At 40.5% G+C, this 144,179-nt stretch overlaps 2 protein-coding genes and 1 non-coding gene across 7 annotated transcripts in view; 1 reads left to right on the forward strand and 2 right to left on the reverse strand.

Annotated features, from left to right (window-relative positions):
• The first annotated feature begins 11,863 nt into the window (after positions 1–11,863).
• On the forward strand, positions 11,864–92,592 carry sema3fb (sema domain, immunoglobulin domain (Ig), short basic domain, secreted, (semaphorin) 3Fb). 2 transcript variants are annotated; one of them, XM_061832767.1, is made up of 20 exons: positions 11,864–12,322; positions 13,773–13,968; positions 68,588–68,748; positions 69,073–69,135; positions 69,464–69,583; positions 70,371–70,460; positions 72,213–72,306; positions 75,727–75,846; positions 75,986–76,125; positions 78,118–78,232; positions 82,207–82,276; positions 82,385–82,529; positions 82,757–82,979; positions 85,124–85,212; positions 85,369–85,410; positions 86,309–86,465; positions 88,669–88,752; positions 89,041–89,174; positions 90,300–90,537; positions 90,606–92,592. In XM_061832767.1, exons 2-20 carry the CDS (start codon positions 13,851–13,853, stop codon positions 90,644–90,646), a joined length of 2,244 nt encoding a protein of 747 aa, XP_061688751.1. In that variant the 5' UTR covers positions 11,864–12,322; positions 13,773–13,850; the 3' UTR covers positions 90,647–92,592. The 2 variants fall into 2 exon arrangements, with proteins under 2 accessions (XP_061688751.1, XP_061688750.1); XM_061832766.1 differs by having other exon boundaries at positions 90,300–92,590.
• A 6,969-nt stretch (positions 92,593–99,561) lies between these two features.
• The window catches only part of camkvb (CaM kinase-like vesicle-associated b), a 49,437-nt gene continuing 4,819 nt past the window's right edge, over positions 99,562–144,179 (reverse strand). For 2 of the 4 annotated variants that reach the window (XM_061832589.1, XM_061832587.1), the window contains exons 2-11: positions 107,951–108,058; positions 106,953–107,084; positions 106,052–106,126; positions 105,694–105,832; positions 105,094–105,214; positions 104,920–104,995; positions 102,461–102,597; positions 102,197–102,275; positions 102,005–102,092; positions 99,562–101,281 (exon numbers count right to left, since the gene is read on the reverse strand). In XM_061832589.1, the coding sequence (XP_061688573.1) occupies positions 100,958–101,281; positions 102,005–102,092; positions 102,197–102,275; positions 102,461–102,597; positions 104,920–104,995; positions 105,094–105,214; positions 105,694–105,832; positions 106,052–106,126; positions 106,953–107,084; positions 107,951–108,045 (1,266 nt within the window). In that variant the 5' untranslated portion in view covers positions 108,046–108,058 and the 3' untranslated portion in view covers positions 99,562–100,957. Of the gene's footprint in view, positions 101,282–102,004; positions 102,093–102,196; positions 102,276–102,460; positions 102,598–104,919; positions 104,996–105,093; positions 105,215–105,693; positions 105,833–106,051; positions 106,127–106,952; positions 107,085–107,950; positions 108,059–115,478; positions 115,583–144,179 lie in introns of those variants that run through there. The other 2 variants (XM_061832588.1, XM_061832590.1) reach the window with 2 other exon arrangements.
• Positions 116,219–116,291, reverse strand: trnas-gga (transfer RNA serine (anticodon GGA)). The gene has a single exon. It is a non-coding gene; the product is annotated as a tRNA-Ser (tRNA).

The following is a 144,179-nucleotide window of genomic DNA, read 5'->3' on the forward strand; positions in this document are numbered from 1 at the left end:
ATTATATATTTTTTCCATCCCTGTTTGCATTTTATTTCTAACAATTGCTATGTTGAGATTCTCCTAAGCTGCTTCACTCCTCTTGGTTCCACCATAATGAATGCACACTAGCACGATGAAAGCCCCATACATGACATTGTCTGTTGTTTGGAGTCAAATAACCTGTAATACGAGCACAATTTGTTTCCAAACGTAAGCGTAACTAACATAAAGGTCATCATGTTAGAGGCATGAAAGACTGGGGTGTCATGACCGACAGTAGGTGTCTCAATGAATGGTGGGAAGTGAATGAAAAACCAAATTAAAGTATCATCAGGAATCCCACACCCCACATCCTCAGGAAGGATCTGTCGAACAAAGCAGCATAATAGATAAACCAGTGGTGGAGGGTGCAGATCAATTCAGTGGACCGTATTAGCGTTGTGTTCATTTAGTCTGTGATTATTCATTCAGCTTTTTCTTAGACACTGCAATAATGGCTTTGTCCATCTGTCTGTGTGTGTGTGTTCATTTGACCAAAAAATTATTCTCGAACCTTTCTCTGCCAGGTCAAAGCCTCCAATCAACATCAATAGTTATTTTAGTGTGACTGCATTCTGAAAAGTATGTTTTTGCCAAGTACTTGCATGTGTAATTTTAATTATAATAATAACAATTTTCATGAACTCTACCAATCATAGTACAACTTCACATTTTAATTAGCAATACAACAAGAGTATTAATATTGTTAAAAAAAAATGTCAATGTAAACCACTAATGTGCCAAAAATATAAATGTACCAGTACCTTACAAGCACCTAAAGTTTGTTAGCTGAAAATATCTGCGGCCAATTCTGAGGTTCGGTGCTTGTATTTCAGCTGTGCTTCATGCAGATTGCATGTTCTTCCTGTGCTTGTGTGGGTTTTCACCCGGTGCTCAGGCTTCTTCGCACATTCCCAAGACGTGGATATTCCATTGATTGGAGACAGAGAAACATCCATTTTCTTTGCCGCTTATCCTCATGAGGGTCGCAGGGAGTACTGGAGCCTATCCCAGCTGTCAACCGGCAGGATGCGGGGTACACCATGAACTGTTTGCGGGCCAATCGCAGGGGACATGGAGACAGACAACAGTCGTACTCCCGATCACAATTTAGTGTGTCTAATTAATGTTGCATGTTTTTGGGATGTGGGAGGAAACCGGAGTGCCCGGAGAAAACCCACGCAGGCAGGGGGAGAACACGCAAACTCCACACAGGCGAGGCCGGGATCGAACCGGGGTCCTCAGAAATGTGAGGCCAACACTTTACCAGCTGCTCCACCGTGCCACCCTGAGAAACATCAATAGGTGTAAATGTGAGAGTGAAGGGTTGTTTGTGTGTGCCCTGCGATTGGCTGGTGACTCGTCAAGAGTGTACCACTCAAAGACAAGCTCGGATAGGCTCCATTTCATCCTCATCCTTCTAAAATGGATAATCAAAATGACGGATATAATAGATAGAATATGGTCAGCATCTTAGAATAGAGGGCTATTGAGAATCTAAAAGTGGATTAGCTACTTCCTCCAGGGCTCAGGTCGCGGTTTGTGATTTTATAGTGGTTGAGAATATTTACCTTTCATACAATGTCAACACTGATTCAGAGCAGTGGAAGGTCTAAATGAAGTCACCTGCTTTTCAAAATACCCATTATATAGTGCCCAATACGTTCATAATTTAAAATGACATTGCATGCATATACGCACATGCATACGTACCGTGGTAGGAGTTTGTTTGTACAGCTTGTTCAAGACACTATATGGTCCTATTTCCTTTACTCATTTGACGTGTGAAAAGTGGAAGGAAATCAAAGCCATTTCCTCCATTTTTGGCTGCTGTGGCTTGCGGTGGGCTATGGGTGGGTGCAGAGTGGCTGTAAGATCGCAAACCTGAATGAAGCCCGTCGAGCTGCCAAGAACAACAGAAAAAAACTGTTACCCGAAGGCACGAGCACACCGTAGAAGTACACGAAGGTGGTCCAAGGTGGTGACTCACTCTTCTGAGTGATCACGCAGCTCATTAGCTAGAAGTCTTGAGCCACACCTTCAACAAGCTCTTTCGACATTATTTGCTCTTTCATCCTTTAAACGAGGTCAACATTATCAGTGTCATTTCAATGTTTGGATTAGACAGCGATGAAATTATGATTTCAATATATATATATATATATATATATGTATATATATATATATATTTATTTTACTAACTTCACTTTCCTAAAACAATGAGTGACTTCTTGTTTATGGTAATGAACTATTCATTTCCTGTGATCGATATAAGATGAGTCTTTTCTCATTTAAATGCTAATAACTTTGAGGACATTACACTACTCAGTTCGACAAACAAAGCTTTGCTCCCATTGACAAAAACTAACTCCTCTTCTGTTTACTTCGAATTCTGTCAAATGTTTTAGAGGGGAACTTGGTGACTTATTTTTTTGTGACTAGGCAATACACATACACTTAGACAAAGGTATGTTTCATTTTTATGGTGCTGTTTTTTGTTCATGGACAATTTAGCTCATGAGTCTCAAACATGCGGTCCGTGAGCCATTTGCGGCCCGTGAGATGATATTTTGTGGCCTCGCATTAATACGAAAGTACAATGCTAGTGCGGCCCTTGAGTTTTATATGGATGGCACTTTTACAGTGGTGTGTGCGGAGCAGACCAATCACGGTGGGGTAGATGGTTCTCGTGCATGTGCCATTGACCGGGCTTGATGCAAGCACAGAAACAATTTTCAATAAGAAAGTTACAGCAGCGTTGCCAAGGAGAGGTTTTTTTTTTTTTTTTTTTTGGTGGAGGGGAGTTTTACACACAAATTTTAAACACCGGCATTCTTCATCGTATTTTGTGTTTAAAAAAAATGTTTGAGAAGATGGGATTGTTTTTAATTTCAAATTTTAATTCCACATAAATCCATGTGCACTGAGGCTATGGCCCAGCCTCAGCCAGACTTCGCCTCCAGCGCACCCAAGTTAAATTGAGTTTGAGACCCCTGCTTTAGCATGATGTTTCTTCTCATTTATGATTGTATATGGGGGGAGGCTGGTTACGGCTATTAATATAACTTGACATAACTATGCAGAAACTTTCAATTATAATCACACATACAGTGCAGTCAAAAGTTTTTTTTACAAAGTTTCCCTAAAACAGCGTCAAAATCTTCTTGTAAAATCAACACACCCCAGAACAGGGTAATGTTAACAAACTGGACAATAAATTAATGGATTAAAAAAAAAAGCATAGTAAACTATAATGCCAAAAGTATTTGGTCACCTGCCTTGGCTCACCTATGATTTTAAGTGACATCCCACTCTAAATCCATATGATTTAATATGATGTTGGTCCACACTTTGCAGCTCTAACAAATTCAGTTCCTCTGGGAAGTCTTTCAACATGGTTTGAGAATCAGTTTATCAGAATTTTTGCCCATTTTTCCAGGAGCATATTTGAGAGTTCACACACTGAGGTTGGATGAGAAGGACTGGCTCTCAGTCTTTGCTCAATTTCAGTACAGCATTGTTCTCACTATGCATGTTTTCAGCACTTCAAACATAAAGTATTTAGAAACAAAATAAGGATTTACATTTTGAGGCATTTTCATGTTTAAGACCATATAACACAACTGTAAATATCAAACAATGGTAACCCAAGTAAAAATAAAATGTGTTTTAAAATAGTGGTATTTATTAAGGGGGAAAAATATCAAAACTACCTAGCCCTGTGTGGAAAAAAAGTATTTGGAAACCTTTATTAAATTATTAATAAAATGTGGCTAATCCATTTTAAAAATTCCTTTTCATTGATCAGACCCAAACCTTGTGACCTCCAGAGCTGTTCAATCAATAAATTACTTCAAACAAATGTTTGACACAATGTAGTTGGCCAAATGATGTCATAAAGATCCATGAAAATGCCGTGAGCCAAAGATACTGATGAAGAGATCGCAAATAAAGTAATTAACATCAATCAGTCTGGAAAGGCTTACAAATACATTTTCAAAGCTTTAAGATTCTAGTGAATCTTGGTGATAACAATTATCCTCACATGAAGAAAATATATCATCATGGTGAACCTTCCCAGGCGTGGCAAGCCTACTAAAATTAATCAAGACCACAAGGACAGTTAATCCACAATGTCACAAAGGAACCCAGGACAGCATCCAACAGCAGACTTCTCTTGCCTCAGTTAAGCTCAGTGTTTTTGACTCAATAAATAAGAATAAGACAGGGCAAAAATGGCATCCATGGCAGAGTTCTAAGGCAAAAAAAAAATGCTGAACAGCCTAACCCTAACCCAAAGAAACCTTTAGGGAAAACAAACAAACAAAAAAACAAAACAAAAAAAACAACCACATCTGTATGATTCTCAAGATATGGTGTGAATGTCAAACAGCATGGTGGTAGTTGGATGGTCTGGGGCTGTTTTATATATGTGGACCTGGATGAGTTGATGAATCCAGGGTTTCAGCTAATTAGCATAGGATCTTGCAGGAGAATGTTCGACTATGAGTTTGTGACCTACAGATGAAGCATACCGTCCAAAGATGGAGGTCGTAGGTTGCCCAGATTCACTTTGCATCAAGTACTACATGAGAGCAAGGGCTGTGGTCTCTCGCTTCTCCTCTGGGCTAATGACCAGTACCATCACTTTACGTGGCAATGACATTTTCACAGTATAGCTGTCAAGCAGCAGTGATTTGGTCTCTAACTTTTTTTGTTTTTGCCATAATCAGATTTCACTGGATCCCAAGTGCAAAGGTAAATATTTAGTAGTGTCTTGTGTGCACAAATCAATAGAGAGCTGATATTTTAAAAAATAAGTCTTCAATACCAAACTGAAGAAAGAGACAGTCCTAAATATAGTCTAGTTAAGCAAGTTAGCTAAATAGCTAGTACAGCGTTTAGTCGAAATTAACCTGTTTGGCAAACATACAACTATTTTTTGTACTTATATTGTACGTTTTATATATATATATATATATATATAGATATAGATATATACTATATATATATACACACACACACGCACACACAAATCAGTAACATCATTTGAACGAATCAATTTACCTTCAAAATATAATGACATGTACAAAGAATTATTTTGATTTAAGAATTCTGGCTTGACAATCATGATACTGCTAAAAAAAAAACAACACTTTTTGGAGGTACTGTATTAATTTCCTATGTGCTTGCTATTGTATTTGCAGTTTACGTCGATGTTCAACCTCACATTATCAGATGTATACTGACATTTTAGCAATTTTGTCAGATACAGGAAAAGGGAAAAATATTATATCCACTTGCAATTTGATGCTGAGCATTTCTATTCAACTACAATTACAATTTTCATGACGTTGTTGAGGATGCAGAGATAGTTAAAATAAAACCATCGGGAAAATTTAGCTGCTTAGTGTACTATAATAAAACCTGAAACTCAGCATTGTATAAATAGCCTTCACTGAACCTTTCCATCACAAAACTGGGATTTTGTTGCAGGTGATGTCTTGAACTCTTTAATAATCTAAAATGCTGATGTAACACCTGCCACCCTTTCGTATCCTGCAGGCAGAGCCTCTTAGAAATCACAGTTACCATCTCAGCAGGAATGTGTGTTTCTCATTGCAACATTAAACCAATTTCATACATTGCTTAAAAAGATGTCAACAGCAGGGGTAAAAACATGGACGAGCAAGATTTTTATCTTATATTATTGTGCAAGACCACTTAAGAGCATGGAGTGTTTTGTAAAGTATGCAACTCACTTTTGAGTTGCATTAAGCAGAATGTGCATGTGTCTACACGTATGTATATGCTGCTGACAGTTGAGTCTGGGTCCTTTTAAAGGGCTTGAATGGATCCGAAATGTGGAATGACATGCTTTTGGGAAAATAAAGCTATTTCCTCCAACGAATTCTACCATTTATCTCACATAGAAAAGTTGTCCTGATGTGGAAGACGTCTACTTGAAGAAACTGTACTGATTCCCACTTTTTTACCCAAGTCACTTGGAAACATCATTTATTCTGGGTCAGTTTGGACACTGAGGATTTTCGAGGCAACTTACTACTTCTACATAGAAGAAAGGATGAGCAAGACAGTGTCCTTTGACTCTATTGAGTTGAGAACTGAACACCTGACAAACTTTTTTTCCACCTCATACAAGCTTAATGGTGAAGCAGCTGCATATTAAAGAACCACGTTGAATAAGTGCACGTAATCTGACTGTGAAAAGCCACAGAATGGATTGTGATTATAAACGTAACTATTTTATTCTCTATGAGCTTCAGTGTTGTATTCAGTGACCAGGTGTCCAATCAGTGTATGAATAAAAGAGCAAATTAACCATTTAATCATCATTTTCAGTCTATTGTAAGAATGAATTACATTTCTGCCCTTTCCTAACCAAATAGTAACCCAGATAAGACTTCAAATTTGTTATCAATTGGAGCAACATTCATTACATTGTCTGTTCTCTAAGTCAGTAAAATTGGCCAATAATAACATAATGTAATACTGATAACCTTTTTTAAAAATACATCTTATCTAGGTTGTGTTGTGCATATAGCTTGCAGAGCCCTCATAAGAACATACTGTGATACATGTGATTTCTGTCGTGCAGACGTTTGTTCTAGTGGGGTTGCCGTAGTTTGTTCTGAGAGGCAACGCAAATGAGGCAGGCACAGTTTGTCCTAGTGGGGTTGGTGTAGTTTTTGCGTGGTAGTCGATGTCCACAGGCTCAGAAGGGTCTAACGCCGATTGTGTCGGAACAACTAATTATGGAATGCTTTTGACAAAGGTCACTCAAAGAAAAAAAATATGAGGAGCACTGAAGTTTTCAACAAGAATGGACAACTTTTGTGGAGAGGGAGGGTTCTGCTGTGTGTTTCAATCGCACAGATGGGGAGTATGCCAAAGCATTCTTACTCGACGTTGTCAATAAAATTTTGCCAACTTCTCATAAAGACAAGATAATTAAACGAATAAAAAACAAGCCTTTGTTGGCAAGAACTGTTCACCATCGTACCAGCATGATGGCAAATTAAATTGAATTATGTTCACGATGAATGGATGGAAATCTCAAAGGCCTGCTTGAAGCTTAATCTGACGATGTATGAACTCCAAAGCCATCAGCATATTTGTGCAGCAGTAGCTGTCGCATGAATGGTAAGAAGTACTTTTGTTATCATTGGTGATAATAAATAACAATGTTATTTAAAATAATTCAGAAACTTATTGTACTCTAAAAGTGTTGGTTTAAGATAAATGCGCAAATACACCTGTACTTAGTTTTTAAAATACTGTATGGCTCTTTTGAAATTACATTTTAAAATATTTGGCCTTTATGGCTCTCTCAGTCGAAAAGGTTCCCAACCCCTGGATTAGACATTGCAAACTTGTTGAGTCTTTTTTGTGTGTGTGTCTGCTCGGACGTTAGATCAAGTACAATGGAGAATCTGCATCCCCTTTATGTCGGATGAGTTTTAATGTGTGAAAATGGAAGTTTTGAGCTTCCTCAGTGATTTCTTAGAATTTTAATTGAGGTTTTTTGAGGATCAGAGTTAATCAGTCGAACAGAACAGAATTTCTAGAAGTGGGAGTGACAAAGTGCTAACTGTAAACAGAATCAGAAGAGTAAATCATTACATATATACAACAAAGAAACATTAAAAATGGATGTCGGACAAGACTGTAGCACTACTCCCTGTGAAGGAAGAACAGGACAAGATAGAACAGGACAAGGACAACAGAAAAAGTGTGCAAGACAAGGATCGTGAACCTGGCTATAGAACTGAAATGGTGTGGGACTGAATAAATGAATTATAGAAGTCTATGGAATGAGAATGTAAGTGAGGGGGATACATAAGCAATTCATGTATTAAGTGAGTGGTCCCACACCCAGTGAAAGAAACCCAGGGATGTGCACCTACGGACAAGTGCAAGTGAATTCGTACCGTTGCGCATTCAAAAGACTGACCGAAATGTCCTATGATTCTTGTGCCTGCTATGTGGAGGCTAAGGAGCCCACCCAATCAATCGAGGACAGGACTGGGGCCAGGGGTCACCTGGGAGCAACCCTGTGGACATCCACATCCTCCCATGACAAGGGACCCAGATGGTCCCTTTGAAGCGCCCTGACACCTGGCCACCCGTTGGAGGTCCCAGGGACTCCCCTCAACCATCACCCCACACACCCAGCCACCTCCATGAAAACAGGAAGCCTCCAACAACCTGCATGGCCTGAGATGCAGCCGGTGCCAGCCAAGCCCAATAACGGAAGAACATCCTTATTTGTTTGGAAAAGAGGGCGAACAGGGGCACCTGAGAAGGGAAATGATTAGGGTGGGAACCCAGAGAATAGCCATGGGCCATGAGAAGGGAGCCCCCAAGCAAATCAGCCATCCGGGCCAGATCCAGCATTTAGATGCAGGTACACTAAACAAAAAAGACAATATACCTCTGAGCAGTTTCTTTTCTACTGAAGCTATTATAAACGGTCCAGACAGTTAGAGTGAAAAAGTGAAATGTGTTGTGGTTTTCATGTTTCTTTTTTTGATTGAAAAGTCGCACGGAAATTGATGGAAATACAGATGAGCCATTTAATCTCCTCTAATTCAGTGCTTCAGCAAATTGCCGCACAGACGTTATGAAAGATCTGCACATTTTTTCACGATCCAGGTGCTGCAATTCCTCTTTTGGAGCTTGGATGGCGCCTTGTGCCTTGTCTCTCCCTCTCCCCCACCATCTCTTTAAGAATCAACATCACCTGTCCTGCACACCAGTTTTTTGATTACTACCTTTTTCTTTCTTTCCTTTTTTTCATTTGTTTGTCATCTTTATTGTTTTTATGCTGTTTTACATGTTTTATCTCTTTGTTTTGAAATACCTTTAATCATGTAAAGCACATTGAGTTACCTTGTGTATGAAATACGCTATACAAATAAATTTGATTTGCTTTGCTTTGCTTTACCTACATTCAAAGTCTGTGATGTCCTGCGGCCTTCATCTGAACATTGACACTTGTCTGTGACTCATCGACTGACTCTCATACTTTCAGGATTTTTTTGTGGTATGGCGGTAATGATCCTAAGACCAGCTACTGTACTCACCTGATTGTGTTCTTTCCCATCTCTCGCCTCTGCCAAGGCACTCCACCCACTCACGTTCCTGCTTACTACTCGCTTTTGTCCTGCAGGTCCAGCACCCTTGGATATACTGTACTTACCCTGTGGGAACCAGGCAATAAACCATTCTACATCTATTCCCCCCATCACAGTCTGCTCTTGAGCACAATCCAACTCACAATGTGACATATTAAGTCATAATTACTGTAAAGATGAACTTGAAGGGCACTATTTTCATAGACATTGTGCATCTGTGATGGTGTGCAATTGACCCCTCCGTACAGGGCACTTAACCACGCCTCCTGAAGTGACGTCACGCCACGTGCGCTCACGTAAGACAAACAGTAAAAATGGCAAATACAATACAATACATTCTGAACTGAGACAGACTCTATGCTTCTGATTTCATTCAAATCAACGATATATTATAGATTCTAAATACAATACATTCTTAACTGAGAGAGATGCCATGCTTCTGATTTCATTCAATCATTCACATGTAGCAATGTTATGCTAGCGGAGAACGTCTCATTCATTTATACGAGACGTGTATTAAAAATCAAATTTAGGGCATATCTTTGTGCAAACACAGTCTGGTTAAGCTTCGGCCGCGAGCCAGCAAGAAATCAATACGTTTGTGCAGTCCGATCATCGCTAAATATCGCTCAACAAAGAATAAGTGTGTCAATCGTTCACACGTAGCAGTGTTATGCTCGCGGAGAACGTCTCATTCATTTATACGAGACGTGTATTAAAAATCAAATTTAGGGCATATCTTCGTGCAAACACCGTCTGGTTAAGCTTCTGGCCGCGAGCCAGCAAGAAATCAATACGTTTGTGCAGTCCGATCATCGCAAAATATCGCTCAACAAAGAATAAGTGTGTCAATCGTTCACACGTAGCAGTGTTATGCTAGCGGAGAACGTCTCATTCATTTATACGAGACATGTATTGAAAATCAAATATAGGGCGTACCTTCGTGCAAACATATGTGTTCCGGTTGATATTAGATGGATTTGGTTGTTGATGCGGTCTTCCACAAAGTTTGATCCATCAAAGGCATTTTTCGTACTGGGTGTTCGGTTTTGGAAAGGGTACGAATCGAACTCCACCAACTAGCCTTTCAGGATACCTGTCGTCACTATTACAAAGTCCGTGACTACACCTCTTAACCATATTTTTTGTTAAATAACCCAAATACACGATAAAACGCTAACTAACCCTATACTGGACCATGCAATGTTGTCTGAGAAAATGGCGGGAGCAAAAACGCACTTTGGTCTATGCAGATCTCTGGCCTCTGATTTGTCAGTGACGCGGATTGCGCAATATCCACGGTTGTGTCAATTACTGCCTTATCCTGATTTTCACGCAAGTGCAGGGCTCACTGCATGTCTTTGTCAATTTAGCAGACCAGCCTGTGTCAAGATGGGTGTTCTGGTGTAGCGAGGGTTGTGTCATTTGACATTTGCCCAGTGTAGCGACATTTTCGTGCCAGAAACGTGTTCTAAAATTACACTTGCTGAAAACAAGTCTAAATCTTGGTGTACCTCAACAAATTAAGGTAAATTTAAATTAATATTTCTAAGGTCTACAGACGTGGTGGGTGTCAGAATTATCAATCCATTTTCTGAGCTGCTTATTCTCACGAGGGTCGCGGGGAGTGCTGGAGCCAATCCCAGCTATCATCGGGCACGAAGCAGGGTACACCCTGAACTGGTTGCCAGCCAAGTTCAAGGCACATGTTGACAGACAACTGTTGCACTCACATTCACACATAGGGGCAATTTGGAGTCTCCAATTAATGCATGTTTTTAGGATTTGGGATGAAACCGGAGTTCCTGTAGAAAACTCACGCAGGCACGGGGAGAGCATGCAAAGTCCACACAGACAGGGCTGGGATTTGAACTCTGGTCCTCAGAACTGTCAGGCCAACGCTCAACAGCTGTTCCACCGTGCAGCCCAGAAATAAATAAATGAATGAATAAACAAATAAATCAATTAATCATCTCAGTGGCTGGCATACCTATGGCATGAAGGACTGGGAGTGGGTATTGATACATGAAGCACATGGAAATATTTACATCACCAGCAGTTATCGAGAGCTCATTCCGTATTTAAGAAGGGTCTCAGCTCAGGTTGTCTGTTGCCTCACTGGCAGAAAGCAATGAAAATGCTTCACTCATGCGCAGATTGCTGCAATTACACATGGTCCTTTTTGGCTCACAGATGTCTCCTTGTGAGGCTGTCATTGTGCCTCATTTAAAAGGAAGGAGATGAGTCATTTTGATTGGACATGAACGAAATTGACACTGTTCATTCTGGTGTTCTGCGGAATTACCAATACTTATAGATTTGTTTTGCCCCTGGCGCCAGATTCAAGCTAACCACGAAAATACAGTGCAAGACTTTGAATTTGGAGATACCCCAGTAGGTGTGTCTGGTGAATGAATAACAAACAGATGTTTTACCAACTAAGAGTCATCTTAAAGTGAGATAGGCCTACTGTTTTTGGAGAACATAAACAAGATTCAAATTTGACCTTACAATTTTGAATCTTTCTGTTACTAATGATCCCTTCCTCCTTTACAGATGGACAAGTGTAAAAGATACGTTTGGTTTGATGTATAACAGAGGTAAAATACTGGAGTAAAGTAGTGTACAGTACCGCCCCCAGTCGCCTCAGGGACGGCCCGCCCCGTGGGTGTATCCTCATACAAGCCAGGGTCCGCATCCACCTGCTCCCGCCCCGCCTCTCTCCAGTCAGGAGTGGGCAACTTTTCGAGAAGGAACCACGCTGCGTGCCTGGACCTCTTCCACCTCTGGGACTTTATAGTTTCACGCTGCTTTCCACCCCGCCAAGAGATGTGGATTGTGCTGCTCGCCTGTCGTGCTTTGTCAGGACTGAAGTAAAAAAAAAAAAAAAAAAAAAAGAAAATAACGTCTTTCCTATTTAATTTTTCATTTTACTTTCATGCTGATCTAACCACGCGGAGGAAGCACAGGTACACGCTGCCTCCAAACAAGGACCGGTCAGAATCTGCACCAGCCGGAATTGAAGTATTATTAAACTGAACTTGGACTCGGAAGTGATCGTTATTGGATCTTTTTTCCCCCTCCACTGACTGCCAATTGTGGCTCTGAAGTTTGGTCTTAAATCTTGACGCTGTGATAACCAGGTAGGTTTTTTTTTTTTTTTTCCCGGTTCCCATAATTCAATTGTGACTGCAGCCGCAATTTATTTAATAACCATAGCTGACATAAAGTATTTGACTACATCCTATTAATTTTCAATTTGCATTAAGTAGTATTTCAAAACAATTGTGCTTGATCACACCCAAACTCTTAATGAAATACTGTATAGTCGCTTTTCAGTTGAACTTGTGCTCTAATACCGCACCAGACTGTTTACTGTTCTGTCGCCCATGTGAAGCCAAGACTGTCAGTCTGTCGCACAGTTTAGATCCCATTTCAGCAACACTTCCATCCCACCTTTGTTATTTTCACTCTGAGCCTTCCATATTTAATGGGATTTGAGAGGAATGGATAAAATACTGATGGGGATTTATAAGGAGTGAGTCTTTACCAACTTCGGAGGTTATTATCTCCATAACGTGGTTGTATTTATAGTAAATAATGATTTATTGTTTAGATAGCCGAAATGTTTTATTTCGAAAGGTGACAAATTCTACTTATGGTCAATGCATTCAAATATACAGTTTACTAAATGAGAATAGTAGACATGCTTAGCTTTTAGTACACGGTTAATGGATTCCCTTGAAAAGAGTCAAGCATCTACTCTCCTCATCTGCTCCCAGTGCCTTGTTTGATTTCATCAGCTGGTGTGAAAGACTTTGCTTCTGTCTGAGAATAAACAGCTGGCGAATAACAGATTGTCAGTAAAAAAAAAAAAAAAAAAAAAAACCGGTTTAAACAGCTGGTTGTGCTCATAAATCTTCTGTGGCAAGGCAATCTGTGAGCCTATAGTATTTGCAGACTTGAAAAGTGGACACCCAAGTGGACAGTTGTATGGTAGAATGATAATCCCAATTAATATATAGGGTTTAATCAGTTGGGTCACTATGTTGTCTGCTAAAATTCTGTTTTCTCATTTTTATCAGCAAACAAATATTTGCCCCAAAAGTATTACAGTATTTCTCCGGTGGCCATCACTTATTAATCAAATGTATTATTATTCTTGGCAACTACTGTATTGTTAGTATGCAAATGTGAGTAATATTTTATTCCCACTCGTGCTGTCCATACGTTGTTGGTCTCAAGTAACCTTGAGGACATGCTGTTTGGTGAATCCAATTTTAGAATTAATACATTCAAATGTGGTTTTGTTGTGTGGAGATGGAAAACACACAGACACATTTTTTTATTTTTATTTTTTGCAAAATGGAAATGTGCAACAAATCTCAAAGCTTGGCTCAGTTCCCGCTGCATTCATTGACGGTGTCAGGCGTACAGTTTGAGTTCAGGTCTGCCTTTTCAAAACATGCAGGGATACGAGTACCGCGGGAGCCACAGTGTTAAGACTGCACATAAATTAATGAAAAAAAAAAAAATCACTGAGATTTATAATATGTAGGTTTTTGTCTCATGGGCTCATTTTTGTTCCTGCAGATTGTTTTTTCTTTTTTCTTTTCTTTTATTTCTTTTTGGTTAAATCACTGATTGAGTGCTACTGGAAGTTTATCGGCCATGCAGCTACACAGTCTGTGGACAGTCCACACCCTCCTGGCACTGTGCAGCTTTGCTCTGGAGAACCCAATGAGCAATGACCCACTGGCTGCACCTCGTGTCTTTGTCTCCTTCAAAGGTAAGACCTGTTCAATTTTAATTGCATTTTTTAATTTCCCTGAATTGTCTGTTTCCGACCATTATTTTTGCACTAGCTCAATGCTCCATGTACAATAACCCTAAGACTGACAGGTGACAAGTTTAGACCCCACCACCCTCAACATGACTGAACTGAATAAACACTGCGGGAATTTGATGGAATAAGATTGATGTTTCCCACATTAGTCCATCTCCACTTTGCTTATAGTCTTTCAATTTTTGGACTCCTGTGTGCCTCTTTTGTAAAAACTGCAAAATTTGGATAATTTCAGTGTTTTTGGTTTGGATAGTTGTGGAACTGGATAAGAACTTGTGAACTAATGCCTGCCCACAATTGAAATCCAAAAATCAAACCCAATAAATATTTAGTTATTTGCATTTTTCAGGTAATTTGTCTGCATTACAGAGCAATGGGCATAATTAACATACCAATCAATACCAGATTGAGTTTATTCACATATAACTTGGTAGCAGGGCTGGGCAATGTTCTAGAGCAAAAGAACCATTTGAACCAGTGATGAAGTGTCATCATGTCAATTACAAAAGGTTATCAGATCTGACTTAGCTTTTCCAAGGTTAGAGGAAACAAACAAACACACAAAAAAAAAAACTCGACTAGTTGGTTAAGTGGTTGGTAGGCCAGGTGGCAGATGGTGTTAGTGTTTGGCAATGTCTCCATGCGCCACAAAAAAAAAATGCTTTCATTGTCTTGGACGCTTTGCTCATTTTCCACACCCAGGTTTTTGCTTCCCAACTAAAATCACGCAGCCTTATGCAGTGCACACTGCCACTGAGCTGCGAGAAAGAGGAGATTGACACACACCAGCCAGAATGTGCAAAAACTCCCTTGGTGAGACCCATCTCACTAGTTCTCTATCTAAATGAAAACCAGAGTTGCCATTGGCGGTTCTTTCCTTTCTCTCCTTTAGTTATTAGTTGTAATAACCACTGGTGACTTCCACTGTATCTGTTCAGGTGCATTTAGAGAAACAAAACTACATTTGCGAATGCTGTCTGTGAAACACACATTTTGATTAGATAAATACAATACATACATCTACATCTATTTATTTTCTGTACCGCATATCATTACTTTGGTTGTGGGAATGCTGGTGTCTGGCACAACTAACTTTGGCTGAGAGGCGGGGTACATCCTGAGCTGGTCACCAGCCAATTGCAGGTCACATATAGGCAAATGATCAAATGGTGATTACACTCCCATTCACACCTATGGGCAATGTAGGGTCTTTAGTTAACCAACCATGCTTGTTTTGTAATGGAGGAAACCGATGGCATGGGGAGAACATGCAAACGCAACACAGGAGAGGCTGGATTTGAAACCCAGGTCCTCAGAACTGTGAAGCAGATATGCTAACCAGTCGGGCATCATGCCGCAAAGGTATACACTTGTTTCAGATAATTAAATGCAGACTGTGTTTAATCACATTTGTTACATTTCCCTAAACAATTATATGGTGTGTTTAATGACATTGTGGGCATTATGTGGTCATTCCCTGGTGATAAATATTTCATAGTCTGCGTTTGTATGTTTGTGGCTGTACAGAATTGTTGAGATGAATTCTTTAGGGGTCCACCATATTACCAAGAGCAAATTGCCATGATCAGTCAAGCAGACGTCCCTGAGGCTTGTCCGGCTCGGAGATTCAGCCTTTGATTAGCATCAAGAGAAAAGCTGAGGAACTGAGCAGAAGCGCCAGTTTGCTTTGCTTTTCATTTCCCAACACTCTCTCAAACAAGTTGACTTAATTAAATGGACCGCCACGATTCATTGTTGAAGTCGTTTTCCTTCTTTAATCAAGAAGGATTTAACACATCAGTGAGCACATCCTGAACCCTGCTTTTTCACCTTAAATTTTAAGTATATTTTATATTTTACAAACAGCCTGTGTTTTTTTGTTGTTGACAATTTTAGGCTTGTGTGCCTACTTTGCTCTTTTTGATCATGAGAAACCGCTTCATACTGAAGCGACTTATTGGATGCTTTAAAATTGTGATGAATGAACTGAAGTATGATAATTTGCTGTCTGAGGCAGGGACAACTCTAGTTTTGGTTTGAAAAAAAAGAAAAAGAATAAAAGGCTGCCTTGCCTACCGCTTTGTTTTTTGCTCTCCGGTCAATATGAATTTCACAGTCTACTGAAGCTTTTTCTCTCAGCGGATTGCACCCCCTACATTCAATATTGCGACTCTATCTCCTTTAATTGCTTTTTGAGAGGCCCATGTAGTCCTCACCTTGGCACGATGGCTGTACTTCCTCTGTTGCATCTCGATATACAGTTTTGACTTTGGCTATTTGGCAAGGTGCCGCAACTTCAAAAGTATAGAGTTGTAAATTTCATGTTTGTATTTATTATTAAGCCTAAAAGTGATGCTTTAAAGAGTCTGAACAACATGCTTGCTGTCAACTAAGTGAGTTGCTGAAATGACTGGGGAGGTAATTCCTATTAAGTTTTCTTTTTTGGGTGGCTTTTCTTCGAAAGTAGTAAATGTGATCAAACGACTTTACTATGACTTCCAATTGTGCACATGACATTCCAGTTATGCATTATAACAGGGCAATCAATGCATATAGGTAATGATGTAACAAAAATGTGAAAGTGTTCTGTGTATGTATGTTGGAAAATGTATCATCTCCAATGAGGTAAAACAGTCTGAGTGAGAAATGTTAGATATAGAACTCTGTCCAAGCTTATCATGTCTTTGTTCCAGTAAAGAGAGTTTGCAAGATGCCTGGCAGTTATGTGGAAAGATGAGAAACCCATTTTCAATGAAGGAGGCGCAAGAATGAAACAAATCAATTCTCAGTTAATCAGTTTGCCATCAAGTCCAGAGAGCTATATTTTGTCAAAAAAGTCAGTGTGAAAGTTCTAAAAATCAGCTAGTTTTGAATTTGTTAGTAAGAAATAAAGCAATCTAAGGCAATCTTGTTATAAATGATGATCATTATCTTTGGAGCCAATCACCAATTAGCGATCTTAAATAAATCAGTGGAAAATTTATTTTCAGAATTCCTTTCAAAATGTTAAACTTTCATAGAATATAGATTCAGGGCCCACAATTTCAACGATTACAATTGTTTATTTTTTCATAATTTGGGCTTCCAGTTAATAAAACCCACAAAATCAGGAGTTTAAAAAAATTGAATACTGTGAAGCAATTCACCCAAATTTTGCAGGCCATATATGTTTAAAACCGAATGTTACACACTAATTGTCCAATCAACTCAGAGCACCTGCCCAGGTTTCCTCAAGTGTCAATAAATTTCTTCAGTTTGATTCAGTTTTCTTAGTTGGGTTCAATCGAAGGAAGATCATCATTGGTATCCAACATAGAATGGGTAACCTACAAAAGATGATAGCTAAAGAGCCTGTGTGTTCAGAGAGTTCTGTGTCCAGCACATCAATGGAAGGACAAAATGTGGCCTGAGAAGATGCACCAGTAAAAGAGATGGCTGTGGGCTTCAGGAGATTATCAATAGAGAAGAGTCAAGAATCTAGCAGGGATTCAGAATGAGTGGAATGAAGCGGTAGTCACAGCTTCAAAAACCAACATATTCAAGCGCATCGAGGAGATGCGCCACAACTGTCGAATTCCTCGGGTCAAGTGACCCTGAGCCAAGGTAGAAAGCATCAAAACTGGGCCAAGGAGAAGGACTGGACTGTTGGCCAGACGTCCAAGGTCCTCTTTTCTGATGAAATTAAAGTATGCCTTCCATTTGTGAATTATGGTCCAAGGGTTTGGCGGGAGACTGGTGGAGAACATAACTCAAGATGTTTGAGTTCCAGTGTGAAACTTCCATAGTCAGTCATGATTTGGGGTGCAATTTCCAATGCAGGTTTTGGTAAACTGTCCATTTTTAATTTCAAGGTCATCACACAATACCAGAATGTTTTAGAGGGCTTCATGATTCTGTCTGCTGAGGATCTTTATGGAGATGCAGATTTCATCTTCCAGCAGTACCTGGCCCCTGCCCATACCGTTGTCAGAAGCATCAAAACCTGGTTTGATGCCCATGCCATTACAGTGCTTGACTGGCCAGCCAACTTGCCACATCGAATCCCCATTGAGAATGTATTAGGTATTATCCAGAAGAAAATGAGGGGCACAGAACTAAAAACAAAGAAGAAATTACCGCAATCTTCAAAGAAATCTGGGCTTCCATAACTCCCAGGCCATAGCACAGTGCATCAAGTCTGTCCGTTTGCGCAAGTCTGGTTGTTGCTGCCTCTGATGAGAGGAGGGGATGCCAGTCCAATGTGGGGAACTCAAAAGTTATGTGAGGGTCTTCTAAGAACATCTGCCAGAGTCCCCAGGCACAGAAATTTCATTTCCCACCCCTGGCAGAACTTCGCCGACATCCCGTGGAACGAGGGGACTTTGAGTCCAAGTGAACCATGTTCTGGACCTTCATTGTCGAGGTGGTCAACCCAAGCTGTGGACAGAAGGTGGGAGGTGCCTGTCGTGGCAGAAAACTCCAAATCTGTTGATTGACTCCAGGAATAAGGGATACCGTCAAGCTGAAGAAGGATTCCTAAAGGGCCTTTTTGACTTGTAGGACTCTTGAGGCACCTGTTGAGTACTGGCTAGCCAAGAGGAATACTGCTTTTGTGTTCAGTGAGGCAAATACCCAAGTGCGGGAGGAGTTTGATGAGGCCATCGGGAATGACATTCAGACATGTTTGAGGAAATTCTGTTCCACCATCCAGTATCTCAGCATGGGAAGCTGTGCAGTATCAACAATGTGTATCTTGTGGATGGGGCCCGACTGACCTTGACTTGGGATGTTGTGAGTTGGTGGTCAAATACTTCAAAAACCTCCTAAATTCTACCGTTTGGGCTCTCCAATCTCTGGGTTTAAAGTCACAGAGGTGGTTAAAAAGTTTCTCGGTGTTCTGTATGTTGTAGGTCTGTCCTGCCTGACACATCTCTGCAATAATGAGTAAGGAACGGGAACCGTGCTTCTCGTTTGGGAGACCGAGTTGATGGTCTCCCTTTTTGAAAAGGGGGACTGGAGGGTGTGTTTCAACTACAAGGGATACACACTCTCAACCCCCCACTACCCCCCGCAAGGATTATTTATTTGGAGGTTCTGGAGAGGTGGGTCTGTCTGGAAGTCACTTGTCAGATTCAGGAGAAGCAGCGTGGTTTTCCTCCTTTCCGTGGAACAGTGGACTAATTCTACACCCTCAGAAGAGTCCTTGAGGGTGCATGGGAGTTTTCCAACCAGAGTATATACTGTATGTTTTGTGGACTTGAAGAAGGCATTTGACTGTGTCTCTTGGGGGAGTCCTATGTAGGGTGCGTCAGGAATTCGATGTACCAACCCCCATAATAAGAGCTGTTAAGTTCCCGTATGACTGGTGTCAGAGTTCTGTCCGCATTGCTGACAATAAGTCAAATATATTTCCAGTGAGAGTTGGAGTCTGCCAAGGGTGCCCTTTGTCACCAGTTCGGTTCATTACCATATTGACTAGTAAGAACCCAGAGTTGTGTGTTCATAGTGTATGTTACTGGGGTGCTAAAAAAGTGGATGTTCATAATTTAGACACCCTTTTATTGTAACCCTGCAAACTTTTTTGACCCAGCCTCCTAAAAGAATCTGAATTTAGAATTATTTGGCAGGCAAGGGGCTGTAATTTAAATTTCAACACCAGGAAATAAAAACAGGTGAAGTTTTGAGGCGAAAATAAGTTTAGAAGTGTATCTGTTCTGTGTTGTTCTCAGCAGTTCACTGTCAGTTCATCTATAGGAGTGTCCTTTTACTACCACGGCGTCACTTAAACTAGTAAATGTTTAAGGGGTTATTACTGTTGTTCACACAACACATTCCAGTTGCCACTTTCTATTTACTCCACATTTGTGATAGAATGAGTAATTATCTTTAGCGTGATCACAGCTAAATTGGTGTTAACCCCCTTGTTTTCTAGAATAAGTTGGTGATGTTGTTCCATAGCTAAATATTTATCTGTGTAATTGTGGCTTTACTTTGACACAAATACAACTTAATTTGAGGTGATTGTCTCTAACAACAGGTTTCTTTCTTCTCAGGAATCTTAATTTCCCCCAATATTCAAACATGCAGCACTTTTACGTAAGTGCTGATATTACAACTCTATTCGACCACATGTAGAAGCCCACAAAATCACTACTCCTGTAGTCTGTTGCTTTTGTGTGACACTTCTCTCTAATTATGGGTTGTAAAAGTGTCTAAATAATTATAATTTCATAGCAGTGAAAAAAAGCATGAACAATTATTGGTCAGACCTCACACTTTATATGTTTAAACATTAAGTCAGGTTATAGCAAAGTAAAAACGTGTTCTTCTGTTATTCATCCCCCACTACATAGGACAAACAGCATTTGTCACACCATAATTAGCTATTTAATTCAGATGGCAAAGTCAGGATGACAGTTCACTACAATCACATCTTGGTACAGTGGAGCTTTCACTTTGCCGTGATCAAGTTGTAAAGGCCTCCACTTTGTGTGGTGCTAGCTGGCAGGAGGCTGAGTGCAAAACCAAAAGCATTGAGTGTTTCCTGGTAAGACTGTGATGTGAGAGCTGTTACTAATCTTCAATTATAGGTCTCTTTTTACTTATGTGTGTTGGTGTGTGGGTGTTCTCTACTGAGATAACCAACAGAAGCTCTTGTGGTAGAGTTTTGTGTTATGCTGAAATCCAGACTGCTGTTAGAGTGATGCTAAAATGACAGGTGAAGAACTGGAGATTGACTTCTGCATGTCTGTGAGCACCTATAACCTAACCTAACCTCTAACCATGACCCCTATTTGCGAGAGAGTGATAGACCAACTTCAGCAATGGACTTTTAATTGTTATTTTCCATTTCCCATCTATATTTCACATTGTTTAATAATCATCTCTAGTAACTTTCCTTTACACGTTTAATCACAAATGTGCCACAGATTAGTTCATTTTCATTTACTGTTTAACATAAATGTCAGTGTTCTTCAGGACCTTGTTTCTATTCCATGTAAGACAGAAGTATGATAACCACCAAAACCTTTTCATCACAGGTCCGGCTTGAGGACTTAAAAAAAAAAAATAATACAGTATCAATTAAAACATGGTTTCAGGCAGCATTTAACTCTGTTGTCTCTCCCTCACATTATGGAATCCAACAACCTCTGTAATATATTTTCCCCTCTATAATTGCAATAATTATTCTCTCCTTCAATCAAATACCAGATTTTTCGCACTATAAGGCGCGCCTTCAATGAATGGCCTATTTTAAAACTTTTTTCATATATAAGGCGCGCTGCATTATAAGGAGCATTGAATAGATGCTACAGTAGAGGCTGGGGTTACATTATGCATCCATTAGATGGAGCTGCACTAAAGGCTCAATATTGATCCATATATAAGGCGGACCAGATGATAAGGCGGACCGTCGGTTTTTGAGAAAATTAAAGGCTTTTAAGTGCGCCTTATAGTGCGGAAAATACGGTAATTGTATTTGGTTATTTTAGGGTACAGGTGCATGTTATTGGATTCTCTGTGCATATGGCTGTGGCTTCAAAGAGAATCAGTTGCTCCTTGGGTGGTCCCATGTTTAATTAAAAGGAAATACTATAAGTGATTCTATAACATCTGACAACTGAATATATTGAATGTGTGCAGGTGATTCAAAGATAGCAGGTAACATGGTACTATTACATCGCCCAGTTAGTTCAGGTGAAAGGTAAAGCAACAGAATACTGTCAGTGCAAGCTAAACCCTCTTGGAATTCTCACTTTCCTTAAGCAGTTAGGGCTCTTTACCATTTCACATTGGAACAGGAAAATTAAAGTGTTTGTGATTCCTGGCATGGCAGTAGTATTTGATTTGATTTATATGTGGTGAAATTGGTCTTCACTGCACTTTGCGGCCTCTTTCCAGAGGGTTACATCTGTACAGAATGCTGAATCGGGTTACATACTCTGTCTTTGGTCAGCCTTCATGAAACTGAGACCTGCTCTACAAAAGATTGAAGACGCAGTGTTGTCTGTCAGCCTTGTGTTTCATGGACATGTTGTTGCATCTGAAATTCAGTTCACTCTTGGCTTAAAATACAATATGAGATGAATCACATTCTCCCTGTATCTTTTTTTATAAACTTATATTCAAAACATGGATGTTTGTCTGCAGAAATTCATGAAATGAAATGAAATCTACAGGTGTATTCAGTGATCCATATGTTAAACCCAGGTAAAACAGAACTAGGTTTTTCCTGAAATTAAAAAAAGCTGACGGGGCAAGGTCGTAGATGATTGCTTCTACACTTGGGAGTTTTGCCAATTTTGTTTTTTTGTTTATTACCAATAATCAGAAAACCTACTTTGTTCACCCCTTAGAGACCATTTCAAAAGGACGTAAGCATCCAATGGAGCTACAAACGTTTTGTCAGTTGTAAAATTGAATGCAAAATAGGATACAGTCGTGGGGATTACGTACCCACCCTCCCCGTGAATAATGAAAATCTGTGAATAATAGATGGAGTATTTTTGAATACCCATGTATGATGTGTACCACATAGACCACATTAAATAAGTGGTTAAATTGGTCTTGGCGGCACTTTGCAGTCTCTTTGTGGTCCGTTGTAGTGGAGAAGGAGCTAAGCCAAAAGCTGAAGCTCTCAATTTATCAGTTGATCTACGTTACTACCCTCAAATGTAGGTTGTGACCGAAAGAAAAAAATCCCTGATGCAACGATTTTTCTCTGCAGGGTGTCCGGGCTCTCCCCTAGAGAAAGGGTAAGAACCTTGGTCATCCGCGAGAGGCTCTGAGTAGAGCTGCTGCTCCTCTGCATCATTGAGAGGAGCCAGATGAGGTGGCTCGGCATCTAATTAGGATGCCTCCAGGATGCCTTCCAGGTGAGGATTTCTGGGCATGTCTCACCGGGAGGAGACTTCGGGGACGACCCAGGACATGCAGGAGAGACTAAGTCTCGCAGCTGGCCTGGGAATGCCCAAGTATCTCCCTGGAAGACCTGGATGTCAGGTCTGTTAGGGGGAGAGGGAAGTCTGTGCTTTAGTTAGGCTACTGACACTTTGACCTGACTTTGCATAATTGGAAGAAAATGGATGGATGGATGGATGGATGGATGCAAGTCACTCAAAGAGGTCAATTGGAACGTTGCCAGCCTGACTAGGCAGGTCAAGGCCAAGGCCCCCACTCTGATTTACAGCCCTAATATAATTTATCACCCTCTTTCTGTCAGTAGGGAATTTAAGTTACAGTTACAACATGCAGCACTCTCTCTTGTTGGGCTTCTGATGTGACTTTGTGCTTTGAAAAATATTGATGAATGTAGAAAATCTTGTCTCCTTTTATAGCTCAAACAATTAACATACACGCATGCAACAAGTACGATATACACTTCTCTCGTTAAAGGTTGGAATATTGTATCCAATTCCCTTCTTTTTGCTGAGGGTTTGACATCAAAGGATATCTGCAATGTATTTTAACTCAATCTGTCACAATTATTTTTTTTTAAAATGAAAAAAAGTGTTCCACTTCGAGTATTGTCTTATTCTAAGTTGTGTGTCAGATGCAGATTGTAACACTTTTGAAAAAGAGTGAATGTTATGCAAAACTATCAGAATCATATTTATTTGTCAAGTGTTTAACAACACACAAGGAATTTGTCTCCGGTAGTCGGTGCTGCCCTGGTATGACATTCAGAACAAAGAACCAACAAACCAACAGGAACAAAGAACAAGAGACATTCATTTACAGATATGCAAAATGCAGTCTTCTTCGTTCAGAACACCCAAGAGTGTGTCAACGCCCCAGATTATGGTAAATTTATACAGAGTGCCCTTATGCATTTGCAGTTCCCGTTATAGACCAGTGCAATGACAATTGTGCAAAGGAATCAGTTTAAAGTGACGAGTTGTGCAGAATATATTACTAATACTGATTCACCAGCAGGATATGAGGGTGTGTCTCGACAATGGCACAAGGCAGAAAATAGTAGTTCGCTGATCAATAATTTAAAGAATTAATTGCCAGAGGGAAAATTTTTTTTGAATGCCTGCTCGTTTTGACTTACATTGATCAGTAGCGCCTACCCAATGGAAGGAACTGGAAGAATAGGTGGCCAGCATATGGAGGGTCCGAAAGGATGCTGCCTGCTCTGGACCTAGTTTGAGTTGCGTGCAAGTCTTCAATAGTGGGTAGAGTGGTGCCGGCAATCTATTCAGCTCCAACTGAAGATATTCAAGTTTATATGATGTTTATAAGCTGTTTTTGTTTGTTTTTACATGCTTTTAATCATGTAAAGCTCATTGAGTTACCTTGTGTATGACATGGCCTATATATATACACATTTCTTTTCCTTTGATCATGGTTGTGTGGAGTGTCATATTCATGTAAAATAGGTGATGGCATAGAGTGACATGTTACTTATGGCATTTCAGGATATAGTATTTTTCATTGGTACAAAGAACGGTGTTTTGAATTTGACTTTGGAATTAAATATATATGAAACATTTGAAGGGAATTTCATTTATGATATAATGACAATAACTGATTAAAAATACCAAAGAGAACTACAATCTTGGGACATTCAAATGCAAAATGTCCAGTAATTACATTTTTTTATTCATCTTTAATTCATTAGTATGAAAATGATTTAAAGAAAAAAAAAAAGCTTAAAACAAAGCTAAATTCAACACTGCATCATAAATTTCTCTTCCTGCCTAATCATTTCAGTAGGTTTATCTTTCTCATCTGGTAATGACGGCAATGGTGATGAGGTCATATTCTTTCTTATGAGAGGAAATGAAGCTGTTTGAATGACACTAAAGAGTAAGTCAATAAGAGCCCTTGGGTGTAATACAATGCCTGCACTTTGATGTCTTTGTGGTTCTGGTGTTTTGAAATGCTGATTTGGAGATTTCTCTATTCCTTCCTACTGCCAGTTTTTGGAGTAGGTGTTCATTGTAATGTGTGGGGATGGATTTTGGGAAACATCCATTGAGATTTGGCTGGAGCCAGTGGTGACCCCCTGGAAGGATGTTTTTGTCAATGACCCATCCTTTTTGACTCTCTCCTGTGGTGTTGTCTCCTCGTGATTGGTGATGAAGTCAAACAGGGGAGCTGGCATGCCATTCCCCTTGTTGTTGTTGTTTGGTCTCACCCCCCCACACTTCTCCCCTATGAAGGACCTAAAGCTGCAGGGGTGTTTGTGTAGGTTTGGGTCTTATTCAGAGAAGTTCATTCATGCTCTGGGAGACCTGGGGATGGCCATCAAACTGGCATCAGGCTTTTTTTGAGTGAGTGATTGTGGCACACAGCCTCCTGCTGGATTTCCTCTGTGAATCTTATAGATTCCCCAGTCCATGTTCAAAGAGGTGTAAAAAGCGGACAGCAGGTCAGAATAGAAATAAAAAATGAGGTTTTTAAATTGTGGGGGAAATTTCTAAAGTAACATTTTAAATATACCGACACATTCTGGAACTGTGATGAAAAGAAAGTGGTTGATGTATTGCTAAATAAAATGACAAAGGAAGAGGAGTATTAGAGGGCTCACTGTAAAACTATTTGATAATACCCTAAAGTTGCACATTTTGTTCAGGCACTCCTTTTGATTGTGTCATTTCCCTACTTGTTTGAGCAAGATGCATTAGCTTTATGGGTCTGACAACCCTCATTGTTTTGTAAATCTGTGAGTTAGAGGGTGGTACTACTAAGTCTATGTTTTACTTCCCAATTGAACGTTTTTCGTCTAAGCCGTTCAATGGAAAAGCAATGAATACTTTACTGCCACTTGACCACGTGGCTATCAGGAGCTACGTTTAGTATCCCCCTGGGGAAGCCCTGTGGTGTTTCCCAGAGTTTCCAAGTAGCCTGCTTAGCATTTGCACTCGGAAGGACAAACATCCTCGAGTCCAAAATGAACTACTCTGACTGAGTGAGCCAGAGACAGAAAAATGTGCATAGAGAAAGAAGGCAGGCAGGGTACGGGTTAGGTTTTCAATACTTATTTTCATCTATTCTAGGAGACAATCCAGAGTCTCTCCCCTATGCTAACAGTTTGAATCAAGTTTCACTCAGTCACTCATCATACCGTTTTGAAACAAATATATTCTTATCTCCAAGCAAGAGTGCTCACCAAGCAGTCATTGAGTTACAGTACAGTAGATGGGTCTTTGCCTGGGTGCACATTTCTCCTGACAGACACATATTTCTCATCATCTTTAGTTGAGAGTTATGTTACCATATTTCATTGAGTAGGATGCACCAGGCTCATCTACTGTTATTTAGTCATATGCTTGTAGTAATTATTTTTTTCCCACTGCCCTGTTCGATGCCACAATAGACATGCTACAAATCACTGAGAGTGTTGCTACTCTGTTTGATGAGGTGTAAGACAGACCTCAACTTTGACAAGTGTTATTTCCACACCCGCAATTAAGGCAGTTCCCTCCCAATTCCATCACAGTGTGTGACCAGAAAAAGATTTCACCGCCCACCTCAGTCACATTCCCGGACTCTGTGGTGAGCAATGGCTTTTTTTTTTTTTCAATGCAGACACAATCAAGAAGAAAAAAACCCTGATGAAACGTATCCAAGGAAGATAGACATATGAGTAGGAGTGAACAAAGAGCTCTTGCTGTTTTTCTTGACATTGAAAAAGGTAATTGATTGGAATTAATTAGTTCTGAGAGATAAATGATGGTTTAGTGAGATGTGACAGTTCTAATGACGTATTGTCGGGATAAAATGTAGAATGGATAAAACTGAATTTTCATTTCTTTTCTTTTCTTCTTTTTATTTATATGGTTAAATGGTCAAGCATCTGTTCATGAGGCCAATGAGAATGGACAGCAAGGAAAATGAAACCAGCATAGTTATACAGTCCATATGGTGGTCCATTAATATTTGATGGATGTAATCATAAACATTATATCAAGGTAAAGTTAACATCCTTTTATTGTACGTAGTTAAGACAGCAGGAATCGAATCTAGTTCTGACACATTCTTAAAAAAAGTGGGCAGGAGGACTTGTATCGACAAAGCGACAAGCCTCACCTCTGCCTCCTCATTGCTTTTATTTTAACACTTCCTTGATTTCTCTTAGCAACATGAATTGGCAGCTTGGCAATGGACTCTCCAAGTGATGAGAACATTCACTTCACCAGAGGGCAATTCCGAACTATCTCTGAATAGAGCTGTCATTACTGTGGATCTGGGTTCGAGTTAGGTGGGAGTCAATGGGAACCAAGCGCCTGCAAAGTACACCCGAAAAGACCACCATGAAGGGCCCCAACCCACCCGTAAAGAGAGACAATCTGAGCTCCAGTAGTTTTTCATTTATAGCTTGAAGTTCATTTTGAATCCATCGGATTTTGACCTCTTTCAAATAGTTTTCCTCTCTATTTACCACAACCCTGTAGTCACTGTATTAGGGCAGGGGATTGTTGAGAACCACAGATTTCGATTTGATTTTACTTCTTTAGGTCGTGATTCCATACAATATTCGTGTACATTTTTCAATATTGATTTAAATAAAAATACACGATTATAAAAAAATGTGACGATTGTTGCATATTTATTTTTAATGGCATATAAAATATGTTATCACATCACATTTTTTACACAATGAAACACCTGAAAATAAAATTTACGAACCACTTTTTTGTAAATGAAGACTACAAAAGTAAAAAGTATGGCAGTTGTGTATAAAGAATGGGACTGGTAAATTGCATGCGAACTTAAATTTTGTTTAGTTCTTCTTTGAAATTGTAATTAAAAATGCACAATAAGATCTCATTTGGACAAAAGTTAAAACATAATAACAGCTCTGTAGATAAAATGCATAGATATTTAAATGTTTCTTATTCATAGGAGTGTTCCAACCCAGTCTTTGAGATTGTAAATGTGTCCGATGTCAACAAAACGACAAGTACTGTATAATTTTGAACTGGATCTAAAACCTCGGATTTTAATACACTTATACAAGAAGTCCATTGCTAACTCTGCTCCAACAGCACATGGATGGCATACAGGGCACACAATCACAACATGTTTCTAAGGTACTACCATAGCAGGAAGCATTAAGAGTGAATGGTGCTTGCTGAAAGTCGTTTATTGACACCCCATCTGAAGTTCATCATAAAACTAAACACTCAAAAAAAAATACACCTGTTAAATGTTCGAATACGGAATACAAATATCTGTTCAGAAAAATCATTAGCTCACTGCTAACACACAAGGAATGAAAAACAGTATTGAAAAGTTAAAAAAAATAGTCTTGTACTTTCGGCCCTTATATCTCAAAATAAATATGAACACACATCTAAACACATACAAACAGGCAATATAACAATACTCTCAAGCATTCTATATATACTTTAAATTGAAAATATATGATTGTGAGTTCTACTTTCTTTGTCACTGCAAGTGTTATCTCATTGCATTTACCACACTGCCCCTTAGATGTCAAGACGTGGAGAGTAGTTATGTTTTTTAATCTGTTGTCTGTTTGTCAATAATAAATGGGTCAGTTTTTATCAGACCTACTGTTGCTGGTTATTGTTCTCTTTTTGTGTAATATCACTTGCTCAAGTCTTTTCTAACATTTCATACTACAGAACCAGAAAAACTGTAAATTTAAAATTTATATATATATATATGTAACATTTTATTGCTAAAATTATATCAGACCGATATTGTTATCGGCCAAAAATTAATGCTGTGACTTTGGTATTAGATCGGAGGTGAACAAGTTGGATCGGGGTATCCCTACTTATTGGTGTTGCGAATATAACTTGCAGGGTATTTAAAGCTCAAGTGTCATAAAATGGATGATTTTAGGTATATTATTAATGAAAAACCCACAGCCAATATGGTCCCATGTGTTTTTTCACCACAAAACATGATTTTGATGTATACATCTTTTTGTAACTCCCGCCATGAAAATCCTCTCAGAAATTTGTTGTCGAGAAGAAGCAGGAAGTGACGTAAAGTACAGTGGCGCCCCCTCGTGGACTCGTTTGTTTCCATTAGTTTTACCAAGGTAGCTCGTTGTTCCTTTGTGTTAGCCAAAATGCCGGCTCATTGCATTGCTGGACATTGCTTGAACTCACGGGAGAATGGAATTACCCTTCATAAGTTTGAAAGAGACCCTGTTTGTTGTGAAAAATGGATTGCACGGGTGGAAAGGATGAGAGCTTTGTGGGTTCCAAATAACAGGTAGGTGTGTATAGAGCTACTAAAAAAAAAAAAAATAGTTTGGGGCGGACTACGTGATCGGTCTCTCTCATAACGTAGCAAAAGATCCTCGTATGAAATGTGTTGATGTGCGCATACAGCTACTAAAAAAAAAATAGTAGTTTGGAGCGGACCACGTAATCGGTCTCTCTCATAACGTAACAAAAGATCCACGTATGAAATGTGTCGATGTGCGCGTTGCCCAGCCAACAATGTCTCACTCAGCCTGCAACATAGCTCGGCTCCACCCTCTCCTTATATAGCACGGCGGGCCGAAACTCAGCCACACCGGCTGAGGCGCCGCGTTCGGCGGTCACATCTTCCGAGAAGGCTGCGCGTCGGGCTTTGCGATGGGGGCGGCTCTGAAGAACCCAGCCGAGAATGCGTTACTCAGTTGCGTGCGAGCATGAAGCGCGCCGGCTCGACTGTGAACACAAAGCAGCACCACTCGGCTCCGTCATAAGCCACACCGGCCGGCTGCGATGAACCGCGATGGCTCATCTCCGCCGCGGAAGTGGATCGGACGGGATGCGGTTTGGCCGTGATGGCATATCATCTGATTATGGCTCGAAACAATAGTGTAATATTGCCCCGGTAACTTCACGCCGTTGTGTGATGTTGTCCTTTTTGAAAAGAACTTCCGTGTCAGAAGGGGCGTTGGAAAAATCTGAATATCTCTGTTGTTCGGCTTCCATAGTAGCAGGCACTGTGCGTTTTCAACGGTGGAAGTGATGATGACGTCAAGGACAGATGACGTAACTAATATGGCGACCACTTGGATGTTGAGGGACACTCAATTGCGCAACTTTGTGCATGGATGACGTGCTCTCCGCTCACTTTTTTTTTTCCGTATAGACATTGAAGTGAATACTGTTATATGAATTTTTCATTACAATATCTATTTTAGAATGTTTATAGGGATGTCACCCCCACTTTAAGCAATAACTAATTAAGTAGCATGCTTTCACCATTGTGAGACAAGCCTGTACCAGTAGGAGTGTACATTCTTTGTCAAATCCCATTAGAAAATAACTCCGTCAACAAGTCAATCTGTCAACACGTTTGCTGTATTGCTCCCTCCCTGTGGGGCTTCTGTGAAGCACGGCTCTTGTCTGCATAAATTTGACAGGAATTCCTATTTGTTAGAAATGAATGGGCGGCACAGTGGATCAGCTGGTTAAGCGTTAGCCTCACAGTTCTGAGGTCCCGGGTTCAATCCCGGCCCTGCCTGTGTGGAGTTTGCATGTTCTCCCCGTGCCTGCATGGGTTTCCTCCGGGCACAGTCTAAATTGCCCCTAGGTGTGATTGTATGTGCGGCTGTTTGTCTCCATGTGCCCTGCGATTGGCTGGCAACCAGTTCAGGATGTACCCTGGCTCCTGCCCATTGACAGCTCGGATAGGCTCCAGCACTCCCCACGACCGTCGTGAGGATTAGCGGCAAAGAAAATGGATGGATGGATAGAAATGAATGAAAAGTATTTGCTACGGACTAAGGGATCAGTTTCTCTTTCTGTTGATTTTAGTTACTCTAAAACTGCTGTCTTCACCCAGTGTACAGTTGCGGAATGGCAACTTGTGGCGTGTTTTCATATTGGAATTTGATTTTGAGGTTGGAGTGTCTTTTGTCCATTTCTGTGTTCTGGATTTACAGAGGCATCCAAGTAATTCTAGATGTCAGATTTAAAATTAAAAATCATTCGCATCGCGTAACTGCAGCAGCTGTTTCATCACCATTGTGTTTAGCTTGGTCCATACAACATGAACTTCACACAGGGCCTCACGGTGTCCAGGAAATGACTCAGTTAATCAGATTTAAAGAATTGATAATAGGCTTTAAATGACCAGGTTTTTGGGAGCTGATCACTGATCACAGAGTTTAAACTATTAATAACTGATCACCATTCTGATCACAAGATGGAGCAATGTCAATTGAAATGACTTGTTCATTTACTGTATATACTTGTGTATTGTATACTGAGTATATTAAAAAATATTCCCTAATCAGGTTATGTATTCTAATCAATCAGGCCAAAACATTACAGCATGACAGAAATAATGGTTGCTGATTGCAATTAAATTACTACGAACACACGGAAACTTTAGAGCATGATTATACAGAATAGTAGCATGTTTAGGCAAAACCGTTAGTACGAGCACTCACTTACCAGTCTACATAACATTTTCTTGGCTGCTTGTGCGACGTATCGTATTAAAAGTACGTGATCATACTTCAAGCAATCTGTGAATGAGCGTCTTCTTCCGAACACTGGTAACAACCACCACCACCACCACATGTTTTTCCACATTACATTATTTTTTTTTCCAATATTTTACAAAAGACACACCATTGTTGTCATAGTAATGAGTGTGTCTAGTTGTATTTGACACGCAACAAGCCTAAAAATAAAGCTTTTGGATACAAATAGTCGATCTGACAGCGATGCGGAGTAAATATCTTTTGCGGATTTGATCAATTATGCCATTGTCATAACCAGAACGCTAGGGCGGACCCAAATGCATGACTCGGTAGACCGGAAGATCTTTATTTGTTCCAATGTGGAATGCCGGAGAGTCAGTCAGAGCGAGCAGTAGTATCAGGAGCGTCAGGCTTACGGGGTTGGTCGGAGGACACAGGGGTTCAGGATCAGGAATGCGGAAGTGCAGGAATGAGGCATGGATGGCAACGATCTGGCAAAGCCGGACCGGCCGCTGGGTCCTATATATACTAGGGTTCATTATAGCTGATGAGGCCCAGGTGTCCGCCTCCTAATCAACGCAGGTGTGCAGGGGACCTGCACAGCCTGGGCTGGACCGGTAGAACCGTGACAGCCACTGATCGGATTGGTAAATTATGACATTAAAGCTCATCAGCCAATCAGCATAAAATGGTAATTATTGGCCAATACCAATCAAGCCAATCAGATAGGTTTTAAGTCTAATTGGTACTGATTTGCGAAAAGATGAAATGTAATTCATTGCTGAATGGATAATTTTACCCACGCCTAGAATTAATCTGATATTTACCCTTTATTAAATCTTCATCAACTAATCTGAACCTACGTCATACTTTTTTTTCTGTGCTGGGTTTTTCCATTTGTGTTAAACGTGCTATTTATTTTATTTTTGTATTGGTGGTGCACTGTGATGTGTAGTTAGTACTAAGTACATAAAGTACGACTATCCTTTTGAGACCTGAAAAAATACGATACAGACCCTAAAAATAAAGCTTTTGGATTGGCCCCAGTACATTGGTTTGGTAAACCAGGGGTCGTGAGTTCGTATCTCACTGGGGCCTCTACTCATCAAGAGGGGTTGCGTCAGGAAGGTCATCCAGCGTAAAAACTGTGCCAAACAAATATGTCACGCTGTGGCGATCAAGCCGAAAGAAACTTACTTTTTAAGATAAAATGCATGAATATTACAGAGAAGTTCTTGGACGTTTGTGTGCATCTAAAGATCTCAAATATTTTCTTTTGGGCTGATCAATTTGTGGCAGAGATACAACCGATCAATTTCTGGCAGAGACACAAGCAATATATCTATGTTGATTACTCAACATTGTCAGGATAATCTGGCTGGTTTACTACAATTTATGTTTTGATTTGTCTCACTTTCTATCAATTCGATATATTTTTGAGAAACATGCAATTGCTGGAAGGACACTTTTGTTCATTGCTGTATATTGGATCCAGGTTTCAAGATGCTGTGTGAATGGAGTCACCAGCAAACATGCACGTACAAGTTGTATGTTTGTATTCAAATCAGATAAACTATTTTGTTGAAGGATACTGTCAACAGAGTCTCCCTAATTAAGATTTAAGTAGAACATCACACGCAACTAAAGTGTATTTCAGAAATGTATTATCAGTGTCTTGTCTTGCCCGATCTTTGGTGGTAATAGAAACATCATTCAATAAAAATAAATTATAACACCGTTATAAGGAGTATAGGTTTTGTTTGGAGTATGTTTTTTTCCAATATAGGGAAGGTTGCTTATCTCATTATTTTGCCACTCTAACTAAAACCAGATTTTAAATGTATCATCCAACTCGGTAAGTAATAGGAATACCCTTCCCATCAAAATTAATTGCTTGCCATTTTTCTCATTTTTAATTTTTAAGAAGAGCTGTGTGGTCTCTCTTTAGTGTCAAAAATTCATGGAAAAAAAACCAGAACAAAACGAAACAAAAAGCTTTCAGGCCTGCAGCTCATTAGCCCCTGCTAGAATCACTCATGCAGCGGTCACATTGTAGGATATTCAGCCTGTCAGTCAAATGTCTTTCAGTTTTGAATTGAATGTCAAGTGTGAAGGGACTGGCTGGTCATTAAAATTTTTATTTTGTCATATCTCAGTACATTTCCTCAGCTGTCTAACTGTCTATGTCTGTTACCCTGTGTGGTTGTCACCTCAGGCACAACGGAGATTATTGACAAGGGGTTTTCCTCTTGGCTAATGAGGAAGAACAATGTTGATGGGAAGAGCTTGATGTGAACGGGGTACAGATGGCATGACTTTTGCATCCCTCAATTAATATTTGAATTACCTATGGTATGGGTGTTCAATATATACAGTATATGGTATAAATTCAGGCTATGGTAGACATTTGGACTCTATGAGCTGGTTAAAAAAACGGTGTACATGTCAAACAGTCATCCATCCATTTTCCCTGGCTTCCTGCTGTTCAGTAATAACCAGGGGGAACTACAGGCCTAAGGATAACTTGCTACGAGCTGCTGCTGGCAACCTCGTAAGGCTAAACACAGCTATTCCACATTGCTGGTCTGCTCCTTTACCCCACGAATCCTCACCTACATAGTGGTGAAACTAATAAACTAATGGAGGACAATAAGTAGTAACTAAGCATGTGTCATACAAACCAAAGAGAGAGAACAGAAGAAGATTAATAAGCCATGCTAACATCCGTCCATTTTCGGAGCTGCTTATCCTCACAAGGGTTGTGGGAGTGCTGAAGCCTATCCCAGCTAAAATCAGGCATGAGGCAGGGTACACTCTGAACTGGTTGCCAGCCAATTACAGGGACCATGGAGACACACAACAGTCACACTCACAATCACACTTCGGGCCAATTTAGAGTCTCCAATGAATGCTGCTTTGGGATGTGGGAAGAAACCGGAGTGCCCGGAGAAAACCCACGCAGGCACGGGAAGAATATGTAAACGCCACACAGCTGGGGCCAGGATCGAACCACCTGTGAGGCCAAAACTTCACAGCTGCTCCACCGTGCTGCCCTTTATTGACATATTTCTCATTTATGGCATTCCAAATTACTTCAAAACTCATCACCAAAGAATTTCCCCACAGATTCTGGTGGAGCTGAATTGGCTGATGTCAGAGGCATTTGAATTTCCACTTTCTCCTGTACTTTAAATGGAAAAGCTGTATGAGGCTTATCCTTCACTTGCAATTTATTTTATTTTGGAAAATTTATGTGTAATAATGTAGATACTTTTATTATTCGACATACCTAAGTTTATTAAAGCTTGCTTCATTTCAAACCTCTCTCACTTGGTTTTCTCTGTGCCAGCCGCAAGTTATAACTGCTTTTTTTTCAATAGGGGAGTCTAATTGTAAACATCAATTGCATGGGGTCAAAATAAGGCTATCAGAATCAGAAAAGAGTTATGGATTTGGAAAGTTTTTCACTCTGATGATAAAAGGAAGTCCTGTATGTAATACACAAAACGTCTCTTAAGGTCTTGACTTATCAAATTAGGTGGACAAGAATTTATGATGCGGGAAAGCAGCAACTCCAATATCAGATTTGCATTTATCCATCCATTGATTTTCTGAGACGCTTATCCTCACAAGGGTTGCAGAAGTACTGGGGCCTATCCCAGCTATCATCGAGCAGGAGCTGGGGTACACCCTGAACTGGTTGTCAGGCCTTCGCAGGGCACATAGAGACAGACAACAGTCACACTAACAAACTTACTGATAATTTAGAGTCCCCAATAATGAATGCCTGTTTTTCGGATGTGGGAGGAAACCAGAGTGCCCAGTGAACACCCACGCAGGCACGGGGAGAACATGTAAACTCTACAGGAAAAAAAAAAAAAGATTGCATTTAGTCTCTCTTTGCCATTGCAGTTTATGACAGACCATGAGTCTGCCCCATTTCCTGAGATAAGGCTGACTGGGACTGAAGAGCTCACATCAGTCATTATGGGGAGTGCACAGCTTTGGGGCTTTGAATACTAATAGACAACAACATCTACCAGCAATCTCTTCCCACTGATTTAAAGCGAGGCTGTCCAAGTAGAAAACCCCAGAAGGATTATATCTGGATTATTGTTAAATTCCATCTCCAATTTGCTATCTAGGAATGATGACAGTGTTGATCACCTTGCATAAACCTTTAAAGGAGAAATCCAGTGCTTTGCATGAACACTGCATCCAATAGGTCATGTAATATGTACCCTATTTTGACAATGTGATGCTAACTCTACTCTCATTTAATAGTGTTTTGAGAAGATTTTTGTCAACAATTACGAATTTTCAGAGACGCTGCCATTTTCATGAGTCACATGATGTAGGTGGGCATATGTGACGTGTATTGTGCTGTTCCCAACGCTGGATTACATGGGACACTATTATGCCCAGCTGTGATTTCTCGGATTTATACTCATCTGATGAAGAAATAGCAGTATCGGTTAATCGGGAAGACGTAGGAACACTTCCATACAGATTTGAACCTGTGGCTGTAATTAATTTTGAATATTCGAATGGTTCTTCAGGCGGAATGACATGGAGTCAGACTACTCGGAGGCCTATGCGTGACATAAGTGTGTAAACAAAGGCCCCTGGGAGCTCCGGGCCAGCAGCTGCAGATGGTTCTTCGGATGGGAATCACGCGGAGTCTGACAAGCGGCGGGCCACGAGCCGAGCTTTCAGGTAGCGGAGGCCTTTAGCCTTGCCTGAAAGCTCGGCTCGTGGCCCACCGCCGCAACCTGCTTCATTAGCCCCGGAGGCCGAAGCAAGGCTAAAGGCCTCCGCTGCCTGAAAGCTCAGCTCGTGGCCCGCCGCCACCGCCTGCTTCATTAGCCCCAGACGCTGAAGGAAGGCTAAAGGCCTCCGCCACTACCAAAGCTCGCCTAAAGGCCTCCCCGGACATTGAAACTTGGCGCTCCCGGTGGCGGAGGTGTCCGGGGCTAATGGCCTCCGCCGCCTGGAACCTCGGCTCGCGGTCGCCACCAGAGCTTGCTCTTCAGACTCCGCGTCATTCCTGTCCAAAGAACCATCTGCAGCTGCCCACCCGGCACTCCCGGGGGCCTTTGTTTACGCACTTATGTCGCGCGTAGGCGTCCGAGTAGTCAGACTCCGTGTCATTCCCGTCCGAAGAACCATCTGAAAATTCGTAATTATCGATAAAAATCTTCTCAAAACACTATTAAATGAGAGAAGATTTAACATCACATTGTCAAAATAGGGTAAATATTACATGACCTATTGGATGCACTGTTAATGGAAGCACTGGATTTCCCCTTTAAATTACCAGACAAAGTGTCAGGTTTTTGGGGTTATGTATTTTACTTCATTCAGCGCTGAGTTGTACAGTGGATATAAAAAGGCTACCATCACGTTCCAGGGCATGATTTCTAATTTGTAAATTATGTATTGTTTTAATGTAATTATTTTCATTACAAAAGCAAATGCAACTTTTACTCTGCATGGGAAAAACAGGGTGAGACATTGTGCATGCGCACAAACATGAGGTACCGTGTTTATGTAAGTAAAGATGGCCCTCGAGTAAGGTTGGGCATTAAGAATCCAGAACTCGTTGGAACTGGGAGTAATGATACGCGATACCATAAGTGTTCTTAACTTTGTTAAAATCAATGACCAGTGGTCTCAATGCAACACTTATTGTGCAAAGGAGGCTTTCACGATGTGTAGTATATGACGTGCTCCAATCCTCAGTCTAGATTGCACGGAGCTTCAGTTAAGTCAACTCTGTCCATAGGGTGAGGGAAAATTAAATACATCTGTGCCAAGATTGTGACTGCTAACAAGGAAAATGATTGGTTGCACTTTTGCACTGATGGGTTTGAGCATTTAATTTAGTCTTCAAACCTATGTAAGCGCTGATGATTGTCCCATTATTAATTGGGACAAAATCCATAAATGTTGTCTCACTGTATCGCAAACACTAACCTTGCGCTTCAGCGATGGATAAGGAAAAGAATCAATGTTTTGTGTTAGCCTTTGGTTTTATCCATTAAAAAAATAAATTACAGGTTGCTTGTTACTATTTGTGCCAAAGTGTGGAGTTCTGGTGTGTACCCTTCAAAATGAAAGGCTACAAGTTTAAAACACACGAAATCTTGTTAAAACAGTTTTAAGTCATCCCGTCTGTAATGAGCCAATGTGAAAAATCTAATGAATTTTTAAAAAACAAATATATCCTCTCCTCATACATGTTCTTTCTTGGGAAAGAGTGTTAACACTTCCTCTTTTGCGATTAAATCTGAAAGCACATCTGAATAAAATTGCACAACTGGGCTGCGTAACTCCCATCTGTAGTCTCATCCATTTGGAGTGAAAAGTACTTCCAGTTTGCGATGTCCTTCCAAAGTTGCTTGGTCAAATCCTTGGCCATAGTTTCACTGCTTTGTGTCACGGTAGCTCTTGATAGCTCGTTTAGTACGTTCTAGTCTTGTTACTTGGTCCAACTCCCTCGCTCATCTTTAACCCCCCTTTATCACATTTAAGTTTTTGCATGATTCCATCCATAAAGATTCTCCACTTTTTACTGCTCACCCATTTACAGAAACCTTTATCAAAATCAAAAATTCTTCTTCAGGGCCTTCGATTTGAACAATTAACAGTTAATTTACACTTTCTGTTTTGAGACAGTTCCTTAAAGCTCAAGTGTCGTCAAACAGATGATTTTTGGTATATTATTAATGAAAAACCCACAGCCAAAATGGTTCAATGTGTTTTTTCACCACAAAACATGATTTTGACATATACAGCTTTTTGTAACTCCTGCCATGAAAATCCTCTCAGGAATTTGTTGTCGAGAAGAAGCAGGAAGTGACGTAAAGGACAGTGGTGCCCCCTCGTGGACTCGTTTGCTTCCATTAGTTTTACCTCCGCGAAGGTAGCTCGTTCCTTCGTGTTAGCCAAAATGCCGGCTCATCGCATTGCTGGACATTGCTTGAACAGTCGGGAGAATGGAATTACCCTTCATAAGTTTGAAAGAGACCCTGTTCGTTGTAAAAAATGGATTGCACAGGTGCAGAGGACGAGAGCTTCGTGGGTTCCAAATAACAGGTGTGTATACAGGCCCAAGAAAAATAGTTTGGGGCGGACCACGTAATGGGTCTCTCTCATAACGTAGCAAAAGATCTGCGTATGAAATGTGTTGATGTGCGCATACAGCTACAAAAAAAAATAATAGTTTGGGGCGGACCACGTAATCGGTCTCTCTTATAACGTAACAAAAGATCCGCGTATGAAATGTGTCGATGTGCGCGTCGCCCAGCCAACAATGTCTCACTCAGCCGGCAACATAGCTCGGCTCCACCCCCTCCTTATATAGCACGGCGGGGCGAAACTCAGCCACACCGGCTGAGGCGCCGCGTTAGGTGGTCACATCTTCCACGAAGTGCTTTGCAACGGGGGCGGCTCTGAAGAACCCAGCCGAGAATGTGTTGCTCAGTTGCGTGCGAGCATGAAGCATGCCGACTCAACTGTGAACACAAAGCAGCACGGCTCCATCATAAGCCACACCGGCCGGCTGCGATGAGCCGCGAAGTGGATCGGACGGGATGCGGTTTGGCCGTGATGGCATATCATCTGAATATGGCTCGAAACAATAGTGTAATATTGCCCTGAGGGCTCGAAACAATAGTGTAATATTACCCTGGTAACTTCACTCGGTTGTGTGGTGTTGTCCTTTTCGAAAACAGCTCCGGTGTCTGAAGGGGCGTTGGAAAAATCCGAATATCTGTTGTTCGGCTTCCATAGTAGCAGGCACTGTGCGTTTTCAACGGCGGAAGTGTCGATGACGTCAAGGACAGATGACGCGACTAATATGGCGACCACTTGGATGTCGAGGGACACTCAATTGCGCAACTTTGTGCATGGATGACGCGCTCTCCGCTCACTTTTTTTTTCCGTATAGATATTGAAGTGAATACTGTTATATGTATTTTTCATTACAATATCTATTTTAGAATGTTTATAGGGATGTCATCCCCACTTTAAGGACATCTTTACAATGTTATGCCTGCTGAAACCACGTTCTACATCAACTACGTATTTACAGTTGCAGCAAACTTGTGATCAGCTGTCTACTGATGCTTCATGAAGTCATCCAACTTCGGCGCCACCAATGATTTTTAGCGTGTCAGAACATTTTTATTTACACTGTCAATACACTATTGGCAGAAAAAAATTAAGTCCCTCAATTTGAGCCACTTGAATTTAGAAAACCATTCCTGTTGAATCTTTTGCCTCTGCCCTGCACAGGGAGTGGATTTTCCGACAGCAGACAAAGTTCCTTCCTGTGTAATGGGCATCCGTAAAAGTTGGCAGCTGACAAGTTACAGTTATACCGCTGCCATCCTTTTTTTTTCGGAAGATAATCCCAAAATTTTATAAATTTTCCGTAGCATCCACAGGTAGCATGAACCAATGGCGGTATAGCTTTCAACTAAACTTTCGTCACACTAAAGCCAGGAATCAAATACGAATTCTTGTAATATACATACAAGTATATAACAGTACAAAATCGTATCCTAGGATAAACAGCCAATTTACACGTTTGGCAATTTTTTTCGCCATTTTAAAACTTTACTTGCCAGTCTCAGTATGTGTTTGCATATGGCGAGGGCCCTGTAACTTCCGAACATGCTCAGTGTGGTTAATTTGCATTTCCTGTTTCCGGGTGAATACTTATTGTTTAGGAGCAGGCTTGTTTAGTTGACAACGTTGATAAAATAAACCCGTAAATTAATGTCAAGACTACACAAAATAAGCAACGTCTTTCAATATCTATTTATTCTACTTGTAAGAAATTTTATGCACGTGGTTTTTCATGCTCGACTGTGCAGATTTGCGGGGGTCAAATCAGAGTGACTGACGTACATAGTTATGACTTCAATATAGTACAACCGAACTCAGTTTTGCTCCTGCCTTTTTAAATAGTGTGCATGCATTTTCTTCTTTTTTTCCTATTGGCTTTTCCCGTTAGGGGTTGCCACAGCGTGACATCTTTTTCCATCTAAGCCTATCTCCTGCATTTTCCTCACTAACAGCAACTGCCCTCATCTCTTCTCTCACAGCATCCATCAACCTTCTCTTTGGTCTTCCACTCGCTCTTTTGCCTGGCAGCTCCATCCTCAGCACCCTTCCACCAATATAGTCATTCTCTTACCTCTGAACTTGTCCAAACCATCAAAGTAGCTCTCTCAAACCTTGTCTCCAAAACATCAAACTTTGGCCTCATTTCTCATCCTATCCAACCTGCTCACTCCTAGTGAGAACCTCAATATCTTCATTCCTGCCACCTCCAGTTCTGCTTCCTGTTGTCTCTTCAGTGCCACCCTCTCTAATCCGTGGCCTCACCACTCTTTTATAAACTTTGCCCTTAATCGTAGCACAGACTCTTCTGTCACAAAACACACCAAAAACCCTCCGCCAGCTGTTCCAGCCTGCTAGGACCCGTTTCTTCACTTCTTGACCACACTCACCATTGCGCTGGATTGTTGACCCCAAGTATTTGAAGTTGTCAACCCTCGCTATCTCTTCTCCCTGTAGCCTCACTCTTCCCCCTAAACCCCTCTCATTCACGCACATATATTGTATTTTACTAAAACTAATCTTCATTCCTCTCCTTTCCAGTGCATGCCTCCATCTTTCTCATTGTTCCTCCACCTGTTCCCTGCTTTCACTGTATATCACAATACCATCTGCGAACATCATGGTCCAAGGGGATTCCAGTCTAACCTCATCTGTCAGCCTACCCATTACCACAGCAAACAGGAAGTGGCTCAGAGCTGATCCCTGATGCAGTCCCACCTCCAACTTAAATTCTTCTGTCACACCACCAGTGTTCTGTTGCCCTCATACATGTTCTATATTATTCTAACATATATCTCCGCCACACCAGACTTACACATGCAGTACCCCACTTCCTCTCTTGGTGCTCTGTCATAGTCTTTCTCTAGATCCACAAAGACACAATGTAGCTCCTTCTGACCTTCTCTGTACTTTTCCGCTGGCATCCTCAAGGCAAATAATGCATCTGTGGTACTCTTTTTAGGCATGAAACCATAATGTTGCTCGCTGATACTTCTGTCCTGATTCTAGCCTCTACTACTCTTTCCCAAAACTTCATTGTGTGGATCATCAACTTTATTTCTCTATAGTGCCCACAGCTCTGCACATAGCCTTTGTTCTTAAAAATGGAAACTAGCACACTTTTCCTCCATTCCTCAGGCATTTTCTCACCCGCTGGTATTCTATTGAATAAGTTGGTCAAAAACTCCACAGCCATCTCTCCAAATTGCTTCCATACCTCCACCGGTATGTCATCAGGACCATCTGCCTTTCCATTTTTCATCCATTGTAGTGCCTTTTCAACTTCCCCCTTACTAATCATTGCCACTTCTTGGCCCTTTGCACTTGCCTCTTCTACTCTTCCTTCTTTCTCATTTTTTTCATTCATCAACTTCCTAAAGTATTCTTTCCATCTATTTAGCACATTACTGGCACAAATTCAACACATTTCCAGCAGTATCCTTAATCACCCAAACCTGCTACACATCCTTTCCATCTATATCATTCTGTCTGGCCAACCTCTAGAGATCCTTCTCTCCTTCTCACGTGTCCATCGAGAGCCTGTCTCATCTCTTTGCGGAAGGCCACACAACATTCTTCCTTTTTCAACTTCCACCACATGGTTCTCTGCTCTACCTTTGTCGTCTTAATCTTCCTACCCACCACCAGAGTCATCCTACACACCACCATCCTATGCTGTCGAGCCACACTCTCCCCCACTACCACCTTACAGTTGGTAACCGCCTTCAGATTATATTGTTTGCACAAAATATAATCCACCTGTGTGCTTCTCTCTCCGCTCTTGTCGGTCACTCTATGTTCCTGCCTCTTCTGGAAAAAAGTGTTCACTATTGCCATTTCCATCATTTTTGCCAATTCCACCACCATCTGTCCCTCAAAGTTTCTTTCTTGGAGGTCATTCTTTGCCCATAACTTCTTTATCGCTCCTGTTTCCTTCACCAACACGTGCATTACAATCTGCACCAATCACAACTCTCTCTCTGCCTGGGATGCTCAGAACTACTTCACCTTTCTCCTAATCATCATGTCAACCAACTTCTGAATTTTTCCTGTCATAGTCCCAACATTCAAAGTCCCTACACTCAGTTGTAGGCTCTGTGCATTCCTCTTCTTCTTCTGCCGACGAATCTGCTTTTGTCCTCTTCTTTGTTTTCGACACACAGTAGCTGAATTTCCATGACGTTTTGCAGGTTAATGGTGACGGAGGCGGGCGTTGTTAACACGGGCCACGACCGATCCGTTATGGTATTCTTTAGATGAACGCTCATATTTATTTGGCACAGTTTTACGCCGCATGCCCTTCCTGATTCAACCCTCTGCATTTATCCAGGCTTGGGTCCGGCCTATAGATTGCACTGGCTTGTGCTCCCATAGGGCAAATAGCGTGCATGCATGCTACCGTATATTTTAAGCTAGCGTATTGTTCCATCACTTGGACGCTAGAGGCACTCCCAGCATGCTTTGCGATGCTCAATGTATGTAAATACTGTTTGAAGTGCATGTTTTGTGTCAATTATTTATTCGCCCATTATTCTGGTTGTTTTATTGTCTGCTGGTTGTGTTCTTCTGTTTGCTGTGGTTTATTGATTTTGGTTTGGTGTGACACCGTGGGTGAGGATGGTGTATTGACTGGTGACCTGCTTGCACTGGTCATTGTGAAAAAAGGGTAAGGTTGGCCTTCTTTTTACCTGATCTGCTGTTGTTGCTCCTCAGACTTTTGGGAGTGCCACCTTCCCTCCACCCAATACTGTTGTCAGCCTTTTGTACATGTTAAATACAGAAGTTACACCTGCAACTCAGACTGTGCTTTTGAATACAACATACCCTAAAGCTTGAAAAAATGCGCTGTATAGTAGATTTGGAAAAGGCTGTTCAGTAGTTTTTTTTAGTGAACACACCATGTAAATTCTTTATAATATATATAGTTTCCTGTATTTCTTTTCACCACACATGGATAAAAACAAAGTAAACATAATATTGACACAGAAACATTTAAGGAGTCCCGGATCGATTTAAGTTCATAAACAATGGTTCCACTGTATTTGGAAACAATTTATGTTGTAGCAGCATAAAGTAGCTGAGTAGCTACCTACCTTCTGGAGGAATATACCAAGGTTACAAGTGCTCCTTTTTCTATTATCATGAATTTCCACAAAATGGGGCAAATAAGATTTTTTTCTCGATAATTTTCATAGTGAGCCTATGACCATAACAAAATGTACACTTACTCTTTTACAGTACCTTCTTAACACATTATTATGCGGTTTAGTGGATGCAGGTAAAGAGTACAGCATGCTGTAACGCATCACTCCTCATATGTGTTTTCTGAGCTGTGTCCTCCCTGAGGCTGAGTATGTTCCTTGAATACCCACTCATCTGGTACTCTTTTAACTACATTTTGTCTGATATCGATCAAACTTGAAAGTGGAGCCTTTAAGTGAATGTGTAAAGCCTCCTGGTAATCAATGATTGACAGTTGCTATTTCAACGATTGACAGTTGCTATTTCAACTTGCTGTTCAAGGTTTCTTTGATTACTTCTGTGGGAAGCAGAGCAGCAGGGCAAAGCGGTGACAAATGACAAAGAAAGCTTGTTTTGTCACCTGAGGTTCTGCCTTACCACAGGATGGTTGGACTGAGACTTGGTGTGTCCATCTATAAGAACAAAACAAACATCTCTGAAGGGACAAATTGGGAACCTCCTTGCCTGATTCTGGTGTGCAACCAGCAAATGCTGCCAGCAAAGCTAAAAACAAGCTTAGTGCAGCAGTAAAAAGTTTTCAGAATGATTCAGTGATTTGTGTCATAAAGAAGGCATACGATGCTGTAGTTGGACTTTCGCCAAAGCAATTGTTGGAGTTGAGTAGCACCCTAAAACTACTTCGACACCCACCATTAATTGAGTTGTATTTATATTTTCTCAATATATTTTGACAAGAATGTTTCCAATTGATCTGTTAAAATACAGGGTGTCACCCTGTCCCTACAGCCCCCCCCAAAAAAAACAATTCCATGATTTTAAACAAATGAAAAACACAAAGTACGTCGTTTTTGTAAATGAAGCTTTGACAAAATTAAACCCCATCATGTTGCCCAGTTAGCTTTGCGATTATGTGTAATTTGGGATGGCAACAATGTCATGTTCACAGAGTTCTCTCTGTTGTATAGGAAATGCTGTTTGGCAGGGAATTGGAGAAACCTCTCCTGATTTAGAAAGCATATTGCCTGGGTTGGGAAAGACATTATATGCTCGTGGTGGGGTATAAAAAGGTCTTAATGGGGCTTGAAATAAAAGAATAGGATTATTAAGGTATTAAATTTTAGCTTTACATTAATTCATAACTGCCTAAGCAAAGACCCCCAGTATTCTTTGAAGAAGCCCTAATGATCTGTAGTGCATATAGTATATTACCTACTCATGCTGAATGGACCACCTGGAAAGTCACACAATAAATGGACTGTTTTCGTATACATTAGAGCTTTTAATGCTGCTTAAAAAAATAAACTCATATTTGAATCCCAATTTATACACACTGGCTTCTAGATTAAGTGCTACTCTGCCCATCAGGAGCAATCCACAGTGGAATGTATTGGTTTTGATTAGCAGCCAATCTCTAGTGCAAAAAAACATTTGGATGTGTATGTAATCACAGAACTGTATTCCACACATCTGTATCCATTACGTTACTATCACAATGTTAAGGACTATAATGCCACTGACTGCTACGTCCAAGCGATTGTGTGTTACCCTTGTTTGTAACCAACATTTGCATGTTTGTGTGTGTGTAATGCCATGCTCTGCGTATTATTTATACAGTGAAGAAAATGAGTATTTGAACACCCTGCTATATTGCAAGTTCTCCCACTTAGAAATCACGGAGGTGTCTGAAATTTTCATCGTCGGTGCATGTCCACGGTGAGAAAGATGAGCTAAAAAGAAAAATCCAAAAATCACAATGTATGATTTTTTTAATGATTTATTTGTTTGATACAGCTGCAAATAAGTATTTGAACACCTGAGAAAAACATTAATATTTGGTGCACTAGCCTTTGTTTGCAATTACAGAGGTCAAACGTTGGCTGTAGTTTTTCCACCTGGTTTGCACACACTGCAGGAGGGATTTTTGGCCCACTCCTCCACACAGATCTCTAGCTCAGACAGGTTTCTGAGCTGTTGATGAGAAACATGGAGTTTCAGTTCCCTCCAAAGATATTCTATTGGGCTTAGGTCTGGAGACTGGCTAGGCCACCCCAGAACCTTGATATGCTTCTTATAGAGCCACTCCTTGGTTTTCCTGGCTGTGTGCTTCAGGTCATTGTCATTTTGAAAGATCTAGCCACGACCCATCTTCAATGCTCTGACTGAGGGAAATAGGTTGTTCCCCAAAATCTCACAATACATGGCCGCGGTCACCCTCCCCTTAATACAGTGCAGTCGTCCTGTCCCATGCGCAGAAAAACACCCCCAAAGCATGATGCTACCACTCCCATGCTTCACAGTAGGGATGGTGTTCTTGGGATGGAAGTCATCGTTCGTCTTCCTCCCAACACGGTGAGTGGAATTATGACCAAAAAGTTCAATTTTGGTCTCATCTGACCACAAACTGTTCTCCCATGACTCCTCTGTATCATCCAAATGGTCATTGGCAAACTCAAGACGGGCTTTGACATGTGCTGGTTTAAGCAAGGGAACCTTCCGTACCATGCATGATTTCAAACCATGACATCAACGTCTTAGTGTATTACCAACAGTCACCTTGGAAACGGTGGTCCCAGCTGTTTTCAGGTCATTGACCAAGTCCTGTGGTGTAGTCCTGGGATGATTCCTCACCTTTCTAAGGATCACTGAGACCCCACGACATGATATCTTGCATGGTGCTCCACTCCGATTGAGTTTGACCGTCTTGTTTAGCTTCTTCCATTTTCTAATGATTGCTCCAACAGTGGACCTTTTTTCACCAAGCTACTTGGCAATTTCTCTTTAGCCCTTTCCAGCCGTGTGGAGTTGTACAATTTTGTCTCTGGTGTCTTTGGACAGCTCTTTGGTCTTGGCCATGTTACAAGTTTGAGTCTTACTGATTGTATGAGGGGGACAGGTGTATTTATGGAGCTAACGACCTCACACAGGTGCATCTGATTCAGGATAATACATGGAGTGGAGGTGGACTTTCAAAGGTGGACTAACAGGTCTTTGAGGGTCAGAATTCTAGCTTATAGACAGGTGTTCAAATACTTATTTGCAGCTGTATCACACAAATAAACTGTGAAAAAAATCATACATTGTGATTTGTGGACTTTTCTTTTTAGATCTCTCTCACAGTGGAGATGGACCTATGATGAAAATTTCAAACCCTTATATGATTTCTAAGTGGGAGAACTTGCAATATAGCAGGGTGTTCAAACAATTGTTTTCTTCACTGTACATGTGTAGAAAACAAGGATGAGACCTCAGAATGCATGCCGTTGTTTTGATGAGCGCACACGCATACAAACACAATTAACATCTAATGACTTTCTTACTCACTCGGTCTTATTCTTACTCTGTCCATCTCTTGCGGTTATCAGGCTGATTCTATCAGCCTGTTTGTTGGTTGCACAGAGATTAACCGTGACAATCTGGGATGGCTAAATCGGCTTGGCAAACTCACTGACCCGACATGCCCTCCATCCTCTTCCCACCCCCACCTCTTCTTATCTATTATCTCACCTGGACCAGCTTACATAGGTAGAAAAGGTTGTCTACAAAAGCAATTTATACATCTGATAACAAATTAGGTGAAAATACACTCCTCACGGATTTCACTCTATGCATGTTAATGTATTTGAAAGTAGTTATGATTTTAAGACAATGTGGTTCTGGAGTATTAGCATATACCAAGACATAGTTTAATCTTTGCTTTTATATAAAATGAAACATTAACAATCGGGCTGGATTTATCCTGTTCAAGTGACAAAATTCAGAAATTCTTTTTACCAAGTTGCAGAATTCTGATATGCACCGTGACAGCGTAAATTAAAAAAAAAAACAAAAAAACCTTCATGGAATCAGATGTCTTCAGATCAGAATCAGGTATCTTTGAAATGTGTATTGAAATCTGATACAGATATCTTCCAAGGTGAAAGGAATGAAACACAAACACAAGGATGAGATATAACATTGGTGTTCTAACTGCACCTATTAGTCACATAGAGTATAACCATGTCTGGCCAACCCAGATGATCACATTGACGAAAGACCAGCTGTACAGTAAAACACTGACACATCAGAAAAATATAAATTGTGGTCTAAATGAGGTACTTTAGAGGTGTATCAAATTAAGTGTTGACAGCAGCAAGTTGAGCAATGTCAAAGTTACCCTCACTTAAGCTCAGAGGGATAAAGAGTCAGCCCAGCCCAACTAAACAGTGAATAACTTTTGATATTTATATAATGTATGTATTGTTTGATTCCAAGCTGTCATTCTCTGGAGTTAGTGTTTGTGAGATTCACTACTTATATTCAATTTGCTCATCCGTGTATTCAGGTTGCTTAGTATGTTCTTTGAGTGTAAACACAGCCATATTGAATGTGTGTAAGGGGGTGTGTTTCAACGGAAACATACATGTAAACAAATTGATGTACTCATTCACTCAGAATTGGAGATTTGGCTGTGCAAATCCAGCCCAAAAAAGCTGTTAAAAGCCTCTGGTCAGGTGGGGACAGCTCCTCCCACTAGATTGATTAGTCACTTCTTTCAAGAACCAATTATCTTGTTCTGCCTCAGAAAGAGGATAAGAGCTTATAGTCTTAGAATTCCTTTAAAAACAACCATGATTTAAGAACAGCAGGCTTATGCCATCAAAGTGCATCTTGGAATTTGTGGCTTTTGCTCTATGCTGTTTTGTGACCTCAGTACAGGCGGCCCGCAGTGGTTGTTGAACAGTGCTGTATATACAAGGGGTTAATGCTGTGACCCTATGGACTTCCTTTGGTTGAATGCTCCAGAGACAGTAAAAGCCAGAAACACAAAACTGTTTTTAGAAGACTAATCACATTTATTTCAGATGACTGCTCTTTGAATAAAGAAAGAAAGTGATGAGGCAAAAAGTAGAGACTGTGCTGACATATTCTTTGAAATTTAGGATTTGTCATCTAATCCCGCTTCCTGTTCCAAAGGTCTGGGATTCTGAGGTGCATGCAAACTCGACTGTCTATCACTTTTTAAAAACTGAGTCAACAAAAGGTTTACTTTGTTTTGGTGTGGAATGGTGTGCCTGTGTTGCAGGAGAAACCTTTTCATTCTGATTACAACATATTTGTTTAGAAATTACAGCAAGAAGATCCACTATGGGATGATAGGAGGAAAATGTGTTAACACCTGAGCATTATACTGTACATCCAAACAAGGCCTATGAGGACCTAAATATTTTGAATACATAAATAACATTACATTGTTATTTAATTATTTGCTTTCTCAGCAAATAAATGCCATTCATTCATTCATTCATTCTCCATGATTTTATCCTGTTTAGTGTCACATGTGAGCTGGAACCTGTCCCTGCTGCAATTGGCGTATATCCTCGACTCTTTTCCAATCAGGAGACATAAACATTTACACTCACATTCAGTTTTATGCGGAATTGAAAATCTTCAATTGATCTTTTTTTTTTTGTTTTTGAATTTGATTGTTGTAAACCCGAGTAAACCTGAGTGAGCACTGAGAGAACATGCAATCTCTACACATATACATTTAATCTGAGATTCGATCCCACCATATTTTGATCAAGTCATATTTATTTCTTTATTGTTCACTGTTTAAAAGAAAGAGATAATCTCAGAATACCTCCAGTGGCTAATTTTGAAAACCCAAAGCCCTGAAATAAAGGATTGTGTTTTCATTAGCATGTCCCTTGATGGTCATCCAGAACAATAATCAGTGATAATTTACTCTTTCGACCAGATATTACTAATAATGCTACTTATTCACTGTAGTCACGCTAAGAAGAAGAAGATCTATGCTGACGTGGTAACTCATAGGATGAGGGGGCACCAGGAGCAGAGTGGGCGGAGGAAACCTGGACCATGAGCCACAATAGCTGCTGTCACAATCTGTCCCACTTTCCTATCATTCTCAGGGAGGGGTGGAACAACTGGACTCCCACATTGTGACCCCACACTGCTTCAACAAATAAGGAATTCCTAGCTACGTGGCATGGGAGTGGGTGTAACATCCAAAGGCTTCTGATTCTTGTGTCTTTCTACTTGTAAATCTTCCACTAACTTCTCAGGATGTACCCGAAGCAGTGATTGTCTCAAAACACTTCAAGTCCCCTCCACAAGTTTATTACCTAAAATACCTACTTCTTTGAAAGAACATAACGTCATCTTCTGACTAATATTCTGACTGCCGTGTAGAAAACAGATATGAGAAAGATTCAAAACCTGAACTGGAACTCTCCTGATGAGAAGTATTATGGGGACTGGTAAATCAAGGGCAGTATGGTGCTGTCACACCACTCACAGTGGTCAACACATTAAATAAATAACATGAAAATATTTGAAATTATACCCATTGTTAGATTGATCAGACTAAATATAGGGTCAAAGCTGAGTAGTTGTTTTGCTTGTGTACTGCCTGAGTAGTGAAGAGTTGCGGAATTGTTCCAATAGCAACATTTCAGTGCCCCTATCGGCTTGGCAAGTTTCTATGTGCCGATGCAGCACTCCCATGTTTGGTGTTGATGTGCATTGTGCAGAGTCAAGCTTTTCAAAGTTCACTCAAAGTCTTCTGATAGTTACGTGAACTTCTGAAAGTTACGTTGAATTAAGTATGAGTCCATCACTGCATGCACCATGGAACCCCTCGGATTAAACGTAAAAAAGCGTTTCAAAAGTTGGCCTTATTTGACTTCAGTTTACCTTGTTGGTCGGCGTATGATGGCATCAGAGGCACTTGAGAGGGAAGAATGAAGTGTTACGCTGTAGTCACCCTCCATGATTTGACTGCGTAATTGTCTCGTAGCTTCTCCATTTCTTCTTTTTCTGCATGGCCTTTGCTTTGTAATTCCAATCACTACCTGCCTTCAATTTCATGTTTATTCTTTAGGATCGTTGAAATAGTCGACTTATCAATATGATGTTAGGAAGAGCCGTAACAAACGCTCAGCCCATTTTCTTACTTAGTGTACTTAGACCCAATGTGGTTTGCTCAACTTTCCTTTTCCTTCGCGACTGGAAGCACTGCTGTCTTTCTTTGGTCCCATGAAAAGAAAATATGTTCACAATATGAGCATGCACTGGCTTGAGTACGAGTGACTGCTTGACTCGAAGCAGGCAGCGGCTCATCACGGTACCGCCCCGTGTGCGTTCGGCATCGCTCAGCTCAAGTCGGCTACCTGGTTTCGCTTTGCCCAGGTGTTAGGACACCGAGAATTAGGTCGAAAACCGTGGCATTTTTTACCCAGATTTTTTTGTTCAAAAACCAATTTGTACAACCACCGAGACGGTTAAATTCCAAGGTTCCACTGTAATGTATGTCTGGGTGTGACTGCTGGTTCGTATAAAACAGTTTTTAACATTTTTAATAGCATTTAATATGTTAGAAACCTGATTTATTTGGGGGTTCTGTGTGAAAACTTAAAGTTCCACCATTCCCAGAATTAATGATTTTCGTTCTACATGCAACATTCCAAACTGGGAGAGAGGGGGTTCCATATTCATTCCAGCCAACCTGTTTTAAACGCATATTTATGTCTGGTTCTGAGACACAAGATCGGGATGGGAAGTGTATATCACCGTTGAGTGTGTCCAGGATGTGGGGAATATTTTTTGACATGAGGCTGAGACATGCTAAAATAAGGCGTAAAGGTAAAATTGTTCATTCGTGCAAGACTTAATATTCAGTCGTCAAGTCTTCTCGCAATTCCTCTGCTGACTTTCATTACGATGTCTCTTTCTTGGACACAATACTTAGACACAGTCTCAGATTTATGTTTTACTGTAGTATACCATGCAAACTGTAGTCATGAAACCAGAAGGTATGCACAAACGTGGCTAGACAGATACAATATACCAGTGATTAATTGTGCAGTAATTCACAGCCAGAGAGCATGTGAATCTCTGCCCATCTGGAACAAGCATTTGGAATTGTCAGAATGGCTGAGAGGATACAACCTTATGGTCATTGAGATAGACACAATTTGTCAATCATTGTCTTTGAACACTGTCAAACATGTTATCTGTGATTCTGGGCAGGCTATCCTCTAATGCCACTCTACCCCAGGCAATCCCTGTTTCCTGATTCCACTCAGGCTGAGGAGAGATAACCCTGACCCTGAGCTAATCCCAGATTAAACCAGAACATAAAGCATTGCCACTGCTTCCCAGTGACCTGCTCATGTCTCCTAGCTCAGACTACAGTAGCCCTGCCGAACCAGCATCACAAAAGCAGTCTCCTGCTGGGGAATTTTACTATTTACAGAAAAACAGAAAAAGTTGAATATTATTATACATAGTCAAGCGATCAATTTTTGGCAATCTCATGCAACCCAGAACGCAAGTTCAGTAGAAGATCATGACTGATGGAAATGACATATGGAATGGGACCTGTCCATAAATGATATGATGATCTGGAGACTGCTAATAAAAAGTCGTCATTTAAAACACTAGCCTGCTTGTGCATGTGCACGCTATTATCGGACGACTCTTTTGGGAGGGGGTTAACCTCGGCAAGTTCTCCTCCACATCCCACATCATCCTCATCTTGATCTTTTCTGCATAGTAGACTGTTTGCGACAACCATGCCAGTTTCGAATTATGTGATTTATCCATTGATACTGAGAAAACCATTTCACAAATTGAAATTTTACTCTAATGCTTAAACCCTGTCACCTAGTCTTTACATTATGAAACTGACAGTTTAGTTAATCAAAACAGCTGATTCCATCTGTAGAATAAGAAGGGTTTATCAACTATTTGTGCTTGTTTGTATATCTGTATTCTTGTGTGTGAGTAGATTTTTGTTTAAATGAATCACAGAAGTAAAGCAAAAATGTCCAAATTGTCCATTCGCTGTGCAGAACTGTAAGTCGCAGATGTACAATAACATAACGTCAGAACCAGGCAAAGGAATTGATAAGTATTTAGTTATTCTGATTTCATTATCGATCCAACCCAATCAATTAGTAATCCAATTCCTTATTGATTCTGCTTTCAGTTCTCATTGTGTGAGGGAATGAAATAATACAAATATGTATCATTCATGTCCTTATCATTATGTACTATATGTCATGATTTGAAATGTTTCTACATAGTGGTGCGTGATATGGGGAAAATGTCGTCTCCCAATATAAGTAATTTTATACCACGGTAAAAATATACTGTTTATCAAATAAAAAATTTATGGAAATATGTATTGTTTTCTTCATGTATTTTGTTTATAAACAACATTTTATAGAGAAAAACAAGTAAATGGATAAAAAAATAAAAATACAATAAAATACAATTAACCTGTCAAAATATCTGATTAAACAACCCATTTTAAAGAAATGTAAACTGTTGTTGTGTAATGTAGTTTAATGTAGAATGTTCACATCTATGCTCCTCTAGCATTTCCGCGAATTAGTATTTGTAGGTGATGTAGTATTGTTGTTGCAGTTAAAATATCTGCCATTTATTTTGCAATACAACATCAGTGTATCATCTGACGTGTCAGGCAAAACTCAGCCTTGCCACACAAAAACTCCGGAACTCATTCTACTGTGTAGCACATGTGCAAAGTTGGTCATTACAGTCCTGCCCAAGGTTTGAACTCACGTTACCACAGTCCACTGGGTTATTTGTTCAGCTTGCGGAAATGTTTCTGCAATTTCTGGTCTGGTAGTCCTCCCTGATCTACCCGATTAGCGGTTTCTTCTGTTTCTTCTTCTTCTTCTTCTCCTTCTCCTTCTGCTCCTCCTCCTCCTCCTCCTCCTCCTCCTCTCCTCTCCTCCTCCTCCTTTTGGCTTGTCCCGTTAGGGGTCGCCATAGCATGTCATTTTTTTATATTTAAGCCTATCTCGTGCATCCTCCTCTCTAACACCCACTATCCTCATGTCCTCCCGCACAACATCTATCAACCTTTTCTTTGGTCTTCATCTCACTCTTTTGCCTAGCAGCTCCATCCTCAGCACCCTTCTACCAATATACCCACTCTCTCACCTCTTAACATGTCCAAACCATCTAAGTCTGGTCTCTCAAATCTTGTCTCCAAAACATCGAACTTTGTCTGTCCCTCTAATGAGCTCATTTCTAATCCTATCCAACCTATTCACTCCAAGCAAGAACCTCAGCATCTTCGTTTCTGCTACCTCCAGTTTTGCTTCCTGTTGTTTTTTAAGTGCCACCGTCTCTAATCCATACATCATGGCCGTCTTTCATCCTAGCGGAGACTCTTCTGTCACATAGAACACCAGTCACCTTCCGCCAACTGTTCCATCCCGCTTGGACCTGTTTCTTCACTTCCTTACCACACTTTCCATTGCTCTGTATTGTTGACCCCAAGTATTTGAAGTCATCCGCCCTCGCTATCTCTTCTGCCTGGAGCTTCACTTGCCATGTTACTATACTATTTGTCAACAAGTGCTTTGTTTATATATGTGTGCAGTTATGTTTGTTTGTGTTGTCCCAACAATACTAGGTAAGGTGGTTTTATACACCACTGAATTCTTTTCCTAGAGTACATGAAATGACCTCTTCATGACGTTTTTCCTTGGTGCTTTTAGAATTTACTTGAAAATAGACACATGTCACCAGATACTCCCGCCCCCATACTCCTTCATCCTTTCTTGCCTGTCCATCAGCATTCAGGGCTTGGCAGGTAACAGGAGAGCTTAGGCGACGACAGCCAGAAGCTCTGTGATAATGTCATCTTTTTGCATGAGAGCTAAACAGAGCTGACAACGAATACAAATTGGTGCCATTAACAAAGGAGTGACAGCAGATAGGTGAGATTAGGTCTTACTGTGGCTCCTAATTATAGAGCGCGTGGGCATCCCAGGTGGACACAAGAGTGTCAGGACACAAAGGGGGTATGGTGGTAACAAGATCATGCCTGTGGTGGTAAACAAGAAGTGGCATACCTTAAAAGGACACAGAGCTTAACAGTACAACTCCAGGACCTTATGACATATGTGGTTGCTAGTGAAGACGGTTAGTGATATGGTAGCACCTGTTTTAGCTTACCCATTATGAAGGATTGTAAGTAACTTGTTGAGACATGGGAGGGCCACACCTTTTCCATCGTGCAAGCACACACAGCAACAGAATACAAACAGGCTAAAGCAGAGTACCTTAATTTGATCCAGCTTCTTTAACAACTTCTGTAATTATATCCATCCATTTTCTTAACCGCTTATCCTCCAAGGGTCGCGGGGAGTGCTGGAGCCTATCCTAGCTGTCAACGGGCAGGAGGCGGGGTACACCCTGAGCTGGTTGCCAGCCAATCGCAGGGCACATAGAGACAAACAGCCACACACACAATCACACCTAGGGGCAATTTAGAGTCCAATTAATGTTGCATGTTTTTGGGATGTGGGAGGAAACTGGTTTGCCTGGTGAAAACCCACGCAGGCACGAGGAGAACAAGCAAACATAGGTGGCGGGATTGAACCCGCGACCTCAGAACTTTGAGTCCATGCCGCCCTTCTGTAATTCTAAGCAGCAAAATTAAATGTGTATTATTTGTATTGTAATTTTGAGTTTTATCATGATTCTTTAGCTAATTTTGCTCAGTTTTGATTGACATTGTTGGCCATTGAATCATACAGTTGAATGAACTTGCAGTTATATAGGACTGCATGTTGTGCAGTTCTGTTGTGTGTGTAACGTGTATTTCATCATATCAGCAATTGGAAAGAGGTGAGTGCAGAACCAAGTAAAATTAAATGAGGCCAGTCAGTCATGTATTCTGAAATATTCTGCAACAATCCATTCTGACATGTGCCTTAGATAATGTACAAATACTGCAAGTGACATTTAATTGATTTAAGGAAAGGGGCTGTGTCTTTCCTCTTGCAAATTATGTTAATTCAGGACTTTAGTGAAGTCAACCCTAATGAAACTCTTCTGCTGTCAGAGCAACTGCACAAAAAGGGCAAAGAAAGTGTCATCAAGCTGCTGAGAACCCTTCATAAACAATTCTTTGTGGTCACCAATCACTATGGTGGCTCATCTCAGGATGTGGTGCTATTGTTTGTTATTTGGTGAATGTTGTCAAACTGATGTGAAACAGTGTCCCAGCTTCTGGACGCACTATTATTCTCCAGCCTGCAGCGTCCCAAGGGTGCAGAAAACAGGTGTCATGTTTAGATGGTGTTCCTTTTCATTTACGAGGAAAGCCAGCCTCAAACACAGAAATCACATAGTTGAACTATGGTGTCATCTCCTTTATAGCCTTTGAAGTGTACAACTTTAACAAAGCTTAGCAATCCATGTGACTCCCTAACCCAAACAAAAATAGTGCCGAAGGATGCTGTTTAGTGTGGGAATGTACTGATAGAGTTTGGATTTAGTGACAAAACGCAGCCACATGCAGTGGATACACACGACATCCAGGACCATGTTTCTAATCTTCCTGATGGTGTGTTCACTGATTGCCATTATACTATATTAGGTATTGCCTTATCATACTATTACTGCGTATCACTGTGAGAAACCTCAGCTGCGTAGATAACGGGGAAACCACAGCACCTTTAGATATAAGCTGCTGGACAGGACCCAATTCTGATGGTCTAGAATTGTGCTCATTGAGCATTATTTAAGTCAATGTATGATTTGTACTGGTCATAATTTTGATTTATTGTTCAAATTCTCTGCAGTGTATTTATTAAGACCAAAATTATGATCATGACCTACACAAACTTTACAATCACATTCATAAACACCAGTACACTATAGTCTATATCTTTCCATGCAAAAACAAAAACAACTAAAGAAGTGATTGCATTCAGTAATTAAGTCCTTTCCAACCAATGTGATGCAGAGCAATAGTGTCCAGTGAGAAATAAAGTGGGGTACCATGGGAAATTTTCCAATTCCACCAAATTTGTCCAAAAGGTTTTATTTATTAACTACTGATATGGTTTTGTTCATCAGACAGTGAAGTGTAATGACAAGCAGAACAATTAACCGCTCTTCCATTTAATGCCAGAAGGGACATTAAATAAGAAAATAAACCAATCTATTGACCTGTTCCCATTCATAAAATAGAATAAGTCACAGTTTCCCACGGCTATATCAACTGTCCTTCATACTTTTTGTGACGTTGTAGTTTGGTGGTTGTGCTATGAGATTTTTCCTGCCACCATTTAAATTGCTTCAGATTAATTCTACATTTATTGATGTATTTATGTATGTATGTATGTTTGTATGTTTGTTTGTTTGTTCATTTGTTTGTTTGTTGTAGGCCTTTCTGGGCATTGTTTTTCCATTGTAACACAGGATTTGTGAAGCGTCTTGGCTAACAGAACCATGAAAGCCACAAATTTAATCAAGGTTTTTCTGAGAGAGTAGAATACAACTAAAAATGTGTATTTTTAACCAAGACCCAACAATTTTAAAATATAATAAGTCTCTGAATTTAGCAACATACTTATACCTTAGCTCACCATCCATCCATCAAACGTGATTGTATGTTAAATGTTAAAATCCCAGTGCCCAAAGTACTTTTACAAAGCCTCACATTCACACACAAACTCATCATACACTAATAAACAGCTGCTACCATGCAAGGTACCGTCAGGCCCACTGTGGGCAAATTAGGTTTCAGTATCTTGCCAAAGAACACTTCGACATGCAGAGCCGGGATTTGAACCAACACCCTTTAGTCACTGGATGACCCACGCTTCCGACTGAGCCAAAGCCACACATTCCTGTGGTTGTTCTCGATGTTTTGTTGAAGATGTGAGATTGATTGTTGCTGAACGGCTACTAGTTTGATTTACAGTACACTTTTGAGGCTGCTTCTGGTTGAACTACATGTCAGTTACAGTTATTTGTAGTAAGCCTGCAAGTAACAATTGTTTTCGTTGTGGAGTGAAATGACTATTCATGTTTTAAGCTATAAGTTATGTTGCGATCTTGCCTAGAATTCAGTAGTACAAAAACAGTAGCTATCGTGAGATGATGTAAGGAAGACCTTGTATGTGAATATTCTACAACATTCTACAACATTTCATTATTAAAAAATAGACTTGCTTATTTTTGACTTCTTTTGAACACTAAAAATATTTGATGGTAAGTCTTGACACAGGCTCTCTTTCGTGTGTGAGAGCATGACACCTTTCCCACCCCTCTTAAACACCCTAATTATTGCTCCTGCCATTCTATTGTGTGATGTAACACTCCTACAAATGTTGGAAAGTGCCTCAGGACACAGTTTAGGTTGACTAACAAATATGTGATGTGCTTGGGGTTAGTTGAGTATTTCAATCACTTAATTACTGAAGCACTAGAGCCCTCATTCAAACGAGGTATCCACTTGTGTAGTGATTTGCGATATTTTGGGAGAATGGTTTATCAGTGTTTTTTAAAATGTTCACTTCCAAATAAAGAGATGATTTTTAAACAAATCCTGATTCAGCCCAAATGAATGAAACAACTGATGTACTGTATGAAACATAAGAAATATTTTGCTTAAGCATACCAATAGCTTGTCCTCTCAGCTGTTATCTGAAGCTACTTTCTAAATATCCATTGTCCGTATACATAGATTTAGAGTTGAACTTACTTAAGTAAAGGGTTTCAAAGTCTCTGAATGTTCTAAACTCCTGCATCAATACCATTTTTGTATTAAACACAATACTGCTGCAGAGAGTGGTTGTGCTGTGTGAAATCTTTCTTTCTCTCACTCAACTTTCCATAACTCATGTTTTTTTTTTTTTTTTTTTTTTATCGTGAAAGCAACAGTGCTTACTTTTGATAACCCTCATCATGAAAGTCCAGTTGTTCCACTATCGGCCTTCAACGAGAAAAATGAACTGCTCTGTCATTGGCAGTAGCGTGTGCTTTTATTTTAGTATTTGAAATCTGAGAACGATGTCCTTGACGACCCATATCAGTGTCTTTTAGTGAATGTGAACTGTATGCCTTCGAGCCCACCCCGCCCCTCCATACTTATGCACTTGTGTTTTTCCTCCCATTTTTCATAAGATGAACTCAAATGAATTTCCACATTTTTATGTACACACAAGTATAAGTGAGCTGTGCTGTTCACGCGTGGCATATCAAGATCCTGATTGGAGATGATAATTGTTGAACAGGTATTCCTAAAAAAAGGCCCTTCTAAAACCCTTTTTTTTGATTTGGTGGGTTGTATTGAAATGTGTAGTTTTAATGCAAACCGGTTGTTGCAACAGCTGTCAGGGTGGTTTGCCTCAGATGATCTTGGAGTTAAAGATTCAGAATGTGGAGGTCCTAGGCTGGTGTTGTTACATGTGTGGTGAGCACAATTAGATGAACTGTACTACCAAATTCTCAAAAATTCCCTTGCAGACTGCTTATGGTAGGGAAATAAACTTTCAATTCACAGGCAACATCCCTGTTGGACATTTCTGAAGTGCGTATTCCAATTAAGCTCTCTCAAAACCCTGAAGCACATGCAAGATGCAGCTGAACCCCACTTGACATCACCCGATCGAACAAAACTGCCTCACGATCGACACATTGAGCACCCCTGGTGTAGTGGCACACTCAGCAAGGGTTCAATTCTCACTCAGCGGTGATGTGAATGTGAGTGCGAATGGTTGTCTGTGTCTATATGTGCCCTGCAACTGACTGGCGACCAGTTCAGGGTCCAGTTTTCCCTACGCTTGAAGTTGGCTGGGATCAGCTCCAGCACCCCGTGATTCTGAACAGTATAAGCAGTGTTGAGAATGGACCTGTTGCGCTCTTGATTGTCACAACAGAGGAGACAGATCTTCAAAGAGATCATTCTTTAGAATACCATCTGAAATGACCAGGAAAGATTGATGGATTTTGGCAATTAAACGTGATGGATGGTGCACAACCAAATACACACGTCTGTGTAGCGATCATTTCATTTCTGGGAGGAATTATCCTCCTCAATCTCAAATTACGAAAACCTATATATAATCCCAAATTGACTCATTTGAATAAATAAACCCTTTGTCGCAGAGAGGTTTACAGAGGTTAACGTGTGGCCTCAATACGCTTCAGTGTACTGAGGAGAGGACTCCCTGTCTGAATTTATTTTCCCAATCATAGTTAATGAATGCAAGTTTGTGTAAAACCAGGGGTCATTTATTTGAATTTGTATTTGTATTTAAAAAATCTGAATGGGTGCATCACTATGTAGGATTTATTCCTGATTGAGAACAGATCCAGCAAGAAAGTATTCGTATGTGTCCAGACTTTTAAACTCTTGTTTGTAAATCCTGTAGACTTATTCACCACATACTTATGTATTTCCAATTGTCCAAGACAGGGAAGCGAATTCACGGTAAAATTTCTTATCGACGAAAACAACGACTTCGGCATTAAATATGGGTCCTCTTTGCCAAGTGTCTTTAATTTTTCTACGTTCCTTCTAAATGTTTAACGGTATTGGACAAAATTCTGGATGTCATGCTTTAAGACATATTTTCGTTTCGTCTCAACGGAATTAACTTTCAATAATGCTTTGTTAGACCAACAATATGACGATGTCACGTGGTTTTATGACATAGGTGCACGAGCTCTATACCCGGTGCTGGGATTGGGCAGTAGGCCCATCACCTGCTTCTGAAAAATTATTACCGAAACTTTTGAACTTTGCATCCTTAACAGTCTGGATCGTCCTTTTCCTCTTTTGCCTAGAGGACACGACGTCCACAATTTCCAAAACAATTGGAACTGTGGACTCGACTGGAAAACAGAACATTTCCACTTTGCATCAGTCAATCTTGGATGAAGTGAGGCCCAGAGAAGCCGCCGGTGTTTCTGGGTGTTGATTGATGAATGGCTTTTACTTTGCATAGTAGACTTTTAAGTTGCACTTGGATGTTGTGCTGAACTATATTTACTGACACGGGTTTTCTGAAGTGTTCCTGAGCCCACATGGTGGTATCCTTTCCACGTTTATGTTGGTTTTTGATGCAGTCCACCTGAGGCATCGTAGGTTATGGGCATTCAGTGTTGCTTTTCGGCCATGCCACTTACATGCAGTGATTTCTCCAGATTCTCCAAATCTTCTGATGATATTATGGACCGTAGATGATAAAATCCCTAATTCATTGTATGTTGAAGAACATTGTCCTTAAAATGTTCAATTGTTTTCTCATGTCATTGTACACAAAGTGGTGAACCTCGCCCCATCTTTGCTTGTGAGTGACTGAGCAATTCAGTGAAGCACCTTGTATACTCAATAATGGCACTCACTTGTTTCCAATTAGCTTGTTCTCTTGTGGGATGTTCCAAACAGATGTTTGATGACCCTTCCTCCACTTACTCAGTCTTGCCACCGGTCCCAGCTTTTTTAAAAATTATTATTTTCTAAAAACAATAACATTTATCAGTTTGAACATTAGATATCTTATCTTTGTGGTCTAGTCAATTAAATATATGTTGAACATGATTTGCGAAGCGGCAAGGTGGATCAGCTGGTAAAGCATTGGCCTCACAGTTCTGAGGTCCCGGTCAATCCCGGACCCGCCTGTGTGGATTTTGCATGTTCTCCCCATGCCTGCATGGGTTTCAACCGGGGACTCCGGTTTCCTCCAACATTCCAAAAACATGTAATATTAATTGGACACTCTAAACTGCCCCCAGGCACGATTGTGAGTGTGACTGTTGCCTGTCTTCATGCTCTCTACGGTTGGCTGTCAACCAGTTCAGTGTATACCGCGCCTCCTGCCCGTTGACAGCTGGGATAGGCTCCAGCACTCCCCACGACCCTCATGAGGATAAGCGGCAAAGAGCATGGATGGATGGATGATTTGCAAAAACTTGTCAGTTTTTATTGTTTAACACAGCGTCCCAACTTCATTTGAATTGGGGTTTCACGATTGTACTTCCATATTCCATTTTTTTCATTCTGCTAAAATAAAATTCATTTGTGAATTGATTTAGACTCTTTTGCATCTGACTCACACTTAGAAAGAATCCACTACTACCTAAAAAAAAAACCTCTCTACAGTAATTCTTCTACTCTTAGAGATATTTTCTTTCAGTTTTACCCTGGGACCCATGTCTTGTTTGCAACAGTTGACCTGAAACTATTATATCTTCAGAACTCATCTTTCCAATCTGCCCCTTGTATCTGGAGAACTCTTGTCTGTGTTCAGCAGACTGATTAGGGAGGATGCTTTTTTTTTTTTTTATATCCTGAGGCAGAGCTCATGTTCCCATCTTCCACCTGCACACCACACATGTACCAGTGCACAGGTGCATGACTTGAAGTCAACCTATTGCTGAGTGCAGGTATATTATTGTCTCCCGTTACTTTCACCAGTAATAGGAGTATGGAGGACATTGGTCAGTTCATGAGACAAAGCTACCCTGTGTGACTGGAGACTGAACAAAGTTTAGCAAACCATACAGAGAACAACAGGCTCCTTGAATGTAGATACTATCATAGTCTTTACACAAATTATTAATTTACAGTGGCTAACATCTCTCTAACATGTTTTTGTCCAAATATTCCGGGGATCAAGAGTAACAAACAGTCTTTCCACCCCAATTGAAAGATGTTTTGAAACCGCATTTTTAGAAGGGCGGGGGCTTTGCATCAAATGAGTCATTGCTCTCCCAAGTTCCCACAACAACTGAGTACGGAGTTTGAAGAAAGCAACCCCCTTCCCACCCTCCACCTCTATTAAGACAGTAAAAATGACTACCAGGCTTTATATTATCTCCTACACCCCACAGTTAGTTGGTGGGCAGTTTGCTATTAAAGTTTTAGAACACCCTAATTTTTCCATCTTTATTACACTGTGGCGACCCATAACGGGACAAGCCGAAAGAAGAAGAAGATTAAAATTCATATTTACACTGTTCAAGTTCTTACATCACTCTGAAACATGCAGAACAAAGTTAGAAAACAAATTATCGGGTCAATCTACAAGCAAAAATTTATTCTAAACCTTTGACTAATCGCGGATGAATATAGAAAGCAAATACTCATAAAAAAAACCTTGCTAACTCTATGAAATTCACATAATCGTGTGGCATCTGTAGATTTTTTTGCTTTCACTCTTATGTCCAGTTTAAAGTTAAAGTCTGGAGACTGTGACTTTTTGTATGATTCTGAAAAGTGCATTATTTTTCAGTTTATGGTAACCTTGTGTACTTTTTTCAATCAATTAATTGGGCATGAACTACTTGTATTTCAGTATAAAACAAAAATGTCAGCTTCTAAAAGTTTTGACCAGCCAAAATGCACAGTCTCCAGACTTCAACATTAAAGCCAGTCTGTCTGGTTTGACCACCAATTTCCTCACGCAGTGCAACACATAGGTTGTTGATTAGGTTGTTGGTTGTCCAGCTGTCCGGGTGGGTGGTCTCAGATGATCTTCAAGATGGACATGCTGGATGTGGAGGTTTTGTGTGGTTACAAGTTAGGAGGATTGTGTGGTTACAGGTGGCCTAGTGGTTGTGAGGCCACTCGGATATACTGCCAATTTGTCTGAAATGGCTTTGGAGATCGTTTATTGTAGAAAAAAATTAACATTCAATTCACAGGCAACATGTCTTGCGGACATTCCTGCAGTTAGGATACCAATGGCACACACCTTCAGAGCTTGCAACATCTGTGGCATTGTGCTGTTTGGTTAAACTGTACATTTCAGACTTTTACCGTGGCCAAATGTTTTATTGAAAGGATCGGTGCTGGTCGGCGCTCAGGAGACAAAGACGACACTCAACAAAAGACCAACATTCCCAAATGCTGTTTAGCCTCAATAACTGGCATATTTATTTCAACCAAATGCAAGTTCTCAAAACACAGTTGACATTGCGTGAAATCAATCATATGAGCCCCTTACCTATGCCGAGAAGGTGGAGAGCCGTTCACGCAGGTAGAGGTCCGCTTGTCAACCAGCTGGGCGTCCGTACGAAACCCGCAGCAGACTCTACCTGTTTGTACTCTGCATCTCTCTATTATACTTTTCAGTTGCGTGCGAGAGAAAGGACGGGTGGCCTACCCATCCCACCTGGCGCCGCAACAATTGTTTCCTAATTTACTATTGACAGTTAAGTGTGTCCTTAAGGCTCTGAGAAACATCTTACGCAGCCATAACTGTCAAGACATCACACAACAATGTTCGTCTTTGGTATGCATGTGAACAAGATAGTGAAACGGTCCAGACATCTTGAGCAGAAAAACAAGTGATGCGAAAAACAAGTGAGTGATACGAAAGTGAAAAACAAGTGAGTGAAAAACAACTTATATAACCATGGTTGCACAATACATTCGGGTATTCAACGGTTATGGGAAGCATCACTAATCAACACTCCTTTCACCAGCCAATGGCATACCTGTACAATAATACTTTTCTTGATATGCCACACCTGTGGCATAGGATGGATTATCTTAACAAAGGAGAAACACAGATTTAGCCAGATTTGACAGGGTTTGAGGGAAAATTACCCTTGTGGATATCGAAAAACTTTTAGATCTTGGAGTCCAGTTCACAAATGGGAACAAAAACAACAGTGTTGTGTTTATATTTTTCCTCAGTGTATAAGAGACACACCTCCATTCGCTGTCAATTTATCGTGGCGGAGGGGTTTGTGTGACCTAATGATCCAGTCGTCCACCTTTAATGGTCCTAGGTGAGAGGCCAGCCAAAGCTCGGCTCCATAACCCCCTGTTATGGGTAAAACTATAGTTTCCCTTGCCTGGATGTGGGTAACCGAGGCCCTTACATAACACCAGGCCTGGAGGTGGGGATCGAAGGCCAGTCCCCGGTGGCCGGCAATCTGATCCCCGGCTACAAAGATAGCTTTATTGACTTGAAGTGTCATTTCTCTGGCAGGGTAGGACCCCGAGCTGGTGTGTAAGGTGGAGGAATTCCAACTCGCTATAGTCGGACTGGTACCAGTCCTCTAGAAATGGTTTGGACTATGTTCCACTTTGGAGTTGCTCAGGGTGAGAGGCACCGAGCAGGCATGAGTATACTTATTGCCCCCCGGCTTGGAACCTGTACGTTGGGGTACTCGCCATCCCATGAGGAATCAGAGTCTGCATTCTCTGAGGTGGATTCTTCAATATCTGGGGTTGAGGTCACTGAGGTGGTTAAAAAGCTCTTCAGTGACCAGTTCCTGGGGGGGCTGTCCTGATTACCACCCCTCTGCAACATCACATGGACATCATAGACTGTACCTCTAGATTGCTTGAGTGGAATGGAGGTCCCCCATTTTAAGAAAGGGGACAGGAGGGTGTGTTCCAACTACAGATCACACTCCTCAACCTCCCTGGTATGGTCTATTCAGGAGTCCAAGTGAGGAGAGTCCAAGGGGGAATCAAATCTCAGATTCAGGATGAGCAATGTGGTTTTCGTCCTGGCTGTGGCAGGGTCCTTAAGGATGCATGGGAGTTCGCCAAAGCAGTCTACGTGTGTTTTGTGGACATGGAGAAGGCGTTCGACCGACCCCTCGAGGAGTCCTGTGGGGCGTGCTTTGGGAATATGGGTTACAGAACCTCCTGATACGAGCTGTTCGGTCCCTGTACGACTGGTGTCAGAGTTTGGTCTGCATTGCTGGCTGTAAATCAGACTCGTTTCCGGTGACAGCTGGACTCTGCCAAGACTCCCCCTTGTCACCGATTCTGTTCCTATCTATTATGGACAGAATTTCTAGGCACTATTGAGGGGGAGATGGGGTCCGGTTTGTGTCCTTAGTATTGCATCCCTGCTTTTTGCAGATTATGTAGTTGTTTTGTTTGCTTCATCAAGCAGTGATCTCCAACTCTTACTGGAGAAGTTTGCAGTGTGAGTGTGGAGAAGCTGGGATGAGAATCAGCACCTCCAAATCTGAGATCATGGTCCTCAGTCGGAAAAAGGTGGCATGCCCTCTCCGGGTCGGGTATGAGATCCTGCCCAAAGTGGAGGAGTTCAAGTATATTAGGGTCTTGTTCACAAGTGAGGTATGAATGGAGCGGCAGATCGACAGGTGGATCAGTGCAGCGTCTGCAGTGATGCTGCCTTTGTATTAGTCCGTTGTAGTGAAGAAGCAGCTAAGTTGAAAGGTGAAGCTCTCAATTATCAATTTTCTCAATTTGCATCTACGTTCCTACTCTCACCTATGGTCACAAGCTGTGGGTCATGACTGAAAGAACAAGATCCCAAATACAAGCGGCCGAAATTATTTCCCTGTGCAGGGTGTCCGGGCTCTTCCTGAGAGAGTGGGTGAGAAGCTTGGTTATCTGGGAAGGGCTCAGAATTGAGCCACTGCTTCTTTGCATTGAGAGGAGGCAGATGAGGTGGCTGGGGCACCTAATTTGGATGCCTACATTACACCTCCCTGTTGAGGTGTTCAAGGCATGTCTGACTGGAAGGAGACCCCGGGGACGACCCAGGACATGCTGGGGAGACTATGGAGAGACTAAGTCTCTTCGCTGGCCTGGGAATGCCTTATGATCCCCCCGGAAGGGCTGGATGAAGTGGCTGGGGAAAGGGAAGTCTGGCCATCTCAGTTAAAGCTAGTTTCTGGTTATCCATGCTCACATAAGGTGGAGAAGATGAATGAATAAATGTAAAACAGACAGTTATGCGTCTCTCTTGACATGCTGGTGGTGTACTGAAATAACTGCCGTGCACATGTTGCCAAAGGGAAATGTCATCAAATTGATTATCTTGAGAATCACAACTGCAGCACCAGTTTTGGGTCTGTCGTTGTTGTTTTGACTGTGATGAAACTTTATGGAAACACGTCTTAAATTTTGAGCTTCTTAAAAAAAAATCCACTACAGACCAGTTTTCCATTGTCTACTTCACAGGCTCTAAAGCAATCTTGACTTGTACTCATGTACAAAAGAACACCTGGTTTATCCATTGTCATACATAATTGGTCCATATTAATGGACCTTTCAAGGATATATTGAAAGCCACTTTTAAAAACCTTGTGGAACAAGGAAAGAGAAGTCCAGTACTGTACTGCGTTTTGCTGAATAAAATCACAGTTCTGTCTTCACACGTAAAAATAAATGATGTCAGTGTTTATTTTAATTGAGCAGGGGTGGAACATCTACTCACAAGTGGTCACTAGAGACACATGTATAGTCGTTCTTCGATGCCAGGCGTGAGCTAACGCGTCCACTTGTAATCGGATAACCTGAGATGCACATTAATGTCAGGTCTGAACAGTGTCAAAGACTTGACTTGAGCTCTGAGTCATTCACAGTAATGAAAGACCAAAGTTTCCGCGGAGGCTTAGATTTCCTCAACAACACCATCACCTCATACTGTAGGTGTTTAATTCCTATAGCTATGGACCGTACATGAGAGAGAGAGCGCATATACTCAGACATCAATCTTGACATCCTGTGGAGTACATTTAGACCACACCATATAGTATATTCATGAGATTAGGTTGAGAAAGTGTAGTTCTTTGTACAGGGAGTTGTTGCTATGTACTGGTCACATTCTCTCTTCAGCTGACAGAAGGTCACATCCAGCTATAATAAACAAACTGAACAGTTGCTGAAAACCTGCTTCAGGAAGGCCCTCCGAAGGTGTGTGCATGTGCAATATGTGTGTGTCCATTGTGTTCTTAGTCATACACACATGAACACACAAACACAGCAGCTTGACTGAGTGTATTGGGAGTCATCATTCAACTTACGTCTCCAACACAAATAATCACAGGGTCAGGCCACATGTTTTTGGGTTCCACTGCACAAGGCTTTGACAGCTGTCCATCATTTGGCTGACATGTAATGTAAACATTCCCTTGGTGGGCACTGTTATGAAATTAAAACTCAAATATAGAAAATGTGTTTTTTGTTAAGTTTGCTTCTCGGTGTAAACCTTTAAAATTTACTTGTGGCTTAAAAAAAATTATCTCAGCTTCCATGGTCAGTCGCTTTGTAAAGGTCTCACCATAGTCTTTATTATAGACAAAATTGTGGAAATTTGGACAATTAAAAAGGATGTCCCAAATTGTCATGCAAGTCATGTTGTGGAAAATACACAGGCAGTCTTTTAAAAGGTATGAAAATCAGCATAATGGTTGATATCACAGCTTTTAATTAACTTTTGTATACGTTACTTATAGTTCTTTCGTAGTATGTATTTTTGATGCATCACGTATAAGAAAGCGAAATTTATCTGACAGATTATTCTCTGTTTTCATTCTACCACAATTTTAGTTTTTCATTCAACAAAACTGGACTCTGGTAAACCTCAAGTTTAGTTAGTTTCCTCTTTCTTCTTAAAGTTGAAGTCTTTAGAATGAAGGTGAATGAAGGTGAAACAAAAGTAGTGTTTCCAGCCAGTTCAAGAGGAACCCATGTATTTGTCCAACAGTATGCAAATTGTAACCACTAATACCTCTCTCCTATTGATTGTCACGGAGTGTGTTTGTCCATGGTGTTGCATGGCCTCCCTGCTTTGCTTATAGGGGGTTGCTGAATCAAACAAACACTCCAACAGATAGCTTTTGGAAGATTGGGTTACTTTCAACATGAGAGGACATGTTGACTGCATTGTTACCAAAGGCACACTCCAAGCTGACCTTCACGAAATTATGTTCAGTAGAAATGAAGGCACCTAAACCTACCATCAACATAATATGCATGTGTCATTAGAAGATTTTATTTGACAATGTCTCTTTTGTGGAAGTCATAGACAGCCTTCCATGAAAGACTTTTAGATCCTCTCAGGTGGTGTTCAGCCATCAACACCTTGTGACAGATGCTCACTAGCACATCTTCGTAATGCATGGGGTTAACTTACATCAATCTTAGTGGGAAACCATCAGATAACTCTACATGAATATGTGGAAGTGCCATGAAGAATATTTGGAATGCATGTGCACCAACTTTTTGAAAAATGAGAAAACATTGTTTCTTCCTCCATACAGAGCTGAGATCTACTGGTACTGCTCATCATTTTGCCTACCTCCTAAACACATCTGATTACCGGATCTTGCGGATGGATGAGGACTATGACCGGATGTATATTGGTAGTAAGGACCATATCCTGTCCTTGGATCTCCATGACATCAACAAGGATCCTCATATTGTAAGAATTTTTTTTTTTCCTCTCATGCCTTCCCCCTCACCTTCTGTCTTAAATTGAAATAAAGCAAGTGGTGATACTTCAATTCTCACAGCTGACTTCAAGCCAAAATGTTCTTCTCCAATGCACCAGCAGCAGCATTTGTATTCGCTGAAACAGTTTTTTTTTTCTTTTGACATTCACTTTTCCTGATGTGAGTCATTAAAAGGCTGTTGTTGGGTTAGGACGATTCCTAAAAGACTAATGCAGTATTAGCCTTGATGGAACGCCCTTAAATGCAAGTGACGTGTAACGGGTTACAAATATTGAACGTTTTCCTGCTCATAGATCCACTGGCCAGTGTCTGAACGAAGAAAGATGGAATGCCTTGTCAGTGGGAAAGACGCCAATGTAAGTACGCCTCTTGACAGCAAACGTAGTCACAGCACAAGCCATTAGATTTAGATTATTTCCATCGGCTAGACAGTCTTATGTGAATATGTGTTCAGATAAAAGTGTACAGTTGCCCCGAATATATGTTTACATCATTGGAATTTGAAAACATTCAAACAACACTCATATATGGGATGTGGACACGCATAAAAATAAGATACCTTCGCATCCATTTATCTAGAGTGACGTGGATATTGTGAAGTTTACTTTTATTTTTGCATGGCTACAAGAATAAAAAGGCTTTTTTTTTTTTAAAACAATTGTGGTCTGTTCTTCATCTCTTCAGGAAGAGTGTGCAAACTTCATCCGTCTGATTGAGCCATGGAACAGAACGCAGCTGTATGTCTGTGGGACAGGCGCTTACAATCCAGTCTGTACCTTTGTCAATCGAGGGCGTAAATCTCAGGTAAGAATGTATTTGTGGAAACTGCTGGCCAGGAATGAATTTCCAAAAACAAGCCAGCAATCATATCCTCCCTGTTTCTCCACTTTTAAACCTCATTCTTCTTTACATATTATGCTTTTTTCCCAATGATGGCCATGGGCGTTAAATAAAAAAGAGCATATTAGAGATAATTCACTACTAATCCCTCGAGATTGGATTACAAACTGTGCAGAGAACATGCAGCAACAAGTGTGGCTCTTATGACATTCTTACTGCACCTGGTTTCGAGAGGATATGGCCTCTTCTTCTTCAAAGTTCCCCATCTTTCCGATCTTTAAGCTATTCACATTTCACTCCTCCATCCACCTCTGGCAAACTCCACTTTCTGAGAATGCGTATAATTGGAAGTGTGAGCTCCCATTATGGTGTGCCACTGGAAAGTTCATGAATTTGTCCATTAATAAGTGCCATTTTTTTCTGTCATATATTGCACATACCTTAGCTATCCCAGGAACCCATTTTTTAGCCCAATGTGTGTCCGCCTGTGTGTGTTTTATTCCATTATTAAGGTACATTGCATGGCTTTGTTAACAGATTTCCAGGTATCTGGTCTTTCAAATAACCTCAAACAAATTAAATGAAATTCTTTGATGAAAAATATAAACATGTATTTTCATACCTCACTTGCAGTCTTGTAATTCATAAAACGGGTTGCCTCTAATGATTTCCACAATCTCTGAAGAGGTTCCCACACCCTTTTCAGTTCAGTGGCATAGCGCTCATACTGTCTTGCTATCTCCTGTTTTAGACACCCATGTATCTACAGATGGCCCAGGCCAGAGGAAGGGCTAACCGTGCAGCTGAACCCAGCACTGTACATGAGACACTTGGACTGAAGGTGTGATATCATCTTTGTTTGCACCACAGGCCTGCATGCTACTTGAGATTATAATCCCAAAATGCATGTGCCATTTCTTTGTTTCTGACCATCTCGTGATTACCTTTTCAACCCCAAGCATGCTTTCTGACCATTTCATGTACTTTGTTCAGTTTGTGGTCTAATGTTCCATCCTGAGTTGAAATGGGATTATTTTATGATAACCCCATTGTCTCATCATTCTTTCCCATCGATACTATGTTTTTTTATTTTCTTTGGTCGGGTTCTAGTACAGTCTATCAGCCACCTGAAATCTCATATATGATGTTGGCAGGACAAAGGTTTCAGTGCATGGCATAGTCGCTGTGAAATCTGCCCATCCATCCATCCATCCATCCATCCATCCATCCATCCATCCATCCATCCATCCATCCATCCATCCATCCATCTTTTCCTCAAAAGGGCCGTGAGAGTGCTGCAGCCTATCCCAGCTAACTTTGGATGAAAGGCAGACTACACACTGGACTGGTCACCAGTCAGTTGCAGGGCACGTATAGTCACCATCACTGAGCAGGAATTGAACCCACACTGCCTGGACCAAAGTCAGGCGTGTGTACCACTACACACTAAAGACATCAGTTGCTGTGAAATCACAACGCCCAAACAAACTTGAATAAACGGTTTAGCTTTCCAAAGACAGTAAGCTGTGACATCCAGTATATCAATTCTTCTCCCACTCAATCCTCAAACTTCCACGGGAATGTTTTGCAGTCTCTCCCACAGCGGCAGCAGGTTTCGTCAGCGTCTTACCCACTCCTCCAGCAGGCGATATTAGCCCAAAGCAAACACCAGTCTTCTGTAGTCATAACTGGCTGTGTGGCAAAGGCAAAAAAAAGAGCAGCATATTTGAATATATTCCCCTCTTTGAATTCTCCAATCAATTAGCATAAAATATTTGACTAGCAGTCCAGAGTAAAAAGCTTGCGTGTCCTATTGTTTGTAGGACCTTGTGGCATGTACTGTAAATTATGGTAGTTTTTTTTTTCCTTGTAGAACCTGAAAGGTTTGGACTTTTAAAAAAAAAAAAGTCAACTTGTGGCATGATTGAGAGTGAGCTTCCAGCATGCTCTTGGTCGCACGACTGGTGATTTTAATCAAATTTGAGTTTTAATATGTAGAGATGTGTGTATGATAAGTGCATTTAGTAGTTTTTCCTCTGCGTTGGTACGGACCATGACAGGCATCTTTTCGCAACAGGGAATTGAAATGAGGATATGACATGATTTGCTGATCTTCGAGGCGCAGCCATAGAACATGCCATTGCATGCCACTGATTCAATTATTCCTCCTCATAAATTCCTAGCAATCACTCTTCAGTGCTGGCGTGTCAGGATGCATCGGGGATCCATCAAGTAACTTCTATCTGTGGCTTGTTTTCACTGTGGTGGTTTACAGGTGTCAAGAATAGACCTGTACTACCATCGAGAAACAGGAATATTTGGCATAGGCGATATTATGCTGAGAGAAAGCAGCAGACAGCACATTGTTCTCCATTACAGAAGCTTTAGGATGGATTTGAGATTCCTCTTTCACTTTGCATTGCATTTTTTTGTATGAGTCCACACTTATTATTCTAATACTCAAGCCTCCATCGGGCCTTAAATGTCCCACAGGAGTCGGAGGGAGCCTCATTTTCCCTACCTTAGGGAATCACAGTGACAAGATCAAGAATGCTGAATTTATTGTCATCTATGCCTGATTTTCCAATTGCAGGAAGAAATTTTCCACTTGGAGCCTGGAAAAGTGGAGTCTGGGAAGGGAAAGTGCTCCTATGACCCAAAGCTCAACAGTGTTTCAGCTTTAATTAGTGAGTATGGTCTCTAAGATGTCATTATTATTACCATATTATTATTATGTGAAGTGCATCATAGCCTTTCACCTTTATATTTCCAAATGTGTATGGATTAGGCTGACGTGGAAACGTTTTTGGAAAGGCCAGTATCAATTTCTGATGTGCCATGACATAAAGTTGAGCAAAAATATTGTAGTTTCACTGCATTGTGGGTATTGCAATTAAGCTTTAAAATACATCTTTTTGAAAGGTTCATATAACATCAATTTGGGGAAATTCTACTTAACAACTCGTGTTGACGGACAGTAGCCTGTCTGCACGGCGTGTTAATGACTGTTGTTATACATTCCAAAACAATGATACCGTTCTACAGTAGGTTTGTGGCGTTCATCCAACTTGGAGCATAAATTATTTCACCTCCACACAAAAATCCCAGGCTAGTGCTGTCATAAACTAATGAAGCCTGCTTGGAGAGGTGAAACGTTTTCCAAGACAGTGATTTCCAACCTTTATAGAGCCAAGGCACATATTTTGCATTTGAAAAATCCCACAGCACACCAACAAAAGTAAATGTCACCAAAAATGGATCGATTAATTTACTCTACGTAGTTCCTGCTATCTAATAGAAGAGGATTTTTTTGTTCTGTCTGTCATCGTGCTTCACTGACATAGATAGATGAATAAAGATACATTATTTCTTGGAATAAATGTTTTTTTTAGCAAGTACATAAAATTGGATAGCTTCGCACAGCACACCTGAAGACCCCTCACGGCACACTAATGTACCCCGGCACACTGTTTGGGAATCACTGTTCTAAGACAACTGCGATGAATTCAATGCCTTGAGAATGAAATGACCTGGATGTATGAGAATATTCACAGGCATATTCGAAAAACAATTAACTATTTTAGTTAACACTATTGAGAATATTTTGTACCTGAGTAAACACAAGAAGAAATTGGACAATATATTGCTTTCTTAAAAAAAAAAAATAAAGGGACACGCTATTTCTCTGCTCTTCGTTGTTTTGTGAAGTAACTTCAAGGGCAGATGTTAGCCATGGTAGTAAGCAATATTGTCTTTCTTGGTAGCGAGTCAATCATCTATATTTTATAGCGTAGCATTTTTTTACCTACTGTAGATGTGCTAAATCTCTCAATCTAAATGTGTTTGCAAATATTCATTTCAAGACATTGTTATAGTATATAGGTAATAACAGTTTACATACCGTGAATTTCTCAAAGCGTGTTGGGTGCCGTTCTCCCAAACCTCACATCAGTTTAGTAAAAATTTACAATTGAATATTTTACACTACTGTATTTTATAAATTTAATACTTGCATTGCAAAGTGCTTTGAGCTTTGCTATTCTTTGATCAGACTTCTAGCAGACACTCTTTGAAGCACATTTTGCATATCTTTCCTCTATCAAGCTGCGGTACCGCAACAGTTGCCAATTTATTGACAAGTCAACAACCCACACAGGGCTCATATTGCTGGTATAATGTTTTGGCAGTTTTGAAACTGAAACTTTTTAAAAATGATTTTGACCAATATTAATTTAAATGCTTAGGAAGGTCTGCATTTGCACCAAACTGTAGGAACTTGTCCTCCTCCTAAAAATATCACTGTTTGTGTCGTGACATTAAAAGAAAAGAAACCATAACAACATTCATCCATTGTTGTATTCATGAAGGTGGTACAAGGTCACATCTAGACCTCCTAATTGGCATACAGTGGTCCTTATTTCTTACTTCTCTTACTGTTTGCCACAACTTGACTAATACAGTAATGCGTCAGTTCCTGACCACAATCTGTTCCAGAAAACAGTTTGAGAAGTGATTTGTTCGAAAACCGAATCGATGTTTCCCATTATAATGAAAGAAAAAGAAATAATACGTTCCAAGCCTGAAAAATTAGGCTTTTGAAAGCATTTTTTTAGCTTTTCCTGATAATAGACTGCATAGTAGAAATGCATGTATAGTTTTAATAGTTTATATAATAAAAGAGCCATGTTTGGGGGTTAATACGGTAGTCCGTGATAAGAAGAAAAACAACAGTCACTACTATAGAGGCTGAGTTATACAGAAAAACACAAGTGAGCTGGTTGTGCCGTGCGCTTTATGTTATTCACGAGGTTTTTTTTTCAGGGGGCGTTCAAATAGACAATAACAAAATGTGTCGTGGGTGGGTCAACTGCTTGCTCCGTGTGCGTTCTGTTATTTCCGGGTATTTTCGGCAGCGTGGGAATTCACAACAAAGCGCGACGTGGGTCAGCTGGTCTGGCTGCACGCAATATGTTATTTCTGGGTTTTGTTGAGGGCATTCAAGTACAAATTTTCGTTCGAAAACAGAAGCAAAAAAATTGTGACATTTTCGTTCGAAAACCGATTTGTTCGAAAACCGATTTGTTCGAAAACAAGGATGCTTGAGATCCGAGGCTTTACTGTATTTAACCCTAACCCTACCTTTGATGATGGGAAACATCTAGGTGTGACAAATGCAAAAAAAAAAAAGAAAGGAAAGGAAATCTGGAAGGGGACAAACACTTTCACGCCACTGTAATGACTGCCAACCGACATGCATGGGACGAATCATGTCATCTACAGTAAGATGGATTTATAGCCCTTTTTAAATACTTGGCATCATACAAGGGGCTATGTTGTCAAGCTCCAGTGCCTTAGCATTGATATATTCAGCTTCATGCCACATTACACATTAGATCTGATCATCAGTCAACATTTTAATGATGGATGGAAAAATATATCATGCTGCAGAAGAACTGGGATATGGGCTGTAAATGGGGACAGAGATCTTTGTTACCTCAGCACTACCTCCTGCTGTCGGCACCAATAGGGCTCACACAGCCGATGGAGAACCATCAACTTGCTTTCCCGTTGGCTCCCATATACTGTACGTAAAGCAATACATGTGGTTAGATTTTATGTCATAATGATATATGAAACGCATTAAATACATTATCTACAAGCAGAGGTTATTTGTCCTTTATGTTCTTAATTATTTGGTTTGTGATGTTGAAAAAGGATTTGGTAAGCTGTTAATACCATGCAAATTTCTGTATTCCACTCACAATAGAAAAAAAAAAGGGATTTAAAATTACATTTAGTGTAACTATTACAGAATGTCCTTACTCAACCAAATTCCAATGAAAATAAGTTTGTCTTACCAAAGCTAGGTCTTTCCTGTAGTATTGAACTCTTCTAAGCCATATTAATGAACTGGAAAATAATTGGATGCTTTCCTTGCCTTGTGTTTTTGGACCAGAATTCAGAAATCCATTTTTCCGGGTTTTTAGACTTTAAAGGAAGCTTGAAAGCACTTTGCAATACAAGTATCTAATTTAGAAAATAGGGTAGTGTAAAATATTCAATTGTCATTTTTTTTACTCAACTGAAGAATTTGATTTCTTTTTCAGATGGTGAACTCTATGCTGGAGTCTATGTCGACTTTATGGGAACAGACTCAGCCATTTTCCGAACTTTGGGGACAAAGACTGCCATGCGAACCGATCAGTACAACTCAAGATGGCTGAATGGTAAATGTCTTATTTCTTTGAAAAAAAAAAAAAAACACAATTAAATAGTCAACCCCTCCATCCATTTGGAGCTTTTCAACAAGGGCTAATCAGAAAATGCCTTCAGTTTATAAAATATGTCAGCCTCTTCTACCCACAGATCCCACTTTTGTCCATGTCCACCTCATCCCTGACAGCGCCGAAAGAAATGACGACAAGCTGTATTTCTTCTTTCGGGAGACATCCTCTGAGATGGGTCAGAGTCCTGTGACCCAGTCCCGCATTGGACGCATCTGCCTGGTGTGTACACTGTGCATTGTGTTTGTTTGGATATGTAAAAAGAATGCAAAGAAAACCCTGCATCAAAATGAAAACTTGAGTCTCCAGAGTCACCCTCTGGGTTTAAGTGTTTATCTGCTCAACTCGTGTTTGGCCAATGTGCTGGAATCTGTGTGTCTTTAACCTTCCTGTCTACAATGCACCCCTCTGTCTGTTCGACTGCCCTTTGCCCTCTCACCTTTGGACCTCCTGGCCTTTTCTGCATGATCATTCTACAACACATTTCGTGTAAAGATCAGTTAAAAGTAACTGTTATTCTTCATTGATCACCGCTATTGACAGCAAGGGAAATCAAGTATCCACGTTAAACTGGAGGTGCCAGTGAATGGGGTTAATCGAGACCACAGGTGTCAAATTCACGGCCCTGGGGCCAGATCCGGCCCGCAACATGTTTTTATGTGGCCCGCGAAGGCAAATTGTCTGTCTGCTTCCATGATTCTAGTGAAAATCTGTACAAAAATGTCAAATTGTCATGTATCATAAATGATCACATTGAGATCTAATAAGCATTTTTGTGTTACCAAACATAAACAATGGTTGAAAATCCCGTTGCACTTGATTTGTCATTCCAAAAGTACTTCATAAATTTTGTGTGTAAATATGATTTACACGCAATTTAAGATTTGTATGGTTTCACACTCAATAACAGCCCACCGAGGGGAAACTGTAACTACAATGTGGTCCATGACAAAAATGAGATTGACACCCCTGATCTAGACTTTTTTTTTTCCTAGTAAAACTTGCAAGCTTCAGAAAATACAACCACATGAAATGAAAAAGTAGTAGATAGGAACAGGTATGCTGGCTTTGAGCATTGGCATACAGTTGTTAGAAAAGATGGAAAATATGATATTGTCATCTTAGCTGTTTAATGTTGTATTTATTTGAGGGTGTCGTGGATTAGCAGGTACAGAAACACCCAACCCTTTCAGAAGCGGCGTTTGTCACGGTCTTTGGGAGTTGTGGTCCAGTCATTCTTACTTCAACACTCATCTGGACACTCATTGTGCAACTCTCTAGTCTGGCTCCCGAAACTAAACTCTACTTACAGCCTTTACTATCATTTAAATAAAAATGCATCATGAAGAATATATCAAAAAATGTCACTCCGCATAATTGCTCAAGGAAAACAATGCTTTGTTTTTTTTTTTATTTATTCATTTTTGCTTTTGATTCTTCAAATATTTTGAAAATAACTACAGCACTATGTCCTCTTATCGCTGGTACTGTAGATAATAAAAGGAATCATTTGAAAGTTACTATCATTAAAGTTGATAAAACTTCAGGTATGTCGAGCGTCCTAGTTTCTGTAACACACGGGTGTTAAACTCAAGGCCCGGCCGAAGGCCAGATTTGGACCACCACCTCCTGTGAAAACAAATCATGTGCGCCAACTTCATATTTCTTGGTAAAACCTATTCCCCAATTCCAAATCGACTTCATTTTTGGTAACGTTGCATGATGGCCACCATTTTTTTTGTGCTCCAACCATTTCTTTAAACAAACTACAGTTGGACAAATTCTTTTCCTTGACTTTGTATTTCAAAACTAATTATTATTTTCATAACTCTTTACATATATGTAATAATATGAGGAGGTGATTATACATTTACATAATTTCACAAAAACTGTGACAAAATTACTTTGTAAATTGTATTAGAAATACGCTCAATCAAAGTTTATTGCTGACGGCTGGCTCAAGCCCCATTAGTCTTATTTTGCGCTTTACTCCACCACAGATGGAAAAACGTTTAAATATGAGGAGACTGTTTATCTTCTCAGCCCCCATCTTCCGCTAATCTCTCACATAATACAAACCAACATGTTGAGCTTCGTGTGGAAGACTCCACCTGTGGTTTGTTTTCAGTAAAGTTTGAAGATGAGTAGGCGTATAGGATGTGCGTGTGGTCAACGATGGGAAAACGGTTTTGTGTTTTCACCTTTTTTCCAAAGAATGATGACGGTGGTCACTGCTGCCTTGTCAACAAGTGGAGCACCTTCCTGAAGGCCAGACTCATCTGCTCGGTGCCCGGGGCCGATGGGATGGAAACACACTTTGATGAACTACGTGAGTACAACATATGCTCTTTGCGTTACCAAAAAATATTGCTATCAAGACTTTTATATTTTACTGATTGAACTACATGTATTAATCACTCATATTCCCATATTTTCCAATCCATCACATTCAGCAGTCATTTTAGACCAAATTTGAATGTTAATTTTTTTTTAAAGGGAACAGAACTTGGAGATAAGTTAATCACCACAAATCTAATACAAATACATTTTCTCAACATTAAATCTGCAAGGGACTGTTGTGAAGACCTATGCATTAATTTTTATATATCAAACCAGTTAATCCTTTTGACAATAAGTATCAAATCCCAAAGAAAGAAAGAAAGACAAATTGACCAGATTTATTAAAGGCATATTTAATTCCAAGTACCTGCCAAGTATGATTTTTTTCTGATATGCTAAAAGCAAAACTATATGTTCTGTTTCTAATGCAGCACCTACCAAAAGCAACTTCTACGCACACACGTTAACGCAGAAATGGGCCACATTTCTTTCTTCCTTCTTTCCATTTTATACCCATCAAGGGTCCTGTAATGCGACACAGATCCCCAGAACCACACCTCGCCATATCATGTCCTTTCAAGATGTCTTGCGCAAGTCTTTTTTTTCTTTGTGTGAAAAGAGGGACCAATTGTTTGCAGATCAGATCAGCAAATGGGAATGTGTGTGACTGTGAATAGTAGCCTCTCTCAGTGAAGGCGGGGGGGGGGGGGGGGTCGCTCTGTCGCCATTTGTGTGTCACACTGGTTGAAAATAGAGGGATGCCATGACTGGGGAGGGATGCACAAACTCTCTAATGCTCTTGAGCTAACGTTAAGAATAAAAAGTGCCATTAAGAGTTGAGGTTTCTTTATCACAATGACCCATTTCTTTTTTTTCATGTCAACCCAGCTGCAGTGCCATAAAGCACATTTTGCTTTTTACTGGCGACAATTATTTCAAGCCATCTGAAAAACTGCAAAGGTGCCTCGTTCTTAAGAATTACCATATGTGGCACATTTGTTATCACGGAAAACAAGGACTGATTTGTCTTTTTCCAAATGGTGATCTGGTTTTAGTAGACAGTGGTGACATGGACTTAAACTCGGTATGTAAAACAGTTTTTTCTACTGCAGCTTGTTCTATAATACTCTGGATAAAGATTTGGGGTCTTTGAGTCAATGTGTTAAGCATTCATGTTATGACCTCCTGTGCCGCGTTGTTCCAACTTCATAAGACAAAAGGAAAAAGTTTGCACTGTACTTTCTGGACTTGATGGTTTCGGCTGTTAGACCACATGACACCTTACCGATAAAATTCAAAGAAAAAACATTGTTGATGAAATGTCCAAAATGAAAAGAAATGGGAGAAAAGATGAGACTTGAGTTTAACTTGAAAGCAGATCTAACTCACCTCGCAATTAGGATTCTTTTTTTAATCTGGAGATGTATATTGTGTTGAGAGTAGAATTAAAATGACAATAATCATAGTTTTTTTAAAAAACTCTGAAAGTGTGTTTATCTGACCACCACTTCACCAGTTCCCATTACACTTCTAATTTACTGTAGTTTTAAAGTATTATAACATAGTGTTTTATCTTCAATCTCATTTTTCCTTTCCCATTTTCAACTTTTAATTCACACTGAAAACTATTACGGAGCTTGAGTGCCAACTGTAGGTGCTCCTTTGTAAAAAAAAAAAAAAAAAAAAAAATGTCCTGGCAAAAAGTGTGACATAATTACAGCCTAATATACTGTAAATTTGATGTATTAACCATCACTAGGCAGCTATGACATTGGGGTATCTCAATGCGTTTCCCTCCAACAATTCTTTAAAGAGCAAAGTGTGAGTCAGCTGCCCATTACAACAGCTCCGCGAACACGCTTTTTCCCACCTGTTTTTTTTAACTATTTGATATTATTTTTTCATCGTGCTAACATGATGTGAACTATTTGCAGCGTTTGAGCAGTGACATTTTTTGGCAGATAATGGCTGCGTTATTGGATTATCCCCGTTTGTCTACAAGGCTACAAGCGTAAAAGAACTTCGCCCCAACATGAAGCCCCTCAATCAGGAATGCATCCCTGAGGAGATATAAAGTGGGATGAGAGCTGGTGCTGAAATAAATAGCAGTAGTAATGTGAAGCAAGAGAGAAGACTAAATAGAACAAAAGATTGGAACCCTTCCCTCTGTATGTGTGCTACTTGCCCAAAGATGAAGTAACTGCTGTTTTTAAAAACATGCAGTTGTTTGTTTACATTCAAAATTCAGCTTCTGTAGCAAACACAAAGAAAGTAATCTACACTGTGATTGAGAGATTACACTTTGAGCAGGGTCAGTGGAGACTTCAGTCTTGCGCCTTCTCTCATCGACAATCAGCTTCACAAAATATGAGGACTGTGCATCAAGAGGGAATAAAATTCCAGACCTCCCAAGTAAAGAGAACGCTTTTTCCATCAATCTATTTTCTGAGCCGCTTATCCTCATGAGGGGGGCAACAGTGCTGGAGTGCTGTCATTGGACAGGAGGCGAGGTACACCCTGCACTTATTGCCAGCCAATCGCAGAGCACATAGAGACAGACAACAGTCGCACTCAGAATCACACCTAGTGGCAATTTAGAGTCTTTGATTAATGCATGTTTTTGAGATGTGGGAGGAAACCAGAGTGCCTGGAAAAAACCCACAGAGGCACTGGGAGAACATGCTAACGCCACACAGGCGGTGCCGGGATTAACCCCAGCCAGTCCTCAGTATTGTGAGGCCAACGCTCTACAGCTGCGCCACTTTGCTGCTGAGAGCGCTTCTTATAAATGATAATTAGAAAATAAAGATGTAATTATGTATAATTGCATTTGCTGTTTTATGTCATGTTGATGGTATGTGTTATGCTAAGAAATATAGTTAGTGCATATTCTTTTTCTCAGGAATGAGTTTAAACATTTAATTTAAGTTCCGAGAGGAATGCAACACTGTACGGACACTCTACTACGGAAAGGAACGGGACATTTGCAGTTCAGATTTGAGGGCAAACACCCTCAATGCATCATTCTGTTAGCTTAGCGCTGTGACAGTTTATTTCCCATGCTGATCTATGTGGGACAATGCTTTTTTTCCCTTTTCTGTCATGTTTTTGGAGCTCATATTTTTAGTAGCATTCCATCATTCGCTTGTCACATGTGCCTACAGTATATTTTAGTGCCATTGCTCGCACACCACAAGGCTCAGCGCACATTCACAATTAAGTGACGTAAGCTCTTGGTTTCTTTTGTAGGGATTCCAAAACAGACCAGCACTCAAATTTTCTTAAAGAAAATTGTTTGTGCTTCTTAAAATGGAGTCAATCTTATTCAGCATTTGATAACAGAGGAGGAATATTAGTTTTGGTAGCCCCTTCACAGCTGAGGGTTTTTAAGTCCAATCTCAGTTAAGACATTTCACTGTGGAATATACTGTACGTATTTTCGGCATTGCTTGCTTGGCTTTTCTCCAGGCTGTCTGGTTTCCTCCCCACATTCTCAAAGCATACATCCTAAGTTAAATGAAGTCTCTAAAGTTCTGTCTGTAAATGCTAATGTAAATCAGTACCCTGTATTTTGTGCCCTGATGCGCAACTCACATGAAGATAAGTACTAAAAAATTTGGATGGGTGAATCTTCGTTATTTGTTTAAACTTGTATTTAAATATCACACAACCCACAGGACCTAGCAACAATTTTGGCTTCATGTGGAATGTTTTAGATTTTAAAAGCGTGAAGACACAATCCCCCTTTGTCCAAAGTCAATAATCAGTAGAGTTTTACTTCAACAAGGATGAAAGTTCAGCATTTTTTGCGGATAATTTCCTTTTTAGGGAGTGAGTGAGATGGTGCTCTACAGTGTTGGGTTCGCAGAAAACTGTGTAAATATTATTCAAGATAAGCACATTGTTGCACTCCTCTTTTCTCTTTGCAGTGATGTGATGTGACCCTTTTCTCTTGTTTTTCAGGTGATGTTTACATACAGCCAACACAGGATAGCAAAAATCCTGTCATATATGGAGTCTTTTCTGTCTCTGGGTTCGTGTTTTTTACATGCTCAATACAAATACATTAAAGTTGTACCGAATTCCAAACCATATTTGTGTTCAACTTCAATGAAGATGTTCTGTCCCATCCTTGTCACAGTTCTGTCTTCAAAGGCTCTGCCGTTTGTGTCTACGCCGTGGCTGACATTCGCATGGTCTTCAATGGCCCCTTTGCCCACAAGGAAGGTCCCAATTATCAGTGGGTGGCCTACACTGGGAAGATCCCCTACCCCCGCCCAGGCACAGTAAGGCTCACCTATAGAAAGTCTAACCCCACATGGACCCCACACACGAATCCCACAGCAAGCTAGCATAACATTGATTTTTCTTTGACGTAAACCTCAAATAGAAAGTATGTTGCAAAAACGCAGGGTCAGCGCAACTAAATTCTGTATTTCTTTCAGATGGGTCTTTATGCGTCTATTTCTTTATTTGAGCATGCTGAAAGTTGTTGACTCTGTTCTTTGCATAGTGCCCTGGGGGTACATTCACTCCCAACATGAAGTCTACTAAGGACTATCCAGATGAAGTGATTAACTTCATGAGGAATCACCCTGCCATGTACAATTCAATCTACCCAGTACACAAGCGCCCCCTAGTGGTGCGTACCAATGTGGACTATGAGTTCACCACCATCGCAGTGGACCAAGTGACTGCTGCGGACGGCAACTATGAAGTGCTATTCTTAGGAACTGGTGAGTTCACAGCTACTAGGTGACACCTCCTTTTCACTTACTAAACATTTAAGTCACTGGGTTGATAAGTTTAAGTCAAAGGATCTCGGATCACTCAGAATAGACAATAGCAGTGTCTCCGTGGGGTTAGAAAAATGAGCAAAAGGTAGATCTGTTGAAAGGAATCCCATATAAGTGCAGGCGTTCTTCATAGTAATCATTGATCATTAAAAAAAAATATTTTGCGCTGGTATGGAAAATAATGCTTTAACTTCTTAAAGTTGTTTCTCACTCGTTGCATTCACATAAACAACTGTGGATTTGTACCTGAGGGCAATGGCAGATTAACATCAAGGAGGCGAGGAAGATGCAGGGGGTAAAAAGAAGGGGGGGGGGTGACATATACAATGACAACAGCAATTTCACAGCAAGCAGCCCCCACATACTGCATTCTGCCCCTTCCAAACTGGCGTCTTTGTTCGTCTGTGCATTATGGGGAGGAGTCTCACGCCTTTATGTGGGATGCCGGGCCCGCTGGAAGAATGTGTTTGCTTTCAGCTGCTGTCAGACACAACCATTCAGCCCACCTTTGAAGACTCCCTGCACAAGTCATAACAATAAATTATGTATCGTGCTCACAGGAATACCAACAGAAATCAAGCATACTATTGATGTCTTGTGAAAAAAGGAGGAAGACACCGAAAGTGAAAGCATCAAGAATACGGGGCCCATTTCATCGTTCAGATTAAATGTGCTCAAACCAATAAATCAATGCAAGACAGGCAAAGATTGATATATATAGTAATAATATATTATTCATGTGAGGATGTGTTTAAGAAAGGTATTGTCTAGCCAGTATGAGCAACATATCTGATAGTACTAATATTTATATTCATATTAATATCTGTTATACAGTAAATAAATACTGTACTGCGTATATATATATACACACACACACACACACACACACATATATATATATATATATATATATATATATATATATATATATATAGTGACCAAGAGTTGTATGAAAATTCTTTATAATAATATAATAATAATTTTCGATTGTGATAAACAAATTAAAGTTGGCTATTTTATTTAAAAGAAACATTTAAAAGGAAAAACATTGCAATTCAGCATGTTTGGGATTTTGGGATAGCCATTGATTGACCCTGGATCCCACTAGAACAGATCCACAACAGGGCTGAGCAGCACTTTCAGAAGCAAGATGTCTGCCTTAGTCAATTAGCGCCACCCAGTGTCGAACGGTGCTACACTGCAGGCAAGCAGTGGAGCAAAAAGGTTAAGAGGAGGGAACAGTGTGATGGTGACATGGAAGCCCCACCAGGAGGTGAGTTTGGGGGCCTCAATTTCTGCCACTGATATTCATTATTATTTATCATTTATTGTTTCAGTTCTCCTTGAGTGATTACAATAAGTAAAGCAAATTCAAATGTGGAAGAAAAACATTTAGCATCAAGATGGATGCAGAATATTATCTACATCAAATAAAAATATCCAAACTAAACCAGTATACAGTTTGATACATTTATCATAAAATTGTCATGTTTTATTTTGGATGTACGAAATAAAGTGCAGCAATGAAGTAGAACAGTTTTTTCACTCATGGTATATCACAATAACGTAATGCATAAAAACTGAGTATTAATTAAAATAAACAAAGTGCCAAGTAAGTGAAAAAAAATTTTGAGAACAAAGATAGCTGAAAATGTTTTTCCGAAAACAACCTAATGTTGAATATTTAGGGCTTAAGGTAAGGAAATGCAAACGGATTTATATAGTACACATCATCCACAAGGTAACTTAGTGGTTTAAATGATTAAGAGCAAAAGATGCTTAAGAAACAAAGTACCATACACAAAATTAAATTACAGCTAAAAAGCACATAAGGCTTTAGAATATATTCATCCCAAACATTTTTTCTGCTATTTTTTTCTTTATTAATAACGCTCCTCCCAAAAAATAAAATTCCAGGCTCAGTTGAGTTTGCATTTTTCACGATTAACTATGCTTGTGGGCCACTTAGCATGTGCATAGTTCGCTTAAGCCTCGAGGAGAGCAGCAACATCTCTGTCCGGGGAGTGGATGGCACAATTGCGAGTGTTTGACTGATGGGCATGTACATGTGTTTTGCTCCACAGACAAGGGGACAGTTCAGAAAGTTATCGTTCTTCCCAGAGATGACCTGCAGACAGAAGAGCTGGTACTGGAGGAAGTAGAGGTGTTCAGGGTTAGCATTTTTTTTCCTTAATTCATTATTCATTTTCAACCAGTTCTAGATATTGCATATTCTTTATAACTGTTCCTTAACCGTTCCTTTGGTTCATAATTTCCATAGTAGATAGGCAACCTAGTTAAATAATGCATTTTTCTTGTTATGTTTAAGGTTGCGACTCCAGTCACAACAATGAAAGTATCCTCGAAAAGGGTAAGCGTGCCTGTGCAACGGATTGGTTAAGGAGGTGTACTGTAAATGTGTGTCAGTGATGAAAACACTTTTGTTTCAAAACATTTATCACACACATGAACCTAATAATAACATGATTAGATTTTAAACCTCATTTAAAGCCTCTTTGTTGTGATTACGGTATATTAGTTAATATATTTGTTTTTGTTTGTTTGTTTTTCTCGATGTGCAACCAGTTCAGGGTGTACCCCGCCTCCTGCCCGTTGACAGCTGGGATAGGCTCCAGCACTCCCTTGTGAGGATAAGCGGCTAAGAAAATGGATGGATGCCTTATATTACTGTAATTCTCGGCCTGCAGAGTGCACCTGGTTATAAGTCTCACCCAGTACATTTTTAGAGGAAATGCCATTTGGTACGAACATACGCCGCAAGTGCCCACATTGAGACCTACACTGAAACAGGAGATATTTACAAAGAAAGACAGTACACAGAGAGTTTAACGCTAACGCTAGTGCTGCGCTAACAGGGCCGTACCGATAAAAGTCACTCTCTAGGCACATATATTCTACCGGTCTCACTCTTACCTTTTCCCCTCGAGTGCCCCCTCGCAGCCGTTCCAAAAAAAGCACAAATTAACTGCATCACCGCATAATCCACAGGGTTGAAAGCATGTGAAAAAAGTTGCGGTTTATATGCTGGAAATTACAGTAACTCTTCCTCTCCTATTGTAACACAAAGAGTATGTTTTTAACATACTGTGTGTGGAAAAAAGATTCATTAAAAACATAACTGAATCTTAACTGCGAATGATCTTACTCACACTGTTGATACGCACTTTCACATTAGTTTTGGCATCAAATTGTGTGGTTTTGGCCAATTTGACCTTATAATAACCTTTTCTACCCACCTCTCTCAACAGCAACAGCTGTACGTGTCATCTGCGGTCGGATTGACCCAACTCGCGCTTCACCGTTGTGATGTTTACGGGGAAGCGTGCGCTGACTGTTGTTTGGCTAGAGACCCTTACTGCGCCTGGGACGGCAAGTCATGCTCCCGTTACTCCGCTTCCCAGAAGAGGTGAGCACCAACAGTGTTGTTATCTTGCAAACATTAAAACCGAGTGATTTATTGATGCACTAAATGAGTTCCAAATTAGTGTTACTTAACGGCTGCTTTTGATCAGAGGAACTATTGACATTTGAATTTTGTGTGATTCTGTTGTTAGCCTTTAAGTCAGTGGTTCCCAAAGTTTTTTTGCAGCACCCCGTTTGGAGATGAAATTATTTTCTCTCCCACCACCCCACCACCCCCACACACACAATCACAGTTTTTCTATAAATACGCATAGGCAATGGTCACTTTTGCAGTTAAAAAAAAATACACTTGTGAGTTTATCAAGCCCCCAAGAACAAACAAAAGTCTAAACTTTTATCATTTCATTGAATATCATTTCAGTGACTGGTGTGGGCTTGTTTGCTTGGTATTAAAATTAACTCCATCTGCTTTCTGGATACAACTTAATCGTGAAATCTGTTCATGGTAGCCCCTCATCATAACAGGGCGCCCCCCCCCCCCCCCGCCCCCAACTTTAAAACCACTGCTTTAAGTAACGGAAACTGAACACAAATGTCAGAAACACAACTATAACAGTATTCACACGCAAGTATTCTCTATTTTCTGCGAAGAAGGACTAATATTGCTGCCATACTGAGAATAAAAGAGAGGAGCTGAGAGTCTAGTACAGTATATCTGTATGTTTGTCTTGTAGTCCTACTAGCTACCCAAGGCTCACAGACCAGAATGAGGAGTACAATGTGCAGAGTGTGACAAAAACTGTATATAATGGTGCCATTACTGTATGTTTATGTTGTATGTGTACGACAAAATTTAGTGCATGAATCTCCTTGTGTCTGAACCTATAACTCAAAAATACATGTACATGTAAACAAAAACAATAAAAAAAACAGGGAGAATAGTTAAACTGATTGAGCAAAACCAATGTGATATTTGGATTCAGTACATGCAAACTTTCTGAACTCAGCTAACAAAAAAAAAATCTTAGACCATACATTTGTTGTTGAAAATCATCATAACGTTGACTGGCCAATTCCGCTTTGCCACATTTGTCATCTGTGAATGGCCACACGCAGTTGCTGCTGACGACAGTAGCTTTGCACTTTACACAATACCGCTTGGCATGCTTTCTTCCTGCTGTCCCTCATTGGATATTTTGATGCAAATGGGCCGTGGCGTGTCGAAGTGCCGTTTTATATTTGACAGTTGCTTCGATTAAATGTTATCATTGCATAACAGACACACCACAGAACCAGCTCTCTCCAGCCACAAAGGCAATAACTATTTGTGTATTTGTGCTGAAATGTACGCTCTTCCCCATCTTTCTTTCTTTTTGCCGTTTTCTTCGTGAAAAAGATACCTATTTGATTAAAGGGGGGGATGTTTATTTGTTGACCTCACAACGACCCAAGACACTACTGCACTATCCAATAAAAATATAGCCTTACGCCACTGTAGCTAGAAGGACGACTGGAATTGGCTCTGCCCACCCGCATTGTTGTAGAAAACGATGGCTGGATTCAAATGTGTGAGAATAGTTTATATTTGGAATGTTATTTTTAACAGTTATTTCAGCACTGTATTATTTGAGAATGTTAGCAGAATTATTCATTATTTATCGTAAGAATTGTTAGCTGAGATTTATGTGAGCCTGATACAGTTCTTAAAAGAGCCACATGTGGCATGCAAGCCACAGAATCCCGAACCTTGTTATTGAGTGCCATTTTTCTCATAAAAAAAGAACAACAAAAATGTTTCTGGAAAGGTATTGCATTTCTATTTGTTTCAATGGGGGAAAAGATTTGTTTACGATTACAAGTGCGATCTTGGAATTAATTAAGCGTGTGTTTTGAGACACCACTGCACACATTTTGGAATAAAACCTCCACCTCTTTGTTAGTGAAAACGTAGGCCTGCTGTACTACTGTATAATAATGTTGGTCATTATGCTGATACTTGGTGAGCCAAGAAATTTTTGACTGGGTATTTGGCGTAAAAATGTTCAGAAAGTCGGGCTTGCAAATTTTCAACTCTTAAATATGTTGAAAGGTTACAGGAATTTGCTGTAGTATTTGACGTACTGACACCGGTAATACTTTGTGGAATGTGATACATTCAGTCATCATGCAGTAAGTCGTTGAATGCTTTGAATGGCTGTCACTTTGCTTTATGCCTTTTTATTCTGTCTCTCTTTTCCGCAACACTGGTCGGACCCCTTTCGACGTAGCCGGAGACAAGACGTCAAGTACGGGAACCCGATTCGTCAGTGTCGAGGCTTCAACTCCAATGGTGAGGTGCTTGTTCTTCTGACCATCCCTAAGTTTATGTTTCAGCTTTTGTTGTCATTGAATCAGTTCAGAAGTGGAAGTGGAAGTAATTGTATGTCAGTGGTACTTAAAAACCACTATAGAGCTGGTTGTAATGGGCTTTAATGTTTGTATTATTTTGACACTGTTACGGTAATCTGTAGAAGGCAAAAGTGCTTTGATTTGCCACTCCCAAGATTTTGGGTGATGGGAGCTCATGGTAATGTGTGTTTGGTTGCCATGGTAAGATTTCTCTCTTTTTGCCCTGCAGCTAATAAGAATACTCTGGAGATGGTACAGTATGGGGTGGAGGGAAGCAGTACCTTCCTGGAGTGTCAGGCCCGCTCTCCACATGCTGTCATCAAATGGCATCTACAGCGAGATAACAGCGACCGCAGAAAGGAGGTGAGATGCAAGAAGATGTGAGCACACAGCATTGTTGATTTATCTATGATAACAGCTCCAAACTGAGAGATAAATAATTCTGATTGAAGACTATAGCAACAACAAAAATAGTCTAATGCCTCCAGACTGTCGATATTTTTTTCACTGATGTCCTTTAGTGTTTTAGAGGATATTTCTCTGAGGAATCGAGGAACCCTGCCTCGTTTTAGTTATGCAAAATATTTGAAAGGTTGTATGCATTCTGTGAGCCTTCGGACTCAAAACTAAGTCTTTTCTCAGAGGCATTTCCGCCTTCAATTTGCCCAGATTTGAACTCAATTTCCTCCACAGAGAATCGTGAAAATTGTATCTTCTCGAGGAGGCAAAGTTTTTACTTCTGTCACACTTGACGAGGAAGAAAAGAGCAGTAGTAGAAGAAGAAAATTGAAGAAGGGAGGCAAATTCTTAGCTTTGCGGTTGCAAACGTTTTGTCATTTTTGACTGTGCAGAAGGACTCGTGAGAAAAACTACACAAACACTCAACACACGCCTTTTTTGTGTCCAACAATGTTCTGTTTCATTCATTTGTATTGACCACACATCTAATCTAATCTGCTCTAATCTAGAGCAGTACTTCCTGACATTCCTTGACCGAAGACATGTTTCTAATGCACCACCACCAAACAACAATGTCACAAAAGTATTTCCAGTATACTGAAATAATGATGATAGTGTTTCAGTTGACTCACAGATTTACTTTGTGGAAAAACAAAAAGCTTTTTTTTTCTTGTTGGTTGAATGGCAACAGGTGGATACACAGATAAACTGTAACCATTTTCATCCATACAATAGATGAGAAATGATGCAATAGATGATGAAATGATTAGTTGTAGTAAATAAAAAATCATTTAAAATTTGATAATTTCCTGTGCCACATCTGACTGCTCACTAATGTGCTGCAGGAAACTGGCTGAGAATCATTGCTGAAGAGAAATCTTGTAATAAAGCCTATTGGCTTTAAATAAGACCCAATTACTGGGATGTGTGTACCTTTCTTAAGATGCTCATACTTGATGAACATTTAAAATAGCACAAAAATAAGTTTGATGTTGCTTGAAAGAAATGTCTTTTTTTTTCCTTCTGTAGATGCGTTCTGATGGACGGATCTTGAAAACGGAGCAAGGTCTGCTCCTACGGTCTTTGCAGCCCTCTGACTCTGGCATGTACCAGTGCACTGCCACAGAAAAGAACTTCAAGCACACCCTGGTGAAGCTGCAGTTGGTGGTGCTGTCAAGCCGTGCCGTCAATAACGCCCTGTTGGAAGGCACAGGAGCCCTGCTGCCATCTTCTCTCCATTCCAGCACCCAGTGGACACCCAACACAGGTCAGTACAAGGACCTTCTGACCATTCTGAGCCAGCCAGAGATGAGCCTCATCAATCAGTATTGCCAGGACTACTGGCAGTTTGGAGACCCCATGCTAGGTGCCCTTAAGGTCAAAGACCTAAAAGAGCTGAAAGAGCAGAAGAAGCCCCGCAATCGCCGGCATCACAGGGAGGAAGCGGAGAAAGAAGAGCGGGAGTATGTAGAGACATGAGGAGGCCAGTTATGTACAAATCACCCTTGACCACCTGCCCCCTATGTTGAAAACTGGGAGAGACTAAAAAAATATATACACAGATCAGAAAAAATTTGACAAGAAACTCACAAAAAGGGGCTTAGATACAAATCCCAGCATCCATTGTTCCAACCCGTAACACATATGCTACTCAGTATTTATTGTAGGTTGTACATAGTAGTGTCTAACATTCAGTGGATTTATTTGTACTTAAAAGAAAACGGGCTCTTTGTGTATAGGCAAGTTTGGGGCAAATATTGTTGTTGTTAAGTTTATTGCTGTTGTTACTGTCATTACAAAGCTCGTCTGTCATATGACTGGAAACGGTTTGTGCTATTGAGTGCGTAAACTGTGTGGAGCCCAGCTATGAAGCTCTTTGGGTGACAGGGAAAACTGCATTGATGAAAAGAGGTGACGGGATCGCTGTTGTTTCTTGACTGTTTTGACGCGGTACCAGCACCTTTGCGGGAACGCCTGGCGCACAGCCGCGATACAGATGCATGTGGACTGATATTTAGGGGACCACGGACTTGAAGAATGCTCCCAATTGATGTGGAGGACCAGTACTTTCACGTAATAATATCCAAATATTCACACATTTTTAATCAGGACATTTTGTTTTCATCAAATCTATTCTGCTGTGCGTCACTCCTCGATGAACAAGTCGTACAACACATGAAAATAGATTACGTACAGTAATGATGGGGCTTTACCAAATAGAAACTTCATATATACTGAGACAGTAGTGCAATAAAGAGTCAAGATTTTGTAAAAAGGGAATTCTTCTCTTAATTTTAAGGGCCAGCGACTGGGGCCAAATGCAACAAGCACACTTTGTGGACATCTGTGAATACTGTAAAAAAAAGAAATAAAAAAAAAATAAAAACTTTAATTTGGCAATAGGTGCTTCTGTCTTCTGACATCCATGTTTGGAAAGGAAATTTCCACATACTGTATACACAACTGAGCATTGTAACAATGTTGTGACACTAACCAAATATTGGGAAGCTGGCTTTCTTTGTGTGCATGAAAATGTATTTGTACTGTATTTCTGATAAGACTTATGTGTGGTCTTGTTGTCTTCTGTTCACCACCCTAAGGGATGATATGAGAATGTTTTCTTGTACAGTACACTTGGTAGAACATTACATGTATATGTTCTGTAGCTCCAAAACATACAGTATAAAACATGTTTTAACAGGACATGTAAGATTTTGGGTATGTATTAAAATGACTTTACCTTCATATGTGGATGGAATCAAGACCATTTGTACCCTCACTGTAAATGATTAAGTTAATGGTCATGTGACAATCCTAGGGTCATTCAAGAAAAAAAATCAAAATATCCAAAACAAAGAAGCCTGTATTTAATTTAGATAAATTAGGCCTTTAAGTATCTCGTCACTTGTAGTTTGGGTCAACAAAAGTAATCCTGCATACCTCTGAAGATGCTTTCTGCATCCCTAGGTTAGAGCACATGTGCAGCAAAAATATAAACAAAAAGGGTTTTCATTAGTTGATGCATTATTTTTTACATTATCAGATTTTATGAGAAAAAAAATATAAAACATGAAATTAGTTGATGTTATTGTACTGACCTAAATATGTAAATTAGTCATACCATCCCGTTAAACTGTTGTTGCTAACTACAGTAATAAATTAAAGCTCTATATTTTATAAGATTGAAAGAGATCCCCCATTCATTGTGCTTAACTTGATACTGGATGTTTTCTATGTTCTGTCCAGAACTGTGAAATAAAGTTGTATCTGTTGACGTGTTAAGTATGCGGGATTCTGTTAAATACTCACTGCATTTGCAGATAAACAACTCCCAATAAATACAAGCACAGAGCTACTTTCATGTCTTATCTTCATGTTTCGACTGTTGTAGGGTAAAGGTTATCAATGTGGAAAGTCGTAATAATCACCAATTGAAAAATTTAGCTCATATTCAGTAGCTAATACCTTAAAGGTGGTGTTTGGATCACTCCGATATTGAGAAAGCACTGTTGGGTTCACTGACATCGACTGACGGTTCATACCCAATTACAGCTGTAAGGTGGAACTTTTGACAAGACTATCTTCCTTTAAGATACCTTTTATTTGGGATCCAGAGGCAGAATCTGTTTTTGCTTTGCTAAAACCAATTATTTACTAGTCCTCCTGTCCTTGCTCATCGTAATCCAGATTTTCCATTTTAGTTGAAGTTGACTCAATCAGATACAGGAGTGGGGGGGAGTCACTGGGGGGTGTCGAAAATGACTTTTCAGGTCTTTACTGATGACAAGAACCTCTCCTATAATTCCTCGGCAAAGAGACTTACTCCACATCGGAGATTGTGGGCCCTGTTTCTCACCCAGTTTGAGTTTATTCTTACCTACAGTCCAGCAAGATGGATGCCCACTAAAGGATCCACTGACCTACCAAATGAGGATGGGTCTCAGTGACCATCATACCAAAGGGCAGGCACGAGGTGATTGGCACTCAGCAGTGGGAGGTGGAGAACAAAGTGGCCAGCACGGCAGGAGAGACACAGGTCTCCAAAGTGTGTTAACTACTTGTTCCTGTTTGCCTACAACCCAAGGGTGTCCCATTAGGGGAGCTTGCTATCTGGGCATCATCTGGACTCACTTCTTTATTGGCCAAAGATTCTGGTGGCCCCATTTTAGGATGGACATTCGGAATTCGTTCCCACCTGTTCTGTCTTTGCCTACAACAAACCACCCCATCGTTCCTTGGCTGGTCTACTCCATTCACTTCCCCCCCATCTTGCATTGCCCTGGATTTCATCAATGCCTTTCCTCCATCAAAAGCGTCAACCTTGTTTTCATAAGATTTCATGTGATTTTTACAAAATAAAGCTAAGCTTGGATGTTTTTCTAAGAAAAAGCATTTTTTCAGAGAAGGCTTCCGTCTTGCCTGGCTACACCGTAAGACAGGAGATTGTTGTCACATGTACTACAGTAAATAGCCAATACTTGAAAGAAACTCCTGTAACTCCTTCAAGTTTTCTGTAGTGTTTTTGTCAGCTTCCCTTATGTTCTGTCATGATCCTGCCGGTCCAGCCCTGGCTGCGCCTCATGCTGGCTGATTGGCCTCGGTGTGTATAGGACCATGGGGACGACTGGTCCGGCGCCAGATCGTTGCGGTTCATGCCCCGTTCTAGCACTACCATATCTCTGATCGTATTCCCGTGTGTACCGACTTACGCCTGTCCTCCGACTAACCCCGTAAGCCTGACTTCTTTGATACTCCTGCCTGCTTTGATTGATCTCCCATGTACCGACTCCTGCCTGCCCGCTGACCTGCTCTCTACACCTGACGTCCCGAATACCGCTGCTGCACCTGACAGCCTACCCGATCCCCGACCGTGGAACAATAAACATTTTCCTGAATTACCTCTGCGTCTCCCATGTACTCCTGCATTTGGGTCCTACCTCCGTACCGATGGGTCGTGACATGTTCATTTCTTGATAATGTCCTTATTCTGCCATATGTTCTTAACTTGTTGTCTTCCTTCGCTGTGTTCCATATTATATGAAATGCTTTGGAGTTTTTTTTCTTGTAGCCTTCTCCTGACTGATTCCTTTGAACAGCTGCTGTCCTCTGATGTTGGAGAAATTCTCTGCAGACTGAAACCTCTACTGTAACGTGATGCCTAGTATATTCTGAAAAGCATACTACAAGATCTTAACTTTGTTTGGGGTTAATCAGGGGTGATTTAACATGACTTTGAATTCGTTTAGATCAATTCTAAACACTTGTGCAAACCACATTATCTCAAATGCTCATTTTAATTTCCCTAACTAAGAGATTTAACTTCTTTTTTTAGTTGTAACAGTTATAAAGTACTGTAGGTCACATTAATAGTGCAAATGTTTTTTTAAATAATTTATCATGGCACCTTTTAATATCATTGCCATTTTGAATTGGATTATGTAGACTTTCTATCCACGGTAAACACCCCCATTTGCCCCAACAACACAAACAAAAGTTTAGCATACAATGACTCGACAACCAAAAATGGCGTAAATATGCCACATTAATGGTCTGCCAAGGATTAAATGAGGTAAATCATTCTTGATACATTGCTGAGTACAATAAACCCCTGCCATTATAATGGAATCGAGCACTGGCACCTCCAGTGAAATTTGAGCCTATAAAGGGACAAAAATCGTGTGAAGTTATGAAAAGCTTTGAGAATGGCAGCTGAGGAGAACACAGCTGACACTAGAGGGAACCATCAGCATATGCAAGGAAAGCCAATTGTCTCAACTACATGAGTAGACATTCAGTGACAGAAACAAAGATGTTCAGTTTGACTGTTGCTGCAGTCTCTGACAAGAGTAACAGTCATTTGCAAAAGTGAATTCTATAAAAGAGTATAAATGGATAACACCAAAGCAGATATAGTATGGGATGCTTGTCACTACTAAAATGGCTTCTAATTATTCAGGTAGAAAATACAAAATGTTGTCAATTATGTATTCAAATGAAAGAGGTTAAAATGAACTAAATCTCTTGTTCTCGTGTTGAGCCGTAGGCAGCCACCACTGATACTGGTGTGAGTTATCTTCTTGTCAAATCAGTTCACAACGAAGAGAGATTTTTCTTCTGTTGTGTGATCAGGTACACACGTCACGCAGAATATATTCAGAACTCTGGTACTGCTAAAACTTATTCAACTGAACATATATAAACTGGATGATGAGAAAACAAATAGATATGATGTGATGAATATATGAATAGTGCAATTTTCATTTGGCTACAGAGAGCAGGGAAAATATGCGATTCTCCGTTACAGACCAGAATTTGTAACATATATTGTAGTTAGGGTGTGGGGTGTTCTGGTAAACGGTTCCATCTGTCTCACGTTTACCTGTGACTGTTGCGCATATTAAATCACAAAAGACTGGCATTCAAAACAGGCTACATACAACCATCACTAACAGTATTATATTTTGTTCTACTCACTAAAGCTACTTGAAAGGTAATGTCACTACAACTACCTGGAGTGTTTATTCGTTTGGCACTGACTATTTGTTGGCTGAAATTTTGCCAAAAAAATGTGCCTCAAACATTGCATCTCATTTTCACAAACGACAGGTTTCATTCAGTCTTTGCTTTTATTTTGGTTTGTTTTTTTATTTCTTTTACAATGCTGGTTCGTGTCCTTCCTCTCAACCTCCCACGTCCGATGCACATCGTCCATAGATACAAAAACGTAACATGATTACTGTTATGGTTTATTGTGGATCGACTTAAAAAGTATGAAAAAAACAGGTTATGCCATAGAAACCCCAGAATTCCAAGAAATACCACAAAGCCTATCATCAAGTAACTACTGAAGTTCATGGCTGCCCAGGAAGTTTGTACAGGTGTGTCTGCAACCCACATCAAAATTGGCCATGTAATGATTCAAGTTCAGCTGTAATTTTTTTTTTTTTTTGAAATCCTGTTGCTTTTTAACACTCAATGAGACTTCACAGAAAGAACTCGAGAAAGGATCACAGAAATCAGGTGAATTCTATTTTATTACCACCAAAGTCATCAACTTAGTCAAGTCATACAAAACAGACCCCACAGATGCAAGATACAGTAGGACCCAGAGCTATGGTCCTGAAAAACATCACAACAAAATACCAATGTGAATGTGTTGTAAATAACCAGACATGGAATACTACTGGGAGAAACGTGGGGGGGAGAAAGTATTACTTCAAACAGCGTTAACAGTGTTGGTACAGTATTCACTGCATGTGTCATCTAAACAGACTACATCAAATCATCTATTCGTACAACGTCTCAGAAATTCTGAATTAAGCAATAAGATTAAGCACAAGGTGAACAATGTTTTGCAGCAACAAATACCTTTGATACCGTTGTCCCAGTTTATCTAAACTACATATTTCTTCATTAATCCTGTATTATGGACATTCTTTTTGATGAAGAAACAATGACCAATATTTTGTATGTACCGGTTGCTGCTTGTTTCCTATAGGCTTGTTTTCAACGTATTAGCACAACTGGGGGCATACTGTCGTCATAACAAAATATTTGCATGATCTCCCCAAATGTCAGTGAAAATGTTGCGTAGCTTGCGAATTTGTGGAGGTACGTTGTACTTCCTATGCTGCCGTCAGCAATAATTTTTCTCAATTAATCATTCATACACCTCTGATGTGCCTCATTTCGACCATCTTGAATTCTCTGCTTTCAATGTACACCACAGTTGACACTTTAAACTTTGTATTTGCAATGTTTGAGTACACAAATGTACATCAATCGATGTATTTCTCTGACATCATCCCATTGATGCTGTTTACCTTTTCTGTCCATTCATGCTGCAGAGTTCCGCATTTAGAAGAGGCCTCATTCCAACCGAATGGAATCAAGTCTTATACAGTTGAGACATTTTCCAAATTGTTACTTTGAGCCATGCAGAGTAAATTCTGTCATTGAGTCCATCAACCTTTTGCCTTAAAAATCATTTTTTTTTCTGTTACATTGCCATGATCACTGTTTCTATTTAATTTGTTTTGATTAGATTTAGTTTTTATTTCATGTAATGTCAATGTTTTCCCTGTCTCCCTTTTTGTCACATCTACCCGGTTTTTGTCCACTGCAGTTCTCGTCAACTCTGCTCTTTGTGTCGAACAACTGGCTTCCTCCAGCAACTTAGGTCTTGCCCAATACCTGTATGTGCTTTGGTGTCCCGTCATTTTGCTTACCCTCTATTTAATTCCTTGGTGGCGGCATGATGGCGCAATTGATTAGAGCGTTAGCGTCATAGTTTTGAGGACCAAGGTTCAAATCCTTGCTCTACCTGCGTGGGTTTTCTCCGGGCACTCCTGTTTCCTCCCACTTGCCAAAAACATGCAACATTAAGGACACTCTAAATTGCTCCTAGGTGTGATTGTTTCTACGTGCCTTGCGTTTGGCTGTCGACCAGGTCAAGGTGTACCCCAACACCTCCCGAATGATACCTGGGATCGTCTCTAGCACTCCTGCAACCCTTGTGGGTAAAAGCAGCTCAGAAAATGGACGGGTGGATAGTTCCTGTTTTTTTTTAGTCAATGTCAGCTCATTGTCACCATATGTCACATTTCTTTCATCATGGGGAGTGTTTTTGCTGTTTTTATTTGTTACTTTGAATCTTGTGGCTGGGGAAAGGGAAGTCTGGGTATCCCTCATGAAGCTACTTCCCCCGCGACCCGCGGTAGAAAATGGATGGATGAATCTTGTTTTTTTTTTTTAGGGTGGGGGTTTGTTAATTAACTATTTTATCCCATGTGCCTTGTTTGCATTTTTTTAATGTTACTAATTTATGTATTTATTTATTGGGGGAGGGGGGATACACCGGCTCCCCTGGATCACCTCTCATGCTTCTCCTGAATTTGGCCCCACCTTTTTTGCCTCCACCCCAACTCCACATACATCCACTTGTGACATGCAGCCACACAGCCACACACAATTAAATAATCTACTATTGAGATAATCGCCAAGCGGTAACTGGGAGGGAATCCAAACTTCCAACAGTAACGTGGACAATCCAATTCACGGATCAATGAGAATGACTGAAGCTCCCTTTTGACCAATCAGTGAGTGTCATTTTTTGAACTGCGCCCATGCTGTCCACAGCCACCATCGTCTACCCACAAACAAAGAAAGTGTGTGGTTAAATTAGGTCTGACTATTATTACTTTAAGCCTCTGAAATGCAAGTATATAGTCCTGCTTATTTCCGATTCGGAAATATAGTGCTTCGTTGTGCCTGGGGAACGTGTAATGGAAACGAGCGCTATCCAGAGAAATTACTGGGAGGATATCTGGTGCGCTTTCTCACCACAAAGCGTAATTTAGATAAATGCAAAAGGTGGATTAAGGCTTGTGGCCGACCTCACAACCATCTGAACGTATCGAAGATAAATCAGCACAAAGCTGTCTGTTCCAAGGTAAGTTATTCATTTAGTTGGTGTAATTTATGTGTACAGTACCTACGTTCAGACCGATAGAGGACACGCATACTGCCATAATTTATGTAAATTAATTATCCACTATGAATGTAGATATAATTTCAAATCAAAATGTCTATGTAGGGTAAAAATGCAAACTTGCCCTGTTTTGCATGAAAAATAGGCATCAGAAATCTTATCGCATTTGATGTTCAACATTAGTTGTAGCATTAGTGGTGGTTGATTGTTTCACATGGACTGCCAACACAGTGCAGAAACTTTAATTGGCGTTCCCGTTTGGGAAACCTCGGCATTATGAATATATTATCCCTGTTGTAATTCAGGTCTTCCATGGGCAGAAAGGAAACAGAAATACTATCGGGAATTCACTGTAATGAATCGCTCAAAACATGGTTCGGTCGCACTGCGTCCGCCATTTTGATCGATAGCTTGGGATGCATGACAACAGTATCTAAGTCGCCGTGGCTTAGGCGCCCTGCTCGGATCTGTGAATTGAAAACATGAATCCCGGTTTCTGCAACTTGTCAAATATACTTCAACTTCCACTCCATCTATTTATCATTATTAATGCTCATTGATACAATTGACAAGAAAGGGTACACATGGATTGATATTGATTATTACTAACAGAAGTGCGATTAAAATGCTGTGGCACAGGAGTATATACCCCAATGCACAGTGTCGACCTAGGCAAACTGAGATGTAGCAAAAGATTACCTCCGTAAAATATCATTTGCGATATCATTAAGTCTACTGTGGTGCTTTTAGCAAAGAAAAGCTACAAACCAATTTAAATGCATAGAACTGCCATGTGATGAATACTGCTCTTTTTTTTTTTTAATCAGACAAAGGTGAACATGACTAGGCAAAAAAATAAAACAGCACATAGAGTAAAAGCACATAAAGTAAAGGACACTCTTAAAACAGTTTCAACACACAATGTGTCAAGTGTAAAGTTAGATCCAGTGCTTTTCGATACACCAAGTGGATATAAAAGTCTACACACCTGCTTAAAACTGGGGATGTGGCCGTGTTCAGAGTTCAAACTATTGTTAAATAGGCAGCACTAACCAATTAAAGGGCCTCTAACAAACCCCTAAAACATTCCACTTCAATTTATTCTGGGCTTTCTGGCTGCTTTTTTTTTCCTTCTTTTTAGCTCTCTAGCAGAAGCCTAATGGTGCTTCATTGCAGTAGTGTATTTGCACCAAATGGACCGTTTGGAATTCGAGTCAAAAAGTTTAATGTTGGTTTCATCGAACTATAAAAAAAAATTCCCCATCATTTGGGAAAATGTGTTGCTGTGGTTTTATTTTGGTTAATAAGAGGCACTTTGCAAGGTATCAGCTGTGCTCCCATTTATCACAAACCATCAAGAAATAAAATAAATTCTGCACACACAGCTACATCCCAACTGTGCACATTTTTGCAAGCACATTTTTTCAAATGATTTTTGTACTTTTTTTCAATCATGTTCAACAGGCTATTGGTCACATTAATGCTGGAAAAGGTTTTGAAATGGTTTATCTGAGTGTCATTTGAAAAGTGGTGTGTAGACATTTTATATCCACTCTAAATGCAAAATAAACAGCAAAAAGTGAGAATGCATGCTTTTCAGCTACTTCTACAAAGTTCTCGCTGTACAAAATCTTTATGAGGTTCTTTCCTGACCAGGGGGTAAGCAAAGGGCCGAATTGTTTTTGTTTTTTTGTACAAATTTTCGTGTATTTCAGCATTGTCAGTAACTGTTAGGTATTGTTGATATGACAGAACAAGGGGGGAGTTAACATTCTCAAGTTTAAACTTTTGTCTGTTTTAAAGAACAAATACTGGCAGACAGATATTTCCGAGTCAGCTTTTATGAAGGAATCAACACTGATTTAGACTACTTAAATTCTTATCACTGAGAGACATAACAGAAAGAAGTGTTTGTTAAGCCACAACTTGACAGCAAAGCTGTTCTTCCCCTTCAAACTTATTAATATTTCAGAGAATCTGTTGTACACCAGGGGCTAGTAAAATAAGATGCATTTCATTTAAATAGAATTCTAACGCAACACAGAGCACTTGGGAAGGGTAACACGCAGCCTCCAGATGATAATAATGCTGCAAGTAAGAAAGAAGCAGAGTCAGCATCACCATGCTAGCAGCTAATGTACAGTGTGCAGGAGTTGGCAGGTATGCAGAGGTCACAGCAGTAAGGGTAAAAGGGGGCCTAGCCCTGTCCATCTCCCTCATCACTGCCTACATGGAGCGGAGCCGCAGTATCTCCATTGCAGCGAGATATGGGCTCTGCTTCTTGCTGCGGTGGATTCGACGGTTGTTGCTGTGCCCCATCTACGGCCTCGAGAACTGGCTCGTATAGCTCTGTGAGCACTTCCTGTGGCATGGTGGCAGCAGGTGAAGGCGCAGATGGCTCTGCAGCAGCCTCGGGAGCTGTGGGGTCTACTGTGGCGCTGGCTGATGGACTGGAGACGTTTGTGTTACTTTGCTCAGTTGCTCGCAGTCTCTTCATAATTGTGGTGACCCGCACAGCTTTCTAGAGGAGGAGAAAGAAGCACTGGTCAGTTGACTTACAGGAGCCCCAACTTTCCAGTCCTTTAATGAGGAACCGCATGGTTGACTTTTTCTGTCCGTTGAATGCCAAAATTTCAGTTACAACTGAGATTCTTAAGGTGAGTGCAATACAGAGGACAACACTTGCAACCAGAAAGAAGGAGCAGTTCACACTATATTAACCACATCATAAGCAGGCAAGCCAAGACAGAGCGAGAGCTCCTGACGTCGCTCATTAACATTCACACCTAGGGCCAATTTAGAGTCTTCAGTTTTCACCTACGATGTGTGTTTTTAAGGGTAAGTACCTGGACAAAACCTACACAGGTGAGGCCAGATTTGAACCCTGTTCCTCAGAACTGTGAGGTGGATGTGCTAACCATTCATCCACATTGCACTGCAACTTGAAGTTGAAGAATACATTCTTCACACAAACATAAATGGCCTGGTGTCATAATCCATAATGTTTTTTTAATACCAGCCATTTGTGTTCTTCCTTGGCAGTGTCCACCTCCATCCTACTACTATTGCACCTTAACAAGCACTTTAAAATCAAGCTATGTTTTGATCTTTTTCAGTATAATCACTTGATGGAATTGTAGCTGTTCAGTCAATAGTAAAACTTTTTTTTTGCCAATATTTAAAGGAAAGTTTTATTCTAAATTTTTAAAACAGAGCCACCTGGAAGAGGAAACATGGGTCTTACCTTCCATTTGGCTCTCGCAAAGTTCTTCTCAATTTGTGCACATACATTTTCCTTGATGTTTTTATCAGAAGCTGCACCACCAGAGATCCTGTTTTATGAAAACCGGTACAGAGAACAAAGACAGCCTGCTGTTATTCCGTTTCTCTGATTATGTTTACAAATAACATGATTCATGTGGTCTAAACCACATACCATTCATGGTTTATAGCCTCCTGGGCTGTCAGTCTCTGGTCTTGATCCACCTCCATCAGACGTGCAACCAGACTCTTAGCTGTGAGAGAGATATGAATTGAAACTTTAACTTACGGTTTATTCTGATATAGATGTATTTTTTTTTTTACACTGGGATACTTTTGACACCCCCCCCAAAAAAAAAAAAAAAAAAAAACAAACAAAAAAAAAAAAAAAAAACGTTTACATGTGTCATTATGGTCACTGTCTTTGGGCTGAAAATACCTGAATCTGAGATCTCATCCCAGTATGGAGAGTCAAACTCGTAATCACCCGCAAGGATCTTTCGGAACAGGTTCTTATCATGATTTTCATAATCATCCTCATCACTCTCATCATAGAAAGGAGGGTTTCCCGACAGTCTGGATTTCCAAATAGAAAAGAAATAGAAAGAGAAAAACATACATATGCCGTCCATATATATTTTAAGATCATTGACCTATTATGAAACTGGACAAAGATCGAAATCCAAGTTCACACAAAAGGCCCTGCGGATACCATGCAGATTGCTCCCCGTCAGAGCTCAGTCTCAAAACTACGACAGATGAGGGGCTTGGGAAAGGCAATTGTGATTTTTGAGATATCGCTATGTGTGTGGTGGGTTCTGTTGGCATTGTCAGGTGCACCACGCAGGATGGGAGCAGTAACCACATGTGGCGTTATTACTGCCTGTCATGTGTGGTGTCTTTCATATTTTAAAAAAATGTTGAAAAACAGTATGTGTGACCCAACTTAAAGTTTCAATCTGTAAAGCTGCCAAAACAAAGCTGACAGAAGAAATCGTTTCCACTCTTAAAGCCCAAGTGTCATCCCTATAAACATTCTAAAATAGATATTGTAATGAAAAATACATATAACATTATTCACTTCAATGTCTATATGAAAAAATAAATGTGAGGGTATAGCGCGTCATCCTTGAGCAAAGTTGCAGAAGTGTCATTCTACGATATCCAAGTGGTCGCCATATTGGCTGCATCCTCCGCCCGTGACGTCACCCGGACATTCGCCAATGAAAACACGCAGTGCACCCTAACTATGGGACACAAACGCGCCCCTTCTGACACGGAAGCTCTTTTCGAAAAGGAGAACATCCCACAATCAAGTGAAGTTACCGGGGCAATATTACACTATTGTTTCGAGCCCTCGGGGCAATATTACACTACTGTTTCGAGCCATATTCAGATGATATGCGATCACGGTCAAACCGCATCCCCGTCTGATCCACTTCCGCGGCTGCGATGAGCCGCAATGCCTCATCTCAGCTGGCCAGTGTGGCTTATGACGGAGCCGAGCGATGCTGCTTTAGGGGGTTGTTCATAGACACCGCGATGAACAACAAGCCAGGGCGCTTTAGTGCGCGCATGCGGCTGAGTGAGGAATTCTCGGCTGGGTTCTTCAGAGCCGCCCCTGTCCGCAAAGCCCGTCGCACAGTCTTCGCAGAACCCGTGACTGCCGAACGCGGCGGCTCAGGCGGTGTGGCTGATTTTTGGTGCTGTGGTGGCATACAATGGAGCTGAGCGGTGCTGCTTTTAGGGGGATGTCCATAGCCGCGCAGTACTCAATGAACACTGTCGAGCCGGGGCACATTACTGCGCGCACGCGGCAGAGTGAGGCATTCTTGGTTGGGTTCATCAGATTTGCTGCCGTCCACGCAGCAGCCCGAAGCCGTCTGACGTGCACATCGACATATTTCGTACGCTGATCTTTTGTTGCGTTATGAGAGACTGATTACGTGGTCCGCCCCAAACTATTATGTTTTTTAGTAGCTGTATACACACCTACCTGTTATTTGGAACCCACAAAGCTCTCGTCTTCTGCACCCGTGCAATCCATTTTTCACAATGAACCGGGTCTCTTGCAAACTTATGAAGGGTAAATCCATTCTCCCGAGTGTTCAAGCAATGTCCAGCAATGCAATGAGCCGGCATTTTGGCTAACATGGAGGAACAACGAACTACCTTCCCGGAGGTAAAACTAATGGAAAAAAACGAGTCCACTTGGGGGCGCCGCTTTCCTTTACGTCACTTCATGCTTCTTCTCAAGGATTTTCATGGCAGAAGTTACAAAAAATGTGTACGTCAAAATCATGTTTTGTGGTGAAAAAAACGCATGGGCCCATATTGCCTGACGTTTTTTCATTAATAACATACTAAAAAAATCATCCATTTCATGATAGTAGCCCTTTAAAGTGCCACTGTCATGAAATGCTTTTACAAAAAGGATTCATTTCCCGCCATGAAAATCCTCTCGAGGGATTTGTTTTCGAGAAGAAGCAGGAAGTGACATACATGACAGGACCACCTTCAAGTGCACTCGTTTGTTTCTATTAGTTTTACCTCCAGGAAGGTAGCTCGTTGTTCCTTCGTGTTAGTCAAAGTGGTGGCTCGTTGCATTGCTGGACATTGCTTGAACACTTGAGAGGATGGATTTACTCCTACTCTTCGCTCATATTTATTTATTTGTGTAGACATTGAATTGAATAATCTTATGTATTTTTCATTTCAATATCTATTTTAGAATGTTTATAGGTTTCACGCTAGACCTTTAAATATTCTAGTTATGAATATGTAAAAAAACAAAATACAGTCAAAAATTGAGAAAAAAATCAAATTTTCACTCAACAAATGTCAGTTTTACTGTATCACAGACTCAGTCTCTCACAAGCAATTAATCTCGTAACTCACAGAATATACATTATGACACCTGTCGCCCAGCAGTCCACAGGCCGACCATATCGCTGTCTACCAACAACCTCGGGTGCTACAGGGGAACACAGAATCAGGATGAATTAATTACTATTGGGTAAAAATAACTGTTCTTTGTCTTATTTGCCTATTATTTGCCACTTCAAAACTCACCCAAATACTCTGGTGTCCCGCAGGGGTCTTTGATTAATCCATTCTCCAGCTTGGCAAGATGGAAGTCACTGATGACTATTTTAGAGTGCTTCAGGCGGTTGTAGTAAACCAAGTTCTCCAACTGTGGTAGTTAGAAGCAGTACAACGTAATAATCATGTTATGAAATTACTGCATATAAACTGCACGACTGAAATCCAACATTGAATGGGTGTGACCTTTGAGCCCTCGGGCGGCACTGCATCAAAAACCGTCATCAGTGTGTAAACGATATCACCATATGGGCGCAGGAACACTTCCGAAAAACAATGTCAGTAAATACAGTTCGGCACCAAATCTGAAAGAGCATCTTAAAAGTCCACTATGCAAAGCAAAAACCATTTATTAACAACACGAAACAAAACAAAAATGAACTTTCCCAACACTGATCCTAGACCAACATGATTCACATGACAGTGCTTGCGGGTGGGTGCAAGTCATTTTCTCTAATATTAATGGAATAAATGAGGGGATAGTCAAAAAAATGTCTTGGGTGTTTTCTGATGCTTAGAAGTGAATGAGTTTAATCTGGAGAAGAAGTTCTACTGAGAGTCACATATTACCTTCAGATTTCTGTGAACAATGTGCAGAGAGTGGAGATAGGCGACAGCTTCCAAGACCTGGCGCACCACATTGCTGGTATCCCGTTCTGAGTAATAGCCCTGATCCAGGATCCAGTCAAACACTTCTCTTCCTGTTGCACTGAAGAAGAAGAAGAGGAATTCCCTTATTACAGCCCACATTTGTGTAAGGTGTATATTTATTGTATACTGTGCATGTTCAATTTGAAAAGCTGGGACATCACTCTATAAACAAATAACAACTGAAGCTGCTACTCACGAGTACAGTAATGTGATCAATATAGCACCCCAGAATGATCGTAAAGACACAAATTGCCCTTTCTCCTTCCTTCAAACTTACAGCTCAAGAAAGAGGAAGTATTCCTTTTTAGTCTCAAAGACATCCACCAGTTGGAGAATATTGGGATGCTTCACCCTGAGGAGAATTAAGTAATAGGGATAAGCAGTTAGCATGTATGACGATCAGCAGGGTTTGTCTGGGGCCTAATTCTCGTTTTCCCTGCTGATTAACTGTATCACATTAAGCCTTGAATGAGAGCCTCTTCCGCTGCCTAATTGCATTTCCCAGCAATTATTTACTGCCCTTGACAACAATAAACTGCCTAGTTCTTTCCTGCTGATGGTTAAAAAAAAAGAGGTACACTGGCGCTCTAAGCAATAAGGGTTTTGTGCAACCAACATGCGCATTCAGCAAAAAAGAATGAAGCGCTTTCCTCCAATTCAGGAAGAAAGTGCTGGGACTAGGCACCTGTAGGAATATTAAAAAATTAGAAAAGTTACGTATCTACAATGCCTTTAGATCTACGCCAGATGTCTACCAAAGATCACCATACAATTACTTTGACATCTGCTTGTAACTGTCTTTGTTATTCCTGTTTTACGCATTTGAAAGAATGGCTCACATGTAATTTCCTTGTCAAGAGAAAAACATATTGCAACCCTGTTTGCACGCCTCTGGAATTGGACTTCATTTCACCAGCCCTACTTAAATGAACTATTACAGAGAAACACGACTTGGTTTAGTGATACTCTGTCAAAAGTTTGGACAGAGTTTCACATTCAAAGGGATTAAAAAGTGCATCCAAACTTTACCTGAATACTGGTTTATTTGTTTGCTTTTCGCTGGGACGACTGGGTAATAGTAATATGGCATTAAAGGGACTTTTTAATATTAATTAAACAAATAATCTGAGAGATTACATGATTACAAAACAATGCTGAATTTAAGAAAAGGAACTTACATCTTTAAGATGAGGATTTCATTTTTTGCAGCTTTGCGCACCTTCCTTCCATCCTTCTTCAGGAACTTTTTGCATGTGTACATTCTCATCGTATTTTTGTCCTTGGCTCTGAATATCTCACAGAACTCCTCCCTGGAAATACGCATTCGATGGAGACATTGATTTGTGGAGGAATGTGGTAGGTTGGAACTTCTAAATATGAATGCCTCTGAAGTTGCACAATATGAATTTTGTCCTGGATGAGCAACACAACAAACCTCGTAAACACTTCAAGTTAAACCATAACACAGAATACGAGATAATTCTGATGAGGCAGAGTTTTGGACAGGAGAGGAGAGCTCTGGTCGTTACTTTGGTGCTGCAGGCAGGCAAACCAGGTACAAAGGGAGAAAATGTGGCGCTTTAAGTGACGTTAAGCACTCTTGTGTTGGAGTATTTCAAATTAAAGAATACCATGATGAAAAAAGTAGCAAAATAAATACACGTTTGAAAAAATATAAGCATGCATTCGGCTTCCAGTAATCATGTGAATCGTTGAGAGATTAGAAGATTAGGCTGAGAGAAACTGCAATATAAATATATACTGGAAAATATGTATGAAAAATAACCCATATTCTCCATTTGATATTATTCATTATATTATTAATATTATACGACAGCAAGTATCTGACTGCTACATATATGTAGGGTGCTTTCAAGTTTAAAATAAATAAATTAGTTTGGTGCCCTGTATTCTTTATGAAACTATTGTTGGAAATAACCTAATAAAGACAAATTCCTTGTGTGTTTTTAACATAGTTGGCTAAAAAAGAGGATTCTGATTTATTGTTTTCCCCCATATCTAACAGACGCAGGTGTATTACCACAAAATATTTGGATCCGATCTCAGCGATTTCATTCGATCTGTATACTAAGATGATGTAATGTTCTGTGTTCTTAGAATTCTGTATGATGTAAAACATCCAGAAAACATGTTTGGAAATATTTGCAGCACTCACGATTTAACAATTTGACCCATGTCATACTTGTCCGTCACATCTGAAGGACTGTGATAATCCTTTTTTTCGCCGATTGTTAAACAGCCAAATGGCATGGCTGCTCCTGACCTGTGGGGACAAATAGACGGAGACAGACAGGAAAGGAGCTGAATAAGCAAATAATATCATGGGAGTCATTTCCTACAGTCACTTACCACCTAATTTTATGATTTTGTCTCATACTGTACTGTCTCACTGTATTTCAGATCATTTGGCTTATTGTGGTGTTGGCTGTCCCATAGAAATACTTCGCAATTAAGAGAAGGATAAATACCATGAATAACTGAGGTTGATGCTGAAAACGATATTCATTCATTCATTTTCTACCGCTTAACCTGTTCAGGGTCGCAGGTGAACTGCGCTCTATCACAGTTGGCTTTCGGTTGTGAGCCAGCGTAGACCCTGAACTGGTGGCCGGCCAATCAGAATTTAAGATGATATTTGTATACGGAAATATAATTGTAACTCAACAAGTTGACTTACAGTATCATGCCATTCATAGTAAATATGTTCAGCACACTGATGATGAGGAAAAAAAAGTGCTCTCTGAACTCTGTTTTCGTGGGAGGTATGAGGCTGTGCACTGTACTTGATAAAAGTGGAAGACGTTTGCTGGGTTTGCATCTCCTTGTGACACTTTCACTACGCTGTCCTCGCGGAGAAAGTTTCGGCTCAGCAAAATTGTACTTGAAAAGAGCATTTTGCAATATTTCTGACAGCTGACACAAGAAAACAAAAATATAGTCGTCTACGGAAAGGCAAAATCATTATTCCAAGCTACAGGAAGCTACAATCTAACCATGCACCATTTTTTTTACATGCATTTTTACGTACATGCATGCAAAACTGCTTTTGTGAAAATCATGTGTCCCTTTTTGAATAAAGGTGGTTACACGGGTGCAAACGTTAGCATTTTCCTCCTTGCAATGAAACTCAGCAAAGGCCAGATTTCAAGATATCTCAAAGAGAATATCCTCAGCGATTATCCTGTATTGTGGGCTCCCCAACCCGGTCGGGAAGGATTTGAAGCTAACACTCGTAAATGTTCAACTTTTTCAGTATTTTCAGAGTATGTACTATGTACTGTTACCAGACACAAAGATATTAAAAATCATGCATGTTGTCTGTTGTGAGGCAGACTACTGCAAATGTTCATATACAGTACGGTATTGTGAAAGGCTAACCTCATTATGCCACGATTTACACAGACCACAGGCACCATTTAGGAATGATCACCCCTCATTCCATCTGTTCTCAATTCTATGTATGGATTGTGGATCAAAGTCTGGTATTATGGCTTTATTATTCAGGTGTCTTCTAGAGTTGACCAGACGGGAGTATTTCAGATTTATGTGACAAAGATGTTAGTTCTTCTTAGAAAAGATAGGCAAGATTAGGGGAGCAGATGAGGGATTTGATGTCTTTTGATATCTGTAAAATCATGTCTGGGTTAAGCTTAATGTCAGGCTGGAACATTTGTGTGCGCTTGAAATAATTGGGGTTTAAATCTCCTGCTGCTATGTAATAATAAGGAACAACATCTTCAGGAAATGTTCAATATCATTACTCTAGCATGAGCAATGATCAAATACCAGCTCAATGCAATCCATCAACTTTTACTTTTCAAATCCATCTGTTTCTCCCGCCCACCGCCTCCACACTCTTTCTGGCTCAGCAACTCACTGAACTGCTGACATTGTTGATTTGCTGAAGTTAAACAGCGCTGAGGCTCAACATTCACAAACTATGTTTTATACAAACCTTCACCCATGAGCAAAATGAAAAGCAGTTCCTTTTATCAGTGTGTACGAAAGCATTACAAATGAAACATTTACCCGTAAAAGGTAATGTAAATTTCAGCACAACAAAACTGATATTTCGCCTCAGTTGCTTTCTTTTTTTTATTCAAGTGAGGTATGATGCTTAAAAGGTTAAGTCTTTTTTTGTAGTCATGAAACGACTACAGATCAATAAACAGAACCTCAAATTCCATCGATCCAATTTAGACCACTTATCCTATTTAGTGTTGAGGGCAGTTGGAGGGGCAAGCAGACTTGGTTTGGATGAGAGACGGACCACACAATCGACTGGCAACATCCAAAAGTTATGTTTTTATTGTCCAGAAACTCAGGGTATTTACTTATTTTCTATATGCTGGGCTCTGATGATATGAATGGAGGCATGCCGGCTGCTGGGATTACTCACTGCAGAGCGAGGTTGAAGAGGAGATGAACAGAAATGTCCTCAAAACCTTTACCAGATGTGTTTGGACTTTATTCTTTATACTCTACAATGTAGTTTGTCTGTTATTTATAAACAATGCATCCATCCACCTGTTTTCTCATTTTGTACACAACATATGATGGTCAAAACTATGCTGGCTCTTAGCCACTCAAAGCTTTCGACTACACCCTGGACTGGTTGACAGTTAATTAAAGTATGTTTATAAAAAGCTTTTGGAGTAGGAATTGACCCACCCCCAACTGCACAAATGACAGCAATATGAACCACTTCACAAATGTACAACGTTTACCTGTGATGAGTAATTACTGTGACTTACTAACAACATTACAATCTCACTAGATATATACATAGTACATAGAAGTACATAAATAGTAACTAATATCGGCCTGTGACAAAAGGATATCTCTAGTCCTAAAATGTTGCTTATCACATCTTTTAACGTTTGTGGTTGTACTGTATGCGGTGTAGCCCACAAATCTCAAAACAGAACATCAGAGACAAAAATGCTGTTGCACCACCAATAAAGAATCATGTCCTCAATGACAGAACTAACATCCATCCACCCCTCCCTTTTCTTAGCCGCTTTACCTCACGAAGTTCACGGGAGTGCTGGAGCCTATCCCAGCTGTCAACGGGCAGGAGGAGGGGTAGACCCTGAGCTGGTTGCCAGTCAATCGCAGGGCACATGGAGATAAACAACCAATCACACCCACAATCACACCTAGGGGCAATGTAGAGTGTCCAATTAATGTTGCATGTTTTTGGGGTATGGGAGGCGCACGGAAAACATGCAAACTCCACACAGGTGGATTGAGCCCGGGACCAAAGATTGTGGTTTTGAGTTTTCTTCAGCCACTCCAGTTTCTTCCCATGTCCCAAAAACATGCATTAATTGGAGACCTTAAATTGCTCGTAGGTGTGATTGTGAGTGCGACTGTTGTCTGTCTCCATGTGCCCTGCAATTGGCTGACAACCAATTCAGGATGTCCCCCACCTCCTGGGATAGGCTCCGGCACTCCTGCGACCCTTGTGAGGATAAGCGGGCCAGAGAATGGCGAGATATACTACATTTAAAAAAAAGAAAAGAGAATGGGAAGCCTCAGGCAGACAGCGTAAAGCTAATTTTATTGGTAGAGTGAGAGGTGAGCAAATATCTCTTGTCATTATCCTTTTAATTTTGGGTACAGTATGTTTATTATATATTGGCCAGTTCCTTGAGGCAGCTTCATGATTGGCTTAATTCAGTTTCTATGTCACAATTAATGGTATCATGACTCAGACGAAGTTGGCTTTCGTCACACACAGCAGGTTCAGTATTTAAAGTTGATCCATTTAAAACTGTTATTGTGACACATGCACGCTACACACACCTCAGACCACAGAATAATCTTGTAGGATAATCGTATAGAAAAAAATAGTATGGCATTACTAGTCTTTGATTGTGAAGGGGCAAAATTGGGCTAAAAAAGCCCGATAATCTTGACATGTGTAAAAGGGTAACTACAGTATCTAACTAAACTAACTAACGAAATGATGAGGCAGCAACCTCTTTTGTCAGAATGATAAAAGGAAGTCTACAGTATTCTGAATTGTATTCCCACTGCAATAGCATTTGTGTTTCATCACAAATCTGAAATAAAATGTTTATTGTCGAGCTGGCTCAATTGTTTTAATTATTTTTTTTAGTCACATCTATATCATTGCAGGACGTACCATGCCAGAATTCAATGGACTAAATTGCCTGCCAGGCACGTCACTGATTTAGTTCGTACTACACAAGGAATAGAAATGTTTAATGGGTTTCTGTACCAAGATAGAGGTGCAAACTCTTGTGAGCTACTCTGTTGTGTTGAAAGTCATTTTATGCATCACACAACATGCTGCGATGACAATCCCACTTCGCTGGGTTTTGTTTAAAAGACACAGGAGTATGGGTGGGAATCATTCATTTTGCTGGCTCTTGTGTGGAAAAAGTGTACTTTACTCAGAACATCAGCGGGCATTATGAAGCAACACCTGCATAAACATTGTACTGCCTCATTTTATATTTTGGCTCGGGGAAATTGTTGATGTCTCTTAAATGTTTCAATCCACTAATTTTAGTTGTCTTCACCAGAAGCAGCAGAGGTCGTAGGAATGAGTTGAAAAAAAGCTGGATATCATATGAACAGATGCAAAATGAAATCAATGAGCCGGCTGCTTGGATCCAAATAAAAATAGTGTGGCTTAAAAGTAGCAACGCATACACAATTGATTGAATTATTAATGACAGTCTCATTGTCTACAGTGTGTTTCACTAGGCCCACATTTAATGTTTTACTTGTATTGAGGATCTTCGTATCCCAGAGCGCTTGGCTTTAGAGTGTGCAGGGAGCACAGACATGGCAGCTCTGGCAGTGTAGTAATTATTATCAGGCTTCTCCTTACTCCCATCCTCTAATCCCACGTCAGTGGGATGCATAGTTTATCTCTCAGATTCACAATTCTCCAGAATCTATTAGATTTCTCATCTGTTTGCCAGAAATTACAGAGAATTGGAGGCTGAGGAATGCTATTTATTTAGAGGATCTTATTAAGGGGCATACACATTTGTGACCTGCTGTCGCACATATTTAGCCCCTGATGAGTAACAGCTTGTGGAAAGAAAGCCAAATTTCCTCTCTCTGTATAACCTGTCTTGACAGGTGGGATTATAAGAAGATGCCAGAAAAAGACTCAACAAGTTGCATTTCTGCACAATAACCAACCCAGTGGCACTGTTCTTCTTTATCCGCTACCCACCTGAACATTATTGTTCTTCTTCAGAGCAGGGAAGAAAAAGCACAGCCTCAATAGAAGCAGAGCAATTGAAATCACATTTATGTCATCGGAAAGCCAGTAGACAGCGCCTCAGAGCCTGCTTCCAATGAAACCAGGGTACTGGAAGATAAACTGATGGTTGTTTCTGCTGAAAGGAGACATCACACCTGGAAAATAGCTGATTCCAATGCATAGCCTTCCCATAGTTCCCACGAGCTGGAAACAATATCAGTTTTCCAGTGTACATGGTAATTTAATCCAAGTATCTGGCAATCACAAGCCAAAATATATTTTGGGGAATTTTGCCCGAATTAGACATTCCATCCATCCATCTGCTTATGTGAGGTCAGATCATGGGGGCAGCACCTGAAGCAGGGAAGCCCAGTCTTTACTCTCCCATTTTCACTATGCCACTTTATCCAACTCTTCTGGTGGGTGGGCGGGGGGGTGGAGGGGGTTTCTGAGGCATTCCCAGGAAAGCGTGCCTGGAGCACCTCACTAAGAGAGGAACCTGGGGAGCATTCTAACTGGATGCCTAATCCACCTCATCTGGATCTTCTCTATGTGGAGAAGCAGCGGTTCAACTCTGAGCCCCTCCTGGATGAGCAACTTCTCACCCTATCTCTAAGAAAGAACACAAACACCCTGTGGAGGAAATTCATTTCGGCAGCTTGTTCCCGCAAGCTTGTACCTGCAATCTATTCTTCTCTGGATCACAGGAGACCTTGCATTGATCTTCGTATTGCTTTCTTGTTCAATTCTTCCCTCACTTGTTAACAAGACCCTGAGATATGTGAACTCCTCCATTTGGGGCAGGATCTATTTCCTGACTCTGTGGGGCAGTCCACCCTTGTCCATCTGAGGACCATGGTCACAGAAACGGGCAAACTGGTTGCATTGAGAGCTGAAGATTGCAGCATGATACAGCTATCAATATAGAAATAGAAAAATGAACACCTCAGCTGCAGCTATAAATTCTGTTTATGAAGCTAATAAACAGACTCAGTGATAAAGGGCAGCCATTGCCGAGTCCATTCCTCACTGTAAACATATTCAACTTAACCACTAATGCAAATCAAACTCTAACACCAGTCGTGCAGGGACCGAAAATTCCGAATTTGGCGCCATACACCCAGAGTATTCCCTACAGAACTCCCCAAGGGATACTTCCAAAGACCCTCTCCAAGTCCACAGAACACATCTAGACTGGTTTGACGAATGCCCATGCACCTTCGATGAGGCTGCCAAGGGCCTTTGCCGCCGAGGAGGTTTTTATCCTTAGAACACCTAGAATCTACTTCTTCCAGGGAAGGTGTGTTGGTAGAGTTGAGGGGGTCTTCGAAGTATTCACCCCACCTAGTCACAAAGTCTCAAGTTGAGGTTATGAATGCCCCATCAACACTGTGTATAGTGCTTCCTCATCCTGAGACGCCGGCTATAGAAGCAGAATTTCGTGAAAGCCATTCAGAAGTAATTTTCCATGGCCTCACCATACTCCTCCCATGCCTGTGGTTTTTCCTCAGCAACCATCAAAGCTGCATCGTGCTTTGCCCACTGGCACCCATCAGCTGCCTCCCCAGTTCAACAGGCCCAAAAGGCCTAATAGGACTCCTTCAACTTGACAACATCCCTCACTGCTGGTGTCTACCAATGTGTTCAGGGATTGCCACCATGAAATGCACCAAGTACCTCACAGCCACAGCTCCAATCAGCCACCTCAGCAATGGAGGCACAGAACACAGTCCTGTCAGACTCAATGTCCCCCACCTCCCCTGGACGTTGGCGAAATCTTAAGTTGAAAAGACAAATTGAGAAAGACATTCGACCAAAAGTAGAGAAGTTTTGTCCAAGAAAAGATGTCAATGAAAAGCGGGAGAGTGTGAGCCATAATAATGGTGTGCATGGATTGCACCACCACCAATTAGTGTATTATAGATCAGTGAATTTTTCTGAGTGAAAGAAGAGAGTGCTAATTAACCAGGGAGTACAGTTCACAGTGGTAGTTATTAAAGGGAGCTTTGGTGACAAAGAGTATGGCAGCACGGTATATGGGCTCTAGTTTGTGCAAGAGACTTTTTGAATCTCATCTATACCATTGGCAAACCAATCATTTTCGCGAGAAATTATTTTTAAAAACGTGGTAGTGAGGATTCATTTTGGCAGAGAGAGCCTAAAATATTGTTTTTATTGTAATTACTTTTGCAATCGTCACACTGATGGTTAAAAATATATATAAAGGAGCTCCAAAAACTAATAAAATGAAAATCTAATGAAGCACGACAGCAGATAAATCTAGGTTTTCACAATCATTACCTTTTACATCAACATGATCTACATATATTTAATGTTTTGATATGTTGAAGTGGTCAACATTCCTAAAATGTCTCAGATAGGCACTACTGGTCAAAGCAAAACAAAACTAACAGGCATTCCAACAGCTTCTTACCTCTTAAAATGAAATTCTTGAACAGCTAACGTGCCAATTTTCTGCCTCGAGTTGTTGTTGTCACGTGTTTCTGGGCCAATTAGTATTAGTATGATATACGATAGACTTCCCACGACTAGTCACTTTAAACTGTATACTGTTACACCCCCCTAAAGTCGTGACACACTTTGCTCATTGCTTATTACACTGGACTATCGCTCTAATGGGATTTCTAACTGCTCTAAATCCTAGAAGACACTGCATCCTTTGCACCACTTTGTACAACTGTGAGTTAAATAAAAATAAAAAAATTTTCCCTGTATGCATGTCGTACTTGGGCGGTTCCAACTACTGGAGACAAATTCCTTGTTTACATACTTGACCAATAAAGCTGATTCTGATTTGTATTTGATTCTGTTTGATTAAAAGTGATACAGGATTGTCATCATACAGCAATAACCAATAGTATCTATAAACATAACCCATCCTAATGTTTCATGATGTCACCCTTGTGATGGGTGGGGCACATTTGTGTTGGCTCATCCACTGGATGCACAGCATGCACGAATCAGCACACTCAATGACAAGAGTTTTGATGCTTCATAATGGAAGCTATGTGATGAAGTGCTTACTTGTGTGTGTTTCTTTCGGCTTGTCCCTTTCGGGGTCGCCACAGCGTTTCGTCTCAGACGAACGCACATATGTTTGGCACAATTTTTACGCCGGATGCCCTTCCTGACGCAACCCTTCTCAGGGAGTGGAGGCCCCAGTGGGATATGAACCCTCAACCCCTGGTTTTCCAAACCAGTGCTCTAACCACTGAGCTATGGGGCCTCCTGATGAAGTGCTTACTTCATGAGTGAAAATCCCAGTTTGGACTGGCTTTTATCTAGTAGTCACCTAGTAACTCAGCTGCTAGTAATCCTGGTACCAAAATTCATACTCTGAAGTGGTCCTTCAGCAGATGGGTGAGGTGAACAATTGCTCATTCATATATTATAGGACCGCCTTCCTCAGAATTGGGTCATTTCAACTCAGCTTGATTTAGAAGGACAAAAGTGGTCCGGAAGACTTGTATAGAGTATTTTGACAAAGTACTATATGTTGCAAAACATCTCGAAACTTCTAACTTGCGATGAAAAACTGCAAAATATGACCCCTTTAATGTATGCAATATGACCAATAAACATAGTCGAAATACTATAGAATTGTGTCGTTTTTTTTTTTTTTCTCCCAGGTATTTGGGACAAAGGCTGGATTTACGTGACCTGGGTAAAGTGACATAGAAAATTTTGATTCTGAAATTTCCCTGTCAAAGTTTGGATATGGATCATGGCAGCATTAAAAGAAAATTTGTGAACTTAAAGATACACGTAACGAGACATGCAGTGTAATTTCAGCAAAAATGACAATCAGCAATGCACTAAACTGCGACTTGGAGAACATTTGCTGTGCTATATGCAGTACTGTTATTGTTTAGGCCGACTAAATTAATGGAAGACTCTAAATTGCCCATAGATGTGGATATGTGTGTGAATGTTGTTTAATTAAATGTGCCCTGCGAACGGCTGACGACTAGTTCAAGGTTTACCCCGCCTCTCGCCCGAAAATAGCTGGGATAGGCTGCAGCACGCCTGCGAGCCTAGTGAGGATAAGCAGTAGAGAATATGGAGGGATGAATGTTTAGTTACAGAGATTTGATTCTTCAGGTAACGGGGTAAATACCCCATGTGCTTTCCTGTAGAGCGTGTGTGACAACTTGTGCCGGTCTAGTTTAATAAAAACTGCCAGCAGCAATCAATCCCGGGGGCATGGGGGAATGGGGGTAAGGGGACAGTATGAAATTGTACAAACATGAGTGCATGCCTAAAAGCTATTATGCAAAGCATACAAAATGCCCTCTCCTGTTTACTAAGGATATAACCACTATTTCTAATTTTGTTTTTTTCGTTTGCATTCTCACATTAAACACTGCAATGCTTGTTACACTCTGGGGTCAACAAACACATGTTGTATATTGGCCTGCTGTGTATTTTTCCTTTGGGAGAGATGTTATGTGCCAATGCTATTAGTTTTCATCCCTCCATGCCACTTTGTACAGAAAGGTTAATTGGCCACATAAAATCAACATTACACGAGTGATCACGACCTCAATGCTGTTGTAAAATAAAGCTGACACCTTTTAAATCTCAAGTTCACGTTGATTTAAAGGCTTACTCAAATGCTAACTTTACCAGTTATGAGTTGTAAATTTAATAGAGCGCACTCAGGAAGCTGAGAAGCTGTAAACAAACCACATTAAAAAAAAAAATCAACAAGATTATACCATGAATGCCTCATTGTATGCGGTATAAACCAGGGTAAACTACCCTCTTTGTGTCATTTAAATATACGGGCTTTCATGATGTTTCAGCTTGAAGGGGTTTAATAATTGTGTTGCAGCATTTGACTGTAAAATACAGTGATAACCAGCATGAGGTTAGGGTTACTAATGTTGTTTCGTGGTGACTGCATAATCACATTAAATTCAATGTCAGGCAAGTTATCACAAGTTCATTACTTAGTTTTGAGTGCTCACCTGCAGCGACTGGCACATCTGCCTTTAATATTCTCTGATCCAAAGCTGCTTTCGCCACCAGAAACGGTAATTTTTCAAAAGATGAAACTACTGCATCATGTAGATTTCTGTACTTGTGCACTTGTGTATATCAACAAGATTATACCATGAATGCCTCATTGTATGCGGTATAAACCAGTGTAAACCAAACTCTTTGTGTCATTTAAATATACTGGCTTTCATGATGTTTCAGCAAAATTGGAACTACCACACTTTTCCTCCTTTCTTCTAGCATCTTCTCACCTGCTAGTATTCTGTTGAATAAATTGGTCAAAAACTCCACAGCCATCTCTCCAAATCACTTCCATACCTACACAGGTATGTCATCAGGACCAACTGCCTTACCATTTTTCATCCTTTGTCATGCCTTCCACCTTACTAATCATAGCCACTTCCTGGTCCTTCACACTTGCATCTTCTACTCTTCCTTCTCTCTCATTTTCATCATTTATCAACTTCTCAAAGTATTCTTCCCATCTGTTTATCACACTACTGGGACCAGTCAACACATTTCCATCTCTATCCGTAATGACCCTTACCTGCTGCACATCCTTCCCATCTCTATCCCTCTGTCTGGCCAACCTGTAGAGATCCTTTCATTCTTCTTTTATGTCCAACCTGGTGTTTATGTCATCATATCCTCTTGTTTAGCCTTTGCCACCTCTACCTTTGCCCTACGTCGCATCTCAATGTATTCCTTTCACCTGTCCTCACTCCACTCAGTGTCCCACTTCTTCTTCGCTAACTTCTCTCCTTGTATGACTTCCTGTGTTTTGTGGTTCCTTCTCCCCTTTCCTACCAGAAGACAAACCAAGTACTCTCCTGTCTGTCTCTCTGAGCACCTTGGCTGTAGTAATCCAGTCTTCCGGGACCTCCTCCTATCCATCCAGAGCCTGTCTCAACTCTTTTAATCTTCCTACCTACAACCAGTCATCCTACACCACCATCCTATGCTGTCGAGCTACACTCACCCCTACCACTACCTTACAGTCAGTAACCTCCTTCATATTACATTGTCTACACGAAATATAATCCACCTGCGTGCTTCTACCTTCACTCTTGTAGGTAACTCTAAGTTCCGCCTCTTCTGGAAAAAAAAGTGTTCACTACAGGCATTTCCTTCCTTTTTGCAAAGTCCACCACCATCTGTCCCTGAAAGTTCATTTCCTGGATGCTGTACTTACCTATCAGTTCTTCATCGCCCCTGTTTCCTTCACCAATATGTCCACTACAATCTGCACCAATCACAACTCTCTCTCTCTGTGCGGGATGCTCATATGTACTTCATCTAGTTCCTTCCAGAATTTGTCTTTCAAATCTAGGTCACATCCTACATGTGGGGCATAGCCGGTAATCACATTATACATAACATCCTCAATTTCAAATTTCAGCCTCATCACTCGATCAGATACTCTTTTCACCTCCAAGACATTCTTAGCCAGCTCTTCCTTTGAAATAACCCATACTCCATCTCTCTCCTCATCTACTTCATGGTAAAATAATTTAAACCCTGCTCCTAAACCTCTGGCCTTACTACCTTTCCACCTGCTCTCTTGGATGCATACTATATCAACCTTCCTCCTAATCATCATGTCAACCAACTCCTGAGCTTTTCCTGTCATATTCCCAACATTCAAATTCCCGACACTCAGTTGTAGGCTCTGTGCATTTCTTTTCTTCTTCTGCCGACGAATCCAGTTTCCTCTTCTTTGTCTTTGACCCACAGTAGCTGAATTTCCACAGACGCTCTGCAGGTTAGCAATGCTGGGGCGGGCATTGTTAACCTGAGCCACGACCAATCAGGCATGGGATTCTTTAGATGAACGCGCTTACCTGTATCTGTTTGGCACAGTTTTACACAACACTGCATTTATCAGGGCTTGGGACTGGCCTACAGATTGCATAGGCTCGCGCCCCCATAGGGGCTGCTCTCTATGTAATGTTCTAATTTCTGCAAAATCTGCAAAGTATTGTTGACAAACTCCATCTTGTAAGTTCTTATCTCATTAGGTTTAAGCTGCTCTACTTTTAGAGAGCAGAAAAAGTCTCATACCATTTCTGTGAGTTGGAAAAAGTAAGTCAACATCATGGAAATGTCTTTGATAATGGTGGTTGGGTAGAATAATGGGAAGGGAGCGGTGGGGGGACTTTTGTTTCAAACTTGCATTTTGTTGTCTGATGTGCAGATTTACATGTTCATGCACACATTGCTGAAGTTAATGCATCTTGGCAAGAATTTGATTCCTTGGAATGAAGCTCACTTCTCTACTGAAAAACTAAATACAATATTGTACCTAATGCCTATCCAACCATAAATCCTAACCATTTATATCCATAAAATGTGTCAAGCCTTCTCCAAGGGGCAGTCCTCCTCTAAAAAATAACCTATTTCTCCAGACGTCCGTACTCGTTCATCAGAGACCCATCATCCATCTTCATGGAACTCCAGACCCACCTGAGACATGACTCACTGAATACACAGTAACATCACCTTTGCTTCGATGACCTGTCATTAAATGGTAGCCTATCAGACTATAAACTGGGAATATCGCTTTTTTTTTTCATTGTGGCCCACATCATCGTTATGGGTGCCTTCAGGCAGCTTGTTAAACTGCGAAATCACCTGAATGTACTTTATAAAATATATATATATATATATATATATATATATATATATATATGATTGTAACTGTCCATCAAACACTATGATTTGGTACAGGCTTTCTCTTGACAGAATGTTTCTAAGAATTAGGATGACGTTACTGCAGGATGTTTTTGGTTTCTTCTAAAGAGAAGCTATATTTAATTTCATCATAGTGAAGCGGCTGTATTTGTGGGTCTGTTTCTGCGCTGGTGGACACTTGTTGCTGTCAAGAGTACTTTAAATGAACTACATTTTTAACTTTTACTTGAGCATTTATGTGAAGGAGGATCCATACTTTTATTCTGTTACAACATGCCGTTCACAAGTTTTATTCATTCATTCTTGCTTGTGCGCATCTATTTTTAAATTAATCTTGGACTTCTGCAAAGGGCGGCTGTTGTGCCAATCTAATGTGATCTTTTTTGTCATTTGACTCCAATTGACAAGGCAGTCACATGACCGCGCACATAGGCTTCGCAAGCCAATCAAAACCATTCATTCTGGGGGGGCAAAAATAGCTGCACGAGTGTATTTACTTTACAGACTCAAAAAAAAACCCAAACAACTGTTCAGACTCTCAAATTGTGACTGCCCAAACCTTGATATTTCAGGTCGCTTCTAACTTGAAGTAAATTGCAGATTTCTTTTTGTTGTTGTGGCTGCGGAAATGCCAAAATTATCACGGTCTGTTCAGCAAACCGGTTCTTTTATGAAGTCATTTAAACGAATAAAGCAAATTATATTATATTATATCTTTTGTTGGTTTTTGCACCGTTAAAACTTGAAATAGTGGCAGGTGTGTGCAGCGTCTCCCATAAATGATGGTTAGTTTTTATTTTATTTGAGGTTCATGTTCTGATTTAAAAAGAAAAATCAGTTGCTCACAAGTTACTTTTAACTTGAGTATTTTTTTTTTTCATTGAGTACTGTCTTACATAATAGCTGGGATTGGCTCCAGCAATTCTGTGACCCTTGTGAGGATAAGCAACTCAGAAAATGGATGGACATCCTTACTTACTTAAGTAAATTTTTGGATGACTACTTTTTACTTTTACGAGAGTCCTACAATTCTAGAGTAACAGTAATTTTACTTGAGTATAGTATTCGGCTACTCTACCCATCTCTGCTTAAACGCTTATGTGTAATAGAATTTCCAGTATCAGCCCCGTCACCATGGTAACACTGCTGAATTAAAGAAAGAGACTGCCTCTATCCACAGGAGACGACATATTCTTGGAGAAAAAAGAACTTTGCCTGCTGTTATCCACTCATCCAATGAGGGTGAGCACATGTCTTTATGTCCAACTGTGAGATGAGAACCACTGGAGGTTAGTAAGTAGTTCTGCGTATGGCCTTGATGTCATGCTCCTGGCTTTCTGCCCAGGCTGGGCGTGGCTAGCCAATTAGTCAGCAGACACCTGCAGCTTGTCGCAGCTGATGCCTCCCAGTATATATAGGACCTGGGGGACAACTTGTCCTCCGCCAGATCGTTGTCCTTGATGCCTCGTTCCCGCACTCCTGTTTGCCTGACTTCTGCTCTCCGTGTACCGGCCCACGCCTGTCCACTGACCACCCTCGTAAGCCTGCTGTTCAATTACTTCTGATTGTTTGGACTGTCTGCCTGATCCCAGACCTTGGACCAAATAAAGGTTTCCTCTGCACTCTCTGCTTGTCTCTGGAATCGTGCATTTGGGTCCACCCTCGAGGCCCGTTCATGGCACTTGACGAACACTGAGGAATCACATGGATAGTCCATGTGGAAACGACTAACAAAATAAACATAACGGTTCTATGAATCACACACAACATGGACAAAAAAGCGCTTAAATTGTTCATGTTAAACGTGACGGCAAAGACAAAATGTGATGTACAACTGATACAGTGGATAGTTTTTATTAGGGGCAGAAAGGCAGCGTTGTCAGAGCAGGTGTTTGTTTTCTTTGTCTACATTGCTGCTTCTTTCATAGTAATTATCATATGATTTAAATAGAGGACGCATGGTAAACGACTGCTTAAAACATCTACCTCACGGTTCTGAGGACGAGGGTTCAAATCCCAGTCCCACCTGTGTGGAGTTTGCATGTTCTCCCTGCGCCTGTGATGGTTTTCTCTGGGCACTCCGGTTTCCTCCCACATCCCAAAACATTGGAGATTCTAAATTGCCCGAAGGTGTGGTTGTGAGCGCGACTGTTATTTGTCTCCATGCGCCTTTGCAAATGGCTGGCAACCAGTTCAGGGTGTACCCTGCCTCCTGCCAAATGACAGCTGGGATAGGCTTCAGCACTCCTGCGACTCTTGTGTGGATAAGCGACTCAGAAAATGGATGAATGTATATAGATAAGTTCCAACAGACACAAAGAGAGGGTAACTTGAGTTTGCATGAAACGGGGCTGGTACCCCAACAAATGTTTTCACATAAAAACACTAGCCACTTATCGGACTCATGTCTGTTAGTGGATGGATTTTAAAATACCTGTACAATTTAAATCTGAGTTTTAAAAAATTGCTTTCAAGTGTATTATATTAACTCTAACTGCACTATAACTTTAATGTTCAATGCATTTCATTTTATTGATTAGCTTTGAACTATTTTTGTTTTAATATCCGAATGGTAATTTGTAAATTGTCTTACTTCTTGTCTTCTGTTGAAATATCGTTAAGGCACTTTGTGCCACAGTTGTTGTTGACTTGTGTTACACAAATAAACTTGCCTTGCCTTACTTCCCCAAGTCATGATGCTATGAATTGTAATGCAGCAAATTAAAGAAGCCCCCTGAGTAAGGAAAAGGAAATAAAGAAATTTTTACCTGATGTTGTTGTTTTTTTATTTTGTATAAAAATTATTGCAATTTTGTTTTTTTGTTTTTTGTATGGCCACCATTTTAGATTGCTTCTACTTTAGAAACACTCGGGGAGCATGAGCACATATCTGGAAAGTGTTCACTTGTCATTATTTTTGCGTGTGATCATGCAACATTTCGGTGGTGTGTTGTGTGCTTGTGTGGTGTGTTGAGATTATCAGATCACATAATAGGAAACCAAACCAACCCAAAGAAATTTATTCAAATGCTTGAATGTTTATCTTCTGTAACAGATAAAAAAGATATGCATATTTGAAAACTCTTACGTGTTCAGCGGCCCAAAGAGAGGCTAATGTCAACGAGAAAATAAATGCAGCATGTGTACTATTTATAATTTCTCAATTAACTCTGGCCTTCTTCATATTTACATTCAATAACTCATAAAGGAGAAACTTAAAGTATAAATTGGAGACTCAAAAGGTTAATTTTCATTCTCAAAATATATAGAAACAAGAATATGCTTTTAGATCAATTTTTATCTGTCCCAAAGTCTTTTCAGATCCCCAATGAACATAGCATAAAAACACTCAAAAGTATTGCTTCCGATGGGCTCTTCCATCATGGAACAAAAGAATTAAATTTTTGGACAAATACTTTGGTTGCAACTTTGAGCTACCCTGGAAACCCAGATTTCTTTTGAACTCAAAGAGATGAGTATATATTATTGAAATTGATCAATTTTGTTGACATTACATCTTAATTCTGATTAAACAGAACTTTTCATATATTTTCTTATTGGTATTGCGTTTTTAAGTCTGATAAATACTTTTGACTAAAACCAATTGACTTTCATTTATTACTCATTTTCCAATATTACTTGTGAAATTGTTATAAGTTGTTGTTTTTCATTGCTTATCTTATTGCACTTATGTGTTTGAGTTCAACCATTGCAACTATATTGACCCCACCCCCACAAATATATACTGTAGGTATGTCAAAAATGTAGTTTCAGCATCAATCAATGAGACTGGATTTTGCAATTGAAACTAAAGCACACTGTAAGACGTTCCTATAAATTCTACAGTTATTTACCGAATAAAATACTTTAAAGTGATGTTGCAGTAGTTAAAGGAATACTCTCCCGAAAATTCATATGTACAATAAATGACAGCTGGAATATGCTACAGCACTCCTGCGACCATCGTGTGTCATGATCCTGGATTCCAGCCAGGGCTGGGCGTGGCCGTCTAATCTGAAGGTGCACACCTACGCCTCATGACCTTTGATTAAGACCCAGTACATATAGGACCCGGGGGACGACAGAGACTCTGCTAGATCGTTGCCTCTCATGCCTCGTTCCCGCAGTACCGTACTCCTGACGTCTACCTCCCGTGTACCGACCAACGCCTGTCTCCCGACCTACCCCGTAAGCCTGCCGTTATTGATCTTGCTGCTTGTTTGGACTGACTCCCTGGTAACCGACATTGGAACGAATAAAGGCTTATTCCGCACTGCTTACCTCTCACCTGAGTCGTGCATTTGGGTCCACCCCCGAGTCTTGTCCGTGACATCGTGTGGCTAAGAAAATGGATGGATGGATGTATACGTGTAAGCACACAACACTCCCCGGTTACTATTTAGGGCGATGCGCACGTGCAACGCCCCCTGGCTCCCTGACTGCCATTCCCGCTCCCGGTCAATCGTGAGAAGGTGGCTGGTTGAAAATTACAACTTGGGGTAAAAATAAAACTCTGGTCACGCCTGCTGTGTATTCTCTACATCGAAACCAACTCCTCAGAAAAATCTCCGCAGTCCATATAATGGGACTGTTATTGTTTGTCGTCAGCACCATGTCTCTCCCAACACGTCGAGTTCCGCCTGTGTGTATTCTGGCTCAAACGCTTGAACATTGTCCATTGTTATTTTTTTTGTTTGCTCAATGGCGGGAGTAGTAATAACATGGAGCATCGACTCGCTGTTATAACACAACACTTCCCGGTCCGTCCAACAGCTGGCCCCCACCCCGACCGCAGGGTCATTCGCGAGAGGCTGGCTGCTTGAAAATACAACCTAGGGTAAAAAAAAAAACACTCCTCAGAAAAGCATAAAATCTGCGCGGTCCATATAATGGGACTGTTATTGTTCGTCGTCAGCACCATGCCCCTCCCAACAGGTTGAGTTCCGCCTGTGTGTATTCTGGCTCAAGCGCACAGGCTTGAATTGCTATTTTTGTTTTGTTTGTTTGTAATTATTTTTCACAAAAATTGTCCACAAAATGTCAGACAGTGGACATTCTCTGTTCAGTGAAATATATCCAAAAGCAATGGGGGGATCCTGACAGGAATCACTGCAGGCGTGCCAAACGCTGATTGCCTGTCAATTTTCCAGCTCGGCTCATTGGAATGTCTGAGCGAGAGAGGAATTTCGATAATACTTTTCCAATTTAGAGATATTTCTTGATGAAATCTGTGGATAGCTCTGGCATTAAAAGAAACACTGAACCCTCATCTAATAACTTTTAATGTGTGCTCCCATTTTGATTATTTTCAACAAAGTCCTCCTTTAACTAGAGTTTCCACTGACTCATGGGATTTTTATTGACGTTGTGGAGAGGAGTACTATATTGTGCATGCAGCAGAACTGTGAAGCCGAGAGCTCCCTATCATGTACAGCGCCATAAAATTTTGATCTGTTGCTGTAATAAAGTCATTAATCCCCAATATTTATGAACAATGAGGATTAATGTAACATTAATCATATGTTGATGCTACGCATAGTTTGTGGAAAGTGTGCATTATTTACCCCTAGCATTATACTCATGTTACAGTATTTTTTCATGAAAATCATTCACGGTGCACTTCACGAGAAGGGGTTACAATCAATGGTCTACTTCGCCAGGGTTTACAGTATGTACCTAACAAACTGAGCTAAATGGGTAGTAAAATCCTTTTCCAGGCTTTACAGTTTACCTAATACCGTAAGTTGAGTTAAATGAGTTTTAGAATAAGTATACGCTACTTATTTTTAAAGCTTAGCTATAGCAATGGGCGGGCAATGATAGTGATCACTTATTAATCATTTATTAACTGATTGTGTTCACCTATTTTAATCCAACGGGTTACCCGAGTCAACTCAATTTGTCCGGGTTGACGGTATACAGTCTGACTCTTGCTAAAAAAGGCATTTGTCTATTTCATCACATGCTTTTCTCCCTCTTTGGTTAAGCTTAATGTATTTCAAACGTGACATTCCGATTCTGTTTCCATTTACGACGTAAGTTGTTCTGTTTCGGAACAACATTGGCTCAAATGAAATACAACTCTGCGAGAATAAGAGCGCCATTTTTAACTGGCTCGTCAAAAGAAGACAGAAGCAGCACAATGTGTGCAGAGAAAACGGGAGACGTAACACTAAAAGCCCACGGGGTTGGTCCTCTGATGCATGCTTGGCCTTTCTCATATGAACTAATGGGGCTCGTAGTGCAGACTCGCCACACTACAAAAATCTTCTATCGATCACAAAGCGAGACTCGAGCTTCTTTTCCACCCACGTGAATGAAGTAATGTAATCTTAGAGGCCTTTCTCCAGTCAATAGTAGCAGTCTGTGCCTAAATATACTCGTCTGTATTTTTCTGCCTTGAGTCGGGAATGATGCAGTTCATCTGTTTTGTTGTTATATGGTGCGTGGAGATGAAGAAAACCTACTGAAAGAACAAACCAGCCATAGCAGCGTCAAGCCAGCAACATGGGAGCATGTGACAGGAGGTCAGCATGGTGGGAGGTCGTGTGATGCTTGACTGGTGTGAATTACTGTTGCTAATGGAGCACCCACCACCGCCAAGATTTTATGTCCTGATCCCTGCGGGGGGATTCTCTGCCACGGAGATGAATGCCACTATTCTTTTGAACTCCAAGTCTGCAATTATTGTGTGATTGAATTAATACAACTAGAAATAACTTTTCTTTCTGGCAGTTTACGCAGATGAAAGACAGGGGAAATCGATTTTTTATTAAAGTTGCATGATCAATAAAATTTGTATACATACATCTCCAGATATGATTGTGTACTTGAGTCATAAAATCTGTACCACTCACAATTGCCCAATTGTTTTAATAGTGGTAATGTAAAACAGCTTGGCCATTTACCTTCATGTAAAATGGCAACTAGGTTCCTCCTCATACCGCAGGAGCAAATTTGACCATTCACTGTGGCTGTTGTTGGTTGCCTTGGTTACCAAGTCAGTGAGTGTGGTATGGCAGTACTGTACTGTTTCTGCTCCACGGAATTGAAATGCGGGGGGTTGTGTTCATGTTTTATGCTGCAGAAATGTAGGGCACATTTTTTTTTTTCAGTTTTCCCATGTCTTGAAGGCACAATAAAGAGAAAAACATGAGGTCCAGTCCTTAATAATGCGTTAAATGTATTCCCTGCTCAGTATTTGATTTTTTTTGTCACTGATGAGTATTTGAAAAAGACATCCAAAGAATGATTGACCAATGAAAGTATCGTACAGGGTAGTAACAGCTTTGATTTATCTAATGAACGGCATTTGAGTTAGGGATCATTATTACTAAAAACAATAAATGGGCCCAATACAACAACATCTTAAATTTAATAATAATTCAAAAATAGACACTGTAATGTATTTTACAACAAGCGTGTGCTTCTAACAGTATTGATTTGCTGCTAAAGAAAAACAAAAATTAAGTTGCTGAACTTACATTACATTTTCTCTCTGTTGATTGCTCTTTGCAACACAAAAATGTTCCAACCTGAGAAAAGAGCAAAGTCAACGTTTTATTGTATGTGTTTTTAATTTTTAAAAAGAGCAGCAAGCCTTACAGCTACAGCACAAAGGAGCTCCATCGATTGGAGTCAAGCGACATCCGGTGATCATGCATCTTTAATAAAAAATAGATTTCCCCTGTCATTTATCTGCACATACTGCCACAAAGAAAAGTACATGTAGAAGCACAATCACTGACAGCAACAATATGTCCTGTTATTCACATGAGAGCCATACTCAAGCTATGACAAAACCTTTTTAAAAAAAATCAACCAAATTAACATACATATATATTCCGTGAATCTATACACATATCATACACATGACAAAGTCCACGAACTTGTGACCATATATTTATTTTAGCTCACCCATAATGCTAATACTACCTAAAATGCATCTGAATTGCATAATTATATTTGTCCACTTGGGTTGCCATCCTCATGTTCTATACGACTGTAGTATGCATGCAGTGACTGAGTCCATGCGGCAATTTAAAAAGACTATTGTGTTGCTGATGTGGGCATCAGCAAATGACAAGGTAGTGCTGACCGCCTGTTAAGAGGCTAACCGTTAGCCACCCTCCATGTTCAGTGACTTGAGGTCAGTTGTGGCAAACCACACGTCATGTGTGAAATTCTGAATATGAACTTGAGTTTATTTTGTTACCGTGGTTCAGTACAGCACTTGAAAGTGCAGCAGCAGCTCATTTGGTTGAAGAGATTACAATTAGTTCTGAAAAGCGATGTAGGCTAGGTTGAATTAGCTCATTAGGTTTACTCAACTGTCAACGTGGACTCGCATGACTTTTGCTAGTTGCACTTTGAAAAAGGCACATTGCATTTTAGCTCCTTTTATTAAGTGTGAAGTGATCCAAAATTTGGGACATTCTTTGTCTATTATGCAATCTTTCCTCCCGGTTTACATATATGGCTCTGTAGTAACAGTTTGTGTGGGAAACAAAATCACTCCAAAATCCTGCGATGCAGCAACTATACCACGAGATAAGTTTCAAATAAATCTGCGATGCATAGGAACATGCCTACAGTCTCGGCATGAATCAATGTCAGGGTAAAATATTAACCATTTCCATTTAAAATTCCCCTTCAAACGTTTTATTTGTGGATGATACTAAAGGCAGGCTGACCCTTTGAAGCTCCAGGATGCCGTGAGTAACCATTCAACTATGGATAATACTCGAGGGCATACAGTACAATCCCCTTTGATGTATTGTTCGACAGTTTCGATAAATGATGCTTCAAGCAATTGCACTTTGTGATTGGGAGTACTATATCTGTCTTATGAAAACAATGAGCAATGAATGCACCATTTAAATGAATGACTCTTCATTAAAAGGATTCTTCCCCGCCTTTGCCATATATGCCACTTGTTGTTCGAAATATGAAATACATTCTTGAGGGGCACAACATGTTAAAGGAAAACCATAGAAAATATACCATAGAACATATACTGCAGCACTCCAAGAAGTAGTGCTGCAGTATATAGCTCATCATAAAATAAAATAATAAAAAAGACATGTAAGACATATTTCAGCATGATAATTTGCTGTCTGCAAAAGTTTCCACTTCAAGATCACTGTAATATATTTCCTAGCGGAATCCGATTCTGGACAGTCAGATGCACAGCAACCAAAACAAATTTGATACCCATAAACACTTAATAGCAAAAACTGAGTCATTGACACCTACAGTGTCCCAAAATTTGTATAATCGCTGATACTGTTTAAACCATATTATACCACAAACTACAATCTCCAAAAAGTTTAGTACACTTTAAAACTCATAGTACAAGATTATCTGTAAAATAAATAAATAAATAATGGTTTCAAATAATTTGTTTTTGATTCTGAAAAAAAGTCTTATATTAGCTCAGTTAGGCTGAAAAGGGAACAGTAATGGACTGATGCACTATAGAGTTAAGGCATAAATATTTGACTCACTCTAGTAAACACTTTACATACCGGTACTTAGTATTGGGACAATTAGGGGTTATATGCCCACATTTCAAAGTCAGCAAAGGCCCAATAATCAGATGTCTCTCGAGTTTATCCTGAAATGCAAAGAAAACGGTAAGGGATGACAACTGCAAATGTTGGGCCTTATATATTTGCTTTTGAGAATCTTTATATTTGCGCCCGACCCTGAGGACGACGAAGGCTCGCACTCCGTGATTGTGATATTTAAAGAAACCTAATCCTAACCTTAACCTACTGTAAAAAAAAAAAAAAAGTGTCTCAGATAAAATCACTATTAAAAGTCAACACACACTTGTTGAAATAGGTTTTCATGATGACGATGATAAATGTAGTTGGAAAAACTGACTGGGATGCGACTGTGTTCAGAAGAAAAAAATGACTCTCACATGAATCTCAAAGCATGATGTTGAAACCATCTTGCTTTACTGTAGGTATGATGTTCTTTTAGTGATGAGTGGTGTTGTGTTTGCATCAAACACACCTTTTGAAATTATGGCTAAAAAGCTTGATTTTGGTTTAATTAGTCAATCACAAAGTGTCCCAAACAATGTAAATGAATGTAAATGGCCACTCGTGGATCTGACAGACTCAATGTTTTTCTAGTGACATTCTGAAAGACTGACCCGGCTAGAGTTTCGAATGACTCTTGACCACGGAATTGTGAAATAAGATGTTCCATCTGTCACGCCACCATCACTCATCTTTGTTTGGATTTCTGACTTCTCTACATTGGTTGGTTGTGCCTGGAAATGAGCTCCAAGTCACTCAGAAGAGCCATTATTTTTCCAAATTCTTGTCAAATTTTATTGTCACCTCTCTGGTGAGCAAAATATTTTTCACTCCCACTAAATGCCCAATTACTTGTGAGTCATCTTCATGAGTAAAAATCCTTTGTTATTACTGCCAGAGATTTTTGGTAAATAGCTGCATGCTGGTATGACTGAGTAGAAACGTAACAACAGTATGAATATCTAAAAGCTTTGATACAATAAATGAAGGCTTGTCTAGAAACACTTGTAGCTAGCAGGCATGTGAGAAATTATTAAGAATTGATGTGTTCAACAACAGACCCATAAGCAAAGATTATGTTTTCAGTCGTATGAAAACTAATGTCATATTACTAAAATACTTTGCTCCCGCTTCAACTGCAAAATTCATCAATTATCTCTTGTAAGGTCACTAACTTATCATGAGGATCACCTATACCGACATATATATATATATATATATATATATATATATATATATATATATGCATATATATTATATATATATATATAGGCGGCACGGTGGTCAGCTGGAAAGCGTTGGCCTCACAGTTATGAGGCCCAGGGTTCAATCCCGGACCCGCCTGTGTGGACTTTGCACATTCTCCCCATACCTGTGTGGGTTGTCTCTGGGAATTCCGGTTTCTTTGAATATCCTAAAAACATGCAACATTAATTGGACACTCTAAATTGCCTCTAGGTGTGATCCGGCTGTTTGTCTTGATGTGCCCTGTGACTGGCTGGCAACCCGTTCAGGGTGTACCCTGTTTACAGCTGGGATAGGATCCAGAACTCCCTGCGACACTTGTGAGGATAAGCAGGTAAGAAAATGGATGGATGACTATGGATATATATATATATATATATATTTATATATATATATATATACATAGTGTCCAATTAATGTTGCATGTTTTTGGCATGTGGGAGGAAACCACAGTGCCTGGGAGAAAACCCACGCAGGCATGGGGAGAACATGCAAACTCCACACAGGCAGGGCCGGGATCAAACCCGGGTCCTCAGAACTGTGAGGCCACTGCATATATATATAGCTATTTCTTATAAACAGTGTACTTCAGGATAATTTGGTGGACAAGTTATACAACAACGTATGCAAATGTTGGAATTAAATGTCTGCTTAAGGTGCAGTACATTGTAAGATGCCATGTCTAATCTGATGCCTCATCTATTCAGAAGAGAATTCAAGACCTTTGCAATTGTGAAAATACAGTCAATTAAGAAAAAACGACAATAAATTCTGCGAATATGTGGGCCATGCACGATAAACTGCAAATGGGCAAGGGCACACTGTATTTCATCTCCTGAATGAGTTGAGGTCATAAAGGAACCAAGGACAATGTATAAAGACTTCAGGTCTCCCTTACCAGAGTTATGGTCAGTCTTCATTGATACAACAAGGAAGAGACTGGGGAAGAATGGCAGCCATGGCAGAGTTAGATTAAATAGAAAATAAAGGCTCGTCTTACTTTTGCAAATAAACATCTCAATGATCCCCATGACATTTAGAAGAACATTCTAAGGACTGACAAGCCCAAAGTAGAACTTTTTGAAAGTGTCATACTGTTACTTTCTCAGGCCTTTAAATCCATCACAACAGGACTGTTCTGGTTGTCTTAGAAGACGTTTCACCTCTTAGCTGAGCAGGCTTCCTCAGTTCACGCCACAAGGAGGAGTTGGGAGTTGGGGTGGACAAACTTAACAGTTAATCCTGAAAGTTGGGGGCATCTGCCAAACCACATTTGGTTTCTTTAAGGATGCAAAAACAAAGAGAGATTTGTTCGACTGCCTGGCCAAGAATCCATTATCTATTCATAAGTGTGTTAGGTGCAAACACCATTAATATTTCATTCAGTTGTAAAGTGGTAGTGGAGCTCCAGAATGGTCAAGGAAGCCATGTTTTTTGTTAAAAGCTGATTTATTGGGTTTCTTTAGAATGAATGAAAGAACGGCATTGTAACTAGGAGAAGTCATAAGCCCCCTGTTAAGTGATTGTCTTTCCACCTTCATGTGGATGGCCTATCTCACTTCTTTTTCAAATCATTTGTCTTCCCTGTCCAGAATACACCCATTTTTTGTGCGCAAAGGAGTATTCTTTCTCTTGGAGGTACATGCACACAGCTGAATCTTGACCTGAGGAATTTGCCTGTTGGTTTTGTGCCTTGTGTCTGTAGGCCAGTCCCAAGCCCGGATAAATGCAGAGGGTTGCGTCATGAAAAGCATCCGGCGGAAAAACTGCGCCAAACAAATATGAGCGTTCATCTAAAGAATTCCATACCGGATCGGTCGTGGCCCAGGTTAACAGTGCCCGCCCCCGGCACTGCTAACCTGCAGGGCGTCGGTGGAAATTCAGCTACTGTGGGTCGAAGACAAAGAAGAGGAGAAAACCGGATTTGTCGTCAGAAGAAAAAGAAGAATGCACAGAGCCTACAACTGTGTGTAGGGACTTTGAATGTTGGGACTATGACAGGAAAAGCTCAGGAGTTGGTTGACATGATGATTAGGAGAAAGGCTGATATACTGTGCATCCAAGAGAGAAGGTGGAAAGGTAGTAAGGCTAGAAGTTTAGGAGCAGGGTTTAAATTATTCTACCACAGAGTAGATGGGAAGAGAAATGGAGTAGGGGTTATTTTAAAGGAAGAGCTGTCTAAGAATGTCTTGGAGGTGAAAAGAGTATCAGATCGAGTGATGAGACTAAAATTTGAAAGTGAGGGTGTTATGTATAATGTGGTTAGCAGCTATGCCCAACAGGTAGGATGTGACCTAGAATTGAAAGAGAAATTCTGTAAGGAACTATATGAAGTAGTTCTGAGCATCTCAGACAGTGAGAGAGCTGTGATTGGTGCAGATTGTAATGGACATATTGGTATAGGAAACAAGGGCGATGAAGAAGTGATGGGTAAGTACGGCATCCAGGAAAGGAACTTTGAGGGACAGATGGTGGTGGACTTTGCAAAAAGGATGGAGATGGCTGTAGTGAACACTTATTTCCAGAAGAGGGAGGAACATATAATGACCTACAAGAGCGGAGGTAGAAGCACGCAGGTGCATTATATTTTGTGCAGACGATGTAATCTGAAGGAGATTACTGACTGTAAAGTAGTGGTAGGGGAGAGTGTAGCTCGACAGCATAGGATGGTAGTATGTAGGACGATTCTGGTGGTGGGTAGGAAGATTAAGAAGACAAAGGTAGAACAGGGAACCATGTGGTGGAAGCTGAGAAAGGAAGAATGTTGTGCGGCCTTTAAAATAGAGCTGAGACAGGATCTCGATGGAGAGCAGAAGCTCCTGGAAGACTGGACTACGACAGCCAAGGTAATCAGAGAGACAGGCAGGAGAGTACTTGGTGTGTCATCTGGTAGGAAAGGGGAGAAGCAGACTTGGTGGTGGAACCCAAAAATACAGGGAGTCATACAAGGAAAGAGATTAGCGAAGAAGAAGTGGGACACTGAGTGGATTTAGGAGAGGCGAATGGAGTACATCGAGATGCGACGTAGGGCAAAGGTAGAGGTGGCGAAGGCTAAACAAGAGGCATGTGATGACATGTACACCAGGTTGGATATGAAAGAGGGAGAAAAGGATCTCTACAGGTTGGCCAGGCAGAGGGATAGAGATGGGAAGGAGGTGCAGCAGGTAAGGGTCATTACGGATAGAGATGGAAATGTGTTGACTGGTGCCAGTAGTGTGCTAAATAAATGGAAAGAATACTTTGAGAAGTTGATGAATGAAGAAAATGAGGGAAAAGGAAGAGTTGAAGAGGCAAGTGTGAAGGACCAGGAAGCGGCAATGATTAGGAAGGGGGAAGTTCTAAAGGCACTTCAAAGGATGAAAAATGGAAAGGCAGTTGGTCCTGATGACATACCGGTGGAGGTATGGAAGCAATTTGGAGAGATGGCTGTGGAGTTTTTGACCAACTTATTCAAAAGAATAATAGCAGGCGAAAAGACGCCTGAAGAATGGAGGAAAAGTGTTCGAGTTCCCATTTTTAAGAACAGAGGCGATGTTCATTGCTGTGGGAATTATAGAGCAATAATGTTGATGAGCCACACAATGAAGTTAAGGGAAAGAGTAGTGGAGGCTCGACTCTGGACAGAAGTAAGTATCTGCGAGCAACAGTATGGTTTCATGCCGAGAAAGAGTACCACAGATGCATTATTTGCCTTGAGGATGCTAGTGGAAAAGTACAGAGAAGGTCAGAAGGAGCTACATTGTGTCTTTGTGGACCTTCTGGTGGAAAGTTGCTGGGGATGGAGCTGCCAGGCAAAAGAGTGAGAGGAAGACCAAAGAGAAGGTTGATGAATGTGGTGAGGGAAGACATGAGGGCAGTTGGGGTTGGAGAGGAAGATGCAGGAGAAAGGCTATGATGAAAAAGATGACACGCTGTGGCGACCCCTCACGGGACAAGCCGAAAGGAAAAGAATAAGAAGACTCTTAGCAGTATTTTTTAGAGTTAACATCTCTTTGCTAGCAGAGCACCATCATGATCCAAATATGTATAGACAAACTCACTTTATCTTCACAATTCACAAGTCCAACTGTAAATAGCTTACAGCACAAAATGTACAGTGTATAATGTTTTCCTGAAAAAGTTTTCCCTTTAATGTACGGTAGTTTCCAAACATTTACGGACACAAGGCACCAATTTTACATTGGAAAAATCTCGACATAACACAAAAAATGTCAGCGAAAGGATGAATTAGGGGCACAAGTACAAGTTCATCTGAATTTACCCACAAACCTAACTCTAGATCCGTATATGTGGTGCATGTAGCAAACGTATTGTGTCTGACAAATTAGACCAATAGTCTAGTATATGCCGATTATCAGAAGCTAATCATGATAATGCTGTAAGGTAATGCTAAATTTGTGCTAACATTTTACCTCTGATAACCTTTTACTTTTTAACACGTTGTTTGCTTGAAAATGGCAGCCCTTCAGCTCGCCCAGCTGTCAGGTCACAGGCTGAAAAAACTCAGTTTTGAGGGAGTATTATGTAAATTTGGCGCAATGTGACAAAACTCAGAACGGCTCACTTATAGACACGTTTCTTTAATAGTCAACGACATTTGGTTGAATTCTAAACGCTTGAAGTGATATTAAATGCAGCGCTTGTAAAGTTCTCAAGCTAACTAAGAAAGCTGTACAATTAATATTGTTGCACTGATTCAGTTTGGCCCCGTATATGGGAATCAGATTCCTGACATCACAATTTCTTTCTTTGGCAACTGTGCCCACAATAAATCTTCCGTTTGAACTTTTATCAAGCACATACCTTTCATTAATATTAAAAAGACAGAAGTGTATTTTAAAACGGCAGCATTGGTCGGATTGCAACAGCTTGTGTGACAAAGGCAACTTGGAAGCCCTGAAAACCAGCTCAACAATAGTAATGTGGTACCTTCACCCAGAGAACACCCACATTTACAAAAGCGCATGGATGTGAGTGTCGAGTTCTAAGCACCTCAATTACTAGTGCACAAATTCAATTTCAGGCTCATCAAATAAAATAGTGTCGGAAAAAAATGTTCTGATTTGGTAAAAACTACAGGAGCAAATTACTAATACTAGTGCTTCACTGTTGGGACTGTAGCGAACTGGCGATAAGCAATGCCTGTTTTTCTCCACACATACCGGTTAGAATTCAGGCCAAAAAGTTCTATCTTGATCACATCAACTTCTTCGTAAAATATGGACCATTAAGACCCACTACCTCCTTTAAGACTTAATTTGAATGTTTATCACTCAAAAAAAAAAAAAAAAATCAGTAAGTGAGCTATTTATAGAGTACTGGGCTATTCACATTTAGTGACCTTGGACAATGAACAAATGATTGGCTAATCTACAGTATCAAGGAAGGCTGCTAATGTCCAACAAAGTGGTCTTTGTGTCTTTTTTCCGTGAAGTGGGCGACTGATTTTAAAGGGACTTTTTTTTTATCAACTGAGATCCCACATCCAGCCAGCACAAAAATTCCTAATCACACTTGATAAACTCAAAACTTGTCATATGTGTACTCAAAATGAAGTTATGTTAAAGGGTTATTTCCAAATGATGAGCCAACATAGTGAAAATGTTATAATTTCTCATGCAACATCCTGAGCAGGGAATTGTCCTGTCAACACGATTAGGATTTTACTTGTTTTTGATTTTACATGTTAAAAGTTAGAGCAATGGTTAATGGCATACTGGTGCTGACAGAATGGTTGAGCAAAGGCTCTGCATTTTAGCACAAAAAGAATCTTCCAGGAAGATCTGCCTCCAGGTGATGCCTTCATATTTGCTGGCTGGGCTCAGCATGGTGACGGCCGGCATGCTGCTGGATCGAGTGCAGGTCAGTGAAACTACTGCAGCCCTTTGTTGGTCGAGGAACTACAATATACGTCCTTTTGAAAGTCAATTTTATAGATTTACTGGACAAAATTTACTGATGTGAGTATTTGAATTATTGCCAGCTGTATACTTGCATCAACAGGTCAAAATTGTTTTCCCCCAAAAATCAAAAGCAGTATTTTTTTCAAACTTTTAATGCCAAAATGTCCCTTCCATTTTATGTTCGAAATTAAGTTTCAGGATATATAGCTTTTTGCTTCTTCTTCTTCTTGTCACGTTAGGGGTCGCCACAGCGTGTCATCTTTTTTCCATTGTAGCCTATCTCCTGCAGAAGGGAAGCTAACCCCAACTGCCATCACGTCTTCCCTCACAACATCCATCAACCTTCTCTTTGGTCTTCCTCTCGCTCTTTTACCTGGCAGCTCCATCCTCAGCACACTTCTACCAATATACTCACTCTCTCGCCTCTGAACATGTCCAAACCATCGAAGTCTGCTCTCTCGAACCTTGTCTCCAAAAACATCCAACTTTGGCTGTCCCTCTAATGAGCTCATTTCTAATCCTGTCCAACCTGCTCTCTCTGAGCGAGAACCTCAACATCTTCATTTCTGTGACCTCAAGTTCTGCTTCCTGTTGTTTCTTCAGTGCCACCGTCTCTAATCCGTACATCATGGCCGGCCTCACCACCATTTTATAAACTTTGCCCTTCATCCTAGCAGAGACTCTTCTGTCACATAACACACCAGACACCTTCCGCCAGCTGTTCCAACCTGCTTGGACACGTTTCTTCACTACCTTACCACACTCACCATTGCTCTGGATTGTTGACCCTAAATATTTGAAGTCGTCCACCCTCGCTATCTCTTCTCCCTGGAGCCTCACTCTTCCCCCTCCACCCCACTCATTCACGCACATATATTCTGTTTTACTTCGGCTAATCTTCATTCCTCTCCTTTCCAGTGCGTGTCTCCATCTTTCTAATTGTTCCTCTGTCTGCTCCCTGCTTTCACTGCATATCACAATATCATCTGCAAACATCATGGTCCAAGGGGATTCCAGTCTAACCTCATCTGTCAGCCTATCCATTACTACTGCAAACAGGAAGGGGCTCAGAGCAGATCCCTGATGCAGTCCCACCTCCACCTTAAATTCTTCTGACCTCAACATGGTTCTGCTGCCATTATACATGTCATGTACTATTCTAACATATTTCTCTACCACACCAGATTTATGCATGCAGTACCATGGTTCCTGTCTTGGTACTCTGTCATAGGCTTTCTCTAGATCCGCAGACACAATGTAGCTCCTTCTAACCTTCTCTGTACTTTTCCACGAGCATCCTCAAGGCAAATAATGCATCTGTGGTACTCTTTCTAGGCATGAAATCATACTGTTGCTCGCAGATACTTACTTCTGTCCTGAGTCTAGCCTCCACTACTCTTTCCCATAACTTCATTGTGTGGCTCATCAATTTTATTCCTCTATAATTCCCACAGCTCTGAACATCGCCTTTGTTCTTAAAAATGGGAACTCGAACACTTTTCCTCCATTCTTTTCGCCCGCTAGTATTCTTTTGAATAAGTTGGTCAAAAACTCCACAGCCATCTCTCCAAATTGCTTCCATACCTCCACCGGTATGTCATCAGGACCAACTGCCTTTCCATTTTTCATCCTTTGAAGTGCCTTTAGAACTTCCCCCTTCCTAATCATTGCCGCTTCCTGGTCCTTCGCACTTGCCTCTTCAACTCTTCCTTTTCCCTCATTTTCTTCATTCATCAACTTCTCAAAGTATTCTTTCCATCTATTTAGCACACTACTGGCACCAGTCAACACATTTCCATCTCTATCCGTAATGACCCTTACCTGCTGCACCTCCTTCCCATCTCTATCCCTCTGCCTGGCCAACCTGTAGAGATCCTTTTCTCCCTCTTTCATATCCAACCTGGTGTACATGTCATCACATGCCTCTTGTTTAGCCTTCGCCACCTCTACCTTTGCCCTATGTCGCATCTCGATGTACTCCATTCGCCTCTCCTCAGTCCTCTCAGTGTCCCACTTCTTCTTCGCTAATCTCTTTCCTTGTATGACTCCCTGTATTTTTGGGTTCCACCACCAAGTCTGCTTCTCCCCTTTCCTACCAGAAGACACACCAAGTACTCTCCTGCCTGTCTCTCTGATTACCTTGGCTGTCGTAGTCCAGTCTTCCAGGAGCTTCTGCTCTCCATCAAGAGCCTGTCTCACCTCTATTTTAAAGGCCGCACAACATTCTTCCTTTCTCAGCTTCCACCACATGGTTCCCTGTTCTACCTTTTGTCTTCTTAATCTTCCTACCCACCACCAGAATCGTCCTACACACCACCATCCTATGCTGTCGAGCTACACTCTCCCCTACCACTACTTTACAGTCAGTAATCTCCTTCAGATTACACCGTCTGCACAAAATATAATACAGCTGCGTGCTTCTACCTCCGCTCTTGTAGGTCACTATATGTTCCTCCCTCTTCTGGAAATAAGTGTTCACTTCATCCTTTTTGCAAAGTCCACCACCATCTGTCCCTCAAAGTTCCTTTCCTGGATCCCGTACTTACCCATCACTTCTTCATCGCCCTTGTTTCCTATATCAATATGTCCATTACAATCTGCACCAATCACAGCTCTCTCGCTGTCTGGGATGCTCAGAACTACTTCATCTAGTTCCTTCCAGAATTTCTCTTTCAATTCTAGGTCACATCCTACCTGTGGGGCATAGCCGCTAACCACATTATACATAACACCCTCAATTTCAAATTTTAGTCTCGTCACTCGATCTGATACTCTTTTCACCTCCATGACATTCTAAGACAGCTCTTCCTTTAAAATAACCTCTACTCCATTTCTCTTCCCATCTACTCTGTGGTAGAATAATTTAAACCCTGCTCCTAAACTTCTAGCCTTACTACCTTTCCACTTGCTCTCTTGGTTGCACAGTATATCAGCCTTTATCCTAATCATCATGTCAACCAACTCCTGAGCTTTTCCTGTCATAGTCCCAACATTCAAAGTCCCTACACACAGTTGTAGGCTCTGTGCATTCCTCTTTTTCTCCTGACGACGAATCCGGTTTCTTCCTCTTCTTTGTCTTTGACCCACAGTCGCTGAATTTCCACCGATGCCCTGCAGGTTAGCAGTGCCGGGGGCGGGCGTTGTTAACCCGGGCCACGACCGATCCGGTATGGGATTCTGTAGATGAACGCTCATATTTGTTTGGCACAGTTTTTCCGCCGGATGCCCTTCCTGACGCAACCCGCTGCATTTATCCGGGCTTGGGACTGGCCTACAGATTGCACTTGGAAAAATACTGCTAAGAGTATCTTAACTAATCACATTGATATCAATGACACATCATTTTCCTGCTCAGTCACTCCTGCATTTGCTATTAGCAATTTCTATGAATCATAGAAAAATAATTGTTTATTTTAAATGGTTCAAACCTGTTTAATGCTTATTATTTATATTTGTGTACCGTGGGAGGCATACTGATTAATATATATATATATATATATATATATATATATATATATATATGCTCATTTTTTAAGTCCATTGTGCCTAAACTGTTTGTTTGAATGTGCATCAGTATGGGTAGGTTCATTAAAACTGAGGCCAAGTCGATCGTGACGTCTGTGGTATTTGAATGTTTATTCCGTAGCACTGTTGTCCATTCCCCAAAATAATGTATTTACAGTAGAGCTTAAAAACTACATAAGGTTCGGCACAGCAGCTGCTATAAAAAGATGGCTCTCGTACATCCTGAGCAAAACACGGAAAGCATGACTGTATAGCTTACCCTACCCTATGTATGCATCATTGTAAATTTTTATTTCCCCTTTGGGGAGGAGTAAAGTTTGAATGACTTCTTCTGAGGGCTCAACATTATGGTGGAGGATTGGAGTGCCATTCAGTAAAATTTTGGTTTGCGATAGGAAGGGAAAAGGATGAATCCCTGTGAGCGATTTTTTTTTTTGTTTGTTTGTTTTCTAAACACTCACTTCTAATTGGGAAGGCAAGCCATCGTTCTCTCTGGGAGCGGGAGGGAGCGAGAGTCCAAATCCGATCGTGGTGAAATGATGAAAAGCATCGGATTCCCTGGCATCTCACACTTGTTGCCTATTGCTCTTCTTAAGCCAAGTCATGTATTTAATTCACATACACTGCGCGCCGTGATATATCTGTTTAGATTTAGTGTTGACTGTGCTTGTAAGTAGTAAGACACAGAGAGAGAATGAAAGTGAGAGACTGTGCAGCGTGTTGATGAATAACTGAATCATTGATGTTTTAATGCAAGAGATGGATTCTTGAATTAGTTGAAACTAATAATATCAAACATTCATTGAGCAGCAGTACAGCCAATGTGCTCACCTATTCTGCATTCGGCCGACTCTGGAGCAACAACAAATGCGCTACAAGGCCCCCTTGGGTCGATGTGTCATCCATGGAAAGCCTTGGCAGATCCTGAAAAACTTAAGGGACCCCACTGGAATGTAAGAGGCCAACTGGGAATGTACTGTCATTTGTGGTAAATTGGAAGCATTGGAAACATAATGCGCCTTTGATCCTTCTGGACTCAGCATCACCATTCCTCCATGGCCCGTCAAAAGGTGATAGGCAGTGAGAACCCTTACTCAGAGAATTTAATTTAGGCAGCAAATATGGCCAAAATCCCACAGCGCACAACATTATGGGAACATAGTGTAAATGCAACCTCAGGTAAATACAGCAGTCAGCTTCTGCAGCAACGTCACTTTCCTTTGAATGCGCATACAATACAGTACCCCGAGAAAGAATACATTCTAGGGCATGACTTTAGATTCAACCCCCTTCACTAAGAAATTGAACTTCCTCATTTACTGCACATGTGGACAAAATTGTTGGGACTGTCAAAGTATTCATCCAGTGAAATCTGCTGCGCAGTGTCAGAAAGCTTGGGCTCAACCGTCGTTCACGGGCCCCACCAATAGGATAAAGACAGATTAACAGACATAAGAATATCAATGTACAAATATTGGACAGCTCTGAAGTTTTGAGCCCTCATCTAAATCCTCTTGAACAGAACATCTATGTGGAAACTGAAACATCCAGTCCAGGGAAAGCACCCATCATAATCGTTTGACCGTTGCAATTCTTTAAAAAGGTTTCTTTCAAAGAATTTTGCGTGTGAGTTCCATTTTTTTTTTTTTACAACAGTATGATGAAATGCCACACAGGTTTGAAATTTTATAATATTGTAACAAGAATATTTCTGGCTTCAGTGAAGTATCTATATAAATGTAATAAATAAAACAACCTTAACTTAAAGGGTAAGATTGATGAACAAATGTCACAACGAGTGTCAACATGGCATTTTGGGGAATTCAATAATTCGCCCAGGTTCCATTATATTTCTTTATATTATTATTTTTTATATTATATACAAATATTCAAAATTTAAATCAATATGGACAGTACATGGACGTATTTTTTGAAAATGAGGCGAGAGGGTGGCGGACACCTGTATGCTTATTACTGACTGCACGTACTATGAAGAATAATAGAGAGTGATTATCCATTTGGGAAGTAGGATAATTATTGTACTTTCACTAACAACATTTTTAGGCTTTGTCTTTCAGCAGCATTTGTAATTTATTTATGTATTTATTTTGTCTGATGAGGCCTCATTTGCAAAGCAGTCCTCCCACTTCCAAGAGACCATGCCTGCAGCGCACAAAATCAAGAGCACTTGAAGCAGCTCTCCCCGGGGATCTAATTTCATACAAATTGCTGTAGACCATTTGATCATCTTCTGCCCCCTCCATTAACAGCTGCTACAACCATGGCCCACCATGGCCCCATGCACATGAGGACCTCTTATCGGAGTGAACAAACTATTACGTGTGGCTCACTCGTGTGCCAGTATGACTCCCGTATGATAAACAAATAAATGACTTTAACTCCCAGTGGAAACGCTTCCATTGTGTACTACTGAACATGTATGAGGATTTGCTTGTCTGCTTGAGAACCAAAAGCGCAGAACAGGGAAGGCTTGGATTTTTTTGCTTTTTAAGCAATGTAGATGGTGGCCATAATGCAAGTGTAAGAAGATGCAATGTCCCCAAGCTAATATTCTGCCACTGCAGAGAACATGAACGAGTCAGACAGATTAGTGTCAGTGTGGCACAGGCAGGCAGCGCTTGTAAAATGTAATCTCCTGCATGGCGATGTAGTAGGATTTACTACAATCTCCATGAACTCACATCTATTCCAAACACAATGCATTACTTTCAAAAAGTACATTAAATAAGTGATGATAACATAAACAAAAAAAATGTCACAGTCAAGTTCTGCTTTAGTAAATGTTCTATTAGATGAACAAGACAGTCTTTTCACAGCCTGTCTGAAATTATAGTGATTTACTAAAGTAGGACGCAGTCTAGGAACGGATCATATAACACCGTCGGGTACTGCCTCCACACTATGTTAAACTTGACCAAAGTTATTAATTTCCCTATAAAGACTCTTTGCACCATCTGAACTGCAGCATCAGTGAGCCCCAATGAGCCGAACCATGCAGACCATGTGGAGATAAGACAGGTCTCACTGAGAACTATGAAATAATTTTATGGTCATATATTTTAATCAAAACAAAAACCGATGAGGTAAAAGACACATTTATAACGGGGGGGGGGGGTGTTCTGCTCAGTGCGCAATCCCATGCATCCTTAACAAACGTGAGATTTCACACAAAAGAAG

This window comes from Syngnathoides biaculeatus, chromosome 10 (genome assembly GCF_019802595.1).
Source record: "Syngnathoides biaculeatus isolate LvHL_M chromosome 10, ASM1980259v1, whole genome shotgun sequence".
NCBI classification, from domain to species: domain Eukaryota; kingdom Metazoa; phylum Chordata; class Actinopteri; order Syngnathiformes; family Syngnathidae; genus Syngnathoides; species Syngnathoides biaculeatus.

Excerpts from the sequence above, each read along its gene's own strand:
- sema3fb (XM_061832766.1), top strand. The coding sequence starts at position 13,851 with ATGCAGCTACACAGTCTGTGGACAGTCCACACCCTCCTGGCACTGTGC. Across the intron at positions 82,980-85,123 it reads AGTGCTATTCTTAGGAACTG|ACAAGGGGACAGTTCAGAAA; the intron begins GTGAGTTCACAG and ends TTTGCTCCACAG. Across the intron at positions 88,753-89,040 it reads TCGAGGCTTCAACTCCAATG|CTAATAAGAATACTCTGGAG; the intron begins GTGAGGTGCTTG and ends TTTGCCCTGCAG.